The following is a 121896-nucleotide window of genomic DNA, read 5'->3' as shown; positions in this document are numbered from 1 at the left end:
TCAAAAATGTCATAAAAAGAGGATGCTAGGATCACGAAACACTCCTTTAAATCAGAGAAGATACGCTCCTGCTGCGCTCTCTGCTCCATGTGTTCTGCTCTTTCATTTATTGAAAATGCGCCCCCTTTAATTGCCTATGAGCTGTCCCAAAGAGAGCATACGGCCAGGACCGCGACACTCCGGAGGACAGCAGAGGACAGAAAAATGTGACTCTCCTGCTAGTCTCCTACACAACCAGTTAATTATGTTTTTGTTCATACCGCATACAGTCTGGCCCGCGCCCGAGACTAGCAGGAGAGTCACATTTTCTGTCCTCACATCGGTATAGGCCGTCTGCACGTTAATTGTACGGAGTGTCGCTTCTCTACCTTTATTTTCTCTGATACGGCTGTCTTTAGTGTAATCAAAATGGCGATGTAGTTATGATTAAAAATTCCAAAAAGTTCACCTAAAAAGTGCTATAAGAAGGCAATTTCGAGTCAAAACGTTGTCGTTACATGTTCTTTAAAGAGTCATAAGGCGATTTGTCAGGATCTTTATCGAGTGAATCGTAAGTACATGGAGTTAAACTGTTAAAACATTAGGCCTAATAAACACATGTTGTTGGACTGACTGTACACTCAGCTCAGCTAGTCCGCATATAAAGGCCAAGTAAAAAATAAAACATGTTTCACGTCCGGGTTTTCGAAAAAAAAGGAGGAGGAGGGGGCTTTTTATTTTCTATTTTTTATCGCAAAATTGGTGTAAATACCCATACTTAGAGCTGTTTTAGCGTATACAATAATGCCTGGAAAAAGAAGGCTCGCCCTTTTTTTATTTGATGTTATGAGAGTTACAGCCCCTCCAATGATCTAGGTATCCTAGGTGAATTCAAATTTGCCATCAAATTGCATCGTTTTATATATCAAATTAAAGCCCTTGAGTAAACTAAGCCAAAACTGAAAACCTTTTTTCATAGCACTTTCCGTAGCAAAGTTACATCTTGTCAAAGATTGACTTTCATCAAAAAGATTCAGCTAGCAAAATTCCCCAAAAGCGGCATTTGAGGTGTTTCTAGATCTTAGTCTCATAAGCGATGGCAGCTTTTTTAATGGAACTGCTATCAAAATCCTCTAAAATTCCATGTCGACTTGATTATCACCATAAAAATCATATATTTGGGTCAAGTGAAGTATAGAAAACATATTTATGTAGGTTTCCTTCACCCACCTATTCTCGAAAAAATTCAAATTTCTATGTAAATATGCATTGTGTTGGGGCCCCGGTCTCGGCGAATTCGCTGACTAGTAAATGTGTTAACTAAGGTTTGCCTAGGTTACCTAAATGATCACAAAACCTTCCTAAAGTGTTTCTTGTATATTAACAAGGCTATAGAAAGCATTCCAACTTCCTAGACATATTTTTTGAGAAGTTATATAAACTGAATTTCAAAAAATAAAAATATATTTGAGGAAACCTCAAAAAAGGAAGCGGGAGGGGACGTGAAACATGTTTATTTTTTTATTTTGCCTAATCAGACCCCCAGAACAAAATATTAATTTCTGACATGATCCTGTTCTGGGTCTGAACTGTTTCCATATGAAATCTTGATGGCAAATTGGACAATAGAAGCACATGACATGGTTCTACGTGACAGCTTTTTAATCCCTATTGACATGTTTTAGGTATCCCAGGCAAACCTTAGTTAACACATTTGCTAGTCAGCGAAATTCGCTGAGACCGAGACCCAAACACAATGCATATTTACATAGAAATTTGAATTTTTTTCGAGAATAGGTCGGTGAAGGAAACCTACATAAATATGTTTTCTATACTTCACTTGACCGAAATATATGATTTTTTATGGTGATAATCAAGTCGCAGATGGAATTTTAGAGGGATTTTGATAGCAGTTCCATTAAAAAAAAGCTGCTATCGCCATGAGACTAAGATCTAGAAACACCCCTAAATGCCGTTTTGGGGAATTTTACTATCTGAATCTTTTTTTTTTTTTTCAATTTTTGACAAGATGTAACTTTGTTACGGAAAGTGCTATGACAAAATGTTTTCAGTTTTGGCTTTCTTTACTCAAGGGCTTTAATTTGATATGTAAAATGGTGCAGTTTGATGGCAAATTTGAATTCACCTAGCATACCTACATGTTTGTTGAATCGCGCTATATATATTGTGGACCATCCTTCTGATACTTGTCTTGAGTGTTTGGACAAGAGGAACGGTCTTTTGTCTACCTCTCTGTTTGTAAACAAACCAGGAGGTCGAAATCGTCCTCCTCGCCGAATATGAAAATCAGCGTAATAGTACGGCACTGCTCAGCTCAGCATGTTCAGCCGTTCAGTTTGCGTTGTCCAATGTATGATGCCCAAATCAGATATGAATACTTCTGATGAGCAAATCATTGAATAGGCCTTAAACACTTTCACCCCCCCCCCCCCATGAAATTTATCAAATTTATCACACTAGATTATTTCTAAATTAATTGTGTTATTCAACTTGTCTGACTATAAAGTCCAGTTCCAATAATTGAAACTCCCGGCTCCGACCGGGAGTTCCAACAGGTGCTGTGTATGTGTTTGTATGAGTTAAATGTGCATTCACATACACACTTAGTCGTCGGTTCGAACGATATTGGAGCATATGAAAATGAAATATCAGAGTGCTAATATTCCTTACAAAGCATGGGATTGAATAACATGCCAAAGATTCACAGAGGATGATAATAGTTTGTTTGTCCTCCACCACACTAATGCAGGTCTTTTTTATCAACCTTATAACCTTTTGTGCAAGCACCCTATTGAATTTGAAATATTCAAATAATATTAAATATAAATATTTAAAGGAGGATTTCATGATCCCAGCATCCTAGTCTTTTTATGACATTTTTCAGTAGATGGGCCTATCCACAAAAAAAGCTTATTCTCAAAAATTTCAGTTGATTTTAATGGAAGGGATGAACGTTTGGACAGTATTTATTGTGGGACATTAGAGCACATCAGACATATTGAATTGCATTCTGAATTGAAGAATGGCCTTCTGATATCAAATAATTTTGAATTTTGAAATTAGCAATGTAATACACATTTTATGGCAAATCATTAAAAATTGATATTTTTGATATTTAACAGTAAACTTTATAAATGTGATGATTTATATTTGAAGTGTATGTAGGTGGGATGAAAAGCCGACAATCAATTGAAAATTTTGACCTTTTCATTATTGAAGATATGGATTTTTCCCAAAAACACCTAAAAAATTAGGTCTTTTTGGGAAAAAATCCATATCTTCAATATGAAAGGTCAAAATTTTCAATCGGCTTTTCCTCCCAGCTACATACACTTTAAGACTGTATCATTAAATTTATAAAATTTACTTTGAGGACTGTCATATCTCAAAATGTGAAAAATATCAAATTTTAATAATTTGTCATAAAATTTGTATTATATCGTGAATTTCATAAAATGAAAATTATTTGATATCAGAAAGACATTCTTCAGTATTCAGAATGCAATTCGATAGGTCTGATGTGCTCTCATGTCTCACATATAACGCTCATTCCAGTTCCCTTAACAACTCGGTTGTAATTTTCAAAATTCAAAGCCTGGTTATGCTGATGTTTGTGATGATGTAGCCCAAGCATGTACATTATATTTATTTTTCTTTAAAAATCTAATCAAACCTGTACCTGCTTATTTTGATACTGTTTTCAGATGTCGGTGTTACAGTGCTTGAATAGATTAGCAGGCCACTCATCAAGAGCCACTTCTTGTTTACATCATGCACATGCTTTGGCTGCCAGAAATATAAGGTAAGTTAAGATAGTGTACTGACCTACAAGATTTTATTAAAGTGGGTCCCCATTTAAAGGTATTATTATCAGTGATCCAGCCAAAATGCAGGTATACCGTATTCTCATTAAACATAAAATTTAAATCCCTGTCTAAAACGCCCCTACCATTTTTTTTTCAAACAAACTGTTCCGTAAATGTTGTCATAATACCATCAGGCTGGGAAATAAGTGGGGGCCAGGGGCCATTTAGCCCCTGGTTCCCTGTAAAACCCGGTGAACCAGAGGCTATTTTTTTACAAAGTAGCCCCTGGTCCGGTACTTCTTATTTCCCAGCCTGAATACCATACAGTATCAAGCACTGTCAGACGGTACTAGCGATGTTTTTGATGGGAATTATCATTCTAAAAAGGACTTCTAATTGGGAAAATGCAACACCTTGAGGGCATTAATTAAAGAGAATACTGTATTTGTCATTTATAGGAATAGCTTATTAAGTGAAGGATAAACCTGTCAAATTTGCACAAGAAATTTTGGTAAAAAGGACAAAAACATGTCGTGCTGAAACAATATGAAGCTCCATTCAATTGTGTATTGTTGCAAGTGTCCATATGGACTGAATCTGTTCCAACTCCGACTTAAACAATCACAAGTCAATCACTTCAATATAACGATAATGATAGACAGAGATAAAAAAAGACTAAATCGCGTCTGACGTCAGTGTCAGTCAACTTCCCTACAAATCCTTGATTGGTTAATAGCACGTAAAAGTAAGGCCGATTTACTGGTGCCGATCAGAGAAAAGGAATAGCAGAAAATGGCGAAAAATTACATACTTTTACAAGGCAAAAAGTAACTTTTCTAGGTTTTGTTGATATGGTGCCTTCGGGAAAGAAAGTTTCCTACTATAAAGACCTAACTTTTGAGATGGTTGGTATGTTTTCGCTAATTACCAAAAGATAAATACGGATTCGGCTGTCTGCCAAACTCATAGCAATATAATACCAAAATCTGTGGAGGCTATTATCAGGTCACTCACCTTTAAGTGTGGTACTTATTTTAAAAGATAATAAATATGAAGGGTACAGTTTAATCAAGCACTTAATGAGTGATGCAATGTTTTCTTTGCTCTGCAGTACCACGTCACCGTTAGCACATCTTATCCTCCTCTCAAGAGTGCGTGTGGTGGACAATTCATCTCTTGGGGCAGCAGCAGCCGCTAATAAACCACCTCGTGTTATCATGGTCTACAACAAGCAGAGAATAGGCACGGTAGGAGATAAAGTCTTATTGGCCATCATGGGACAAAAGAAGAAAGCCTTGGTTGTTGGAGTTAAACAGTACGGCAAAAATATGACTCCTAAATTTGACAGTAATAATGTTATCTTACTAGAAGACAATGAGAACCCAACAGGAACAAGGATTACCGTACCGATACCATCACATCTAAGGAAGAGAAAGGATCTAGCAAAAGTCTTTGCTATAGCAACTAGATTTGTGTGAAATTACAGCAGATGACAATAATGGACAAATATGTGCAAAATGAAGTGCCATACTGGATCTAATTAGCACCCGGCCCTCCCCAATAAGCACTCCATATGGGTGTTTTCAAGTGACAATTGATTCCGTCTAAGCGTGCACAATTTTGCAATTTTACCATATTTTGGTCCAAAACATGGTGTTTTCAGGGCCAAAAAGGAACAAGCGCAGGGCAATTTTGGGGGTCCCCAATTTTGGTGGCCCTGGCCCAATGATAAGTCCGGCCCTAACCGTGCGCACCTATGTTTCGCTGATTGGCCGCACTGAGTACGATCAAATCAATCACACATTTAATTCATTTCTACTAAGATAGTCTGATATAAATAATATTGAATGGCTTAATTTTGTGTGATACAAGAATATAATTATTGCACTCGATAGAAAAATATAACACTCATCTTTGACTTGTGAACTATTTCTCTCTTGTGCGATATATTCTTGCATCACCTTCAAAGTCATTCAATATTATATGAGATTAGAATTTTGATGTGAATCTGTGATTCTCATAAACAAATGTTGGATCAAAAAAAGGTTACTTCTCATCAAAGTTTTTAACAATACAAAGTGATGATATTCCTTATAGGATTATTGTATTACCTCTGTGGGAATCAACATTGTACATTGCAATGAAATTCTACCCTTTTATTATAACTTGAGTTCCTCGGAACCTCTACTGGAAGCAGCATGCCCTATAATTGAATAAAAACTAAGCTAATTTACAGGGACTTGTAAGTAGTGATTTTATTGTTTTGTTTCATTTTTAGAAATTTAACAAACCGTAAAAACGCAATAGTTACCATATAAATTATGTGCTTACTATCGAGCGCTTTTGAAAACATGAAATTGTACCAAAGTCCGGCTCTTTACCAACTGAGATAATGGGGTTGAGACACAAATTTGGAGATTTACTTGTCCGTATATAACTGTGTATCAATGATTTGCTCAAAACCCTTTACAGTTTTGTGGATGGGGCACTTCATGTTTGCATGTTTTTAAAGCGCTCGATAGTAAGCATATATTCTAACTATCAAGTTTTTGCAGTTGTTGGTGATCAATTTGCAATCTTTCTACCTTAATGTAAAACATAAATGAATACAATACAGACAGCTTAATATTGCATGTTATTGCATTGGCACATTATTACAAAAGTATAAAAAAAACAATGGCATTGATGTTATGAATTCTCAACAAATTTATAATTATATGTATATACAAATATATTACAGACAACAAATCATCAAGCATTATGATCTTACTACTCTTATTTTTGAGGCCCTTTAAAAAACATGTACATAGTAACTCTTTTTCATAATGCACTGAAATTGTTATATTATGTGTGTGCATCATATGCGTGATATACAGACAGCAAAAAAATACAGGTACACCATCATTTTCACCCTAAACGATATGTTAAAATTAAAACCAGCAGTCTGTACCTTTAGCTCTGATTTTAAGACCTTATTTGTTAAAATCGGTTGAGAAAAAAGACCCAATGATCCAAAATGCCAAGGAAGATGCCAGAGGAAGATGCAAATTCAAAAGTTGCATTTGAATGTTCTATAGATGGGCATTTTGAAGCTCATTGATATTTTGATGACCATAGAACATTGCACTAATAATGTAAGCATTTGTTTCATCCGTGTAAGTTCTTTTTGTATTGTTCAATCATCTTAGCCATTTTATTTATAGTTTCTGTCACTCCGTCACCGTTAATAGCACTTGCTGCTTGGATGTGCCAGGGATTTCCTGAAAGTTGTTCAAGGTCTAGTAGATCTACTAACTCAGATGGCTGTATGACATCTGAAACAAACCAAAATGACAACAAATTATGAAATGTATTGGATTATTTGAGCAGTTATAAAACTTTAGTAATAAGGTCATGGTTCTAGGCTCTTTTAATTGGAATGTAAGTTTGGTGCAGTTGCTTTATTTTTCTAATTTTAGGGCAACTTTAGGATGAATCACTTTTCAATCCTCTGGTCACCATGGCATACTGTTACAGTTTTTAAAATATTTGATACTTCCATTTTGAGATGTGGTCTCCCAAAAATGAGAAAAGAATTTTGATATGATGTATTTATATATTAACTGATTTACTATTTCGCGCAAGGTTAATATTATAAATGTGACATGCCATGTCAAAAGGAGACACTTTTGGCCAGGATCGTAAATGAAAAAATAGCCAAAAATCTGCCCGGGGGTAATTTTTCCACAATTTGGGTTTGTTGCAAATTTGTGATCTTATTAATGTTTAGAATATTGTCTGATAGTTTCAGATCGGAATATAACTGGAATCTTGTATTTTTTGAGAAATTTTTCAAGGTAATTCCTACTCTCAACATTGTCAATAATATTTTTCAAGGCCGATATCTCAATTTCCAATTTTATGATACCATAAGTTATGAACTCAATATCTTCGCTTAGGAATGTCCGATTTCATTGGGGAAAACATCGTTGTGGAGCAAAATATCTCCATATTTAAGATATGTAAAAACCTGTCTCCTTTTGACATGGCACATCACAAATATCAATTACCTGGCAGGTCTTGTTTATTGGCTACAACGACAAGTGGTATTCCTGGTGGCATGTCATCATGCTTCATCATTTCATGTAAATCATCACGGGCTTCCTGCATGCGCTCTTTATCAGTGCTGTCAATCATAAACAAAATGCCTGAAAAGACAAATATAATAATATTAAATTATAAAAGAGGGTCATAAGCCAAAGAAAAGTTCTCAGATTAAATAATTTTGTAATATAAACAACCAGTTGTTCTTCAATTACAGGTTGCATTTGATACCCTAATTGCAGTCCCGAAGTCCAAATTTTCAGAAAAAAATCATGTTTTTTACACTTTTTTGGCCAAAAAGGTCCAAATTTTGGTAAGTAAGTCCACTTTTCACAAAATTGCCCCCCCCCTGGAAAAAAGTCCACCTTTTCAAAATCAGCATCCCCCAATGAAATCCTGTGTACGGGCCTGACCCTGTTTGAACCAGGCCAAGGGTTTGACCATTAGGCGACGAAAAAAACCTGTTTACGGGCCCTACCAACCCAGATTTTGCGTTTTGGAGTCCTCCTTTAAACATTTGCTGGGTACTACCCCGGGGGGTACTCAAGTTTGGTTTTGGTAGGGACGTGCCGCTGAGAATTTGAAAGTGGACCCATAAATATACCAATTTTTCAAGAAATGTTGACCCATTGATATACCAAAAGTCAAAATGTTCGGCCGAATTTAACCCAAATTGTCTTAGTTTTTACAAATTTTCCCAAAATTTTGGGAAAATTTTGGCTACATTAGGGGAAAATTGGGCTATTTTCCGAAAAAAAATGGGAAAATTTTGAAAAGAGGACCCATTCATATACCAAAATAGGCTTTGAAAAAGGGGTCATTGATATACCAAGAGGCTGAAAATGCTACCCATATTTGCGGCACGTCACCGAATGGTCATTTGTACTGAGTACCCCCTTCGGGGGTACTACCTACGGTCTTCACTGATTTGACACTGAACATTTGAGATGTTATGCATATGTTACCATACATTCTGACTCTAACAATAAAATAAAAATACAAAATCGCATTTAGGTTTTCAGGCCGCCTACAGCTAACATACTTGTTGTTATAAAATTGTTAGTTTCTTTTGCTGCTCTTTTTTTTTTTTTCTTCTTCTTTCCTTCCTTTGTTTTTTTTTCCGTATATGTAATTCTTGAATTCTTCATTGATGTCCTGAACACATCTTACCATGGCAGCCCGGATAAAAATGTTTGTGCATTGGTTTCATCTTATCCCCACCACCAACATCCCAAAGTAGAAATTCTGCACCCTCTACTTTCACTCTCTCAACGTTCCACGATGTCACAGTTGTCATCCGTGTGTCATTCTGTACAAGACGGTACAAAAATGTTGTTTTCCCTGAATGAAAGATAGTAATCATAATACTCGTATAATCATAATAATAGCAACATGTGTTTATTTTTAAGTTTTCCCAAGTCGATGTCTTTTATGTTTCCTGATGATACCTCCGCAGAGACGACAAGTTCGTTTTCTCTTCTCCAACTTTAGAGGTGTAGTATGTATGGCTGTTAAGACCTTCTTTTTTCAGCATTGCTGATGTCACCTAAAGACCCCATATTATTTTTGAACACATGCTTTGTTACCTAAAGACCCCTTATTTTTCAGTTCCATCTGTCACCCAAAGATCCTTATTTTTAAGCAGAGCAACTTTCATTTTATCACTGATGTTGAATACTTATATATTTTGAAATAACAAAGCCATTTGAAATCATTTAGAACTAGAAATTCAATGTTTGAGGCTTCTTTTGGCATGTTTGGCTCTCACCCAAAGCCTTAAGGGCTGGGGTATGAACGTTTGGACAGTATTTATTGTGGGACATTAGAGCACATCAGACATATCAATTGCATTCTGAATACGAAGAATGTCATTCTGATATCAAATAATTTAGATTTTTGAAATTCGCAATTTAATACACATTTTATGGCAAATCATTAAAATTGATATTTTTGATATTTAACAGTACTTGAAGTAAACTTTATAAATCTGATGATTTATACTTAAAGTGTATGTAGGTGGGATGAAAAGCCGACGATCAATTGAAAATTTTGACCTTTCGTATTGAAGATATGGATTTTTTTTCCCAAAACACCAAAAAAAAATTAGGTCTCTTTGGGGAAAAAATCCATATCTTCAATATGAAAGGTCAAAATTTTCAATTGACCGTCGGCTTTTCCTCCCTGCTACATACACTTTAAGAATATGTCATTAGATTTATATAATTTACTTCGAGGACTGTTATAAATCAAAAATTTGAAAAATATCAAATTTTTATAATTTGTCATAAAATTTGTATTATATTGTGATTTTCAAAAATGAAAATTATTTGATATCAGAAAGACATGCTTCGTATTCAGAATGCAATTCGATAGGTCTGAGGTGCTCTCATGTCCCACAAAAAATACTGTCGAAACGCAATAAACGCTCATTTTAGATCCCTTAATAGGACCGAATCCCATTTAAAAAAGGTCATATTTTCACCCTATGCCCCTACTTTAGGTTCTAATGGGCCATCTCTCACTCAATGACCCCATATTTTGTACATTTTGCTCTCACCGTGAATACCAAAAATCATACGCTCACCCAATGACCCCATATTTTTTATATTGCTCTCACCGAATGCCCTTACTATGAAAGTGTCAGCCCTACACCTACATGTGACCTATATCCATTTTATATAAAGTGAGCCCCCCCGGTTTCTTCTCCGCCAGAAAAAATCAGGTACAAAGCACTTTAGCAACAAAACATAATTGTCATGTGCTCTGTATTTAAAGTCATAATGTACGATCTTATAATATGAATTTGGTTAATTTTTTTCAAACCTGATTTTTTGGCATATTTGTAATGTTTACACATGTCACAACTTGCACCTAAATGGAATCAGCCAAATTTGTGTTTGCAGGTAAACAGAGCAAAGTTCGACATTAAGTCATAATTCAAGAAATTATGACTTTGTCTTTATGTCCGCCCATAGAACTGCGTGTTAAACGGCCAAAATAACAAGCAGTGTTTCTTTCACGTTACCTCGTTATTTCAGCTCAAAATGGACAGAAACCATTCCCTATCATTATTACTAGTATTATTTCAGCATTTTGAGTATATAATGACAAATTTAAAATTGGAAGGAAATCGTACATTAAAGGGCATTTCGTGATCCACAGCCTCATCCCCCACTTTTCTCAAAAAAGTTGAGATTTTTATATCACTGGAAACCTCTGGCTACATAATGTTTATGTACAAAATATTTCTTGCAGATTAATTCGTTTAGCAAAGATATCGTGAAATTTGAATTTCGTTCTGGTGCACCAGAACGAAATTACAACGCATTGTCTATGGAGCAGTGTAATACACATAATCATGCATATCTCGCAAACGCAATATCGGAATCAACTGAAATTTTGGGAATATGCTTTTTTCGTGGATATGTACTGAAAATGTCATAAAAAGAGGACGCTAGGATCACGAAATACTCCTTTAAGCCTTTAAAGGGAAATGATTGTCACGAAGAGGGGGATGGGGTCATCGATCGATTAATTTGGGAGGGAAGCTATTGGGAGATAACAACTTTATTGCAATTTGAAAATTTACTCGATAGTATATAATTGTTTCAACCCCAATATTATTTTTGGTGACAAATTACTTTGTGACTCCTTATATAGTTTACTTACCAGAATAATCAAGTCCCCCTATGACTACCGGTATGTTTGATTCTGGTCGGTTGAAGATCGAACAGGTTCCAATGTTTGGACTAAGAAGAGCTCTGGCAGCATCGGCCAAGCTACTCGGAAGATACGTTATGGCTTTCTTGAGTTGGAATCGTCCGTCATTACTGCAGATGGAAGACAGAGGAAGATTTGACTACATTTCGACCATAGGCGTAGATCCCGGGGGATTTATCCCCCAATATTTTGCCAGGGGATGGTCCATACAATCATCCCCCCCAATGTTGACGCCTGATAATGGGTTTCTGACCAAATTAACCTCATATTTGCCCATTTTAGCCCCAAAAGTGCAAATTTTCGCGCGCTTCGCGCGCATTTAATCTACTTTTACACCATATTTCATCAGTTTAGCTTCAAGATAGCAAAAATTTTCGCGCGCATTTATATCATAAACTAATTCTGTCGCCAAAGGCTGCTGGATTGACTATACTTCAAGATTTTTTTCAAAATTCATCCCCCCCCCCCCCAATGTCAAAAAGAAATCTACGCCACTGATTTCGACTCGTGTTCCCCCAGACGACGTTCAATCATTGACATATTGTCAGCCTATATACTGGCTTAAGTCATTTTTTGTAATTTTGAGAACAAAGTGCAAAATATGGTTCAAGCATGCACATAGGCATAGATCCGGGGGGATAAATCCCCCAATATTTTGTCAGGGGAGATGATCCATACAATCATCCCCCCAATGTTGACGCCTGTATGTGGGTTTCTGACCAAATTAAACCTCATATTTGGCCATTTTAGCCACCAAAGTGCACATTTTTATTTTATTCCATTTTGCACCACATTTCAACAATTTAGCTTTAAAATAGCAAAATTTGTACCATAAACTTATTATGTCGGCAAAAGGTGCTGAATTCACTTGACTTCAAGAAATTTCTTTCAACCCCATCCCCCTCAATGTCCGCGAAAAGAAATCTACGCCACTGAGCATGCATCAGTTATGTACTCACCCTAATTATTCCGGATTATTCCCTTTAATCATCAACTTTAGAAGTGAAGGGTATGTACAAAACGGTATTTAAAAAAAATTGAAAAAAAGAAAATGAAGCAAAATTCTTGTTCCTGTTCCAAAGTTTCCAATACAAATTTGTTGAAATAAGAGAATTTGAAAGTTTCGGCATTATTTTGTGTCATTTTGATGATGCTATGCTAGAAAAAAAGGGGGTCATTGGGTGGCCGCAACTAAAAAAGGGGGGTCATCGGGTATGACTTTTTTAAAAAGCGGGATAGTCGACCTAAAAAGAGAAGGACTATTGACAGGCACATACTGTCACTTCCAAAGTTGGGTGCCCGCCCCCCACCCCCGGGGTAAGACGATATCGATATTCCATCTATTTTTAGTTTTGTAACATGAGATCATTGAAACCTCATGGGAAAAAAAGTATTAGTAACATATATCACTCTGTCATTCAATTATTGTTTTATCTCATTTTTTCAATTTATTGTTTTATTCAAAGTAAACATTGTTGGTGATAAATTGCATTAACAGAAACATAACTAGAGTTATGCCACGAATATCAGGTGGTGGCTTCTGATTTACCTCATTTGACCTTTAACATCGGGTAAACTCGGGTTTGACTACTCATGCTCCCTCAAATCAAGGATAATTTGCATCACATTTACTGGGTCCATTTTAACATTTTAACATTTGACCTTTCCTAACCTTTTGACCTCAGATGACCTTCATACTCCCCAAGTGCCGGGGATTGTTTTCGCCGAGTTACAGTCTTGGAGCCATTTTAAATTTGACCTGACCTTTGACCTCGGATAACCTTGTGCTGTTTCATGTCTCAGGGATCATTTTTTACCGAGTTAAAGCCCAATCAGAGCAACTTGACCTGAATAATAATAATAATATTAATAATATCGCGCATCTGCAAAAAGCACTCATGGCGTAACAAAGAACTCAAGCAAAGAGCAATGAAACCAAACAACAACAAAATAGGCCTATTATGAAAACAAGATGAAGATATAAACAAGAACTTAATTATAAGCAATATTCATAAGATGAGATGATTTAAATGATTCAAGTGAAGAGCAAGTACGAGGAGCTGCCAACAACAAGATTTTTGTTAGCTGAGAGCAAGCCTGTGCGTGGTGGATTGTATGGATGAAGAAGTTGAGTGATCATGGTGCAGATCAAACAGCGCGATATGTGAGAGGAAGTGAGTCTCAAATGAACTGGCAGCCAATGTAAATCAGATAAAATTGGGGTTATATGTGACTGGGTGGTTCGATGCGTGTCAAGACGAGCAGCTGTGTTTTAAATCAACTAACGATGAATTTGTTCTTTTGGAAGTCCAAGAAGTAAAGAATTACCAATGTCCTTTGACCTTTACTGTTTCCAATTTTCCCCAAGTGTCAGGAATCATTTTCCCCAAGTTACAGCCCAATCGGAGCAACGTTACATTGGTCCTGATCTTTGACCTCGGATGACCTTTACAGTTTCATACTCCACAAGTGTCGGGGATTATTTTCTGTAAGTTACAGCCTAATCAGAGTAACTTGAAATTTGATCTGACCTTTGACCTCGGATGACCTTTACCGGTTCATAGCTCACAAGTGTCAGGGATTATTGTCTGTTAGTTACAGCCTGATAGGAACAACTTCTAATTTAATCTGACCTTTGACCTCGGATGACCTTTGCGGTTTCATACTCCCCAAGTGTCAGGGATCATTTCCCCCGAGTTACAGCCCAATCAGAGCAACTTTAAATTTGACCTGACCTTTGACCTCAGATGACCTACAGTTTCATACTCCCCAAGTGCCGGGGATTGTTTTCCCCGAGTTACAGCACCATCGGTGCAACTTTAACATTTGATCTTTGATGACCTCAGATGAATGTTTCATAACTTTCATTATTTCATGATCCCCTCATATCAAGGATTATTTTTAAATAAATAAATAAATAAATAAATAAATAAATAAATAAATAAATATCAAGGATTATTTTTACTAAATTTTAGCCCAATCGGACATATTTCAACATTTTGCCACCCCAAGTATTTGCCATTATTGCACCATCAGTAGAAACTATATTGTATAGCATTTACCACATAGCCATAGGGACTGTGCAATAATTATGAGCCCTGGTTGGAGGGTAAAATTGGGGGGTTAGCAAAGCCGAAAGGGGGGGGAAGCAATTTGAGGCACACATTCATGAGGTGCCTTTTAAATAAAACGCTCTAAAAAGGCTTAGGAAAACAGTACTGAAGTGATTTAATGTGCAAATTTTCCTGCTCGCTGCGCTCGCAACATATATCTGTCCGTTCACTAAAGGTGGCGCATGACCTTTGGAAAAATACACAGGGTTCCACAGGTGATACCAGAGAAGATCCCCATCTTCTCTGGTGATACAAAGATCAAGTGGTATAAAACCTTTGGAAAATGTGCAGTAGCATTAATGAATATTGCTACAACTTGATCCAAAATGCCAAGATGCAATTTCAAAAATTGCATGTTCTACAGAACAGATGGGCATTTTAAAGCTCATTATGATTCTGATGAGTTCAGATGCACCATGGAACACTTCAAGTTATAATGTAAGCTTTTGTTTCATCCGTGTAAGTCCTTTTTGTATTGTTCAATCATCTTAGCCATTTCATTGATAGTTTCTGTCACTCCATCACCGTTGATTGCACTTGCTGCTTGGATGTGCCAGGGATTTCCTGAAAGTTGTTCAAGGTCTAGTAGATCTACCAACTCAGAGGGATGTATGACATCTGAAACAAACCAAGATGACAACAAATTATGAAATGTATTGGATTATTTGAGCAGTTATAGAACTTTAGTGATGTAGGTCGCGGTTCTTTTATTTGAATGCAAGTTTGGCACAGTTACTTTATTTTATTTTTAATTTAAGTGCAACTTTGGGATGAATCAATTTTAATAATCTGGTCACCATGGCAACAATAAGGGGCAGCTAATAATAAACTAATCAGCTACTAAAATGTGAATAACACAATAAAGGTTCTAATAATTTGCTGTTGCAGTTTTCAAATTTGGTGGTCTTCCAAAAAAGAGTTTTGATATCAATTATAAATATCAATTACCTGACATGTCTTGTTTATTGGCTACAACGACAAGTGGTATTCCTGGTGGCATGTCATCGTTCTTCATCATTTCATGTAGATCATCGCGGGCTTCTCGTATGCGCTCTTTATCAGTACTGTCAATCATAAACAAAATACCTGAAAAGACAGATAATAATAATTATTATGAAAGAGAGTCATAAGGCAAAAGAAAAGTTCTGAGTTTCAATAATTTTGCATTGATTTCCTACTTGAAATACCCTGTTTGAACCAAACTAAAGTTTTGATCACATAAGGGGCTGTGCAATAATTATGAAGCGGGCGATTTTCAAATGGCGTGCCAAAATTTGCTTCCCCCTTCTTGGCCTGCTAAAGATTGCTGCCAAAATATATTATTCTTAAATTCTTCATGCAATGTTCTGAAGATGTCTTACCTTCACAGCCCGGGTAATAATGTCTATACAGTGGTTTTATCTTATCCCCACCACCAACATCCCAAAATGTAAATCGCCCACTCGCTATGTTCACTGTCTCCACGTTAAATCCTATTGTCGGTATAGTTGTCACCGTCTCATTCAGTACAAGACGGTACAAAAATGTTGTTTTCCCTGAAAGATAATAATCATAATATATATAAATGCGTTTATTAAGTTTTCCTAGAAGTTCATTTTTTTGTTATGTTTCCTGGTCTCTCAGCTCCGCCGGCCACATATCAAATTCTAAGCGCTCTGTAAGCAAAGACATTGTTCATTGATTTTACAATGAATCTAGTATAATTATGAACAATATTAGCTAATATTAATTATTATGTGCTCTTTCATTTAATCTTACTATAAATAGGGAAATGTTGTATGTATGTATCTATGTATCTATGTATCTATGTATCTATGTATGTATCGCTATAAAGGCTCCGTCAGTTTCGATCCAAATGTCGCCAAATTCATACGGGAGATCGAGGAATATACGGGAACGTGTTTAAACTTTATTTGGTTGAAAACGGTCAAGAATTGGCTCCAAAAACAGTGAAAATATGGGTAAAAACGGGTTTTTGTTATGAAAATCGGTTACCAGCCTACGCGTCACTGCAGCTGGCCGGCAGCGCGTCGGCGCCGCGTGCGTAATGCGGGCGTAATGCGCATTGCGCAAATGCGCGCGTAAACGGCGCAGAGCCACACGACTTGCGAGCCAGAGATCAGTGGGCATGATAATACGGAAAGAAGGAAAAATAAAGGACAAAAAGGTACATGGACGGGTCACGGGATACCGGGTGAACACGTCCGCAGACACGCTATGAGAGGACGTAATAAATACGGGAAAAGATGTGTGTTGTAGGCCTATAAACAACATGAAGCGGTAGGCCCCTACTATAAAGAAAAATTAACATGGGGACAAAAAGGTACGAGTAATTACTAATTAGGCCAACGGGTTAAAGTAACTAAATGAAACGGGAACGAAACAAAGACGGAAAGAAACTAATCAGGAATTGTAAGAAAAAAAAGAAGCTAAAATAATGAGAACAGAATTAAGTAAAAAACATGGAAACGGGAAATCACAAGCAGCAAATAAAAAAAAAATGCTAAAAGGGAAATGTAAGAAAGAACAGATTTAGAAAATAATGATTCAATGATTCTACCTGTTCAGTATTTCTTCCTGTTTATAGTGAACGCTCCCATTTACTCATCTAGCGGGGACCCGCGCGAAGCGCGGGTATCCCGCTAGTCTTACTATAAATAGGGGAATGTTGTATCTATGTATCTATGTATCTATGTATCTATGTATCTATGTATGTATCACTATAAAGGCTCCGTCAGTTTCGATCCAAATGTCGCCAAATTCATACGGGAGATCGATGAATATACGGGAACGTGTTTAAACTTTATTTGGTTGAAAACGGTCAAGAATTGGCTGCAAAAACAGTGAAAATATGGGTAAAACGGGGTTTTTGTTATGAAAATCGGTTACCAGCCTACGCGTCACTGCAGCTGGCCGGCAGCGCGTCGGCGTTGCGTGCGTAATGCGCATTACGCCAATGCGCGCGTAAACGGCGCAGAGCCACACGATTTGCGAGCCAGAGACCAGTGGACATGATAATAGGGAAAGAAGTAATTAGACCAACGGGTGAAAGTAACTAAATGAAACGGGAACGAAACAAAGAAGGAAATAAACTATTCAGGAAATGTAAGAAAAAAGAAGCTAAAATAATGAGAACATAATTAAATAAAAAAACATGGAAACGGGAAATCACAAGCAGCAAATAAAAAAAAAAAAGATGCTAAAGGAAATGTAAGAAAGAACAGATTTAGAAAATAATGGGAACTGGGTTAAATAAATAAATAACATGGAAACGGAAAATCACAAGCTAAGCAGAGGAAACTAAAAAAAAATGTTAGAAGAGACAGATTTAGATAAATACAAATGTACCTTTTCAATGATTCTACCTGTTTAGTAATTTTTCCTGTTATAGTGAACGCTCCCATTTACTCATCTAGCGGGGACCCGCGCGAAGCGCGGGTATCCCGCTAGTCTTACTATAAATAGGGAAATGTTGTATGTATCTATCTATGTATCTATCTATCTATCTATGTATGCCTATAAAGGCTCCGTCAGTTTCGATCCAAATGTCGCCAAATTCATACGGGAGATCGATGAATATACGGGAACGTGTTTAAACTTTATTTGGTTGAAAACGGTCAAGAATTGGCCTCAAAATCAGTGAAAATGTGGTACGTTGCTAGGCTGGGTAAACAAAAAAGGGAGTCAGTTGTCAAGCTAGCCCGTGCGCGTCGTACGGGCGTATCTAATGCCAAGCCGCTCGCGTAGCGCAGCGATAGCGCGCGGGTAACGCAGCACTACGCCATGTCGCGGGTAAAAGACGCAGAGTCGCGCAATGAATGATAATACGGGTGAACGACCGGTAGGCGTAATAAATACGGGGAAAAGATGTGAAAAGTACAAACAACATGAAGAGGTAGGCCTACTGTAATTTAAAAAGAAAACAAAATGAGGACAAACAGGTAGGCCTACGAGTGTGTGGGTTAGCCTATAGTTAGTCACAGTAAGAAAATGAAAACGGGAATAAAATAGGCTAAAGAAGGAAAGAATAATAAAATCTAATAAAATTAGATGATTTAAATAAAAAAGGCTATTACTGAGGACAGAACTAAATAAATAACATGAAAACGGGAAATCACAAGCTAAGCAGCAAATAAAAAATGAAGTCAACAGGGAAATGTAAGAAAGGACAGATTTAGAAAATAATGGGAACGGGATTGTGTAAATAAAAAACATGGTAACGGAAATTTGCAAGCTTAGCAGCAAAATGTTTTAAAAAATGGAACAAAATTGGCCCATGTAGAAGGAACTAATAAAAATTCCCTTTAAAAGGAAAGCCAGCCTCAATGTAGAAGAGGTCTTGTAATTAGTTTTGGTCAATGTGAAAGGCATTTTAGGATCACGCTTACATCTACATGACAGTCCACCAAACCATCAACGATGAGAACATGCACACTGAAACAGCAGAAAACATTAATTCCTAATCTCATGTCAACTCTTTTAATTCATTACATGTACTCCAAATTGTTATGGTCTGTTTGTTTTGTTGTTGTTGTTGGTGTTGTTGTCGTTGGGTTTTTTGTCTTTTCAGCTTTTTACCCACGATATCTCAATTTCCAATTTTGTAATACCAGAACTTACGAACTCAATATCTTCGCTTAGGAATGTCCGATTTCACTGCTTTCGATATATACACTGCCGGTTTGAGTTAACTTACATGTACATTTTATTTTAAAATAACTTAATTAATTCGCAATGTATAGTTTAAGCCTACTATATTATAATAGATAGTGGCCAGCACATTTATAAAGGACTGGTTACTCACTACAATCTTCACTCTTAAACTGTGTTTTTCTGAATGTGCTGATCATGTTGATTGCTAGTCGGAAACTCCTGCGAAGCTATGGACATGGCATCTTACATACTCCATTCTATAACAGTCTGCCTAGTGCCTTGTGTGTTTTCTCTTCAATCATTTTGTTGAATGTAATTTTATGAATCAAATAGTTATGTGTCATTTTATTTATAATAAAGAAGTTATTAAATTAATAAAGTAAGACAATTTATTTATCTATAAGTGCATGTCAAATGGGGTACATTGTTCAATACTATATGCATAAATTATGCCCATATTATAGCTAGGCCCTAAAAACTTTATTTTGCATCGGATTTTTCCTGTTGAAAAGACAAAACTGATGTTTATGATAGCAACCATTTCATCAATAACATTTTGAGTCATTTTCGCCAGCCCATTCGGGGCTGGTACCTGTTTCAGGTTTGGGGTCAGTTTACTCAAGAGATTATATTTTAGTGGTATTGGAATGATTTTTTTTTTACTTTTTGTGGTTAAATTTTTTTTTAAATATTTTAATTCGATTTGTTAGGAAAAGTAAGTATGTTTTGCCGTTTCAACGAACGAAAACGAGTGAGTATTACCAAAGTTATGTTTGAACTAATTAATTATGACTTTAAAAGTTTAAAGGCCTAAATGTAACAATAATAGTTAATATATATAGCATCATATGGTCAGCAGAAGAAAATCTGACATCACCTATGATGTCATATCAGTGTCCTTGACCGGGGGTCCTTACTCCTTGACCACTGAACAGCGTGATATCATGTTGATAACAGATCTATAGAATCAAAATCTTCATCATATCCCCGGATCATATCACAGATTCTCAACAATCTGTGATCATATGGACCATATTGATGTGAAAGTAGTTATCTATCATATCCTGTGTCGTTTTATGGATAAAAATGACTCAAAATGTTATTGATGAAATGGTTGCTATCATAAACATCAGTTTTGTCTTTTCAACGGAAAAATCCGATGCAAAATAAAGTTTTTAGGGCCTAGCTATAATATGGGCATAATTTATGCATATAGTATTGAACAATGTACCCCATTTGACATGCACTTATAGATAAATAAATTGTCTTACTTTATTAATTTAATAACTTCTTTATTATAAATAAAATGACACATAACTATTTGATTCATAAAATTACATTCAACAAAATGATTGAAGAGAAAACACACAAGGCACTAGGCAGACTGTTATAGAATGGAGTAGGCCTATGTAAGATGCCATGTCCATAGCTTCGCAGGAGTTTCCGACTAGCAATCAACATGATCAGCACATTCAGAAAAACACAGTTTAAGAGTGAAGATTGTAGTGAGTAACCAGTCCTTTATAAATGTGCTGGCCACTATCTATTATAATATAGTAGGCTTAAACTATACATTGCGAATTAATTAAGTTATTTTAAAATAAAATGTACATGTAAGTTAACTCAAACCGGCAGTGTATATATCGAAAGCAGTGAAATCGGATATTCCTAAGCGAAGATATTGAGTTCGTAAGTTCTGGTATTACAAAATTGGAAATTGAGATATCGTGGGTAAAAAGCTGAAAAGACAAAAAAACCCAACGACAACAACAACAACAACAACAAAACAAACAGACCAGAACAATTTGGAGTACATGTAATGAATTAAAAGAGTTGACATGAGATTAGGAATTAATGTTTTCTGCTGTTTCAGTGTGCATGTTCTCATCGTTGATGGTTTGGTGGACTGTCATGTAGATGTAAGCGTGATCCTAAAAATGCCTTTCACATTGACCAAAACTAATTACAAGACCTCTTCTACATTGAGGCTGGCTTTCCTTTTAAAGGGAATTTTTATTATCCATAAAACGACACAGGATATGATAGATAACTACTTTCACATCAATATGGTCCATATGATCACAGATTGTTGAGAATCTGTGATATGATCCGGGGATATGATGAAGATTTTGATTCTATAGATCTGTTATCAACATGATATCACGCTGTTCAGTGGTCAAGGAGTAAGGACCCCCGGTCAAGGACACTGATATGACATCATAGGTGATGTCAGATTTTCTTCTGCTGACCATATGATGCTATATATATTAACTATTATTGTTACATTTAGGCCTTTAAACTTTTAAAGTCATAATTAATCAGTTCAAACATAACTTTGGTAATACTCACTCGTTTTCGTTCGTTGAAACGGCAAAACATACTTACTTTTCCCAACAAATCGAATTAAAATATTTAAAAAAAAATTTAACCACAAAAAGTAAAAAAAAAATCATTCCAATACCACTAAAATATAATCTCTTGAGTAAACTGACCCCAAACCTGAAACAGGTACCAGCCCCGAATGGGCTGGCGAAAAGAAAGAAAGAAACTAAAATGGAAACTTAGGCTTAACGAGGGTCAGACTCAGATAAATGAAATTTACCTTTTCAATGATTCTACCTGTTCAGTAATTCCTCCCGTTTTAGTGAACGCTCCCATTTACTCACCTAGCGGGGACCCGCGCGTAGCGCGGGTGTCCCGCTAGTGACATAAAATTTGCAAAATATTGTAAGGATTAACCAACCGGTGTTTTGAATTTTAAAACCCGACATCTTGGTCAAAAATTATGCGTGAATTCGCTACTTGCACAGTTCCGCCATTATGCACTATGTGCGGGAGAGCCTCGAACTGGCAGCATACATGAAAGGAAGAATTATGTAACCTTACACAGAACGTTATGACTAGTTCAATTCCCATTCATGTATGCTGCCAGTTCGAGGCTCTCCCGCACATAGTGCATAATGGCGGAACCGTGCAAGTAGCGAATAGGCCTTTTTCATCAGATTTACCACATTCGCCTTGCTATAAACATTGAATTGCGTCATCTGTTGACGTAATGAAAAAAACAGTATTTTAGCTAGAAGCACAGCTCTTATGATGCTATGCTGTGCACTCAACCGTGTAGTGTAAACTGTGTAGAGACAAGATATTGCTATAGGCTAACTTTGCATGCATGGACAAATTTGTGTACTCAGGTGTATCAAGGTGGAAACTGTGCATAGATGCATTTATAAGAGAATCGTTTTGTAGACAAACCTTTCGATATATGAGAGAAGATTGGCAACCAGAGAAGAGCTCATCTTCTCCCCACCAAAACAAATCAGGAACAATGCACTTTTGACTGTCACTATGAGGAGGGGGTACCGGGTAACGGCGAATTAGTTCTTTGAGCAAGATATAATACTGCTCTGAAATTGCGTAAAATTACGAGAGGCAAATCCAAGCTTACATTAAAAATTCTTAATCTAATAGATTAAAATTGATATAAATCTAAAGTAACAATTTTTTAAACTTATATAGATTGAAATTCAAATCCATAAGATTTTTTTTAAATCTAAACATGGCTTATAGGTTGGACTAACCCAAGACTAATCGTAGGAATTTAGAGTGTGTTACTGTTAAAACCAAGAGATAAAAAACATTATTACAATTTATTATTTGAAAGATTTACTCAATTTGAAAGGTTTACTTAATGGTAGACCTATATAGAGGTGTTTAAAGCATCACTAGATTTACTCACCTGAGGCATCCAGTCCCCCTATGAATATCTTTGATTCAGGTCGTTTGAAGATTGAACAGTTTCGGACAGTCATAGCGATGTTGTTCGGAAGAGCTCTCGCACCTTCGGCCAAGTTACTCGAGAGATCCTTTAGGGCTTTCTTGAGTTGTACTCGCATGTCATAACTGCAGATGGAGACGGAGGAAGATTCAACTAGATTTCGACTCATATTCCAGTCCCCACAGACGATGCACACGAATTAAAGAATATCACTAAAATATATTCTGAACAAGTTCAGGACACGTTTACTCTTTATAATCACGATACTCTGAACAACATTTATTTACATTTCATTTGGTAGTTCAATATATACATGGATTAACATGATATAAAATGTGCAACGTTTTGCCTGAAGTTTGACATTTTTTAATTTAAGGGACAAACACTTGTTAGGGGGACTGATTCAAAAAGGGGGCCCTGAAAGGTTTTGACCTGCCTAGGGGGGCTAAAAAATGACCACAAATTTTTATGGGAAAATTGAGTTTATATGTTTTTCTATGGGTTGACCCATAATTTTCATGTCAAAAAGGGGGGCCCCGAAATTTTTGAGATCTCGAAAGGGGGGGCGAAAAATTTTCACGATGAAATTTTTTCCATCAGGTCCTGGTCCCCCTAACAAGTGTTTGTGAACGGTCCCTAAGCATGTTCTCTCTTATTACAATGACAATTTTCGCTGTGATTCCGAATAGCGTATAAAATAAATAAATAAATGTTGGTATTAACAGCGCCTCTTTTTCACATGTGTACACACCTGTACCTAAGCGCTTTACATTATTTTATTCCGCTGTCATTAGAATATGGCAGCTGCCATTGCCATACAATGCCCATGTTCACACCTTTGGGCGGCGCGGCGCCATGGACAATATTCATAACAGCTCCCCATTTCACACCTGGGTAAGAGAGGCAAGTATATAAGGTAAATCGCCTTGCCCAAGAGCACAACACGACGGCGCCGCCGGGGCTCGAACTCGCGATCCACCGATTACAAGGCAGAGCCCGTACCGCCGCTGCACCAACATAAAGACGCCATCGCGTAACGAAAACGTTTTGTTAATGAGTGGTATAGTTTTATTTATATACCTCATATATAGATTCCTGTCATCTGATTGGTTGAAAGTGCAGTCATTGAATTAACTATGCCCGCAAAATGAACTATGGACCGGTCCATGGAAATGAACTATGGACCGGTCACGTGCGTCACGATCAAACTGCGCGTTTTCCCAGCGTAAAATGATATTACGCACGCGTTAATGTTTTCACGCGTTATAATTACGCAGAAATCGCAGATTGTAATCTGTGGGATCTGTGTGCCGTTCGCATTGAAACTATTAATTTCTCTTCCCAAAATCGATGCTTTTAACCAAACAGATGACAAGAATCTTAAGATTTGGTATATAAAACAAATATTGACTGCTTGAGGGGCATGGTTAAAATTATAGGCCCGCGGTGATCTCAAAACCATGACTATGCCCCGAGTCATGGTTTTGAGATCACCTTGTGCCTATAATTTTAACCATGCCCCTCATAGCAGTCAATATTTGTATAATATTTGTTACTACATTTCTATTTACAGTTTCTATGTACAATTTTAATATAATTTTAAAACAAAATTATTGAACAAATACAGATTCATTCATTTATTATAATCAGTTGTACAATTCTACTTCTAATTGTGTTTGATGACATGAGCGCATAGCGCGCTACTAACTATAGGGTGCGTAATATTCAATCACGTTAACTCTGATTCTATCTCGGCATTCCATGTTCTCCAGATGAAACTTGAACATTAAATTCAGAAAGCAATCGTTGACCAATGTATTTATAACGACAGACAGTTGCACGTGCATGTAAAGGCTAATTTCCGATTATACCGGAAGCCGGGACCGGAAGGTTGGTTTTGAGTTTGAGCCTGGACCGGGTTAAAGTTTTTTCATCTCTGGCATGACATCAGAATGTGTGCATGTATATACTTCACAACGTGTTTGAACCCCGGGTTTGAACACTCATTATGCTCGTATATCATGTTTACCGAAATATGACTATTTATAGGCCTATAATATGGAATGCCAAATTCAATTCATTTCTTCACAAATATTTTTTCCATGCCATTTGAAAAAACATCATGTAAATTGACCAGACATATTGTTTTACAAGGGTTTACAAGTCATGTAAACTATATTCATTTCTGACACAGTTGCCAATCGAACGACCGACCAAGATGTGGTTGGCTAAATTAAAACGCACTTCGCCAGCTGAGATCAAGTGTTTCTTTGGCAGCATAACTTACAGTGATATCAGTTTCTTGTGTGTAGTCAAAAAAGTGTCTATACTTATATTATTTACACAGTTTACTTTGAAAGGTCTTAGATATTAAGACAAAGTCCTCATCCCTTTTGTCAAGAGATCACTTCATCATGTTCATGTTGATTTCATTTACCTTCCGTGATCTTTTCTGTATTGTTTCACCATTTTAGCCAATGCACACACTGCTTCATCTAGTCCGTCTCCATTCAATGCGCATGTTCCTTGAATATGCCATGGATTTCCTGGCAGCTTTTGAAGGTCCATGAGTTCAACCAGTTTGGAAGGAGTCATTGATGCTGAAATGAACAATACAATAAACGTTCAAAAGTATGGTCATCATGGTCATTGACCAAAAGTTCTTCCTAGTGGAAAGTGCAGGCTAAGTGCTCAACCGAGCATAATTTATTCTGGGTGCGAATAATGATAAGAAGAAGCTTTAAAAAGCGAAACTTAGCCATAAAATAGCTAATTTGACGGCTTCTTGGCATAATTGTTTGAGATGTTAAGATTTTTTTGTATAAACGTAGTTAAATGTGTATTTTATAGGGAATGTACCAAGGAATTTTAATGGTATACGTTCGTAGTTCTGTACCGTATAACGTTGTTCCTATAGGTTGAGGGGCTGAAAATGTCAAAATTTGAATTTTCCCACAATTGTATCATACATCTTTTAAGATGTCAATTTTAGCTCAACAGAACAAGTCTTGTGGTTCTAATACTCTCTTTTCCTCTTTCCTTCCCTCTGACACCCCATAGTGGACACTCGCTGTCCTTAGTTTCGACAGAGTTAGAGTACATACCGGGTTGATCCTGTTTATTAGCGACTACAACCACAGGTACCCTTGGCATCATCTCGTCATCTGTAATAACTCGAAACAGCTCCTCTCTTGCCTCCATTGCTCGCTCTCTATCATTACTGTCAACCACGAACAAGATGCCTGAGAAAAAAGAGAAGACAAAATAGCGAAAAATGATAAACAGGAAAAATATTTTAAAATGTTATAACCGTGGAATATAACGCAAGTTGGTTTGGGTCAAAACGTAGTTATATCAATTTTAAAATGTTGGGTTATATAAAGTCCATTAAACGCTTTATATGGAAAAATGAAAAATCACTGGGACATTCTTAAAATGTCAAAATGTTATTGTAAAGTATTTTTCGGCAAGCATTTTGCAAAATATCTTATCAACACTTTAATAACATTAGGTGAATGTTTCATTGCAGCAGGTTTTCACCCTTTTTACATACTCTTTTATATAACCCGATGTTTAAACGTTTTCTATAAAACGTTTTGTGTTTGCTGGGTACAACAATCGTGTCAACATTAAAACGTTTTCATCCTTTGTTGCTCTTTTAACATATGTAACCTTTTTTTCTTCATGTTCCTTACCTTCGGTCCCTATGAAGTAATGTCTCCATAACGCTCGAATCTTTTCTTGGCCGCCAACATCCCATACGGTAAACGTAACACCAGGCATGGGTGTGACCGTCTCTACGTTGAACCCTATGGTCGGGATGGTGTTCACCAACTCATTCAACTTTAATTTGTACAAGATTGTTGTTTTGCCTGAAAGAAGGACGAAAGGAATAAACATTTCATCATGTTGCATTTGTTACATTATCATATGTGATAACATATAGTTATGTGTCGGGTGTCTCCCCGTCAGTCCGAAACACCGTCAATCCGAACCACCGTCAGTCCGAAAATCTAACTAAAGTTAGGGTTAGGATTAGGGTTAGCGCTAGGTCTAGGGTTAGGGTTGACGTCTTTTTCGGGGGTTCGGCCCGATTGACTGTGTTTCGGACTGACGGGGTTTTAATTCTGTGGGCGTACCCGAAAACAGCATAGTATACCAGCGTAGACACATGCCTAGTATACTGCGTCATCAATTAACAACCAATACTATGCTCTTTTCACGTGTCTCAGGCCCGGCTCATTCATTGTGGTTTCATTTTTTAGGAATTTTATCCCATGTTCATTTTTTTTTTTATTATATTCTTTGTCCGAAAAGATAAATGATATTACGACAAATCTTGTTTAACTGTGTCCCACTTCCAATATAAAAACATGCAGGGAGGCACATCATTACTCGCTAGTGTTAACAGTTGGACCCCCTTAAAGCCGAAAAATGGCACTTACGTTACACGCGTATTACCTGCCGTTATGTAAATTTAGTCCGCTGCTATGTATGTAACATGAAATCAAATTACAATTTCTACATTATTTTCAAGAGTTTCTGAATTTTTTTTGTCTAACATACATGTAACTGAACGAAGAACATGCGCTCGATTGATGAAGCTATTTTTTACATAAATAACGCTAAATGCATCAAGCACCAAAAGTCGCGACGTGCCCGATTTCGGCATTATGTGTTGTCGACGCAATTTCATCATGAACTTAGTCATGTTAGTGAAGGGACTAATATAATATCAGATATACCATTCGAATTATGTTCCCCATAAACAATTCATATGAAAATTAAAGACAAAATTCTTTATCAAATGAGAACAAAATCACAAACTTACCTGCGGCATCGAGTCCCAACATGACAATCCGACACGGATTTTGTTGAAATATTGAAAACTCACTAAGCGCGTTGCTGAGTCTGCTCAGTAAATTGCCCATGATGATACTAAAATGTTCACTTTTAAGTAATGATTTAGTCTTTTATCAGTTCAGGTATTGGTATTTAACAGTGGTATAAGAAATAAATAATATGAACGATCACTTTTCTACCGCTGCAATATCCTAGTTTGACGGCTACGTTGAGAACACGGTTTATTTAAAGCAATTTTCGGAAATAGTTGCACCACATCATTGAAATGTGTATGAGCCTGGTATATGAGTTCCGATTTTGTCGTCAAACTACACATTAACAATTCTTCCACGTCTTCACAAAAGAATCATAACAAATATCATGTCATCGATGGTTTACATCCTAGTAGCTATATCTACGTATGTAAATATCTAACAACAAAACTGACCAATATCAAATCCGGGTACACGCATCGAACTTTGACAAGAGCTTTATGCAAATGAATCAATCTTCGATCACAGTACTTCCACGTCGTTCACTTCCACGTTGACAAATTTTACGCACAGTAAATGACGTTTTATGTGATGTTTTCTTATGTCGATATACCTTTTACGATATTTGTATGGTTATATATATTTTGTTCAGTTTTAGTGTACTATATTTTTCTTATTAGGCATATTATCATTAAAAGAATATATCTTGCGAGTTATTATTAGAATGCCAATGCTTCAAAATTGATTTGATAAAGTTTTCATATATTCGGATGTTGCTAATTTTGAAAATATTCCATGAATTACGAATTGAATTTATTTTCTTCTTTACTTCTAATTAAAAGAATAACTGACCCTTGGGGTAAATAGGCTAAATTAATGTTGCATAGTGGCCTTTGTTTCTCTAGGCCGCGAGCCTTCGAAGGCCCAGCCCCCGGACCAAGTCTTTATTTCGGATTTTAGTGCAGTCTTTTATTTTCAGTGGTGGGGTATATTTCTTTTTGACATTGAGAGGGTTTTTGTCTTGAAGATTAGTGAATCCAACCCCTTTTGGTAACAAAACAAGTTTCTGGTACAAATGTGTGCGAAGCGCGCGAAAAATGTTGTCATATTGAAGCTAAATTGGTAAAATATGAAACACAAGTGGAATAAATTCGCGCGTAGCGCGCAAAAATTGACACTTGTTAGGTTAAACTGGCCAAATATGAGGTTAATTTGGTCAGAAACCCACATACAGGCGTTAACATGGGGGGGGGGGGGGCATTCAAAATATTGGGTGGGATGTATTCCCCCCTTCCCGGAACTACGCCTATGTTTATTCTGTTGTTGTTTGTTTCAGTGCTTTTTTGCCTTGTTTATGACCTTGTTTGTTTGCATTGAGTATAATTACCATACTCGTAAGAAAAGTGGAGGTATTAGGGAAACTGTTAAATTTTGTGGTTTTCCACAAATGCCTAAAAAACCACCTTAATTAATTGTTATTTACCATATACGTTGTCATAGTAATAAGACAGTAGCATTCATACGAGTATTATAACAAGACGTATTAGCAGTGATAAGCATGATAAGGGGTTTTGTTATATTTTGACATATAATGGAATTGGAAAATTTAGAGAAATCGGTTCAAAATGATGTTTATTTACTTTGTTCTGATGAACTTGACCAGCTAATAAATAGTTTTCTCAACTTTACTGGTCTAATTATGACAAAACTGGTGCTCGTGGGTTCTCGATTTTGAATTGGACGCTGCAGGACTAAAACTGGTGCCCGTGGGTTCTCGATTTTGATTTTGGACGCTGCAGGACTAATCAAATTTAAAAAAAAAGATTTCTGTGGACTTCAAAATAAAGGTCATTTACCAAATTGGGGAACATTTCCACAAATTGTGCTAAATATTATCTATAGCCTGAAAATACAGCCCCAAATCTGCCACATATCCCTATAGTGGGGTCAGATTGGGTGGGGAGGGGTATCCCCGGTGAGCATCATTTGGGCTCGGTTTTACCGGAAAGTAATATAAAATTTGAATTTTACTCTAACTGTTTAGTCAAAATCAATTGGTGACATTTTGTTTATGAGCAATTTGCAATTGTACACTATTTTGGCCCAAATCAAGATATTTCACGACAGGTCTTAAAAGAAAATACACAGGCCAGTCTATTAATTCTGCCCGGTATCTATAGGCCTACCCCTAACGAAAAATAATTTAGTTATATTATTAGAGTCCGCGGGATAGGGCTTATAAATGAAGGTTAATATGGGTTTCATTAACTTTTATGATTGTTAGGCCTACCGTCTGATACATTATTATATTCGCGACCTACGTATGGAGTGTTGGGGATTGGGTGGTGGTGGCCAGGGTGTGTGGGGTGTGTATGGGTGGAGGCATTTGTGTAGGCCCTATCTTTTCAATTAAAAGTATTGCATGATCATTGATCCCAGTGAAAGGGTAAGTCAATATGAGTTGTCATCAAGTATATATGTTTTTAAATCATGCATCTAAAAATGGAAAAAAGAAGAAAACGGCAATGTTTAGCTGTTCACGTGAAGCTTCATTCAAATACTCGACAAATTCCCCAACAAATGTGGCATTTTACCCTGAACTTGTTTTTGGTCGTATCACTTTCGGGGTGTGTTATGACACAATCTGATTTCTGATGATTCAAATACACGACAAACTCCCCAACAAATATGACAAATGTGGCATTTTACCCTGAACTCGTTTTTGGTCGTATCACATTCGGGGTATGTTATGACCCTGGGGGGTACTCAAGTTTGGTTTTGGTAGGGACGTGCCGCTGAGATTTTGGAAGTAGACCCATAAATATACCAATTTTTCAAGAAATTTGGACCCATTGATATACCAAAAGTCAAAATTTTTGGCCAAACTTACCCAAAATTGTTTTAGTTTTTAAAAATTTTCCCAAAATTTTGGCTAGATTAAGGAAAAATTGGGCTGTTTTCCGAAAAAATTGAGAAAATTTTGAAAAAAGGACCCATTCATATACCAAAATAGGCTTTGAAAAAGGGGTCATTGATATACCAGAAGGCTGAAAATGCTACCCATGTTTGCGGCACGTCCCCGTATGGTCATTTGTACTGAGTACCCCCAGGGTTATGACACAATCTGATTTCTGATGATTTTTAGATTTTCTGATTTACCCAATCACTAATCATGCTGATAGTACTTTCAACATAAAAATGCTCTTACTTATAAGACGCCTACTATAATACGGTTCGTATTAATAACACCGTAGCCAAATAACAATTCATTTTCAATATATTTTATTTGAACAAATTCACACACATTTAACAATTCCACAAGTATTACCTTCCCAGCAAAAACAATATATATACATTTTACAGAAAACGTTTAAATGTTATATTAAGTGTATAAAAAGATTTAATAACTTTCATTTTCGAAAACTTATGCAAAACATTCTAACGCAATGTTATTAGGCCCGTGTTGACAAAATATTTTGCAAAAATGATTGCTAAAAATATTTTGCAATAATATTTTGACAACATGTTTCATATAAAACGTTTTGAAAATGTTTTCATGACCTTTATTAAAACGTTTTGATCAAAACCAAAACGCGTTTATACCGTTTTTTAAAAACATTTTTGTGTTTGCTGGGTTATCATTAAAAAGAAGTATTTGTAATTTTTAAATGATCCCCGATTATTGGCATACGTTCATGACTTATATAACTTTTTAATACAACAGTAACAACATATATAAATATCAGTATCTACAATTCAAAGTTATAATGACATCTTCCTTGTAAATAAATGAAACTGAGATGTCGTTGAAACAATATAAAAATTGTACATTTAAATATCTGGCTATTATTTACAGTATGTACATTATATGGGTTGCTTATTATAATTATGATATAGAATTAGACTTCTCGAGAGCAAATCACGCACTTGTATTATTACCCACCACCACACACCCCTATATTACACATACACCCCGAGCATACCCCCTCTCGCACATATTTCCACACCATGCACTTTAAACACATTCAAAGTTCAGTCGTCCAAAATGGAAATGAGTGTTGACTGCCACCCTCACACCCTGCCCCCCCCACACACACACACACACACACCCACTCGCTTTATTTACTCTCTTATTTAAAGTTAACATCAAATTGGTGACTGGCAAATCTAAATTTGGATTGAAAAATATAAATCGATTAGGTTGCAATTCCAATGTGCATTATTGGATTGAATATTTCAATTTCATTTGTCACTGACATAATCTTTTTATACATTTTAATGTCCAGTCATCCAAATGAAAACTCGCACTCCTCACACCTCTTACCAAGCTTACAAACATTCGCTTTATTATACTCTCTATTCCTTAGATTGAAAAGTCAATCTACCGGGTTAGCATCAACGACTGACAAATCTAAATTGGATTGAAAATATAAATCTATTGAATTGAAGTTCCAATGTACAGTCCAGGAGTACATTGAATATTTCAATCTTTTGTCACTAAATATACACATTTTATAGATTGCAATGGTCCAAAGAATGAAGTCCGAATTATGTAGTCCGACAAAGGCATTCAAATAAACCATCAATTATTTTCATTTGTTTGTCTCTATGTCTCAAATGTAATTCTCACATAGGCTCAGAGTATTGGTCGTTTGCATGGCACAATTCAGCATCGAAGTGGTTACGTAATTCTCTTGGTTACCGGATCACGCTATTTTGATATGCCTTCAAGTGCCATATACTTTGTGTGGTGATTGTTTCGATCGTGGTTCATAACTCAAGCGCGTGATCCCGTTGACATAGTAACATTACGTAACTTCGATACTGAATAGTGAAGTTATAAATGAATACTACTTTTTTTTCTTCTTTAAAAATCATTTGCAGTACAATTATGATCTGTCTATATCGGAGCATGATTCACGTCCATCAAAAAGTTCTGTTTGCTTTCTTGAATTCTCGCACCATTTTTGCTAATGCGTTAAGTCCTTCGTAGACTCCTTCTCCAGTCGTTGCACATGTTGCTTGTACATGCCATGGATTGCCAGGTAAAGAACGAATGTCTAATTGTTCTATAAGTTGACCAGCAGTCTGAGCACCTGTTGAGATATACAAATAAAAAAGAATTTGGTAAGTTTACATTATTCTGCAACAATAAAGCTAATAAATAACCCAGCAAACACAAAACCTTTTACAGAAAACGTTTAAATGTAGGGTTAAAACGTACGGTAATAACATTTAGAGAACATTTTTGAAAATTTGATGCAAAACATAATAACGTTATCTTTATAATGTTATTGACAAAAAGTGTTGACAAAATATTTTGCAAAAATGTTTTTCAAAAAATATTTTGCAATAACATTTCGATAACATTTGTAGTGTTTTTCCATAACGTTTTGAAAATGTTTTCATGCCATTTACATTTTTGTGTTTGCTAGGAAGTTAAATTTTAAATGTATAATCACCCTTCATAATGTTTTTGATAGATAAAACTTGTTAAAGAGTAATTTAGGCCAGGTCTTATTCTTCTGCTTTGAGTGCTTAATTCATTAGTTTAATGTAATCGAAGACGGACTGATTTTCAAATGAAACTGAAAACAATATTCAACTCAGTTAAAAAATAGGATGCACAAATATAATGAAAGTGCCTCAATATTATTGAAGTCAGCTTAAAGAAATAGTAATAATTGTACTCTAAAATTCTTAGCTTATTTGTTTGTTTGTTTGTTTTTTGTTGGTAATTTTGTTTTTTGTTCGTTTTTTTATAGATCCCAATTAATTATTAACGCATGCATGTCATGATGATCATATAATTATAATATTGTTCATTTACTTACCAGGCAAATCTTGCTTGTTGGCAAAAATTAACACTGGTACATTTGGTGAGATTTCGTGACTTTTGATGATGTTATATAACTCTGATTTGGCTTCCTGTAATCTTTCCTTGTCTACGCTGTCCACCACAAATATTACCCCTGCAAAGAAAAATAACAAAATTAATATGGAAATAATTAATGTTTTATTTTTACACTTTATCGTCCGCATTAGTGCTATCTACCGTAGACGTAAATGTGTATAGCTCAGTAATGTTGGAAGGACAACTTATTGGTTGCTCAAGCTTGATCGGATAAAAGTCTTTTATTTTTATTATAATTTTTTTTTAAATTTTGGTTCTCGTATAATTCCAACGCCTATTACAGACCAGTATTATTCGTAGCATCTATTAGGCAAATGATAAAATGAGGTTTATGTGTTGCAAAGATCGCGTCCCGCGGTATAGACCGAGTTTTAGATATAGATTTCCATATTGGTTGAAACTTGGGACTAAAATATGTCTCAGGTTGAAACCTGCGTGTTATGTTATTAAACAAAAAATGGAAATATGTTCAAAAATAGCATACGTCGAACTTATGTACTTTAACTTTTATTCCAAGGAAGGTTAGAACTGAATTAGATGTATCATCCGGCAAAACATTAAAAAATTTAGTGCATAAGTATTTTTCTGACATGACGCAACCAAGTTTGCAGACTTGAGACAACTTTTGAGTTGGTGGAACTGGAAAGACATAATTTTGGATCCATACCTTGCGTTCCTTGATAGTAATGATGCCATAGTTGTCTAAGTCTTTCCTGGCCACCTACATCCCAGACGGTGAACGTCAGACCAGGCATAGGGGTAACTGTCTCTACATTGAAACCAATCGTAGGAATAGTTGTCACTGTTTCATTCAGTTTGATCTTGTACAGAATCGTCGTCTTTCCTATAACACAAAAAAGAACCATTTTTTGAATTTGTTAGTGAAATAAACAACAAACAACAACAACGTGAAAATAGTGTAAAATATGTCAAATATTCCCGGGAAATTATAGTATTCGATTGAAATAGTATATCTATAAATCTAATAATCATGATACCCGATTCATCGATGTTCACTGCCGTCGTTATTGTTGAAATTAGAGGTTTATCAAAAAGAACCCTATTAGAATGAAATTGATTCGCAGAAACTTTCTGCGACACATCATTTTTGAGCAGGGTTGCCGATTTTCTTTTATTGATTTTTTAAAGCGGATTAAAAAAAAAAATCATCAGATTTCTCTAAATTTAAATCTTTTTTTCTTCTCCCAAACCACATAAAACCCGGGCATAAAACCCGCGAAAGTCAACCAAAGTCAGTGGCTTGAAAACACCATGCCTGATGAGTTGGCCATTCCTATTATTATTATGAAATAAATTGTAGCCTACTCAAATGCAAAATATTGCCGTAAAATCTTGAATAAATCATGTGAAAATTACAGCTAATTAGGCCTACAGGTAGGCCTACGTAGGCCCTCGAATAAAATCAAGGCGATTTCATTTTAAAAAATCGTAGGCCTAAAAAGACCTATGCAAATATTTAAAATCATAAAGAACATCGAAAATAGGCTGTAGTGAAATTCAAAACAAATTGATCAGACAGTGATATCTCTGAATGCGGTGTTTTCGAGCAACAACAACAACAAAAAAAGATTCTCAGAATGATGAGCACTGAAACAAAATCAGCTGACGAATGAATTATCCATATACTCGGAAAATCACACAATAAGATATTAAAACGTGATTAAACATTACAATATTAACATACCTGCAGCATCAAGACCCAACATCAAAATTCGACTTGGTGCACCACCAGATGTAAACTCTTGAAAAGCGGTAACAAGTTTAGAAATAAACAAACCCATGATGAATTACTTTAATTTCCTTATATTTTCCAAAAAGATGATCCAAAGTATGATGGTATCTTCTCAAAGTGATTCAGTGGTGTACTACTTTCTGACGTTATTGGTAATTTTGTCCAGAGAAGATGAGAAGTGTTTGTCCAACAAGACTAGCAAGCTAATTGTCTAATCTGATTTTTGTTCTCGTTTTTATATCTTTTGGAAAGCAATGTCATATGAAGCGACGTGGAAATGTTGAGTAGACAACTTTGACAGGTATTTGACCAATCAAAATCCTGTTTTCAACACGTCTATGCAATTTTCAATTGATCAGGTTCCAACATTATCAATTCCACGTCATTTATTGATCATGTTGATTGACACAGGGGTCTTCCTCCAAAACAACCAATGACTGTAAACTGACGTCATTCTTAATTCTAAAAATAGATTTTCTCTAGTAAGGTCATTCAAGGGGTCACTAGAGGCTCATTCAGAAAAAAAAAAAAAAAAGAAAAAAAATATATTTTTCTTGCGATCCATGATCATTTTTTGTATTAATACTATAATTGTTATTTAATATAAAATATATAATGAATAATTGTGATGATTGTTTTTATTTATAAATGTATTTTTAGGAGTTGCTAATAAGAAAATTGCTGAATAAATTTACAATCCGCCATCTTTGGAAGTCTAGTGTTTTCGTGGATGCGGAAACCTGAGCAAAATGTCGGAAACATACGGTAAGTCCACTATTATGATGTATATCATCAGCAAAAATGAGATTCCAAGATACAAGTCCACTGCTATATTCAATGTTATGACACATCGTCATTGGGAGACTGGTGTTTTAGTTGCAAAATAATTGCCGTCACCAGTCGGGTTGGGAATTTGTAATGTAATTTTGTATTGACATTGGCATTGCATACATCTGTACATTGAGAGCACTGACATTTAAATGACTGGTGTTTGCAGCCTGGTTTGCTGTCTTGTATTTACCATGTTTACTCGGTCCCGGGGTATGTTGCAGGGCTGGGAAACCTATGTTGATTTTTGTGTTACTGAAAGGTACTATCAGTGGACAGTGACTATAGGTAAGCCGTTGCGGACTTTTGGTACACTAGTCTTAGTAGAGAAAGTTTCAATGTTTTTCACTTTTTCCTTATTTTCCACATACATAATTTTTTATTACTTCCGTGGTCCGGGTACGCGCTGGTGAATTGCGATCGCGTAGAAGTGACAAGGTCGCCTACTACGCATCGCGCCGAAGACCAATGGGTCATCCGGCTTGTTGTCAAGTGCGTTGATCAGCCAATCGGCGTGATTGTTTATTTCTTCTGTGACTGTGTGCACTCTCGTCTACGCTAGGCGCACAGCTCGGACCACGGAAGTTTTTAAAAAAATAACTTTAGGACGTTTGATGTACGCTAGTTTTGACAGTAATTTACAGTAGCGTATTGTGCTTTTTCAAGCGTGTTTGACAGTTTTTCACTACGTGACGCAATTCTACATTTATTCAAGATGGCGAAAACTTAGCTGTTTTCACTTGTTTTCAAAAATTTATTTTAAAATAATCATTGTTTTTTTACCCCATAATTTCCCTCATTAGGCTAATGAAAGTCAATGTTATGTTTAGTGTTTGTGATGCCAAAATGCCATTATTTTATATTTTGTACACAATTAGTGTCCAGTGTGGACACAAGCACACAATGATAAATGAACCTATTCCAAAATCAAAAAAACTAAAAACAAGATTCTGTCATCAAATTGAACTATAATTGCCCCAAGGAGGGCTGGTTTAGGGCCAATAACGTGGACAGTCATATTTCAGTTTATGGCCTTCAAAAAAAGGCCTATGGTTGTGTTTTCACAGAATATTGGAGGGTATATTATTGTAAGCCAGTAGTTAAGGGGTACTACACCTGCCCAATTTTAATGCCTATTTTTGCATTTTTCTCAAAAATTATAGTGCATTAGGGACAAGTAAGATATGTATATTATACTAGGGGCAAGGACTACAACTACTGCACTGGAAATTTTATTTCAGCACAGACAACAGTTGTGGAGTTACAGTCAAAAATGAGGGAAAAGCAATATTTGATCAATAAATCGATAACTACTTGCTTTGAGTTGCTGAATGTTCAGTACAGTAATTGTAGTCCTTGCCCCTATAATTTACATATCTTACTTGTCACGAATGTGCTATATTTTTTGAGAAAAATGCAAAAATAGGCACAAAATTGGCCAGGGGTGTAGTACCCCTTAATGAAATGGCAGCTATTTTGTAAATAATGAAACGCTGCAAAATAATGAATAATGAAGAAATTGCCTCATTGTGGTTTGAAAAAAATGTTACGCTAAACATGACTTTGACTTTCGTTAGCCTTATTTGAAGCCCTGCCCTCCTTCCAATACATTAAATCTTGACTTCAAAGTGTTTGACTTTGACAACTGTTTACCCTTGATGCAAATATGTGAACCTTGATGCAAAAGTAATAATTTAGTCCCTATAATACTAATAGCGAGGGTGGTCTAAAAGGAAAAGATCGCCCATGTCATTGTACTCAATGATGAATGCATATAAACATGTATGACAATGTTGTTAAATTCTCACCTCCGAATATACCAAAATTTCGATTTTTGAGTGTTCTAAAAGTGACATTAATCAAAATGAATGTTTTACTTTGTGTTTATTACTGTAGTATCTCGCATAATATGAAGAAAATTCCAGTGTAAAAAAGCTTAACTACATTGTAGGGCAGCATGTTCATAAAATTTTGAAATTCAATAACTTCATCTAAAATTGCTTTCATTGAAAAACTTATATCCTTGGTAATAATCATATTATATAACCAAATTTAGTACCGGAAATGTAAAGCTTATAACAATAAATTTTACTATTGAAAAAATTGATGAGTTCAAATATCTAGAAGTTAAATTTGATTGCAATATGTCATGGTCCTCTCCAGAGTTCCCGCCAGATTGCGTCTTCGCGTCCATGACGCTTTTTTTTAGCGCCAGACGCATTAATTTTGAAATTAACAAACCTTCTGCATCTGACCGGACGCAATAAATTTCAATGTCAATCTTCAGAATGTTTCCAATTCACAATGTTGTTTCTTCATTGACTGCATCATTTAGTACTGTAGTAAAAAGTCGTAATAAAACCAAAAAAGGTGTAATAAAACCTGTATAGGAAATAGCGAGGGAGTCATAATAGTTTACCCTGCTTGACGCTGTCTTGTTCATTTTTTCTTATATTCCAATGGCAATTTCTAGCGACGTCACTCACATGGCCGTGGTAACAGTGCATTGTATACCAGTTGCAGGGATGAACTCGTACATGACGACATCCTCATTATATGCAAAGTTATGTTGACCCGTGCAGGGAATATAAGACCCAATTGCACTTCCTGTTCTGCCTTGGCAGGCGTAGAATTTTGTCGTGATGGCAGACATGGCAGAAGTTGGAGATGGAGGACGAGGAAATGGGTGGAAAATGTCAAAAAAATTCAAAGATCTTGGCAGAAAACGTTCCCATGGCTCTCCGTCTCCGATGACTGTAGCAAGATGTATTGCAATTTTGCATGACTGCATGTGAAAAAGGCCACGTACCCTCCAGTAAGAACAACTTCACTCCTGGCAGAGGCAATGATAATTTTAGAAAGTCAACTCTGCAATGGCATGAAGATGGTGGCTGGTGCCAACTTTTATTATTGTTCTGAAATAAAATGTCCATGTGTGCTTTTTACTGTGCTAGCTGTGCTAGTGTATTTAATGTTTAATAATTCAAGTATCTTCCAATGGTACTTTTCTTGAGAGCTTGACTGCTTGATTATTCTTTGTTGTACACATTCAAGATGAGATAATTGAGATTGAAACTTTCAGAATAATGAGATTATTCCCTCTGCCCCTCAGCTTTGGGCCCATCCACACACTGACCTACTAGTGCCCCAATCCAGTTCCAAAATACAACACTAATTTTGGTTTGCGTACATTTCATGTCAGAGCTACTCATATTTGGAACAGTTTATCAGCAATGATTCAAACTTATACATACTTTCGGCAGTCCACGCTTTTTAATGCGTGCCGGTTCGAAATTCTGAAAATTGGTAAACGCGTGGAGGTTTAAACTTTTTGGGTAAAAAGCGTGGAATGGTATAAAGCGTGGGAATGAAATAAAAAGCATGGGCTTGTTTCAGCTTACAGTATATTTTTATTGAATGTTAAAACAATCATAATTCCAAGAAAAATCGGCAAACCTGTGCAAGATAAAATTCCATTTGATGCAGGCCCAGCGCCTGTTTACGCGAGTCCAGACCAGCACAATATCCTCCCCGGAAGCCCTTCCGTGATATGCAAATGTCTGATTTTTTCCATGACGTGTTACGATGTGTGGTAGTTAATTCTTTACATCGATCGTATGTATGAGTGACATCATTAATCATATGCATAATTGATTGAGCGAAGAAGGGTAGGATATAAGTCCCAGAGCGCACGCGAGAAACGAATCAGTTCATGACAAGAACAACATTTGGACGCCAAAAAAGTACAGTTATGCATTAAAATGTTTATTGTACAGTACAGTAGTAGCTTTTCACATAAAATTTTAATTGTTCACATAATGTATCAACTTCATGGAGAGAAAAACATCGGACTGGCACATGTGACATAGGTGCAGAATTTGGCATACTTGATTTACTTCGAATTGCGTGTGACTTCATCAATGGATACAAAAAGTGGTGGGGTCAGGAATTTTCAGTATAAAGGGTGCCTCAGTAAAAAGCGTGGGGGTCAGGAATTTTCTGTATAAAGGGTGCCTCAGTAAAAAGGGTGGGGTAAAATAAAAAGGGTGGGGGTCAAATCCCACTGCCGAGTATGCTATATGGAAAATTTACAATTCATAACAAACGTTCTCATTTCATGTTCAAGTCTAGTTTATGAATAATCCTATAATCAAATTAAGTATTTCTTGGCCAAAGTCAGACGATGGTGGCCGACATTATTCATGTGGCAACAGCCAATAGCATAAACAAAACAGACAATATGACGGCAACACTGTCTGGACGTTTGACGCCCGTGCCAGCTCTATTGGCCCTGTTACAGAAAAAAATGCACAAAATACATTTCTCAGTGCAATGTAAATATTTCCACATGAAAATAAATATTTTTGGATTCAAAATGAACGTGAAGAAAAAAAATTATTATAGCCGGGAGAGGGAATTGATCTCGGGACCCTCTGCGTGGGAGTCGAGATTCTTACCACTAGACCACGCATTCAATGATACACGGTGGGAGAAATTTTTAGTATATGGTCATTTTCACGGTAAAGGGTGTAACTTTTGATTTTTTGGGTCAAAATTTCAAACCACTTAAATATGTTTCTGTTTACTGAAATCATGCATAGAAGCAACTTAATTTCAAGTAAAATAATGTTTCAAGGCTTAAACCTTTTGATTTCTAAAAAAAAATTTGACATTTGCATAACATTTTGGTTAAAATCTAAGAAAAAATGTATTTTACATAACCTCAGAAAATTTTGACATGAAAGCTGGAATACATGTGAAATTCCATTTCAAAGTAAGTCAACAGATATAAGATAAATTTTATACCATGTTTTGCTATGTTTGTAATTGCAGTTTTGAAAATTTTTAACATCAAGTGTCATTTACAATGGAAATTTCCAAACCTTAAACATATTTTTTAAGTTTTAATTGGGTTCCTAAAATAATTTGAATGTCTAACTTCATGTACAAATACTACTTGATGAAAGGAACCTCCCAGCCAAGTTTCACAGAAATTGGAGTTATTTTTTAGAATTGGCAATTCAAGCGATTTGTGTTTCGGAGGCTTCAGTTAACAACACAGGTGATCATAAAAGTAAAATATTTAGCTAACTACTACAAGTTGACATAAAAAATAGGTAAAAATATCACAATTACCAATTTTCATGCTTTGCTTCTAAGTATTGAATTTCAGTTGTGACAAAAATTAAATTATCACAGCAAGTCATTTTTTTTGTTTCGGAGGCTTCATGTTAACAATTGTTAAATATTGCAGAAGTAGTTTTTTTGAAAACAACAGTGTTGGGATCATCTAAGCTGTTATTTTCTTGTGTGTATTGAATCAATGATTCTATGCGGCAGATATTGTAGATTTATCACACATTAATTTTTTCACCCATTTGTTAAGTATGGTGTTTTTTGCATGTGAAGCCTCCGAAACAGGCTTTTTAAGGTATCAGTATATTTTTCAAACATTAACCATAATGTCATTTTTTTTTTATTTATGACATTCTGCACATATCAAGTAATAATTACAATGCAGATATCAGTATGAAACACACCAATTTAGATATGCATAGATGATAATTAAGTTTACTGTTGTTTCGGAGGCTTCATTTGTTTCGGAGGCTTCAATTGTTAACAGAAAGTTTGTATTGGGTCCCATTTTCAAACGGTGATATATATCTCCACGATTTAAAAACATGTGACTTGAGGATCTAGTTTGCTACATTTTAATAAATAGATTGGATGAGCTCTTTTATTTATATTTGCACAAGCTTGCTGAACAGTTTGTTTCGGAGGCTTCAAAAAGGTTAACGGAAAAACGGCTATTTGAAGTCAAGATTTTATAAAAATTTTAAAAGCTTGCAAATCGGCTAATTTTTGTTACCCATTTCAAGTTAAGATAACAACTGTTATGAATCAAGAAGAAGTGAAGAAATAACCAAGAATTATGAACCAAAGCTACACCCACAAAGTTTGTTAACAATTGTTAACGGAAAATGAAGCCTCCGAAACGATAAATATCGAAGTCCGGTTCTCAAAAATACAGGGCCGTTCACAATTAAATCTAATGTGGCAGTGTTTACTGAACATATGACTGTACTTTCAGGATAAGAAAAATTATCCATGAACTAACTGAAGAAAACACAGGGTTTTACAAAATGTTACTGTTTTTATAGTTTTTCAAAATGGCAATATTAAGTACATTTAAGCCTGCTAAAACTGAACGCAGTAACTCCTAAAGCTGATTATGCTACCCAAGGTAGCTGCTAACTAGATGACTTATGTGGCCAAAAATCATGGAATTCTGTGGCTTTATTAGAACACTACGGATTAAAATGTTAAAAATCCAAAGTTACACCCTTTACCGTGAAAATGACCATATATCATAAACATATCGTGCGTTATTCATACAAAACATTCAAAAAACAGTACTTACAATGAGGTTCACTGTCGAACCTCAACGGATTTAGACTGATAAAATAGTGCTTAATAACATGCATACACTTTTGGAATTATTTGAGACATTTTTGTGTTTACGTGTAAAACCAATGACGACGTCAAAATTCAGTCAATCTTGGCCCCCCCCTTCTGTACCACGCTATGTGCGCGTGTGTTTATCGCGGAGCCGCTAGAGTTAACAGTGTTCCAGTTTGGCCATTTGATTATAGTTGTCATTGCATTTTTTGTATATATCTATCTTATATTGTATCACTTTTGTATTATTAATGTACTGTATTATACTACATGTATAAATATTATGTTTTGTATTGACTGAGGGGCTGCTTGGAACCAGTGCTGGTCACTGAAGTTGTTACCCTCAATAAAGAAAGAATAAACTAAACTAAAAATGCGTCGTAACCGGACCACAAAAGTAATAAAATATTTACTGTAATACCAAAATATGGAACATGATTATGCAACTTAGCAATGGATGCAAAATAAATATTATTTGACAACATAACAACATAACTTTTATTTTAAAACAATGAGGCAGTTATTGACTAAGAGCATGATAGGAATTGAGACCAATGTGGTCCATATGGACACTAATATGTGGCCCCATGTGGGCCCGCCATGTCATATTTTGCAAGTTTTGCCCAAGCTTTTTTCATTGAAAATTCACTGCAAATACCCCCTTTCAAAAGTGTTACGTCCACAGGGGCATTTTAATAATGGTACATGATCAAGTGTCTAATGTGATATTTATTAGACAATTCATTCCAATTGTATGCATGCACAGTTGCTCATAAATATTTGTTCTTTTTACTTTTTTTCAGATTTTCTGTTCAAATTTTTGGTGATTGGGAGTGCTGGCACAGGGAAATCGTGTATTTTACACCAGTTTATTGAAAGTAAATGTAAGTATGAAATACTTTATTTTAGATGTCAGTGATACAGGGCCAATATTCAATGGCTATGAAGAAACTGAAGGTGTATATTCCATTATATTTGAAGACAATGATATAATAAATTTGCACAGTACATACATATCTATTGACAGAATGTAAAATAATGATCATAAATATACACTTTGTACTTGTCATTTTTGGCCCCCACATATATGTGGGGCTTATGTTATCATCTAGATGGTTGCCTGGTTGTTTGTTTGTTTGTTACTTTGTTTGGCTGTCCGGGCGGAAGCAAATTCATTAATCCACTCTACAGCTCCAATGCACTCACCGATTCACTTCATTATTATGTTTTCAGGGTTATTAGGAGTTAAGAAAACCTAATAATGATAATATTGGATGGCTTATTTCGCATGATACCATAACATATCGGATTCGTCATACAAATATCGAACTCGCCGTTGGCTCGTCCGATATTTTTATGACTCATCCGATATGTTATGGTATCATGCTCAGCCATCCAATATTATATCAAACTTGGTACAATGATAGGATATGATGGCACGATGTGCTGACAGTGCTGTATAGTTTTGTGTCATGTAATTTGCATATTTATGAATATTAATGAGCTCATATGCATATTTTGCCTAAATGTTCATTAATCCAATCTTAAACGCAATAACCGATCAACTTCATTATTATGTTTTCAGGGTTATTAGGAGTTAAGAAAACCTAATAATGATAATATTGATGGCTTATTTAGCATGATACCATAACATATCGGATTCGTCATACAAATATCGAACTCGCCGTTGGCTCGTCCGATATTTTTATCACTCATCCGATATGTTATGGTATCATGCTCAGCCATCCAATATTATATCAAACTTGGTTTGGTGATTTGATATGGTTGCCTGATGTGCTGTATAGTTTTGTGTCATGTTATTTTAGGGCTGCTAAGAATACGCAATTGCGTTATTTGCGCCGCAATTTGCGTATTTTGGCTCCAATTGCGTTTTTTGACATTTTTGAAAAAATCTAAAAAAAAAAAATTTTTTGTTTTTTTTGATATTTTTTTGTCAGATTTGGAGTGTTCCTGGCTCTTACATCAAGTGCTACCATCATTAAAAAAAAAAAAAAAAACACAAGTTTGTATCCAAATGGGACCAATTTGTAACTTGTGTTCACTTCAAAATCTATCTAAGATATAGACTTGTGTACAAAACCAATGCATTTTTATATCTTCAATAGACTATGCAGTGAACACAAGTTACAAATTGGTCCCATTTGGATACAAGCTTGTAATTTTTTTGTATCTTTTTTCCATTTTTTTTTTAAATCAACCACAAATGATTGCAGTACCTCACTCTAGGTCAAGGGACTCTCTAAATCCGCAAAAATTTTTTTTTTTTATACAAATTTTTAATTTTTTATTTTTTATTTTTTTTATTTTTAATTTTTTTTTTTTTATTTATTTTTTTTTTTTTCCATTTTTTTTTATTGATGGTAGCACTTGATGTTAGGCCCAGGGACTCTCCAAATCATGAAAAAAAAAAATTAAAAATCGCAAAAAAAAGATTTTGCGTTTTTGGCAGGAAATCGCGGATTTTTGCGTTTTTTGGAAAATCGGGGTGCGTTTTTTGGCCTCCAAAATCGCGTTTTCTTAGCAGGCCTATGTTATTTGCATATTTATCATGAATATTAATGAGCTTATTTGCATATTTTGCCTAAATTTTCATTAATCCACTCTGCAACTCCAACACAATAACCAATCAACTTCAAACTTGGTATGGGGATAGGATATGGTAGCCTGATGTGCTGTATAGTTTTGTGTCATGTTATTTGCATATTTATGAATATTGATAAGCTGATTTGCATATTTTGCACACATTTTCATAAATCCACTCTACAGCTTAAACGCAATAATCGATCAACTTCTAACTTGGTATTGTGATAGTATATGGTGGCCTGATGTGCTGTATAGTATTGTGTCATGTTATTTGCATATTTATGAATATCAATGAGCTTATTTGCATATTTTGATTATTATTTTTATAAACCTTTAATATCTACATGTGGGGGCCACCTTAATTACGAACCGCATAATTCTAGTTTTAATATGTGACATGATCTGGTCCATGGAGGCCAAAGGCGGCAAATATGAAATTGAGATACAGTCAAAAATATGGAGTAAAAAACAATGAAATACATAAGAAAATAGACATCGCAGAACCAAGTATGCTAGACCTTTGGTGTTTTCAGTATATGATAGCCTAATATTTGTATAAGGTAAATAAACATAGTAACTCAATTTTCAAAAATGCCTCCCTTGGCCCCCAGGGACCAGATCGTGTCACATGTCATTACATTCAAATTACTGGTTCTTTGTTCAAAATATTACCAAAATCTTTTCTTTAACCCTAACACCTGATAATACCACGCTGAAAAATTCTGTGCATGCATGAATCCCAGGGTCTGCGATGATGCAATCACCCTAAGTGTTATATGCTCACGGAATTGCTGGCCGGGCAGCAATAACCCGTGTAGCTACCGCTCTGTGATCGTTCGGTTGGCATGCGGGGGGTCAAAGGTTCGAATCCCGGGGGTGCCAAGTCAAAAATTCTTCTTCTTCTTGACTTTTTCTGATCTTCTTTGACTTCCGATATCAAAAAGCAGGGTTCAGTGTTAGGGTTAAGGTGGTTTTAAACGGCTCCGATGTCATGCACAGCAGCACATATTTGCTTGAAATTTTTTTAATTTGTGACATACATGTACATACAGTAATTTTTTGTGATTGGAAAAAAAACCCATTGACTTTGTACACAGTGTTTTTGGTATGTTTCCAAGTTCATCAAATCAGCTTAATTTAAATGAAAACAGATCATTTGTTTTAGTGTGATTTTCTCTCCTTTATACTTAACTGCAAATACTTAGGCTTAGAGAAAAATCGGAATCTTGCATTTCTCGCTGTGAATCTTGCATTTTAGTGCTTTTCTCACTTATTAAAAGATTCATTTCTACCACAAAAAACTGTTTCTGTGTCGGATATATGCAGTCTGAATTTGACAACCTTTACAACTGGTTTTAAAGGTAAAAGTTTGACCTTATTTTCCAGCCTGACTTTGCAAAAACAATCCATTTTCTGGCACATCAAAGCAACATTACAAATCATTCAGTACATCAACTTCAAATCTGATTTATGAAGAAATATTGTGTATTTTTGGCCCCTCCGGCATCAGATCTGAGCAATTGTTAAATTGAGTCAATAGAGGGCAGTATTTTTTTTTTTTAATTAAATTTTTTTTTTTTGCCAATTTTTGGGCATAAATCTCGCTTTTTCTCGGCTTTTGCAGGTTACCATCTCGCATTTTTGGTCAAAAAATTGTGTTTTTCTATAAGCCAAATTATGCTGAACATTGTTGAATAGAATTTTCATTGTCGACAATCATCAAATCTGAAGATCCGACGTCGGCAAGTTTTTAACAAAGCAATACATCAATAAAGTCCAAATATTAAGTTCAGATACCAAGTTATGTGTCGTTTGTTTACATCAAAATATTATTGTCAGTTACACGTAATGCTGTGGTTGGCACCGTTTTTTAATGTCGACATGTCGATATAATTCGTATACCGACGTCGACAGTATGTATTAACATAAAAAAATTCTTTAAAAAAAAAAAAAAAATTTTAAATTTTCAAAAAATATTTTTGGCCAGAAAAGCAAATTATAGGCCCAAAATAACTTGTTATTCAAACCAGAGAAATGCTGTTAATCAAAAAAAAAAAAAAAAAATGCCAATTTTTTTTACAAAGTTGGATACAGTTGTATATTTTAATTACTTTTGCTTCTATTGAACAGCTAGCAATGCATACTAATTCAATGTGTCCCTGACTGTTCAATAGAAGCAAAGGTAATCAAAATATACAAATTTATCCAACTTTTTAGTAGCAGTATTTCTCTGGTTTCCAACCTTGAATAACAAGTAATTTTGGGCCTATAACTTGCTTTCTGGCCAAAAATATATATCTAGAATTTTTTTTTGATGTCGACATGTCGGGATACGTGCCGACGTCGACATAAGGCATGTCGACCACAGCACTAGTTACACGTAATCATATCAGTAACTTACTATTGCAAAATGAAGTCTATTAATCCATCCCATCTTGTGCTCATTTATTACTTTATTTATACCTGTTAGTTATTTCATGGTAAATAATTGTGATCTTAAGCTTATCTCTAATATTTTTAATGACTAGTCTTTGTCGACAATTAGTCCATGCTTGGCGACAATCAGGAAAAATTGCTTTGTCAACAATATTGTCGACAGCAGCCTTATCGACAACAGCCCTACAGTGCATAAATCTGGTTTTTGATCTATTTTATTGCAGAAATGCTACTTGATAACTTAGAAATGCTACTTGTACTTATTTTGGGTCCTTTGCATATGTCGTTATCCAAGATGGTATGACCCCCAATTGGTGTAAAATGAAAGAGGAAAAAGTGAAAAATATAATAAAAATAATTTCCCTACCGGGGTGACACTCTCCTTTTCATATCTTGAAGTGCCAAAAGGTATGACCCCCTAGTGACAAATGAAAGAGAAAAAAGCAGTGCTGTACGGTGCAAAAACTGATTGAGGAGCCAATGGCTCCTAACTGTATAAATTTAGGCTTCCAATAAAAAAAACTGAGGCACCAACTCATAGTATTCCAACTGCTCGAAGTCATTCTGCCACAATGGTTTAAGGGGGTACTACACCCCTGGCCAATTTTGTGCCTATTTTTGCATTTTTCTCAAAAATTATAGCGCATTGGTGACAGGTAAGATATGTAGGCCTATATTATAAGGGCAAAGACTACAACTACTGCATTGAAAATTCAGCAACTCAAGGCAAGTAGTTACTGATTTATTGATCAAATATTGGTTTTTCCCTCATTCTTGACTGTAACTCCACAACTGTTGTCTGTGCCGAAATTAAATTTCCAGTGCAGTAGTTGTAGTCCTTTCCCCTATAATATAACATATCTTACTTGTCACCAATGCGCTATAATTTTTGAGAAAAATGCAAAAATAGGCACAAAATTGGGCAGGGGTGTAGTACTAGAGTTGGGCGACTAAGTCGCCAATAGTCGTTAGTCGCGACTATTACTGATAGTCGCAACTACGACTATTGAAAACCAAAAGTCGACTAATGCAAGTATATTTTTGTGTTAAAAAATTACTTTAAAAGTGCCAGTTATTCGCACCAAAACCAACCAAATACTAACATATAAACTAAAAAAAAAAAAAAAAAATGTTAGTCATTGTCTTACCAATAGTAACACTAACCAACAAGTAATCATAATGTCCATAAATCATCATTAAATTGGTGTTATTGACTTGTTGTCGAACTACTTTCCCACAAGATAAAATCCGTCAAAAAACTCAAATTACTTAGAACTGTCGAACATCTCATTATGATTATAATTTATGCAGCGATAACAGGTGTAGCAGCGTCATAGCGTGCATGTACAGACCCAGGTTGGGTGTTTGTACCAACTACTGAAGGTATGAGATTATTTCAACTTTGGAAAGAAACAGCGAGAACTTCCGAGAAGTGTTTTCCAAAAGGGAAAATTTAGGAAAATTTTATTAGATTAGAAGTACTTTTCACGTAATTTCAAAAAGCTATGCTTATTGTGGTAACAGAATATTTAGAAAGCAACAGGAAAATAAACATATTAGCTGACAAACAGTCGTAATGTTGCAATGCCACCCCTGTAGCGACAAATGCAGTAGTCTAGATAAGGTCAGGTGACGTAGGTCGGAGGTGAAAGTTAATCGTACATGCACGATGCAACACGTTCATCATGAGCATACCATGGAAAATATGCACTGCCGCATCGGCATGTTTACATATTTTCATGCACAGCAAAACATGGAAACGAATTCGAAGATCGCTATTGGAATATTGAATGTTTTAGAAATTATAAGAAGTTTTTTGTGCTGTTGCTGGAAAGTGGCAAGTGAATTTAATTGAACAGAAAAGTTAGGCCTATATTACAGCATTTTACAGTCAAATATTTGCATCGCAAACGTGCGATACAGTGTAGCAATTTGTATCGCAACAGTGCTGGTTTGTGTAGCAAACTGTGATGCGATGCCGGCAATCACGGGTCCTGTAATCATGCATTATAAATACTAAATTGCCACCAATCTTTCACCCGATTTTTCAGTCCAATTTTAACCACAGATAGTCGCGACTATAGTCGAAGTCGCGACTATTTGCTGTCGACTAGGAAAAAAGTGATAGTCGCCCAACTCTATGTAGTACCCCCTTAAATCTACATGTATGTTCAATTCGTCGGTCGCAACACATAGTGGCGTAGAGTGATTTTCCAAATTTTCCGTTTCACATAGTGGCGTATAGGTTTAGAGCTACCTATTATCCTATAATAGTTCTTCCTTGTTAACTATTTAAGATACAGTTTTATAGTTTAAACCTTAAACTTCAATTTCAAATGAAATCGGGCCACTGAGAGATAACAGTGGAAGAGTATCGACTCCATTAGTAGTAGCATGTCGCTCAAAAACGCTTTTGCTCGAAACGAATTTTGTCCTTCACGTACGCCACTATGTGTTGCGACCGACGAATTATAAGTTTTTTAAGCTTACTTCCATTTCCAGTTCCAGTACTACTAGCCTCATTTAGTATCAATAGCTGTTGGTTGGATTCCCTGATTTTATTGTTTCACCTTTGTCAATATTCATACTTTTGGTCCTTTCGATATCTCGAAATGCCAAGAAGGTATGACCCCCGAGTGGTGTCAAATAAAAGAGAGAAAAATACTTCCCCACCCGGGGAGGGAGGGAACACTCATCATAAGCCCAGGTCAATCTTCATATTTTTGATCCTGTTCTTGAAATGCCAAGAAGGTATGACCTGCCGAGTGCTGTTGTTGAACAATGAACATTGTATGGGTGTGGGGTGTGGATGTATTTTTAAATTAATGGTAATCATAATCTGCAAGAATTATTATTGCTCCATTTGATTTCATTGACCTATTTGCAAACACTGAAATGTTCTGTAAGCTTCAGAATACATACATAATTTTACGAAGTATGATAATAAACATGATAATGCTCCCTTTCAATGTTTATGATAATGTGACCTGATTTAACTGATTATGCTTTAATATAATGCAAAAAAGCTCTTTGTTTTCAAATGGTGATGTGCTATTTACTTTTACCCTTTATATTCAGTAATTAATGACATTCATAATGTAGCCATATATTTGTACATTTTATTATGGACCAGAACAGGCAGCAGCTGCAAGTGAAATTAATTTTATATACCATACTATCTTATAATACATTACATGTATTACAAGTAGAATCAAATTTGTTGATTCCTGTAATTGAACATGTAAAATACTCTTCCCTTTTACCATGTTTACATGATGAAATAATTGCTTCCAATTTTTGAAGTGCTTAAAGAATCGGATAGCAATGTTTGTACAGTATTTTTATGGGACCTGAGAGCACATCAGACACACCAAATTGCATTTTAAAATTCTTACGTCTTTGGGGGGAAAATGTATAACACAAAAGGTCCAGATTTTCAAATATAGATTTATAAAGTTTACTTTGAGGACGGTAAATATCAAAAATATCAATTTTTAATAATTTGCCATAAAATTTGTATTATATCACAAATTTCAAAACATTTAATTATTTCATGTCAAAAGGACATTCCTTGTATTCATAATGCACTGATGTGCTTTCATGTCCCACAAAAAATACTGTGCAAACGTTGCTATCCGATCCCTTAAATTTTTTTGTAACATAATGGACAATACATTTTCTGTCTGGTTTCAAATGCATCAGGGGATGTTAGCTTTATAATTCAGTCTCAATTTTTCACTAGCTGCAAACATGATTGATCAAATGTATTGAACTAGATCTTGGACTTTGTTCAAGTGTAAGTGCTGGTTAGGTATCTGGCCCATCCAACACTTCAACTGAATTATGTATTAAAGCATCATTCATGAATTATGATTATTTTCACGACCATCTACAACATCATGTACATCACATGGCAGTTAGTCTGAAAATTATACATAATATTTTCTACTACATATAGGTATAGAGTTAATGGCATAAATTGTAATAAATTATCTCTGCATGTCTTCCAGCGATGAGAGCTGCGTTCGTTGCTGGGGTTTAGTCACGATTTCTTAGTTGCCCATCTATTTCATTTTGCAAGTGGCAGTTCATTGGAAGGAGGAAATCAGTAGCAATGGCCCACTAAGGATTGGGAATAACCACATGTTGGTAATTAATGTGGGCATTTAAAATTTTGAAATAGCAAATAGCAATATATATGACAATTTAATATTAAATACTGAGATCACCTGTGTACATATTGTAAATTGTTGTCATTTTCATTTTGTATCTATTCTGTGGGAAATTGATGTTTTTTGCTTTTTCATTGGACATCTAGCCAATAAACATGCAGAGGAGTTATTGGGCTATATTCCATTTAAAATCCATACTACCCCTGTGGAAGATTTAGCGTCTGCCACAAAGGGAGTGTCAATTTTGAATTAGAATAGATTAGACAATTGGGTAACTTGTGGAAGATATAGATAAAGGCATAATACAGGGGGAGTATGAGTTTCAAAATGATTACCTCTGACCAATTACATTTGAAAAACATACTCCCCCTGTGGAAGATATTTCCAAAATCTTTCACAGAGGAGTGTGGATTTCAACTGGAATAGCCCATTGGCAAATTTATGTCAGACTGTTTGACATTGATCCTGTAGAGATAGTCGCTTGCAAGGTTCCTCCCAGAGAAGACAAATTGTAAAATGTTTTAACTTTTTTTTATCATCACTCTAGTTACCATAGCTTTCACATGTTTAAACATTTTTTTTTACATTCCCTGCTCTAGAAACATTAAATTGATTTGCAGGAATAAACCCAGCGATGTGCCTCTATGCTACAGCTGTGTATCAGACATTGACTGTATGCATCCTGCCTGCCTGCTGCCCATGAGCATGATATTAAATATAACCACCTTGTCGCTGCAATGAATTGAAAATGCTCCATTATGGTTCCGTCACGTTCCTGACTGGATGGCCAAGGTGCTCAATTTAACAAAATTCAGTCGTAGAATGTAACATGTTCTGTAACACTGACAAGAATTGAGATGCATAATTAATACTGTCATGAATGGTTTGAACACCTTTCTACCTAGAACAACTAGGCTACTAATATCAACCATTTTGAGCATGAGTAAAAAAATTGTTGGAAGATTTTAAATTAGTGCTTATGATCATGTAATATTTGGCAATATTTTTGTTTCACTTGTTTCGGTTATGATTTTTCAATCAAAATCAATCCACTGTTGCCCCCAAAGCAGCTTTGTGCATCCATCAAAACAAAACAAAAATGGCAAAATTTGGTCCAGACAAGCCCCAAGAACAGGGATTTTTTCCTGCTAGGGCCACTTGAGCAGAGCTACATAACAAATCCAATTCAACAAAACTGTTTGCACTTTTACTAGAGACCAACATTTTTCTTCGCCGAAGGAATTTAATATTTTGCTTCATATCTTCAAAGGCAGGTGCTTTTTATATTGAATTCAAATTCCAATTACTATCATCTAATGCATGAATAAATAAGCTTAATGCCACGGTTTTCTTGAAATGAAATAGGAAGTGAAAAATATTACATGGCAAGTACCATAAGTCAGAAATGTTCAAAATATGTAATCATTAATATAACCGTAACAATTTCAAGAAAGGCACATTAAGTGCCACTGCTTTGCTCTCACAAGTCACAATATAATATTACCTCAATGAACACCTACAAATTAGGAAGTGAACATAAAACTAGAAAAGTGTGAAATTGTGTCTTCTGTGTAATATCTGTCCATTTATTGGGTCCATTTCACAGCCACATCATATTGAGAGCGTCTTCAAAATCATTAAAAGCACTTGTGCACATTTGGTCATCTTTAATCTGCAGCTTAATAAACCAGTCTTGCTGTGGAGTGTACATTAATTAATTAAAAACGTCTTACGGCAAAAGGCTAATAATTGTTCTAATTTATTTGCAATTGTGTGTTTGATGATGGTAAGTAATAAGTATGGTATGTCATATTATTGCATCTAGCCATTGGCATGGATTCTGCTGACAATTTATATTACATGTACTCATAATAACTGAGATAGTAACTGTAATATTGTTTTATTTTCATTACCCTGCAGTTAAACAAGATTCCAATCACACAATTGGCGTTGAGTTTGGGTCGAAGATAATCAACGCAGGTGGAAAGTCGGTTAAGCTACAGATATGGGACACAGCAGGACAGGAAAGGTTTAGGTAAACACACAGTTAATTTATGGGCACGGGAGGGGACTAGGGGTCTCCCTACATGTACTTAGCCCTTTATAGAATAAGAGTGTATGTCACTAAGAATCAGGCTTCCCGTTAGTGTGCGTCATTGCGTCCAGACGCGTATTTTACAAATTTGGACGCAAATTCACATGGCTAATCAAGTATTTTAAGCGTCCATATCACATGCATTTGGACGCAGACAAAACTTCGAAATTTTATCATTAATTGATGATAAAAATAAGAAATTTTTATTCTTTTATATTTTTAAGATAATAAAAGCCCCAAAATTTTGACCCACCTGCTGAGAATTGAAGTAAATTCTGCAATATTTGTAAATGCAACGTCAGGAAATCGTGCACTTTTTGCATGCTTTCCGAACGATCGCTGTAGGGAAGTCCCGAGTGATTTGTTTACAAGCACAAGCACAAGCACGTGCCGCTAACGTGCGGTGTTTATTTAATTATTTATCACAACCTGACAATATTCAATTTTTAATATTTTAAGTTTATTTTCTCATAAATAATCTAGGTTTCCTTTATTAGTATTATTGTTACGATGAATAAAAGCAATTTTAAAGACAAAATCCAAATGATAACCCTTTTTCAGATTATTTGTGGCAGCGCGTGTTTTAGTTTTTGTAGCATCAACAGCACGTTAATTTAAAAATAGAAACGCGAAGTGAAAGTACTGAACGAAAATTGCTCAAGATTGACAGACTTTGCTCATGTTATTGCACCTGTTTTTGACCACAATTCGGACCAAAACTGACACAGAAATGAGAAAAATTATCATAGCGAATGGAGATGGAATATCACGGCGAAAATGCACTTTTATTTTTTTTAACAATCAACATTTGATGAGGTGTAGATCCGGGGTGTGTATCGTCATAATCGTGAATTTCAGATGGACGCACAAAAATCTGTCTGGACGCAAGTTTTTGCAACCTCGTCAGCAAACTTGCGTCATTACGGACGCACATTTTTAAAACCTTAACGGGAACCCTGCTAAGAATCTATCAAAAGGTCAGGATATTTTCAACCTGTAAGTCTGCCTCTACAGTCAATATGTTACCTGAATTTCACAGAATGTTGGGGCAAAAATTAACATACAAACAAGTAAGGAAATATTATCTTCTGGATGAAATTGAATTTAAAATGAATTTGAAATTAAGTAGAAGCATGAAAAGGATTTTTGGGCAAATATTTGTATAATAAGTAATTTACAAACATTGAAACAAATACTAAATTTTCCCATTTTTATGAGCACTCAAAAAATGACTCAAACACACATTTTGGAGCTCTCGTGTTCAGTTTCACTTGCAGCAAAGCTCATGTATGCACGCACTTGTAGGAAATAACTGTCCAATATCTAATATCTACTGCAAGTAAGCTGCATGTAATGAAATTGTATGAGGAATATAAATTGATCTAAATTGATTACTAGCTCTGTCGTCTTTGTTCTGACCTGGAGTTAAGTATATAATTAAATGTTTTCATGCATGAGCTAACTCAATTGCAGATCCTGACTACTAGACAACCTATTTATGGCTTGTAGTTAGTGTGAGTCGTCGTAACAAATCCTCAGAGAGATCCAGGAATATGCTCATAATGTGATGAAATTGTCAATGCAACATAAATGTAGATGGTTCAATAACATATAAGATGGAAAATAAAAAGATATCAATAGGGAAAAAATGGCTTCTTCCAGAAAAAAACCCTGTTAACAATAACATTGAAAAGCAATTTGATTATGTAACATAATAAATATATGCATTTAATTAAATAAAGATGAATAAATGAGTACCTAGATGGATTGTAATGTACTGCTGAATTGGTCATAAATTGTACCCACTTTGATTAGATGTATGATGGTGGTCTGAAATATTTCAAATTATTTCATATCTAACTGCAAAAGCTGTTGCTCATTTTGTGGTATTGTTTTTGGATAGGCGGATTATAACTTCCAAAACTCCATAGATGGATAAACAATGCAAAGAGAGCAATTAAATTTGCAGTTCAAAGCAATATATGATAATCACTCTCATAATTTGCCAACTGAGTCTTTCTATTCTATCTTTTTTACCAGGTCTGTTACAAGAAGTTACTACAGAGGAGCTGCAGGGGCACTCTTGGTATATGATATCACAAGGTAAATGAGAGTTTGATATGTAGGGATATGCTACCAACCAGTCATACTAGGCTATAGTCCTACATCTTTACGGGTGATTTTTTCAGTTCGCTGTAGTGACTTATGGTTCTTGGCCTTGATTTCCGCTTACTACATTTGTACTACTACTATAGTTTATCTACTGCTGATAGCTCACAAATTCATCAGCTATTTACTGCTGATAGTCCACTACTTTATCAGCTATCTACTGCTGATAATCCATTACTTCATCAGCTTTCTACTGCTGATCGCTCACTACTTCATCTGCTATCTACTACTGATAGCACACTAATTCATGTGCTATCTACTACTGATAGCACTTTTATTCATATGCTATCTACTACTGATAGCACATAATGTCATTTGCTATCTACTGCTGATAGCACACTACTTCATCTGCTATAATGCCAGACCTTAAGAGGGATAGTGGCTCATGAACTCTTTACTACTCTTTGTTGCCACCCTTATCCAGAGCATCAACCAGACTCTCAACTAATATATCCCTTTATAAAAAAATCAAGTATAGCTGTCTAGCAGACTGGCATATTGTTTTAATCGGATCGAGTAGATTATTTTGCAGCGAAAGAGACTTTGAAAAATAAAATCCATGATGACAAATGCAGTATCTAATTATTCAAACTGGAATAAGAATTAACCCATTTGAATATGTGATCAAGATCTTCATCTTATTTATTTATTTTATTTTTTATTATTATTGCTTTTTCCTATGCACACAGTCGAGAAACTTACAACGCCTTGACCAAATGGTTGACAGACGCTAGGACGCTAGCTAGTCCCAACATTGTAATCATTCTGTGTGGTAATAAGAAAGATTTAGATGCAGACAGAGAAGTTACCTTCTTGGAAGCCAGTAGATTCGCACAAGAAAATGGTAAGTTACAATGTTGATTTCACAGGGATTGAAGTGCTCCCATAACATGCTGAGGTACTGTCACATAACCTTTGACATTCTCCACCTATCAATCTTGCTTAGATTGTTAGGGTAGAGGTCATCACAAAGGTATCATGGTAGCTTTTGTTGTTATATCTTTGGGTGCCATGCAGCATTGGCTACAGTTTTTGTCAGAGAAGAACGGCACTTGTTTACATTTTGAGAGCGTGCAGAGCATAAACATGGAAATGGGGTTCTCATTGGCTGAATCAATCATCTGACAATCATAGTAATATACGGATAATCTGATTGGCCGATTGTGTGTCAAATTGTCGGTGCCCTTGAAGTGAACACAAAGCTCCGCGTATGCTGCTTATTAACAGGCCGCTCACATCAATCTGAGCAAGGGACTGCCGTTCTTCTCTGAAACCCAGTGTAGTTGTAATTGCATGATTCTCATAGCATTGGCAACCTGTTAATGATATAAACTTCTTGTGTCAAGTACATGAGTAAATCTATCAGTCAAAACAAGGAAACATAAGATGACAACTGGTATTTCAAACATAAGATCTTCAGTTTGCATTAAATTTGCCAGCTCATCAGAAAATTGTTTTCGAAACACATTTAGGTGGTTTGTAGTTGTACTTGTATTTTATGTACCATATTTTGTTTTCATTTTATTTCTTGCAGAAATGATGTTCTTAGAGACCAGTGCATTGACAGGTGAAAATGTGGAAGAAGCATTCCTTAAATGTGCAAGATCAATATTAACAAAGATAGAATCAGGTAAGACACTGAAACTAATGTCATCCTCAGACTACACTAGGGCACATACTGGTGAATGTTTATACTTTGTTCAGCTTATAAATGACAAAACTCAATAACATTGTGGATTGATACAGAATTAGAATGGTGTACATGCAATTGGGAGCAACACCTATGCTAGTTATATTTTACGTAACTTATGAATGGCACACCCATATATGAATTTACACAAGTGTAAGTTGGGACTTGATTGCATGCAGTGACAAAAACCAAATAATTTTGCCATTTATAAGTTGAACTAAGTATAAACCTTGATTGATGAGGCAATAAACTATATTGTTACAACATTTATTGTTTAAAAAATTGCCTTATTGTCATGCAAGTAAAAATTGCTTTATTGTCATGCAAGTATCTTATGTGGTGCAATAAGATTGGATTTTTGCAAATTCCATTGTCCTCTCACATTGTGGTGACGTTATTTTGTCTTTTATTCTAAGTTGCACAAGTATATTTTGGACAATGCCAGTGTGTTGTGTACACTTGATGAACAAGGGGCAAACAAAGGTGAAACAGCCAGAAATAACCCCGATTCATTTTGTGATATTGGAAGTAGAGCTGCATCTTTAAAGTTGCATGTGACTTAAAGGAACACTCCGGCAATCACAACATTATGCCTTATATGTTAGCAAAACAATTATCAAGGTCAAATCACATGGTTTTATTTTTAAAACAAATGACATGGTTATTTGTGCTCAGTTGACGTCAGCCTTCATTGTGTTACTGGGACGTCATTGCCACAGACACGGGAAATGTGAATACCGCGTGGTGAGAGACAGCTGTTTTTATTCGTTTTTATGGTCAATTGAGTTTGTTTTAAATAAAACCACATGATTTGTGCTTGATAATTATTTTTCTAACATAATGTTGTGATTGCAGGTATGTTCCTTTAACAAAGTCACATCCAGTGCAATGTCAACTTGAATTGAATAATAATATGCTACTCTCATAATCTTGAACTGAAGATGTCATCATTGACATTTATGAATGAGTTAAGAAGGAATCATTAGTTATGATAGAACAATGAAGATATTAACTCACAATAACTGACATTCTGATTGTTCTTTGTACTTGCAGGTGAATTGGATCCAGAGAGGATGGGATCAGGGATTCAATACGGGGATTCAACACTGCGCAAAGTCACCAGGACGCCTACCAGAACTACGCAAAATTGTTCATGCTGAGACCGACCGATGGCAACTCAATGGGATCAATACTGGGATGATAAACTGCGGCAGTTCACTGTGGCTAGATTCACCGTGTACAATCCGCAGTAGATTTCGTACAAAGCATACTAACTCTTGTTGATTCTGTCAACATTGCATGGCCAGTTGGACTGGTTGTTGTAAACAAACAAAAAGCAGCTGGTTATGTCCACTCCATGTACATATGTAAAGAAGTTTTAAAGACGACTTATGAAAAAGAGTGCAATGTTGATAGAATTCTGCATAATGTTTTTGTTTGAAGCAATTCCAACGTGTGTTTCCATTGTAGCTGACTCATTAATGGATGAAATGTTTCCATTAACTTATTAATGGATGAAATGTTTCCATTAATATGCGGACATTATTTATAGACATTTGAAGTATGCCCTAGGCATATAAAAACTTATAATCATAACATCAACTTTGGATGAAGTGGGGATTCTCCTGACAATAGAAACCCATTCAACCACACACCGAGGGTCACTCACAATCTTTGCATGTATATGTGAATTATTGAATCTATGATGTTACAACTCATGCATAGTCAATTATAAGGTCTATTTTAATGACATACCCCCTTTAATGCTTGTAATTTTATAGGTGTGCCAATGTGAAGGTTATTGAAAATGCAATCATTTTGCTACTATGATTAGAAGAAAGTCATCCGAATTAGCTTAGAATGGGTTATACCGCAGAATGTTGGGGATGCGGAAAGCAGCCAAGTTTTTACATTCAATATTTTGACGAGTTTGCTGATGTACAAATTCACTTGTCAATTGTATAGGCCGAAAGCATAGGATAGGGAAGTGTATGTATAAATGTCAACAATCACTCATTTTCAAGCATTGTTTGATATATTACAGTCAGATTCCGTTTGGACCCATCCCATTATCAACAAGGGGGAGATGCAAGCTGTGTGCTTGCAATGGCATGAGGGATTCAATCTATATCAGTTCTGCTCAGATTTGTCCAGACTTGGTCCTGGCACCTGTTTGATTAGAGGTGACAACCTGACTGATATGGATGATTGCAGGGATTTTACCAGCTGTGATATACCCTGAGGTACTCATGCTTGTATTCACAGATTTCCATACTTAAGATGATCTGCATTCAAAAAAGTCTGGGAATATGAAAAAGTTAATTCAAATTATTTCACTTTGTACCTTTCCTCACTTGAATAAAACACTGAAGTAATCATATTTGGTGCATCATTGTAAATTCTGAGCAAATTTGAAGCTGTAAAATTATCAAGATTTTGGAGTAAATTTAGTTGTTTATAATGCAGAAGTGAATGTTAATGTACTGTCAATGTACTGTCTTTCATGGCCGTGTCCTGGGTCGGATGTTCACACAGCCATGATGTTTAGGGCTAGCTGTGATAGAGCATGTTCAAAAATACAAACCTATCAAAAGTGATATAATGGGAAGTTTTGATTTGCTATAAAATGCAGTTTACTTCAGATTTTTTTAATGACTTGATAAATGTAGCCATCTGACTAAAGATTTTACAATGATGCTATCTTCTTTACATTCCAGACATGCATGATTTACTTGAGTCACACTGTTCCTAACCATTTCTGAAACAAGTTATTTTTGAAATGGTTCATTTTGTTACTACAAGAGTTTGAAAATGTTTGAAAATGTGTTGTTTGAGTATACACAGGCACATACAAAATCCCCACCCCATTTTTACTTTTAAACCAATGTTTTTGAAAACAATGAGATGAGAAAAAGAAAAAAGAAAATGCTTAATATCATGTAGGTATGATTCATTGATTTGTATAAACTTTTTTTTTAAATCTTTGGTACATGTATTTGAAGAGAAGTGAGGATTACAAAATGCAGAGTTTTGAGACCCCTTTCCATCCATCAAACCCATATTCCTTCTTACAGGGTGTCCTAGAATGATTATTATGTACCCGTCCACGTAATGTTTCCAAAGTATTTTGAAGATTCACTTGTTCAAACATCATTGCACAATACAAGATATCTCTTTGCTTAAAACATTGCAAAATTGGAAATTAAAATGTTAATATTCTGACAGTTGCACTGGAATGTCATTGTAAAAGTTTGGTATAATAACAGTATTACTTATTTTTGGACACCCTGTAGGTTACTGATTGGACTGTTAATAGCCCATACCAAAATTAAGGTCACCAGTATTTGCAGCCTAATGTCATCCATGTTATAAAATGTATGTAAAATATAATATTGTACAGTATGTTAAAAGAACAGCACTAGAATATTGATATATTATTATTTTGATTATAAAGAGAAAAGTGGTAGTTGTTCTCAATGAGGTGAACATGAGGAATAAATATAAAAATGTTAAAAATATTATTGAAGTTTTTATTTAAAATCTGAAAATTCAATGTGGTTGCACAAATTTGTTCAGAAGTGTTTCTAGTTGTAAAACAGACCGCTGTTTAGGCTATTTGCCATTTATACCTGCATGTAAAATTTAATATAATTCCAATTCTTACATGCTAATTTGCAATCAATCCTAGGTTCCAGGATCATGCATAGCTAAATATATTGTAAACTATGCATGTAAAGCCTAGGTGCGATATTCAAAAATTGAGGTACAGCATTTATGTAGGATTAGGAAGAACTAGAATGGGAATTCCAATTGAATGAACGCAGCTTTCAATAGCATGACGACGATTTTTGCGTAAACTATGCGATGTAGTGTGTACGACTATGCGTGAGTAACGCTTAAGTGAATCTAACCATGCCAACGCACTCGTGTATCCAAGGTTGTGCGTTCGCGTTGTAGTTTGAAATACGCGAAATATACGATCGCGGTTGGATCGAGTGTAGCTGTTGATCGCTGCGTTCATTCAATTGGAATTCCTACTATAGTGGCTTTTACAGGTCCACTATCAGAGAGGTATGAAACTGGTGTGTTTAAGTGTCAACATAGGTCATTTGCAGGCTTCTCTGTTTGCAAAAGCTGATAGCAAGCCAATTGAAACCATTTACTTGCTTGCTTGCATAGCAGCAACTTGTTTGATCAGATTCTTATTTTGCCACTTCCTGAACAACTGTTCTTGACAATGAAATATTTGTCAGCAGCAGGAAATTACAAGCACATTGTGAATTTTCAGTTAAAATGTCTAGGTCTATATCTTATTCAGCAAAGTTAGGCGAGTAATGCAACACGTCCACCATCAATGACTGCAACTACCACATTTTCTCTGACAAATTATGAAAATGATGACGACTTAATCTGTACATAATATATCTTGTAAGATTGTAGCAGATGTAAGAGATATATAGAACATCTGTAAATGTTAGCCAAGTCTTTTGTATGCCATGGTATATATTAGTAGCGGTCAGTTGGAGGAAAGAGAGAACAAATTATACGCATGGAGCTTTTTTAGATGTCAAATTGTCAATTTTTGACCGCATGGTCTATTACAGATGAAATTGTATACTTATTTTGTGTTTAACACTGCTTCGATTATTATTATTATTATTATTATAATTATTATCTATAGTCAAGATGATATGAATAATTGACTAATTATTTAATCAGTTTTGAATATTTTTGCAAATTGTCATATGTCACATCACATTTTGGGGTTACATGTATAATATTCTGTCCTGAATTAGACTGAGGAAAACGGTTATGATTAGTAATTGAATTGGACACAACTGCAGAATCACCCCCTTCCCGGGCGGATGAGGACATGGGTCCATCCCAGAAGTTGCACAAAAGTTTGACAGTTGGTATACAGCTATGTGACTGTGTGAGGGTGCCAACCTACTCTTAATCATGGTTTCTTTGTTTCTTCACAAAATGGTTTCTACAGGGGAATGGCTTTACCCTACATGTGTAAGCTACAACTGCAAGTGATTAGTATTTGGAATCGACTGACTAGTCAAAATTGGAAAGCATGGCATGCAATAAATGTCTGGAATAGTGCTCAAATTGACATAATTGGACTTAAGGGTCGAACAAATTCTAATGGGATCAGTACAATTGTCAAAACCCTATGGAAGGTACAATACTACCCCCTGTCTAAAGAAGAGATTGCAAACAAGTTTAACATAATAGGAGAGAGGGAAAGAGAATCACGATAAGAATCATACGCATAAATGACAGGGATGGCGTAATGTTACTTGCACATTGTGACCATAAATAAGATAATTTCTAATCAGACAACGTCAATCGAACTGAAATAATATAACAATAAACAAAATGTGGTGTTATATATGTCATCTCAATGGAAAATTGTTTGAATCTAATTGTAGCTGCATTCAGTAAATACAGACAGGTCTGCGAGGGTACATTAATATTTTTATACTCGACAACCTGTTTTTGGACTAGCGTAGAAAATTGAAATCACTTGCCCCGTCAAAATACTAGATTCCATGTAAAAGACCCATATATACAAGTGATTACATAATAGGAAATAATTATGCAAATAATTGGGTTTTGTGGAACAAAACTAAGAACGTTATATTGTGTCCAATAATTGTGTTTGTTATGTTACATGTATACCAAGCTTGCCATGGAGTGAAGTCGGAAATACATGGCCTAATTGTCGCTTTGGCTCTGTTTGTCCCTGTATGTAATTAAACTTAGTAAAGGTATTAGGTATGTATGTCAAACAATTCACAAATAGTAGGAGGCCGGTCAAGTGCAGATCCGTCGGAAACCCTAACCCTAACCATTGAAATAAATGCTAACCTCATCGTGACATCATCCAAGTAGCAAAGTTCATTTCCCATTGAAAAAGCGTTATCAGACGGATCTGCAGTCGACCATTCTGGTAGTGTTTAGTAAGCCTTTTGCGAGTCTGACCCCATGCCATTATGTAAGAAAATATCTAGCAATATTGGTCCTCTATTTTAAAAATGTGATTAAAGGGAAAAGTGGATAATTTTGTAGCCAGTTGCAATTAAGTGATTTTGATGTCCATCTTCTTATTGCCAATGTAAATTAAGCAGGATTTACAATGACATTTGCACAAAGGTATAGGCTGGTTACAGCTCATGTATGGAGTTACTATGTTGCTTGTTTGTAATGTGTGTCTTGGTAATGTGCCATCAAAATGGTATTGTCAATTAAAGAGTTATCTAGTTAAAGGTTAGTTCCCCCTTTAGGAAGGTTTTTTGAAATAAATTGAAAAAATTATTTTACGAAATGTAAAATTATATGTGCAGCCTTATTATCTGGATCAATTTATAGCGTCACTCATCATTGCGTTCAGTCACAATGGTTCATAAGTCCGTAGGAGACAACTTTCAAACAGTACAGAAGGCCATGTGTTTATTAGGGCTACATATATCTCTTTACTATTTTACATTTCATAAAATATTTGTATCCATTTATTTCGAAAAGCATTTGGGGGAAGTTGTGGATCAAATATTTTAGGGACAATTAACATTATTACAAAGTGATCATGATGGGAAACCATCAAACTAACCATTTCAATCTAGGTGTGTGTTAACTGTGTTTGTGAAAGAAACTATGAGAACCTAATTTATTTTTGTATAGTATCCTTGCCTTTGGTTTTCCCATTTTAAATACATACCATATATTACCTGATGAGTCCTATAGTATATATAAGAGGTTGTGTAAGATGTGCATTGTTTTATTAATTACTATTTTTTGTCTTCAACATGTTGATAAATTATATTTTAAGCCACAAGCAAATGGAAATTACAAAAAATACAAGAATAGTAACATTTGGACATACTTTCTTGATTAAAAAAGGCAGAACTTTTCAAATCAAATCAAAGCATTTGCAGGGTAAATGGCATTTTGTTTGAATCACTGCCTTTGTTTTGTAATGTTTAATTTGTGTGGAGACTGAGTATACAGGGATGCCAGTTTTCAGGCAATCGCCTGATCTCCTACTTTTTGTTATTCCAAGTTTCCACACTTTTATTTATTTATCTTCAGCCCATTTTGAGGCCCAAATTCACATACTTTTTCAGGCTTTTCCTGCAAAGTCACTTCAGGCCACTGGCATCCCTGGGTATAAGACATGGCATTCCAATAACGGATAAATAATCTTGAAAATTGTTTTTTTGGGAAGTTTTACGAGTGTAAAGATAATGTTGTGTGTGGTCAAGAGCATCTGTAAAATAACAGTTTAATCAAGCTACAGTGCGTTTTAAAGTACAGTATTAGGGAAGTGAAGGTCAAGTTGTTATTTTGGTTCAGGTTTTTTAAACATCTTTCTGGTACATGCTGGGGCAGAGCTAAAATGGCAATTAAAAAAAGGCCCCCAAGGAAGAAACAAATATTTTCTTTTTAAAAGCAACAAAACAAAATCACAGCGCAAAATAGACCACTTCTTTAGAATTGTTGCAAAAGTGTACTTTTTGATGGTGTTGCACAGAGAAGGCCACTGTTTTAGAGCCTGTGTTGCACAATTGTATTTACAAGTTATGGCAAATTGTAAGAGATGTCGGCCTATAGCGTGGTTCGTCTCAAGTTTGGTAGTGACATATGACAGTGGCGTATTTTGCTGGGTGAAGTATTGAATCACACACACAAAGTTAATTGCGCAGAGCATATGCACACGTGCATAATCGTTCATGTCACTACTGAACTTGAGGTGAATCACAGTAGAGGTTTTAGTGGGAAATCTGCTGCACACACACAATCTGGCAACAGTGATGTGGGAATGTTGATGGTGGAAAGTTTTCTCATCTTGAGTAAGAGTTCAACAGGGCTACACACTGATCTGATTGACTAATAGTTATGTTCTATGCAAGAATTTTTTATTGCATTTGTGCCCCCATTTTGCTTGATTTTAGCTGCCATTTTCCTCTCATAAAAAATGGGCCAATCGCTTATTACCTACGCGACAAATGTGATGTCATGTAGCTACGTGCAAAGGTTAATATTCTTGGCCTTAAGGATGCACACAGGATCACTGAAGTGTTACATGGCCAAAATTGAGTTTTCATCATTAATGTCATCTTCAAACCGTATTTTATCTTGTCATTAATAGATTTTAAAGAAATCTTAAAATTTGAACCATAAGAAAAGCTATTTTAAAGACCCTTTTTCATTAAAAATTCGTCAAAATGCAAAAGCAAATAAATCATTGTTTTCCCGCAATTTATCGCGTTCTCGAAACGCGTACTGCGGCGTAAAGCTAGCAAAGACACGCACACATGATAAACTGGATGGGCGAGGTGATTGCTGATTGAGGCGCTGGAGTCGCCAATCGCGATAACTACCGTATTTTATCGTATTGATCTCTTCCAAGGTAGGTAAAGCTTGCACCATTGCATTATAAACTGCGGGCCGACAGACCACCACCGTCCCCATCCTAGAATCAGTAGGCCTACTCGATAAATTTCGCCAAAAAAAGTGCTGATATAGTGGTATAAATTATAGGTTTATTATATGAACATAATTTAGTGAATTTTTTGTTTGTTTTATTTTGTTTTTCAAGTTTCATTCTGAACTTGAAAAGATGAAATTTATATCTGTAAGAAGTAGTTACCCGTAAGAAGCCCTGTAATGATGACGCAATCTGGTAGATACGATAGAAAACGTAGGCCCTAAATATTTTGCTAGTAGGCTAGACTTAGCCATTACATCATTAGGCTTATTGTTTTATGTTTAAAAATTTGTTTTATTTCATTCATTCATTCATTCATTCATTCATTCATTCATTCATTCATTCATCATTCATTTCATTGTTATTATTTGATTTACCAAGTTGGTGTAGTTGGTCAAGAATATAGGCCTATTATATTAGCTTATAATTATGCAGTCCCAGCCTTGGTTCGGGGGCCTCTGCGGTCGTTCAGTCTCGTCTTAATTTTGAAGACCATAAAAATAGGCAAGCATTTACTTCGGTAGGCCTATATTAGATACCTAAGGCCCTGAATAATGTTTCAAAGTGTTATTAAAACACGGATTTAAGATTCGTTTTCAAACGTTCTCTCTCCTGATTGATTATGATTGCAATAAAAGCTTTTGGTTTTACAACACTTTTTGCGAATGTTTTGGCCGAATGCCTTTTTATTTGCAATGTTTGCCTGGTTTTCAACTTTCACGCTTATAATGTTTTCTGCATACTTTAAAAGGTAAACTGCTTTAAAGCATTTTTCGTGAATGTTTTCATGCAGTGTTTTAAAACGCTCTTTACAGCATGATGCCTATATACGGTAGGCCTACTGCATAAACCACAATCTAATTTAAAGCCACAAGTGTTCCGCTTTTCTACTTTTGAAATTCGGTTTTGTTAGGCTATGTCAATTTCCGTGTTTTTCTGTTTTCTTGTGACCTCTCCGTGTCTTGCCCGTTAACATAATATATAGGCCTACTTTTTTGTCCGTTTTACAAGAAGTTTATTCAAGACATATTACAACTTTTACCCCAATTTTTACATCGCTTATTTGATTGAAAACAACAACAGACACACTTTGTTTAAAATTTTTGTTGTTGTATTTTATTCACTTTTTATGCGGTACAAAATATTTTACAACTTTATTGTAGCTTTAGGCCTATGACCTATGTACGTGTTTGATATCCATAAAAAGTTAAAAATAAAATATGATAACTACAAACAATTACAATAACAAAAACGGAATATTGAGTAATGCGACACATCAGAATCTTTTCAAATTTTACTTGGGATTCCTGTGGTGTAGGCCTAGCTATAAACGGGCGTTAAAATCTCATTGGCGCTGACGGGCCGTTGTGGTGCCTCTCAAGCACTAACTAAAAAGAAAAAGCAACGAGTAGTAACAACATCATGTTTGCGGTTCAGAAAAGGACAATAAACATAAAATGCAATATTTGTCAACACCAAAAAAAAAAAAAAAAAAAAAAAAAAAAGGAAAGAAAATAACCAAAAACGATAAATTAAAAACATTGCATTTTTAAAGCAAAATTAAGAAAATTAGGACAAAACAGAAATCACAATTATAATATGTCTCAATTTATTCTTCATTTCATAAAACTTCCTGATTATCTGCTAAAATAATTGCTTGTCAGTTATTCTATGCTACTTTTAATGTTCTGATGTCCGCAAATTTTAATACAGAGCATGATCTTTTTTTGTACGGAACAGGACAAAATTGCCGGGCAAAATTGTGCTTAAGGTTTTACCGTCGTTACTAAACCTATCGACCAAATTTTTTTAAATTGACATATTTTGTACATTAATATGTGTAGATAATAAATCAGGAAAAAAAAACAGGGGTGCGGACCTCACTTTTGAGCTACAGCCGTTTTAAAAGAGGTGTACATTTCCAAAAATCTCTGTACACTTCAATGGCAAAATCAGCAATTTGCCCATAATATACCACCTTTTGCGTTGTATAAAAAAATTGTCGAGACAAAATTTTTTTAAGTTTATATATGTTATGAAAAACAAAAAGCTCTGTAAAATCGCGCAAAAAAAATTGGGGGTACCGGACCTTGTTTTCGCGTAAATTGACCAAAATAGGTCAAAAAAACATTTTTTCAGCGACACCATGCGTAGTTAATTGCGTACATGGATATTTTGGTGCGTACCAACGCGTTGGTATACAAGCGTGATCTGATGCCGATCAGCGTTAGATTACGATATGGCCACAAAAAGGAATTGTCTGTTTACGCAGGAAAGTTTTCACTGTAAAAAAAGTTACCTAAGATACTTCTTAGGCTAAGAAGTGTCCAGGAACAATATGATGATGTCGACTAAAAGACTTATAAATCAAGCCTTAAATTCTTAGCCTAATTCTAATTTGGTGTATTTTGGTCACAAACAGGTGTAAGAAAGACAGCCATTCTGCAAAGATGTTATTAAGTTACACAAAGTGAGGAATTTTCAGCTTTATGTTCTCCTGACTCGAATGACCAAAAAGAGGATTATTTTATTAAACATGTTAAAGCGAAGCGTTTGACACCGTGGGGGGAAGTGTTTGACTATAATAGGCCTACAATTATTATAGGCATAGGCCTACTTAGCATGCTTAGTGCCGTTTACCGAGAGGAAAACTTTTTGGTGTAGAAAACGTTTGGCTAATTATGATATCATAATTTAATGTATGACCCTTTTTTTTTTTTTTATAGTTTTGATGGTGTTGTCTATATCGCATGCATTATGAATTCAGTGCACGTGGTAGGTCTTGACCCAATAACACAAAATGCTTAAAACATTTTTAAAATAACAATCAAAAACATTGAACACATGCTGCAAAACATATTCTAATTTGGGACAATGTTGCCAAAATAATATATGTCTGCAATAACATTTTCACAACATGTTTTTAATTTTGTTGTGGTGTGTTTCGTTATGAAACGTTCTTCAAACATAACCTTTAATAGGCCTATAATATAGTGCTTACCCAACATTTAGGCCAAAATATTATTAAAACGAATTAACCAATTTAACCAACACTTGTTTAGGCCTAATGTTAAAAAAAATACCCTGATTCTGTGTGGGTAGTTTTTTTTGCGCTCAGCAAACACTGTTTTCTTTATTTTGTGGCCCTAGTTATCGCCGGTGCGTAAAAATAGCATTGACACGCATAACACGCATCGTTCTCTCTGCGATGTCTGCAACGCAACGCCGAAAGCACGACGCGAGTACGCACGCGTTGAAAACAGGCGCAATAGTCAAGTCGAATCGGGTGATGACGGTAAAACCTTAAATAATCATGGTTTCGTTCGCGGCAACACTACCATGCACTGTGCAACTTATTCGCGTAACCTGTCTGTCTGTCCGCGCGCCCTGTCGCTCCTCAAACGCTGACGCGACGCCGCCTTGGCCTTGCCGGAAGCTCTGCTGCACCATGGAAACAAGACTGCAGTAAATAAAATGATTACACCATGTGGATAAATATCTGCCGAATGTGCACGGATAATTTAGTAAAATTGTATATTTTACCTTCTAAATCACCAAAAAATGCCAATCTGCTGCAGTTGGACGCCCTTCTCATTTTCTAACTTGACCAAACGTCACAAGTCACCGGATTATATATTTATGGAATAATCTTCAAAATGGACCTAAAATCCGCTGTATTTTTCTAAATCGCGATTTTCGGCGAGTTAACTTTTGGCCACTTTTAACCATTTTTGGTCCGCCATAGCGTCTAAATGAAGCATCACTGAGGTAAGTTTTTAAGTCAAACGTTTAGATATGGCCAAAATCTAGATAGTGTTTTTCATTTTTTAAATTAGGGCCTAGAACTTTTTTATCACCCATGATTCAAAAATTTGAACACGGGTCATACGCTTTTACTGATTTTTTGCCTATATTTTAAAAACTAAGCAAAATTTCAAAAAATAAAAAAACACTTTCTGGATTTATTTGTCTAAATTAATAAAATTCATGTTTTACAGTTTTTGATTTTCAAATAATTTTTTTATGGCGGACCAAAATTTTTGGTCAAAAAGCCGTTTTTGGGATTTTCTCGAAAATTGTACTTTTTGACCCAAAACTGACATTTTAAATGGATTGATGAGCTCATTTCCGTTCAAAAAATGTATACTTTTATATACTTTACATAAATAGTTTTCGAGTTATGAGGTGAATAATAATGGATAATTAGTGATCCTGTGTGCCTCCTTAACACATCCCACTTCATTTAGCACTCGTTTTCAGCTTTTTTATGACAGATTTTTGTTCCTTTTTTTGAAGCCATACTCTCAGTGCAATCTCAGTCTTATGTCAGATTTTGTCTAAATTATTGTTTGTTGGTTGGGCGACATGTTGATAGAAGAAAATGTATGTATTCTCTTGTGCTGAGTGTATGTATGACAGTAATGAAATAAATGCTGTAATATACTCAATAATAATGTTCAATTGTGGTTTTGTGTGATTACTTTTTATCAAGGATATGTGGATTCTCCAATGCTTCTTCCAAGCAATAGTAATGAATCAGAATAGAAAGTTTTCTGGTAAATTTGCACCGAAAAGAAGCACCAACGACGATTCCCCTTCACCCATGATGGTTGCTTTTATGCTACCACTTAATTTCTATGTTAGCAAATCGCTGAATAGGCCTTTAATTGAAATCAAAGGTAAAATTTAGTTATGAGCTGTGCCCACACTGTATTCAGATTACATATTTAACACCACACCAATCTGAGAAGCGTCAGGCGGTGATGGAAGCGATATCGCCAATTTTGAGGTCGCCATTGGATTAACACATAATCATGAAATCTTCACAAACAATTCTAAATTTGTTATGTGGCGTCAAAGCAAAATTATCTTTCTCTAAAACCGTCGGGGATCAACAAAGTACCCCACTGCAAGTATGGGGCTGTCAGCCCTGTATCTTCGCCAGCCTCGTACGTCACATGTTGCGCTTCCTATGCCGCCTGAGAAGCGTTGACTGTATTTGGCCCTCTATTGACGGAACCACAGATGTACCAGTGCAGATTTAATTTGTTCAATCAATTCATGATCGTGTATAGAGGTTGTGCATTTGACGTATCATATCGTAAATATGGCGAACTTCTCAAATGCATTCAACTAAAGCATGATTGCAATCTACCGCAACAGTTCGTCTCACACACAAAACAAATGCACTACGATCAAATAGGTTGATGCCCTTCATGACAACATTTGATTGAATGGACTGCACTGCGCCATGATTTCGGTGAAGGACACCAGTTCAAATCCTTTGTTTGGAGCCAATCAATAAAAGCATGCAGGGCCTCTATTGAAAATCACTATTGTGTACAATCACACTAACAAGTAATTGATGGAACCCGACCTTGGGATACCACAGTTTTACGTCAGGGGACACGGCAGTTTTACATCATATCTAATTCTTGATCATGAGAACCCACTTGGTATGCACAAATATTTTCATCATACGTACAACGCAATGACCATATGCTATGGAGTAAGCATGACTTTGAGAACTGACTCACGGTCTTCGAATACGGTCATCACTAGGCTAGGCCAAGGTGTGTCACCACTCACTATCATGTTATTCCAATCAAAAGTGCACTTGATGCAGTGTACAAGTTATGTGCTATTACGATCGAGAATTAAATATTTTGATTATAATGCACCAGCTTTGAACAAATGTTAAGCATTACGTGACAATGTAAATAGTAATTTGCCAATTTTTTTAATTGCACCAAGAATTGCAATAAACACTTGACAAAATGATGGAATATACAAAGGTTTATTAAAATAAACACACACAAACAGCTGCAATTTATGTTAATTTATATCAAACTTGAGGATAAGAGTTGATTTTTTTTTTCCTTGTATTATTGAGACATCACATGACAAAACTACAGAGGGAAAATTGAATTTGGACGATACTGAGAAAGTGCCCAGCTCAAAGTGCACAACATAGCCTGCAGGACACAATGTTGCCCATCAAATGATTTAATTTGGCCAGCTGATAAATCATTGTTTGAGCATTGAAACTGCCCTTGCATAATTGTATGGAAATCGCTTTTCTTAATTCTTATCATTTAAATATTGTTGATTTCCAATCCACTATAAATAATTTACCCATTATATACATTTTTAAAAGGATTTGCACCATGATTTCATTTGAATGTATATATTTTACACACTGTTTTAAAAGTCATTCAGAATTCTCTATGAATTAATTACCTTTTGAGGTGTTTGTAAAAAGTATTTATCACCATTTATCTACAGCTGAGACTTGTCTGAGTGTAGGTGTGCACTGCCACCCTCTATCTGCTGTACTATAAATAGCTTGTTCTCATTCAAACAACATGCCATTTATAATCACAAAGATGGCAGATCATGAGATGACACAGCCTGCCTATACTTTGTTTAGCATGTAACAGGTGGAAATTACAAAAGCATGCGCCGCACCTGTCACAACATACCCAACATGCATTTTGCATAGCTTGGTACTGCCCATATGTTATTCTTTAGCAAGTAGCAACCCATGCTACATCTCACCTATTATGCTGAACAAAGTATAGTAAACCTCACAGACCTGTAACAACATTTGTTATCCACACCTTGTCAAACATTGGCTTCATGGTACAAGCATTTATAAAATTGCAAAACTATGATTACACAAGATCAAGTTGGATGAGTCAATTATTATGAGGATGTCAAATGAAGTGCGCATATTTTGATTCCACATGTTTGCCTGCATTCTCTGCAACATGAAAAGTTTAGTAAGCTAAAATTCAATCTTCAGCATATTGTACAAATATGAAATGACAAATTAGAAACTGATATCCAGCAACAAACAACTCATTTATATAGGTTGATCATGTCCCATTTATGTTTCAACTAGCTAAAGGCAAGCAATTCAAGTTGGCAAAAATTAGTAATTTAAGCTTTCATTGACACAAATGACACAGGTTGAAAAGGTGGTTCCATGTGACACAGATGGTTTCAACACAGTTTATGTGCACTTTATGATTGAAATTATTTTCCGCTTGTCATTTTTGGTTTTAATCCCTCGTCTATCTTGATCTATACTACCATATTATTATTAGGCTACAAGGCGCATGACACAAGGTATTCAAGCAATTAATTTCAAGATCAAATCAAACATTTCTTGCTGCCTTCTGTCAAATGTGAAACTTGTAGATGTATCTTAAACACACAATCCACATTATATCATGCCTGGGCTGAGAAATCAGCTGGGAAGATGATTATTTTCTGCACACACACAATGGTGGAAGCATTGGTTTGAAATTAAGATCAGTCTGGCTGTTACAAACAAAATGCCTTCTCTATGAACATAATTTTCTAAACTTGGTAGCACACACATGATTAGTAAAAATTCATTGCAATTTGAAACTCATGATTTTTAATACTTATTTTGTTATTGTGTTGAGTTGCTAACAAATTTAAGGACATTATTGTGGACATTCATTATTTTGGGAATCCAGCCTCTACAATACAAAGGATGTTTATGTGGAGACTGGAGATGAGGCATGGCATGTTTCATTAAACTCTTCAACACATCGTAGTGTAAGTGCCTGTCCGAAGGTTACTTTACTCATTGTAACTTATGATGTGTTCCTGTTGTAAATCCATATTACTTACGATGCGTACCAATCGTAAATCTCTTTAATAGTGCGGAAATGGAAGTAACAATACATCGTAACTTTTTATCTATTTTGAAATGTTTGGTGTATTGAAAGTGTTAGTGAAACACACCCCGGTGCCAACATAACCAGCAAAAATGTCTAAATGTTATGTCAGAACGATGAAAACATTTCAGAGCAAAAACAATACTAGCTAGAGTACCAATATCTGTAACAATATGCATGTGGGGCAATATCAGTACTTTTATTTTACTTGCATTTCCCATCATTCCTGTTCCCAAATAGAGGGGGAGGGGCTTTTAACATGTTTAATTTGAAGGCAATTTTTCACAATTAAAAAAGTTTCCTAATTAGATAAAAATACCACTATAATTGTACAACATGATTCAACATAAGAAACTTGAGGTGTTTTAAATGTGTGACTTTAAGGTAAGGCGACGAAAAAAAGAAACCAGGGCTGTTCTACGGACCTTTCAAGTAAGGTCGGTCGGTCGGTTGGCATTTTCTTTTCTTTTGTTGAAAATGACCCAAAAAATCATCAAAATCTAAATAATTTGCAATTTGAGAAAATACAAAAAAAACTTTGTTCCTGAAATTTCCAAAATTTGGGTCAGCATTCATTTGTACAGGAAAATTTTTTTCCCCAATTTGTTCAAAATCTGGGTCGGTCGGGCCCGCAGAACAGGGTTTTCTTTTTTCGTCGCCTAAACACACAAAAGGGATACATTATAAAACAATAGTAAAACTTAAGGGGGTACTACACCCCTGCCCAATTTTGTGCCCATTTTTTGCATATTTCTCAAAAATTATAGTGCATTGGTGACAAGTAAGATATGTATGTTATAGGGGCAAGGACTACAACTACTGCACTGGAAATTTTATTTCAACTCGGACAATAGTTGTGGAGTTACAGTCAAAAATGAGGGAAAACCAATATTTTATCAATAAATCAATAACTACTTGCCTTGAGTTGCTGAATTTTCAGTGCAGTAGTTATAGTCCTTGCCCCAATAAAATACATATCTTATTTGTCACCAATGCGCTATAATTTTTGAGAAAAATGCAAAAATAGGCACAAAATTGGCCAGGGGTGTAGTACCCCCTTAATGTAATTTTACTACTGTTTGAAATGTTTAATATTTCAGCTTGGATAATGGGGTCTGTTGTTGCCCTTAAAAATTGTTATGTGTTCAATTAACTTAGTTAAAGTTGTTTAATTGTTTATTGGTCAAGTTTGCATGAGTGGGTGTAGACCAGTTGGGGGATGTAAACCCCCCCCCCTCCGTCTCCGCAGATGTTGGATTTTTTGGCAACACATCCAAAGATCTGGGGAACATACTGAGGTGCTTCATACAGACAAAATACAATGTTTAATAAAACAAAATACAATGTTTAATAAAACAATTAAAACATGTCTAAGATAATTGAACACATAATAATCTTTATATTTGTGATACATGGATGGGGCGTAACCTAGTAAAAGTTCTCTGCTATGAAGGCTTCTCAGGTGAGCAATAACTACTCTGATATGTTGTGAGCCACACATTTTCCCTCGGTGGTATGACTGTAAATACCGCCCTCGCTGTCGGTTTGCCGTAACGTGCTAATCTGTCCTCTTCCTTCTGCCGTTCTGCAGCCAGCATCTCCTTGTGTTTCATGGCTCTTATAGCTGATGGGTGGACATATGCAGGCTATAGGGAGAGACAACATGGTTGCATAAATTAATTATAGTTATTATTATAGTTAATCAGCTCATTATACATGTATGTTTACTTTATATGTGTGGGTAAATATCACATCCTGAAAAAAGCAATTATAAATAGCGTCTTTCTACTTGCAACATGCAAAAACACTAAGAAGCCTTTTATCAGTTTCCATATAGCTTGGCAGTATGCAAAATGGCCAAAACATACTCGGGTGGTTAGAATTTGGTGTGCTGTATCAGTGGCGTTGCCAGAGATGGGGCAAGGGGACAGTTGCCATACCCATATTTTATTCTGTCAGTTCAGAATGGTACTGTCAGTTCTTTTTTAGTGGTCTGATACCTTGGGTAACATAAAGGTACACAAAATATCATTATGCTTCTTACCAAGTTACCATGTGTTTAGTCTGCCAGTTGACAAATAACATTTGTACAAAATGCCACAGAATTGGCCCTCCTGAGTCACTGAAAAAGGGTCAAAGCAGTTTCATATCTTACATGTGCTGATGACTTCACATTGTATGTTAACTTTGATGCAACATCTCGACTGGAATCTGCCCAGCCATATGCCGCAATAGGAGGCTTCCATGGTGGTTGGTCTGCCAACTTGCCTTTCCCAGGTGGTACCTTTCTTGTCTTTGGTGGAGATGTGCTTGGTTTGGGTCTCACTGAAACTACTGGCTGAGGCTTACTTTGAGATCTAGGAGGCTGTTGTACTGAAAAAATGAAAATGAAAAATATAATTCATACATAATAACAGAAAGAGTAAAAATTACATTATTATCAAAAATGCTGGATTTGATACATTTAAAATACCAAACGATGGACAACTCGTGGCTTATTCTTCAATCACACAATAAAATTATGGAGCATTAATTCTCTGTCTCTCAAAATTCGCTGTGTATACATTTCCATCTACTGTAATTGACTGGGAAGAAGCAAAGAAGAAACTGCTGTCAAAGAGATATTTAATGATGGATTAAGGAGGCCAATACCATCAGAAAGCAGGTCTCCACTCTACTATTAAAATGAACAGGGACATGAATCTTATTTGATGATCTGCTGATGAAGCAAACAAATCAATGATTTGAAATCATCAAGCAAGTTTGTCAAAACAAAAGTCACTATTATACATACTCTGTACATACACAGATCATCGCTTCAACAACAGCATATGTGTGCACATGAAAATTTCAACAAATAAACTTGTGACCCTCTACCATGTAAAGACAAGACTCTTACAATTGTTACTTTCACGTAATGCTCTTCTTCCTCTGTCCTGTTCCACTCTATTCCCAGGCTCAGGTGGAGCTAATCTCTGTTGAGCCTCTCTTCTCCTGTCCTCATCTCTCCCTTCAGGTGGTGGATGCTGCTGTATATCTTTTCGTCCTTTGCTCACGCCTCCTCCATTGTTGTTCCTATTTGGTGCGGTTTGAGGCCTGTCATCGCTACTACCAGTGCTGCCGTTACTACTGCTATCCCAGTCCCATGGTACAAATGTGTGCCTGTGTTCCAGATATCTGCGATGTTTACAATAGTCAACTTTCTCATTGTAGTGGTTAATGTGGCTTCCCCATGACGGCTTCCTGAATTGCTTGCGATATTCACTTTTCTTACACACCATTTTGTCCTTTTGGTACTGTTGATTTAGCAATGCCAGTTTGTTTCAAAACCTGAAGAGTAAAAAACACATATCAAAATAACCCATCAGATTTAACAATTTAGTTTTACACTAATTAAAGTAAGTTTGGTCATGGAACGAAGCCAAGCCAATAGCTATAGGGACAGGGGCAGCTGGAGGAGAAGACGTGCAACCTTATGAGTCGCAGGGCCCGAAGAGGATAGGTACTTGCAGTATGTCCATTTTGAAGTACAAAGTAAGGTATGCACATTTTGCGTAAGTGTATCGTGTGTCGCATATTAAGACGCTCATGCATTTGTGTGCGCCTAGCAGTGTGTTAATTCCTTTTGTTATTATGGCGTGCAGAATCTGCGTTATTTACTGCATAATTTACTTTGTACTTCAGAGTGGACAAATTTTAGGTAAGGTACAGTTAGTCTCTCTCTCTGCATGTATGCAAATTTCTAAAGGTGATAGTTTAGACATCTGCTCTTGCAAATGGAAGGAAGTCCATCCTCTCAATGAGTGTGGTTGAGACATTTGAACATATTAATTGGGACGCTGTCTGCAATGCAGAGCATAGACATACCACCTAGACCTATTACTGCCCATCCTTTACCACAGCGGGAGGTGAAGCCCCGTATCCAAGGTGATATTGACGGATTGACGGGGTTACTAGCCTCGCGGAAAAATATCGCATACAGGTTTGACGCGCGCGTTTGCGTGAGTACTGCGCCGTTATCGCCGCGTCAAATGCAACATGTTCCATAGACGCGAACATGTCTGCTTGTTTGCGTCCGGGTATGCGCCCTTGTCAAATTCGTTGCTAAGCAGTGTCGGCTTCACTACGCGAGTCAAAGTTATTGGTCTAGGTTCTCGTTTGTCTGGGATGCAGAGCACATATTCCATATTCGTTAAGTTGTGGGCAAATTGTATTTTCACAACTTTCGTGACCCATTTTGATTTGATGTCTTACAACTTACAAGTACATGTATAATGACTTATAATTACTGTACAAAAAAGCAAATAATGTATCATTTTTCACCATGATGAATGATCCATTTCATACTATAGCCAAAATAATAAATTCTTGATCATGAGAGGATGTACCTTCTGCGTCAGCGTATTTTTCATAGAATAACACAATCGCGCGACCTGCATGACCGAACCTTGACCTTGCCTAGCAACGACCGTGTGATTGGTCAATTCTCAAAAGCTGTGTTTGCGCCGTAAGCGCTATTCGCTCGGGCGCAAATAACTGTGCGTACCCAACTTCCCAAGTTGGCTCTCATGATCGAGAATTTATTATTTTGGCTATAAAGTGTTAACTTCAATCAAGCAAGAATTAAGTACCAGCACTTTTTTTACCTTCATGATTCATGTCTTTATGGTTTACAAAAAAGTAATTGACTGAGCTGTTGACTGAGCTGTTGACTGAGCTGTGGCCCAGCAGCAAATTGAATGGAGCCCTATAATAATGTGGTTAAAGATGGTCATGCCTAGCTGGAACATTGACCTGACAAACACAACAAATTTGGCCGATTCCATAAAATTAGGCTATAATATTTTGCTGTGAACCTTTGACAAGTGTGTACTATCGTGACGTTGCAAAGTCGGAGCTGACAACGCATATATGGCGCAAAGTTCATTCATACAGATTTCCACTTGGCAAGAGCAAATCGCCTCAACAGCCAATCAGAGATAAGTGTGTTTCAATGCAGTAAATGTATATGCTTAAAAAATGCTCTAGTTAGGAGTTCTTGAGTAACATGGAGAATGGGATTTTGGCTGCTCAAGCGGTTAATGTGTTGCACTTTACTCGAGAAATCTAGCTTTGAATTTGCACACAATAGTTACGCATTCGATGCTAGCCTAGTTTACGTGTTTGCCGATAAATGATGGAAATTATGGGGTAAACACCAGTCACCGAATGTAATTGTAGAATTTCTTCTCGCCCCATACAGCATGTGCTGGTACATTTGCAAAACTAAACCTTGATGCAAAGTAAAAATGTACTCTCACATCAATGAATAATCATACAAAATTCGGCAGCCTTGACAATCAATGCATGACTACGCCGGCTCGAGCTCGATTGGGCTTCGAGCTCAGTTTAAGCTTATTTAAAACCTTATTTATAATTTACGAAGTCTCACTGAACTACTAGCCGGGTATTTAGACAGTTTAAATCAGAGATACAAACCTGAGAGGCCAATAAATAACGGTCAAAAGGAAAGACCCGCTTGTGCTTACTTCACAGCTGTGTTGACATTTAAATTTTATTATTTTTGTTTTCGAAATTTTTAAAACTTCCGCGTCACATGAACACTCATTCGGTGGTTTGCCCCGTCTTTTCGATGTGCTTGCGATGTACGTGCAATTTCATGGGATCCGTGGGATACACAGAATAATCTCTGAATACTCATGAATATTCATTTTATTGTTTGTTGGACTCACGCTACTCCAGTAAGGAATGAGAGTTGCCACATTGACAAAAATAATAATGGTACCAGATTTTCAGGCTAGATTAAGGGATCTGGAATGAGCGTTTTGAGCGTTTCGACAGTATTTTTTGTGGGACAGAGCACATCAGACATATCGAATTGCATTCTGAATACGAAGAATGTCTTTCTGATATCAAATAATTTTCATTTTTTGAAATTCACGATATAATACAAATTTTATGACAAATTATTAAAATTTGATATTTTTCACATTTTTGATATATAACAGTCATCGAAGTAAATTTTATAAATCTAATGATATATTCTTAAAGTGTATGTAGCTGGAAGGAAAAGCCGACGATCAATTGAAAAATTTGACCTTTCATATTGAAGATATGGATTTTTCCCAAAAAGACCTAAATTTTTTTGGTGTTTTGGGGGAAAAAATCCATATCTTCAATACGAAAGGTCAAAATTGTCAATTGATCGTCGGCCTTTCATCCCACCTACATACACTTTAAGTATAAATCATCAGATTTATAAAGTTTACTTCGAGTACTGTTAAATATCAAAAATATCAATTTTTAATCATTTGCAATAAAATGTGTATTAGGCCTACATTGCGAATTTCAAAAAATCTAAATTATTTGATATCAGAAGGACATTCTTCGTATTCAGAATTCGATATGTCTGATGTGCTCTAATGTCCCACAATAAATACTGTCCAAACGTTCATACCCCACCCCTTAAGGAATCGGATACCTTTCTCGAGTCAGTAGGCCTAATATTTAGATATTGATTTTTATTCCCATTGTATCTCTATAAAATGTAATGATGAGAAGTAGGCCTATATAAAAATAAACATTTTCAGAAAAGAAACAATGCAAGGAATCCAACTAGCATAGCAGATTCCTGGAAAAAACCTGTTTTTGAGAAAATTTGATTTTAATTTACTGACTCGAGAAAGGTGTTTGCACAGTATTTTTGTGGGACATGAGAGCACTTCAGACATCGAATTGCATTCTGAATACGAGGAATATCCTTCTGATATCAAATAATTTTGATTTTTTTTTTTTAATGGCGACATACAAATGTTACGGCAAATTGTTAAAAATTGATGTTCTTTTTATTTTTCATATTTAACAGACCTCGAAGTAAAATCTAATAAAATGTACTTAAAGTGTATAGATGGGAGGAAAAGCCGACGATTATTTGACAAATTTGACCTTTCGTATTGAAGATAGACATTTTTTCCCTAAAAGACCTAATTTCTTTAGGTCTTTGGGTGGGGGCGTATATAGCTTTAATACATTCAAAATTTTCAAATGATCGTCAGCTTTTCCTTCCAGCTTTCCTGTCGATATATCTATCACATAAGGCCCTATATATTTCCATTTTTCAAAAAGCCATTTAGAACTGTAAATTCTAATTCAAGTCACAAGTCATTTCTTGACAAGATGATGACGATGATGATGATACGCTGTTCCTCTGTTGACATGGCGCCCTCAATAAATTAATTCCAGCTGGTGTGATTTGCTGCCATTTCTTCAGCTGACATTAAAGTTTCACTCATACAGTACTTTTTGGATCAAAGACTCAGTAGTTTTTGAATTTCCCATAAGCTTTTTTTTTATCTTGCGCATTATATTCTGTCATGGCTTTTCTAATACTTACCCTTCAGTACCGTAAAATGGGGGAACTTTGGGCACTTTTCAGAGTTTTTAAACCACTGCGTCCAAACAAAACCAATTATATTTCTAATTAACTCTTTTTTATGACATTAGGGTTCCTTCTACACCCTGAACTGTAGTTGAAAAAGATTTTTTAATAATTTTGTAAGGGTACCCTAGGGGTTGAAAATAGCCTGACCAAAGTTTACCCCGCCTTTGGGGCAACTTTGGTTAGAGTATAGGCCTATTACATTCCATGAAACAAAATCAACAAAAATTGATCTTCGCTGTGTATGGGCAAGTTGTTGTTTTTATGACATTTGACCCCTTGCAAAATTTCTGAAAAAAATGTTTAAAAAAATGCTCATTTTTGGTCAAAAATCCCGATTTTTCGTAAATTTCGAGGAAATTGGACATGAGCGACTATTATTTCTTTCAAATATATTTCTTAACAAATTGACACCAAATATGACTAAAAAAAACCAATATTGCTGTACCGAAATATGACCATTTAAAAAATACCGACCAAAGTTACCCCGCTGACCGAAGTTACCCCATTTTACGGTATAAACAAGAATTTGTCTTTAAAAAGACAAGTTCACGGATTAGGTGTAGGCCCCCTATAGTACATGTACTATGAGCTACTTTGGTCTAACATTCAATATTCATATCTAACCTACTCTGCACTTATTCAACAATAAATAAGTGATATGAGGCTTAATAATGATACCTGCGTCTTGACTCTGGAAAACAATATTTTTTAAAAACCTCATTTTGCATTTAGTTTTTTAAGCCACCTCGGGAGCCACTGCAGGATTTCGTTTTGCATTTAGGTTTTTATTGCGTTGCAAAGTAGCAAAACTTTCTTTATACATGTATATGGCCCAATTCGTGCCTGGAAAAGGCTATCCCCTCTTACAAGCTATCGACAGGTCTGATTTCTATAATGAGGTGTCACCGGGTTTGCAAGAGATAATAATACCAAATCTAAACACCATGAAATTTACCACATCACGACCAAGCTCACATTGGGCGCCCATTCCTTTTTAACAGAATTTTATTAAGTCACCTATACTAGGAAACAAATGTGGCTATAACTACAAAGAAAATTGTATCTTATCACAAGTAAACAAAATAATTACACAGCTTGCTCTTGCTAGCTTTTGTCAGGGTCAGGGATATGTATGAACACCAATATTATACAGGTTTATAGGCCTACGCATGGGTTATTACAAGAGTCAATAAACATTAGCTAACATTCAATTAACTATAGAGTATAGATAATGGACTTCGTTTTGTGCAATGTAGTAATTTTCTGAAGTAAATCGCTTGCTGCACAGTTTTCTATATGATGATATGTTTACTTTGTAATCAGGCCTGGCCAATGACCCTGCTAGTTTTGATTAACCAATCAGTTATGTGTATTGTCAGCATGTGATGGCTATAAGCCAATTGTAAACATGTTTCTAAAAAAGGCTAAAAAATTCCTACTCCTGGACAGACTCTTTAGGATATTAGGAATTATTTCCTAGCCTCTTAAAGCATATGGTTGGTGAGCTATATAGCTATTCAAGACACAGGATATGTAAGGGATAAACTGTGCATATGAGATGTGGGTGCAAGTGGCATCATTTCACTGCCGTGAAAAAACACGTATTTTTTTTAAATTTAATGGTACATGCATGGCACGTTCTTTCTTTATAAGTAGGCCTTGTGACCAACTAGCTTGGTGCTATAGGCCTATCTTACTATTCAAATTTTTTAATACTGAGCATGGTCTAATCATATCAACTACCGTATGACCCGTTTACACAAAAAGAACCGTTCGACTTTAATTGATATTCGACTGTGACTTTTACACCACTTGCTCAAAGTGAACTTCTATCATAGACCTAAAGTATGTGTTCGTTTACAATGCGCTGCCAACGTCAAGTTTTAATTTGATAAAAGTTGCGGCAGTTTGTCATTATAGAACGACTCAGTCGAGTTCAAATTTTGACCACATTCGACTTAAGGCTCTCACGGTGTAAACGGGGTCAAAGCCTCATTGTATTATCATCACAGTATCTTCGACCATGCTGGCAAATGCTTTGATTGCTCCCGTACTAGCTCGTACCAGGGATATGAGACAAATCCCTGCTCGTACTACCCACAGTGGTACTACCATGGTCAGATTTTTCTAACGAACTTACAAAATCTTGCCAGCTAGCTGAACACCAATAGGCCTAGATGAAATGATGTATATATGTGTTAATTGGATTATAAAGTTGACAAAAGTTGATACACTCAAATATTGTTTTAAAATGTCTTTTAAGACATTTTAAAACAATATTTGAGTAAGATCAAGCGCCTACATATAGGCCTAATTATCATTATGCCTCTTCTACTCAAGCTCTGAAGCGTAATTTTAATGTTAGACTTTAGAGCTGTTTAAATATGGACTGATCTTCCATCTATTCTAACATTCTAACTTAAAAATACATAAAAAATTAATAGAAAATAAATAAATAAATAAATAAATAAATAAATAATAACTTATAAATAAATAAACAAACAAACAAACAATTAAATAAACAAACAAACAAACAAATATATAAATAAATAAACAAACAAACAAATAAATAATAAATAAATAAATAAATAAATAAATAAATAAATAAATAAATAAATAAATAAATAAATAAATAAATAAATAAATAAATAAATACATAAATAAATAAATAAAATAAATAAATAAACTACATAGGCTGAATGAAAAAACCCAGTTGCTACTAATCCACAAGCAGTGATTTTGAGAAACAATGACGCAACCCCAAGCAAAGCAAATCATTAAAAATAATTTATACGAAATGCGAAATGAAATAATTTTATACAATCACTGCACTTCAATAGTCATTTTTTGAATGAAATTCGTCCTTGATCAGAGGACTGGCAACCCAAAGGTATAAACTTTCCGCATATTTTTACGGGAATTTATTTTCGTCGTAAATTGATAACAAAATAGATAATGAGTGGGATTAAATTTGGATCGATGCTGAGGGTTATTGTCTTTCGTGTATCTGAAATGTTGGGCTGGACTTTGACACTAGTGTGTGTTAACAATTTGTTTATATCCTAAAATACACCCGAGACTCTTGGGTGATAATTAATTATCACTGCTCCACGTGACCTGCTGAACTTCATTGTCTTTTGCGTGATTGCAAATCCGCCCTCTCCTGGGTTCATTGGGCAGCCGACTACTTGTTGTTGAGGAACATAGTAAAATCAGTCGCCGTGTTTCAGGGATACGTCTATCGCTAGTGTTGTGGGCTTTCGTGTTGATTGTCACGGCCGCCAAGTGTGAAATTTTGCGACTCGAGAGTCTGCTTTTGTGGATTGTTAGGGAAAGTAGAAGCGAGTATATATTATTTTCGAGTGAGTGGTTAGGTAGGTTAGTCGCGTTTTCCCTTGTGTTGAACCCGGAATCACGGAGTTCACAAACACGCTGCTACGCTGGAGTACTACGGAGCAATACCTGCCGAGTGGGTCATTAGGGATATCAACAACAGTCCAGTACAAGCACATACTCATCACCTCAATATGGCGACAGCCGAATTTGCAGCTGCCGCCGCTGCTGCTGGGCGGGGGCTCACCCCCCACACACCACCACCCCTTAGCACACACAGTTATGGGTCAGCCAATCATCGATATGGGACTCAATGGTGACTCAGGGGATTCTAGGAAAAGGCCTTTGGAGTTGGATAGTGATGGTGAAGCAGGCTTTGCTAAGCGGACCCATATTGTCATGAGCCCTTCACCAAGTACTGGTGGTAAGTGCTAGTTGTGTTTGCTATCGCCATTTCTTCTTGATCTAGCTGTATATTGCTCATATTTACTTTGTTGTCAATGATTAACATAGTGTGGAGGTAAAGTGATATAACTGCCTGGCTGAGCTGGTCTGGGTTGGCTCAACCAGTGTTCAACATGTTCAAGCATTACAATGTATAAAATTGTAGTTGAAAGCCAGCTCTACTTGTTGAAATCCTACATCTGGATGAAAATATCTGTGCCTATGTTTGAAAGAAAGTGTAGTACAGTTACTTATTTCAATATAGGCCTAATTAAAAAGTACCACCAACTTTATGTGTCATATAATACAATCCTATACTACAACGTATGGCAGTTCTTAACTTTGCCCCTCCCCATACATTCCCACATTTCAACAGTCAACACTAAGTATGTAATTGATGTGCCCAGCGTAATATGAAGTCTTTTTTTAATATACAGGTTGTTCTTGTTCATTGCACGATTAAATAAGATATTTAAATAACTATTGTGCTTTTTAAAATAAAATCAGACAGGCCCACATGAATTATGTATACCGGTACTGGTGTGGCAGTGTTACTATGAAATCTGAAAATTATGTGAAGAAAGAATTTAAACATCTTGAATTGAGTTTAGGGAGACACAAACTTGGATAGTAAAATAGTACTGGATTGGAATATGTATGTGTGTAGTGAACCACTCCAATCTTCTTCTACCCTGTTGCATGATTTGCAGACTCCATACAGAAAGGTCACACTGTCAGCCAGATTTGCACAGGAGATTTGTAGTCCCAACATCTGGAATATTGATCATTTTGTGTGATAGACGCTGCTGTGTTCCAGATACTGAAGCAGGAAACTTACCACATCTAAAAACCACAGGTTCATGACCCCAAGCTTGATGAAGCAAAATAATGTGCATCAAGTATTGGTAGGATACAGGATGACTATTTGGTTTTAAAATAACTATCTGGCGATAATTGAGTAACATGCAATTTGTAAGATCACAAAAGGCTTTACAAAAATTTTACAGTGAAGATAAAAATTTCTTTAAAAAAAAATTTAATCAATACCTTGTGAAAAACTGTGAGTTTTATAGCCAATGATAGCTAATTCAGTTGATTGAACCAATGCATGAATGATTGAACCTTAACCTATAGCCTAGGTACGCAACTAAGCATAATACATGTATGGTGTGTAATGATACAGAAAAATCGCTCTTTCAAGTGACTTCAAGCTTTAATTACCAAAGTAGTCTTGGTAAACCATCACAATGAAACCACAGTTTACTACAAAGGAAATCGCTTCAATTTGGACTTGGTGATCAATATTTTTGTGTAGTATTAAGGCTAATTAGGATGAATAGGGGCATACATTTTTAAAAAGGGTGCACTGTAAGTAAAGGAAGTGGGGGGGGGGGGGTCTTTATACTATACTCATAGGTAGTAATGCTTGTCCAAGGAGTATGCCATGCCAGCGATTTTTCCTATGGTCTGACAATTCTGTGGCCTTGCAATACTGGCCACAGCTTCAGGTGACTCATTCACACAACCTAAAGGGTATGTTTTGTTGTAGAAGTTCATTGAACTTCAGCTGATCAAAGAAGCTTTTTGTTTTGTATGGGCAGTATGGCTTGTTAAAATCAACAGGGCACCCTAATAAAATTCTGAAGAGTGAAGACCATTCCAATGGTAGATGTCCCCACCTTGGGACTTTTGCATAAAAATACAGCCAAGGTCCATTTTCACATGTCAAGGAATTGTTAATTGATAAGTTCTAAGTAAGCAAGGTTGAAGGGATCCACATGTAGGGACCTATATTGAGAAAATATTGATATATTTTTGTATGTATGTCATTGCATTGATGACAAGCAGTGGATCAACTCATCAGAGCATTGAATAGTATGAATACAAATCACTTGTTACTTCCTACTGGCCTCTGTAACTAACTGGTGTCCATTGTGATAGGGTCAATACTTTATTGACCCATAAACCATTGCAAGTTGATTTTCACTTACAAATGACTGGAACAGCCTACCATGTACCAGAAAGTGCAGTCTAAGCCAAATGCACCCTCAGAACTGAAAAGTTAATGATAACACAGTTCATAATCTGTTAAAAAGCCCCCCCCCCCTCCTAAAAAGAAAAACCATGTGGATCACAGAGAAGAAAAAGGTGTGGCACTTCAAGGAATTATTTACACTATGCTCAATGCCCTGCAATTCTAGAAAATGTGTTGTTTCATGTTGCAGAAAGATGTTCTTTGTATAAAATTTAAAGTGTCAGTTTATAGTGTGACTGAAACTCATCACTCTAGGAAGAAAAAGGTAAAAAAAAGCAATCTTCAATTTCATTTTCAATCTATGGGCGGACCGGGCATGTCTTAGGCACACATATTTTAGGTAAAAGGGCATTACGCAGCAATCAATATAACGTGCTACATGTATGCAGAGCTATGTGCAGAATTTATTGATGACTGGACACATCAAACAATTTGATAAGTTGTTTTTAACAATAGACCTAAATTGACTAAAATAGATGTGTATGAAAATGTGTATTCATCTTCATTATAGATTTACAACCTCATTCTGTCAACATGGTCAATATGTATGGACATTGAATTGAAACTAAAAGTGATTTAATAATCAGCCATTGTCTTGTTGTCAGTCACAGTATAGATAAAATATTCATGATTTCCTGTAATAAGGTAAACCAGGAAAACGGAGATAGGTCACCTGTCTTTGGGAATAATTTGTCTCCAAAAACAAACCACAAAAGAAAAAAAACCTGTGAGCATTTGTAAACATCATGGTCATGTACGTGTAGCTAGTGTTTTTTTGGTGTTTTTGTTTTAGAAAGCAAATTCCAGAGTTATTTTTTCTGCATTTCTCATGAATATTGCTTTGTTTACTTCTCATAATATTTTGAAATTGGCATGTACATTGTACATGTAACACACTCCTCTATAGAGCACCCCTAAAAAATATTGTGTAATAATATTAACAAGCACATATATAATTAGGCCCTAGACAGACAACTTGGACAAGACTTTGGAAAATAAAGTAAATGCTAATAGAGTTTTTGTGAAAAAGAATGGAAAATGTGGTGACTAAAACCAGGATGTGATATGATATAAAAATATTATACAACCAGTTTTCTCTTGTATACTGCTCTTTGGTGTGTTTTGTGCCTCATCCATTGGATACACCACCCAGACTTTGTCACAGGACACAGATTATTTTGTGAAAATATTATTCATTAATTTTGTTCACCAAGACATTCATTTAATAGTGGGCATGTGATAGTGTTTGCTGAACCAAAATGGAGGAAAGATCTCTTTTTTATTTACATAGCCCATTGATTATGTCATAGCTCTATTCCAAGCTTACTCAAGTGTTGACACTGTCTATTCTATTCATTGTACCAGTGATTTAGGTAACAAAGAGGTTGCCTTACTAACATTCAAAACATCCACATCACTAGAAAGGTCAATGAAAAGGGCTTGCCGTCCAAAAGATGAAGTCATTCAGCAACTTCATTTGACTAATTCTTATTTCATCACTTCACTAGCACTAGTATTAAACATAGAGCTAATTTTTCTGTTGGTGGTGTGTAGGCCTACGTTGTAATTAACATACCATACCTGCAAGCATTAATATTCATCATTATAATATCTAGCTGCATTAACTTGTCGTTGTTGAGGGCAGGTCTTCAGAATCAAATTCCAGGAAACTTCAGTTCTTGACAGGAGGAAAATTAAGTCACATGATGAGCCACTGCCATGTACACTGTATGGTTCCATAATTTGCAAATTAATTTGAGTAAAACACACAAAGATTTAAACCTAGCATGAGTGGTTTTTTTGCGATTATAAATAATGCTGACACAGGCATAATGTCAAATATTATTAACGTACAGCAACAAGACTGTAAAGAAAAGTGACAATATAATCTGCATAGATCTGACCCAAGTGTGAACATGCTTGGAGCAATTCAGACATCTTTACACAGTTTACACCACAGATATTACACTGGCAAGTGTAATGAATACCGGTACGGTCAGATTTTAGGACAAAAATTGCATTTACACACACAAAACAAGGTACGGTTTTTGCATACAAAATTAACGGTTTGTGGTGGAAATCAAGCAGGCCTGGAAAAAATAGGCAATTTGGCAATCTCCTTGCTGGGAAATTTGGGCATTTGGAGGGAAATTTTGCTTTTCTGGATAAAGAAATACTGTACAAGGCGTACATGTTGGGAAATACTGCTTTGTTGGAGGGAAATTGATCTATCTTGCCGGGAAATCATTTTTCCGTCATTTTTAAAATCATTTTTTCACGCCTGGAAATCAAGTGTGGCTGTTTTGTATAGTGTGCAAGTGTGTTAGAACTCAACATTTTGATGCAAGTGAATGAAGCACTTAATTTGTTTTTCAAATTGTATTGATCAAAGTTATTTGGCTGGGGAAATATATCAAAAATATGCATGATATTGATAATGATGAACCGGTAAGAGTCTAGTCTGTTCTGTGTAGATTTTTCAATCTAAATAAATTAACTTTTGATCAGTGCAGCTCCACACCATGTTTATTCCATCAGTGAAACACTGTGGAATTAAAAAAGTGTGAAAGTATCAGGTAAAAGTGTTGGCCACGAGTATGATAGGAAAGCTAACTATAGGTGGGACTCCTGACAACTCCCTGGACCTGTAAAAACAGGGTTTGCAGCAGGTTTGAAGTTGTCATTATTAACACCCAAGGGTTGTTTGCATGAAATGGATGTATAATATTAAAATCAAAAGACACACTTTGGAGATGAATCAGAATTCAGAACAATACTTAATGATGAAATAATACTAGTAATGAAAAGAACACTATTGTGTAATTTCCCTTGGTAGACTGCATAACAAAATGAGATTTTTTAAACTGAAAAGTGTCCAGAGTTTACAATTTACATGATACAGTGCAAATGTTTATAATTAGGCCTACCGTATATCTGAAACTCCAGACCCGAAAATCTATATTCTAATTTCTTATTGCATAATTTCATGCAAGTACAAACACATTTTTGAACTATTTTCTTACACAATTTTGGCACACCTTGCTGAGTGGGGTTTTATTTGTTAACATTTTATTGTTGAACTAAGTTGTAACATGTACATTCTGTGGATGCATGGTCCCATTTGAGCAACAGTTTCATAAGTACTGTCTCAAAAATGATGAATTGCTTGCAACTCTTAGTACAAGACTAGTCTGACTAGATATAGCAGATAAAGCAAAATATCACCGAAACAACACACCTGTATCTCTGAAAGAATTGATAGATCTCTGAGATTTGACAAGTGACATCATTATGTTCAGGTCACAGGATTATTTGCCGTCTTATTATGCACCAACCAACCATCTCTTTCTCACGCACATGACATCCAGATTTTTGCTTCAAAAAGTCAATTTTTTTCAAGTATGTATTAGTACTCACTGTAAAATATTGTATACTGATGGCATAGGGTCTTGCTCTAAGGGATTTACAAGGGATTTCAAGTGGATGGCCAGATTATCTAGAAAATTTTGAAGTGAAATTTGAAGTGTTTACTGCTCACCCATTGATGGTTGTATACACTGGCATGCACATAAAAGTGTATGCTGTTCCAAATGGGCTTTTTACAGCGTTGTGTGACTAGCCAGCCCATTAACATTTCAGTTCCTGTAGCTTTGTTGTTATCTACAATCGCAGGCCTGAATTGAAGTTGAGGTTTTTGTGTGCTGACCACACAGGCGCACCTATATACCTGTAAAATATGCAATTGCAACTCTTTTGCAGCCTGAAAATGGGGAAATGATTTGAAATTCAGATGTTGATAACATGATGTTATTTTTAATATTTTGTTTTGCTCTTTGCTGTAGAAGTAGTGATGTAACAGGAATAATTACAATAGTGATAGGTGAAAACAATTTTTGAATGTATTGCCCTGCACTAGACATATGCTGTAACTCTGCATCGCACCATTGATTTATCAAAGAATGGGCATAAAGATGTGGCTCGTAAAATTTCACATTATGCAGAGTCCATGCATGTTTCATTAGTGTCTTTGAAAAGAGCGGTATTGAATTCAATCTATGATTGCATACATACACATACATGACAGATGATGAGTGCAGCCTACTTATAGTGCAGGGCAATACATTCAAAAATGGTAATTAATCCTGTTACATCACTACTTCTACGGCAAATACTTACTGGCAGAGAAGAATGGCACTTGTTTACATTTTGAGAGCGCACACAGCGTAAACACAAGTAGGCTCTGTTTGGCTGATTACGCGTCAAAGTGTTGGGCTGTGCTCATGAAGGGAACACAAAGCTCTGTGTATGTCGTGCATTAACAGAGTTGTCGCGTTGATCAAAGTGAGAGAGTGCTGTTCTTTTCTGATATATATTGTGATATAATATGGTAGCTCAATCATAATCCTTTAGTTTGACCTAATTGGGTCAATCAATTAAAAAAGATAAAACCTGTTTAACCAAAAAAGTGTTGTTGTTGTACTCCAGAACTATCAAGCACAAATACTACAACAAGTATTCTCATGGTAAACATGGTAAGGTAAACATGTTTGGATTGACAATGTTTCCTTATTTGTTTGTTTGTTTGTTTGTTTATTTGTTTGTTTGTTTGTTTATTTGTTTGTTTGTTTGTTTGTTTGTTTATTTATTTATTTATTTATTTATTTATTTATTTATTTATTTATTTATTTATTTATTTATTTATTTATTTATTTATTTATTTATTTATTTATTTATTTATTTATTTATTAATTTATTAATTAATTAATTTATTTATTTATTTACCTGGGGTGACCAATCAATGTGCTGGCACTGTTTTCCCTTGTTTCACTGGCACTGTTCTCCCTTTGTTTCAATAATGAAAATGTCAATGTAATGAAAGAGTGAAAAGTTTTAGCCTAGATACTCAGATTTTGTATGCTTAGATTTGTGCTAAGTCTTTGAATTTTGTGACAACTGTTAAAAAAACCTCACAAAATATGATGTGGGGTTGTCCCTTTTTATCAATGCAAAATTATGAGACACGATCTCCATCTGTGGCATTGTCTTTTTTAAAGACAGTTCTTGTTATTCTTGAAAATAGTGACCAAATATTAAAATGAAAGCTGCTTTCCCAATGTAAAGTGTTACTTTCCAGTACTATTGCAAAATCATATCTTTCGGAATATGGAGCAATGCACCAATATTAATTCAATCATGTAATACCAGCAGAGGTCTGTTACCAGCAGAGGTAGGGTAACAGGGTAACATCATTACGCTGGTTTATCACATACATGTAAATAGAGTTAACAGGTTAATTTATTCCAATTAGTGGAGGAGGGAGGAGTTCAGATATCGTGTATGCACAATTATACCATACCTGCATACCAGCATTTTGTCCCACAGAATAATTTCTATGCAGATAGCTGTATTGGGAGTAAAACTCACCAAACCGCTTGTTAGCGATCAGAATTACTGAATTATGCAACAAAAAAAATTGCATGCAGTACTAACTATGTCAATATTTGATTTTTATGTCAACAAGCATTATAATTATAAATTGACATTCAGTTGTACATATATTATTAATCCTTCCATCTTCAATATTTTTTAAAAATTTCAGTACATGTACCAATTAGAACAATTTGTTTTCTATTTATGGGAAATAAGATTTAAATGGATTTAGTTAGTTACATTATTATGTCATGTATATAGAAAGAAGAAAAGTAAGATTATGCATGCAATTTCACAATTAAAAATCAATATTGCCCAATTGCGAGTAGTTCAAATTTGAATATTAATCAGTTTGATAAATGAATAATTTATGAGTTTATAAAATTAATATAATCGGCAGCTTTCCATAAGGATTGGCTAAAAAGGTATTTTACAGTAAAAAATTATGTGGAGGTTATTTATAGAATTTAATGGACGTTTCTTGAAGCAGTGCAGTAGTCAAGTCTGTCTTGTTATAACATTGAAGAGGAAGTCAATTGTGCTAATAAAATCAAAGCTATTTTCTCTATATATTGAAATAGCTCCTATTGTTCCTTGAAGTTGAATTTGTCTTTTATTTATGATAAATAAGATGATCAATAATTTACATATTTAGAACTCATTTTCAAACAAAGCACCACATCTTTTTGAATATTCATTCACATTATTAAACAATATAAAGTGTAGGGATTTTACATTTGACTTCAATGTCATGAAAAACAAGTTTTAAAAGGAATGAACCAAATGCAACAACAACAAGTTCCAGTTATTGTTGTCAATATGTAATAAAATTGCCAATTGTTTAAGTTACAATGTCGATTTGATTAAAAAGTGCATTAGACTTTGTACTAGATTTAATTCAAGTCACAAGGATATCATATGATTGAGTATTTTTCTGTAAATTATATTATTGTAACAATACTGGTAAAGGTTATGCACGAAGGTGAGTATTTCGCTATGTGATCACTTCCTGGTTTCTATACCATTGCAGTTAAACACCGCAGTTAACAATACAGCAACGAGAGAAAACAGATAGTAGATATTATCAACAATTTCCATAAATACACGGGTATATGCAATAGAGTGTGTCATCAAAGCTACTGTAAATGTGTGACCTGGAATCAAATTTACATCAGATTTCTAGTAATTCTATGGGCGAGTGACTATGTAATTATGTGTGCTGTTTAATTTGTGGTTTAATTAAGGCATCTTGTTTGCATTCATGCAGGCAATTGAATGGCTTGCCTGCTCTTGCTTAGTTTTTGACGAGATTCTCATTTACATTTTAGAGGTTTCCTATCCTTCGTGTATTTGAACAACAATTTTTCAGCGAGCTGGTTTGAATGCATACATGTACATTTTACAGCGCTAATTGATATCCAGACAACAAAAACCAGCATAGAATGACAAGAACAATATTCTGGGGTCCATTTTATTTCATGGTACAAAGTGTTCCAACATCTTTTTTCCACGATTGTAGTTTGTAGGAGTATGTGTATAAATTAAACAGAGATTAGACGCTCATTTGACATGTTCCATGTTTAGAGAGCATCAAAATTTCTCTGTGTGGTACTTGATGATCTAAATTTACCCGTGTCTGCATATTATCATACAGAGTTAGACCCAATGTAGTATAATGCCAAGTAGAGAGCCATTTATCATCTATTTTTTGATCAGCAGGCAATTTTACCATAAAAATTTCCAGTCATGAATACAAATTTCATAGAACAAACATAGGTAGATTGCACATGTGTTTGTTCAGTTTCATGTGTTTCCTGAATGTCCTTTGCAGCCAACAGACACAGTAGTGGGCTATGGTTTATGGCATAATAGAACGTTTCTATAAATGATCAGAAATGTACGATTTTAGATGCGAAGAGCATCGGGGGAGGTTTTAAAAGAGCTGGGTCACAGCAGCATGCCCGGAGGCTAGCAAAATAATAACATGTGTTCCTGTCGAAGGTACGATGAAAATAATATTAACGCTGAACACCGTATGAGATGGGAAAATCGCTAATTATTTAATAAATTATATTTAGCAGTTTATCATCAGTATGTAAATTACGGCATTATGAATAGAAAATAAAATGTATGTGCAGCTGTTACACACTCATTGCTATTTATTTTAATTTGATTTTTCATTATGAATATGAATTGCAGAAACAATGACAGTATAATTAGTTCTCTACCCAATAAATTGAACGAGATGTTGCTGATGACAGAAACAACATTGGTTACTGATGAGGGTGATGAAGGTGGGGCTGTTTCGATCCATGCTGATGCCAATTGGGATGCTCATACATGTATCATCATGATCATTATTAATTTGGTGATGATTATTTTAAAATATGACTAAGGCAAGGACCAACAATTTTTTTGGGTCTTGCTACGAAATTACATGACATGCTGTTAAATTTGCCTTTCTCCATGCACGTTGATTTTGAACGCTGGATTTTGCCATCAACTGTGCAAATCCTGCAAAAATGTACCTTTTCAGTGTGCTCCTTGTGAAAATTTTCCCAGTGCAATCTGTGCAATTGCTTTTGGTTTCCCTAAATTATGGGTCATGAGGAGGAGGGAAGTAAATAAGTCATTAAGTGTTGTCTTTGGTCCAACCTGTCTCAATTTCAAGTACAAAAAAAAAGAGAAACAATTTATGGGTATTATACTGTGCGCCATCATTGTTCTGTGAGGGCCACAGACTGTGGCTAAAATTGAGCCTGCTTGATGTGTAGAATCACTCCAAATGTTAAACATGCTGCATTTTAAATATTTCCAAATATTTAAATATCCAACAAGACAATTGATTGATTGATCAGAACTCTGGATATCAAGAGAATGATCTTCATGGTGATGATCATGATAATGATAATTGACAACTAATCAAATAACTTATCATTTTATGTGGTCTTTATATCAAATTAATTATTAATACTATTTTACTTGATATACAACCAAGAATATGGCAAACTTGTCAAATAAATAGCAGCAATATATTTACAAGGGTAGTATATATGTATGTAGTGTAGAAAAGCTACTGATCACTGAAGCTAGTAATAATCAATCCTTCATCTCAATACACTTCCATATTTAAAAACCATAGCTCTTGCCATGGTGCAAACCGTGTGGAAATAATATGCTTGAATCCCATTTCCATTCCGGCATTATAGAATAGCAGATTTGTAACTAATGCTGTTAGCGTCACGATACATTGCCATATCAGATAAGCACCGTAAAAGCCAGTCGTTCTCCAATATATGTCAGTTTTTTGTTTGGCGACGTGTTCGCTAGCCATGTCCAGGCTTATATACATGTATGGTAGATCTCGGAATGCTAGTCTCTACCCCATTTAATAGTGTGCTGTACCATGCAATCCAATTGCAGGGTGTTGTAGACCCTGAGGCTTAGAGACAAATGTATGGTCCCTGTGCAGCAGTTTGTGCTGCATACCAATATTGCACGCTGAACAAAACTTCTTGGTGAGCTGGAAAGTGATGAAGAGATAGATGAAGATAGAATTGAGCAGTGAGGATGACATTTAAGTAATATGCCACGATTGCTGCAAGTTATTTTGCCCTTATATTATGATGCTGGAGGAAATAGTACAGAAGTGTTAATTTGGTTAATTTATTTTAATGTGAACTTTTACAAATGACAAGTCAGAAACTAGAAGCATGTTTCCCATGCAATGCTTTTAATCAAATATTTGTGCATGTTTACGTTTGTTTTTCTCACCTAGAGGAGATTTTTTTTCCACACCAGACAGGAGTCCCTGGTTGTTACTACTTTTGCAACATAACGAATATGCCAACAATGGACTTCCTCCATCTGGGGATCTCTATTGGGGTATTAAAGGTAGAAGTAGCACTGCTCCAGTGCTGGATGCGACAAGCCATCCTTGGCAATAACCAGTTGCATGCCTTAGTGGGCTGCTTCATGCGCAAGGAGCACGCTAATCGAGGGCCAGTTCCAGGAAAAAGTCCCTGATTCGGCCAAAATGGCAAAAATTCCAAGGTTAGGCAGTAAAAACTGTGTTTTTGTCCTCAGTTGACTAAAAACTGTGTGTGTGTTTAATGCTCAAAATTATGCTATATGGGTATCAGTGTACTATTATGTTGGCGTAATTTGTAATGCTGTATCAACAGTCATTGCATAGGGGTTTACATACCTGTACAAGTAGTAGGCATTACAATCCCCATGTATGCTGAATGTTATGCATTGTTACGATTCCGAGATCAGTATTGGTGCAATTGAATGTAAAAAAAAAAAAGTGGAAGTCCATGGGCAGTATTAAACCAAGTACATTGCACAGTATGTCAGTGAACTTACAGACTATCAAGTTGCCATGCCAGGTCAACATTGCATTGTCTAGTGTTTTATTCTGATGGGTTTTGTCTCCTTTATTTTGGAAGATCCATGCTAGAGTACTCATAGCCTTGACTTGTTTGAAACGAACCATTCTGTGAATATATTACTTCCACTTGCTTGCAAATTTCTTTCTGCAGGGAAAGATTGAAGCTAGCTGGCGGGATTCTTTTTCCAAACCAATATTGCAAATGCACTGATCAAGGGGATAGTGCAAGAAGCCCCCATCTGCAATAGCTGCCAGGTACAATACAGGATGCAGAAATTGTCCTAATGTTTATAGGGCAGCTATTACAGATTTGGCTTTCTTGTAATATCCTTGGCCATTCCTGCAGAATGAATGGCCAATGTAGTGTGTATAAATGCACATGAAATGCGTTTAATCATAGACTCTGAATGGTTTAATTAAGCAAAAAGTAAGCTTATCAAGGATTGATTTTGAGGGTGTATGCGATTTATTTTGTTTTTAGCACAAGTTTGGTCAATTTGAAATTCAAACGTGATCCACTTTGTCAATTCCGTATTATCCATGAATGATAATTACGGCGCTTTAAAACTGCTGTTGGTTTTCAGATAGCTTCATTGAAATTCTTATCGCCATGTTTGAAGTGCTTTTGCTAGTACCCTGGAAAATGATTAAAACCCTTGACTGTCCTGTATTATGCAGGTCTGACAAACTACTCGCATTTTTACAGTGGATAGGAGTAGGAGTCTATCAGTCTAGCTAATTTTGCTGAATGAAATCCCAGATAGAGGTAGCTGTTGTTTTAGCCAGTCAAAAGAGCAATATGCTTTAGCCTAGATGGCTAATTCTGCCATGTTTTCCAGTGCTTTTTGTGACAGTTAAGATCTAGTTTGATGATTTGCCTGTATTTTTTGTTGCGAAAAATACTGCAGCAATTTTGGAAAATATCAAGAAGAATGAAGCTGTAAACGTAGCTAATTTGACCACAAAATCGCAGTCCAGAATTGAAAATGCAAGCAGATCATAAGGTGACATTTTTGTAATTCATAGATTTTAAATTGCATAGGCTAGTGGTTAGTTTGATTCTTGATTGCTTTGATTTCAGAATCTACCACATGGCACATGTGATAAAGTACCATCTACTGATAACAGGTAGATTTGGTTCCACCCTCTCTTTGCCTTAAAATGTGCAGCCACACCCCATGTATGCAGACAAGTCAAATTGTAAAGTAGGGATTTCAAGAGATTTAAGGACATAATTGCGCTTGGTTTTCTTGGCACGATTGGCTTGAGGACACATCAATGTGTGTGTGTGCTAGTCACGACTCTATAGCCTACTTGACCTCCAGAATAACCATCATGCCATGCGTAAGACCCATGCGTATTACGCAGTCAAGATATGATGTGCAGTCTTTGCTCAATGTGGCAACTCAATGACCATTTAGCTTCCCTTGAGTGCATTATACTTGTTGTATGTTTGCCTCATTTCACCTGTCTTACAAAACAAATTTCACCTGCTAGCTTCTCCATTTTAGGTGCTTTTTTGCCCACAGCAATGTGAGTCCTAGACGTAAATAACGCACTTGGAAATCCAATGTGGCCACTTAAACTTTCCCTTAAATAACTGTAAAGGTCTACATCTTTAGTCTTGAAGTAAAAGGTGCACTGTGAACCAATGCCCTCCAGACTATTTTCATGATGCAAGTGAATTTGTCCCTACATGATTGCTTCCTCTTTACAATCCACTTTAACAAGAAATTAACAATTTCTTAATTTGAACCTCAGAATGGGAAACCTTGTGGTACTATTTGGTAGGTGTGTGGTAAATAAAATGTCAGGGGGAAATGGGTCGCTTATTCCCCCTCCTAACCCCTGCCCCCCCCTCTCCAATGGAAGGGCAACCATATGGAAAGAAAATTATTTTGAAAAAGTCCTCAGACTTCCTCTGTTGTGATTACCTTGATTAGTATGTGTGTGCATAGAGGGTGGGGGTGTGTGTGGGGGGGGGGGGTGTGCTAGTTAGCTTAGCCCTCTCCAAGTCACTGAATTTGTCCAGAAAGATGCTTCATTAAAGATATTTTCAAATAAATTTAGTTACTTTGTCAAGGTCAGTTTCAAGTTATTAAATTTGTGATGCAGAATAAAGGGAGGGGGTAAGAATTCATATTATGTAGCCGCAATGTCCTGTAAGCATTCTAAGTAGTTATACATGTAGGCCTACATGTGTAAAAAGCAACATGTTGAAAATTGGCCGTATTGGTTTGTCTTGCATGGAGGCCCAAATACATTTTACAAAATATATTATACTTGGATGGATACTATCCTCCTGAGACCAATATTATATAAAAAGTATTTGATGTTTTAGAAAATATTCGCTTTGAAAAAGGTTGCTGCGCTAGGCACGTAATCATGTAAATCACACAATATGTGGAATCATGCTATTTTGGATGTGGTATAATATAAACAATTAGGGATACAAGTTTACCTTCCATAAGTAATAATATGTACATGTAGGCCTATGCAATCAATCATGGCAAGGTAAATACTCTTTGTGTTCGGAATATGACAACAAAGTAAAATTATCACATCACATACGTGCAAGTTTTTTTTTGACATAAAAATTAACAATGTACCAGTAGTTGCATTTTAATTTTATCAACAAACATGGATGCGCTCTTTCCACACAATTTCATTCTAGTATTTGTGGTTTCCAACATTCATCATATGGCCTTTACATTAAAACTAAAGCCCATTTTGATCACAAGGCACAAAGCCCATATTGCAGCAGCTGATGGATTTTAATCAAGGTCTACTACTTCCATGTAAATTGTAATCAAGGGAACTCATGGTAATTTGTAATGGACTGATTATGTCTAGGTTTTAGTTTTAGGAAGGATTCCATATTTGGGCAACTAGGTTTATTTGGCAGCTGTATGTAGCTAGTGTTATTTCCTAAAGGAATCTTCACCATTGCTGAACTTACCTTTGCTACATGTAACAAACAGGAAGGTTGAAAGCTTTTAAGTGTGGTTTTGTTGTTGTTTTGTTGTTGATGGTGGTGGGTTTGCATGTTTTGTGTGTGTTTGGTTTGTTTGGTTTCATATGCCCAAGGCATTATCTCTCTGATGGGGGCCAGGTCTTAGGTCTTCTTAGTTTCCAGGTCTGGTGTCCTTTAGGTTGTAGTTTCACAGATGCCCTATTGCTCATGCCCATTCCAACCTGAAGTAACCTACATTCATGTAGCTTGCTGTCTCTACTACTTACCTTTAGTTTTAGGGTTCAAATATGATTAGTCTTCACTCTTCAGGTTAAAGGGTACAGTGGATTAAGGTTGGGACACCATGTAGGATTCAGCTTGAACTTGAGTATTTCAAAGTCTTGGCAACTATGGACCAAAAAATAATTTAGTGTTTTCAAGATTTATAATAATTATTGAAGTGCCAATACACAATGTACTGTACAAAGAAATGTCATTTGCTAAGAAAAGCTTAAAAATGAAGGGAATGTTAAATACTAGATGGAAGCAGAAGCACAGTTGAACCCCAGATTATAGTAAGATTCCCTCTATAATCTGTGGTAGAACATGTTGCATTTAATTTGTCCTAACATGCTTATTGTTGTGGCTGTATTGTTTATAACAGGCTGACACAGACAGATGATGTAACAGGCAGCTAATTACAATCTAGGCCACAGGTTTTACAGGCTCATTTCCTTTGTTCGCAAGGGTTCATTAGTAGCATGGCCAGCTTAGGTAAGCAGGAAATGAATGTGTTGTCAGCATCGCTATGGTTTCTTCCTGCCGCTGCATGAATTATTCATGAAGTAGTTTTAAGATGGCATTAGCTTTTTCTCTTGACTCAGCTTTACATTGCTTTATCCAGCTGATCTTGAATTCTTGAGTATGACTGCATCTTTGATGGTGTTCTAGTGTTGATAGATCTTGGTATTAAGGCCAGAGTAATGGAAGACACATTCGTCCACGACCGAATTTGAGATTTTTTGATATTTATCAACACTAAGATGTATTCTTTCACTTGAAACTGATCAAATACAACTTGCTAATATTTATTCGTATTTTTGCTTGATTTATTTCACTCTTTTCAACTCTAAAAAGTCACATGGCAGATTAGTAAATTGGCGGGAAATAATGAGTCAGAAATGCGCGAATGCGAAATATTGTGATTACGCACGCGATTCGCATCGCGTGACGCGGCGCAACCAGTGTCCGATTTACAATTTTTTTCCTACCTGCACTGGTGCATGTAGCCCAAAATTTCTACATGCACAGCAAAAAGTGTGCATGCACCAAAATTAAAGCAAACATAAAATCACATTGAATCACGATCATTGTCAGTTAAGCTTGTAATAATATTTCCGGCTCCCCTGTCAGTGTCATTTATATGCCGATCACTCGTCCCTTCACTCGCCGATTTCTCAGCCAAAACACTGGATGCTGTGGCTTCATCTGTTCTAGAACTAGTCGCCGACGAGGTGCACGATTTCCAGAATGATGCAAGTGTTTTTTGAGCTATTTCCTTGTTTGCTGGACATTATTATGATTATATTCCGTACGTAAACAAATATTTCCCACGGTTTAAATTCCGGTTCTTTTTTTTTCAATGAAATGAAAATGACACTCTTCTACATGTGCGAGGGTATCGGGAATTGGTGGCATATGATGTCACATTACGCCCCTCTAAGGGAAGTCATAGTCTCGGACCAGACTGTATGGGCTATCGCGAATGTTCGTTAGGATGGACGAGTATCAGACCGATGCAAACTGGCTGTGTAGAAGACTAGGGAAGTCAATGAAAAAAAGTGACAGTTCTCACGTGATAGGGGTATCGGGAATTGTCAATTGTGCGATATGAAGTCAGAAGATGTTGCGCTAAAAATAGATTGGGTTTTTCCCAATCGGACTGACTGCTTGTTTACTTTTGTATATTGGCCTTGTCATATCGCTAGCGCTAAAATCGTACATGCACGTGTGCAGGCAGGTAGTGAAAAGCTGCATGCACAGAGGGAATGTTACATGCACTGGTGCAGGTATGCAGGTGGTAAATCGAACACTGGGCGCAACTCTGCGCGTATGTCCAACGCAGTCAAGGCGCATTCGGTATGTTGTTAACGCCAGCAAATGTGGTGTAAACAAAACAAAAATTTGCAGTCAAAATGCCACTTAGATTTTTTAATTATTTTGAATTTTGGCGCACTGAAAGCAGACATTATAGATTCATTGGTGCAAAAAGATGCATATTTAGATCATGCACCAGATACAGCTTTTACAAGTGTGAAAGTCTTACTGTTTTAAAATTTAAGGACGTTTTGTGCATAATTTTGACATTTTTTAACTAAAACGTCGATTTCTCAGAGTTCACTTTTGACAATATTATTGCGCGATTTTTGTGACAAGATAACTCGAAAAATATGCAAGCAAAGGGTAAACTTTTTGCACTATCCTTTAGAGTACATCAAAGTCTTGGGAAGGTTTTTTCATTTTTCAAAATATTTGTTTTAAACAAAAATATACACCATTATGTGCTATTTTTAGCTTAATAGAGTGACAAAATGGCTTTTTTCACACGTTTTTTTTCAATATTTCGAAAAAAGAGACGAATTTCAAAAAAATAAAAAAACCTTCCCTAAGTTCATGTCTCTTCTTCATGAAAAGCTAACTGATTTTGTTTTACTCGAACGGATTTTTTTCTAAGTTGTCACAAAAATTGGGGTAAAAAGTGAATTTTTGTGATTTTTTCAAAAACTTGAGATTTTTGAACAAATCTAACGTCACCATGGGATTCCTTGGCTCGTTTCCTTTCCAAAAATGTATAGTTTTATATACTTTGGACATACAATTCAGAAATAATGAAGCTCGAAAAGGTCCATGTTCTCTCCCATTACTCTGCCCTTAAGGGGGGTACTATACCCCTGGCCAATTTTGTGCCTATTTTTGCATTTTTCTCAAAAATTATAGCGCATTGGTGACAAGTAAGAATTTGTAGACAGAAAGTTGACGAAACACACATACTTTAACTGGATCTCTAAAGATGCACTCCCGTGAAATATATAACATAAAATAATATGTTATAAAGCCTGAAGAAGGTACGCCCAGTACCGAAAATTTGCTGTACAACTGTTTCCCGTTTCGTTTGTTTTATTTTTTGGTGACAAGTAAGATATGTATATTATAGGGGCAAGGACTACAATTACTGCACTGAAAATTCAACAACTCAAGGCTAGTAGTTATTGATTTATTGATCAAATATTGGTTTTCCCTCATTTTTTACTGTAACTCCACAACTGTTGTCTGTGCTGAAATAAAATTTCCAGTGCAGTAGTTGTAGTCGTTGCCCCTATAATATATACATATCTTACTTGTCACCAATGCGCTAGTATAATTTTGGAGAAAAATGCAAAAATAGGCACAAAATTTGCCAGGGGTGTAGTACCCCCTTAACATGATTAAGAACATATATTTTAGGACAGATATCCACTATCCATTGAATAAAACATTATGTACCTGTATACACTACCATAAGGCGGTCTAAAAGCAATGAGTAATTAAAAAGGTGCAGCTACAGGCAAGAAAGTGCTTTAATGCAACCTCCCATCAGTCCCGTGCAACCTCCTCCTCCTATATTCTCAACGGCACTCTACACACAGACTACTTGACATTGTACATGTTAAATACCTTTTAAAATATATATGTTGCAGCAGAATAATTATTTCATAAAATCTGCACAAGCTGTTTATAAAAAGCATTCAGGTATATAATCCAATAGTTCAACAAGTGGATGCCAACCTTTTTTCCCGCTAACACAAAATGCTCAATGTTGTCATATTTACGAAGAACGAAATATAATTAAATGGAAAAATATGTGTGTTTTTGACTGGAAAATAAATTGATTTTTTTATAATAAATAAAACGTAAGTTGTCAATTTGTGATGGATTTGATGGATTGGAGTCTAAAGTAAAATAAATGGGCATCGTTGTCAACAGTGTGAAGTAATAGTTAATGGTGTCATTAAGGCTTGCAGCAATATGGATCCAGGGCTCATGAGCATGATGGTGCTTTTGATGCTTTTAACATTACATGTCCAGTCTCGTTAAGCAAGTTAATAATTGAATTGCAGTTTAAATTATTATCAGTCTCACACCGGAGTTAGCGCATCAAATTGTTATTAATATGTCATTTAGTAGTCTATGTCAAACGGTATTTGTATTTCAGAATATTCTGTGAATATTTGGGCTCTGTTCGTATTCAATATTGTGACAGGAAAGCGTCAAAGGACTTGCTAACTACACAAAATGTATGTAGAGGATGTTGTTTTGTTTTCTTGTGGTCAATTTACATATACAAGCTCAAGCAGTACCTTTAAAAGCATGTTGGTCTTTCATCACTTCCTTTCACTTAAATTCTTGAAAATGCACTGGACAAATAATATTGAGTGGAAAATAAATTTGTACCCTTAGGTTTGCAATATGTTAAAAGCCTGGACGCACGGCTATCAGTTTCTTTGCATTTTAGTGACCATACCAGGCATGTGATGTGTGAGGCAAATATTCCAGGTCGTACAAGTTCAAGCAGGGTGCATTTACTAGAGCAGTTGACCCCTCAAGGGTATGCGTAAAAGACAAGATATCGATCTAGAGAGTTGCATTGAAAATGTGAGAAACCGTGGTAAAAACCGTGGTACAGAGTACCGTACAAGAAAGATGTCAGAAACAACATTCACTCCTAAAGGTGTCTTAATGCACTACGGTCTACCCGAGTTCTGTAAAAATTTAAAGCTGTTTCAGGTTTGAGATGGCGCTCATAGGTATAGCCAGAGGTGCCAACAATAATATAACCTAGTTAAAAGAAAATGAATCCACTGTTGGTACATTGGAAGGCTTGTGATAGGACTTACTGAAAATCTAGGTTGTACAATGCAAACTTAAAAACACCAGATTTCCTGTGAAGTATTGATCATCTTGTATGAAGGCATATACGGCTGGAACATCGGCGTAAATCTTGAATGAGCCTATTGCTGTTGCATAATAAATATGCCTGGTGGTTATCCGTCTCGGACTCGGGCGAAGCTAGCTCTGTATTACAGATTTTGCGTGATTGATCTGTGAATTCTAATGGGAAATGAAGACACTGCCATGCATCGCTGTTCATGCATGCTAATAAAGACATCAAGTTCATCATCGCCAACTGATTGATCCCAGGCGATTTTATTATGATATTATTAGATATTAGTTTGGTTAGATTTAAAATGTGCTACAGTTCAGTTCAAGGAGTAGGAGTGGTGTCAACGAGGTGTGCTTATGTGTGTCATTATAATATGTGAATGGGAGTACTAATTGTGTATGTGTGTGGGGGGAGGGGGTGTATACATGTTGGTATTATGTGTGTGCATGTATTGTAGCACTTAGTACTAATCATTGCCATGATGAGTCTTCACTTATGTGCATCTAACCATCATGTCATAACCTCCTATCACTCTAATACGAGGCTTCACTTAATTAAAGCAATTCACTGGGGAGGGTGGATAATTAAAGGAACAGATTGACTATCTAGCCAAAAAGCTGTCACAGAGGAAAAGAAAGGAGATTGTCCATATAAATTTTGAAAGATAACCTGAGTTTACAAATATTTTTTGCTTCATTACCAGTGGACTACTCCTGATTCCCCCAAAATACAGCACTAATTTTTGGGGATTGGAAAAATATCCTGTTATGCCAAGTGAAACATTCCAATCCTAATCCTTCAGTTAGAACAAAACAGCATGAAAAGTCAAGTTTGAATATTTGGCCAAATTTTTTAAATAAGATCCAAAAATGTTTTTTTGGATATTTCCGTAGGCTGTGATAATCAAGCCAAAAGAACTAGACTATTTTGAGTTATGCATTCTGATTTTTAGAAAACACATTTTCATAATCAATTATTAAAAAAATAAAATTTTTGAGGTAACTCTTAACCTAAACTCAAGATTTTGAATGCTTCTTAAAATTGTGTGCTCTTGTATTTTTCTGGAATTTGGAGCAATTATGTTTAGTTTGGGATAGAGACACCTGAGCTCTTAATTGATTGTCTTGATTCAAATACATGTAGTATTTTCACATTTTTTGGCTTAGTATGATTATTCAAGTTGTTGCAAGTCCTTTTTCAAATAAATGTATGAATATACTGACAAGATTCTTCATGCAATATTTTAAGCAGGTTTCATACAAGTCCAATGAAGTTTTAAAAACTCAATAAACACACCGTGTAAATATTTAAGTGGACGCTAATTTGCGCGATGGCCAATGGACAAGCATATGAAATATGCCTGTAGGCTAAATACACCTGAAGGTGATTGGATTTCTATCATTAGGGTGATGATTTCCTGACGAAGCTTGCTCCATCTACAATGCACAGGGTAGCGGGATGGATGCAGTGGCTAGGAAATTACCGTTGAACAAGTCAAACTCAATCAAATTAGGGAAATGTCATTTCACTGTCCATGTGTGTGCTCGCGCGAGTGGCCGGCTATCTGCATAAAAAGTGAAGCAGCTGACCGACTACTTGTTGTTGCATTCTCCTCATACTGCAGCGGAAGATGGTGATTATCCTTTCCTCATTGGTCATGAATGTTTCAGAGGTACTGATAGTATACATTGATCATGATGATAGTGACAAATGTACGGGGTTTGAAGGTTACTAATCCTTTATTCCGATGCCTACAACCTGATAGCAGAGACCTTACATCTTTAAATGCCACTGCATATTTAGCATTAAAATGGATGCTAAAAAGTATTTGAAAATGCACAGAAATGTTGGCATTGAAACTTCCTTTTACAGGTCATTGAACTGATCAACAGCTTCATCCCCCGATTTACCTAATTGTTGGTGAGATTTATTGTGTTATATAGATCGTATTTTTCTCATTACCATCCTGAAATTTTGACATTCTAAATCGATGGATTTCTGAAGGAATCATGAAAAAAACATCAATTTATGGTATACCGATAATACTGTGCTCGCGGAATTTCCCACACCCATTTACATTGTTAGGAATTTCATTTCGCTGAAATCGGGACATTTGCGAAAATTCCGTAAGCGTACATCTTTAGGAACAGCTTACTGTTAATGATTAAATGTGGGTGTTATTGCTGTCTATGTGCATGCTTTCTATATATAATGTGTAAGTGAAAAATCACTGTTTCTTAACCCTAACCCTACCCGTGGTTTTTTGGCTATCGGAAGGGAAAGAAGGAACGAAAAGGAGAGAAGATGAAGAAGAAAGTCACTTGGCACCCCGGATTCGAACCTCGGACCCCTCGCATGCCACGCAGAAGATCCCCAGCATGTATCTACACAGGTGACAACGATTCCCTGGGTATATGACTTGGTCTGATTGCGTCATCACGTCCCGTGGAATGTATGCACGCAGAGTGGTTTTAATAGTGAGCTTTAGTGAGTCCTAGTTGGGTTAGGGTTAAGGAGGCATATAGGAAAAACATGCATGGTCACTAACCCTAACCCTACCCGTGGTTTTTTGGCTATCGGAAGGGAAAGAAGGAACGAAAAAGGAGAGAAGATGAAGAAGAAAGTCACTTGGCACCCCCAGGATTTGAACCTCGGACCCCTCGCATGCCACGCAGAAGATCCCCAGCATGTAGCTACATAGGTGACGTTGGCCCGGCCAACGATTCCTTGGGTATATATGACTTGGTCTGATTGCGTCATCACGTCCCGTGGATTGCATGCACGCAGAGTGGTTTTAATAGTGAGCTTTAGTGAGTCCTAGTTGGGTTAGGGTTAATTTTCCAAGATAAAACTATAAAATAAAATAAGGCTAATCGCCTGTTTCGCTGCTTACAATGATCGGGACCACAATACAATTTACAAATACCAACGTTATGGCTTGCTAATTATTTATACTCATTATTCACATTTATGCTTAAAACTTTCTCGGGTTTTTTAAAGGATGCATATAAAGGGGAAGATATGATATTGTACAAGTACATAAAGTTTGAAGGAAATTCATAAAGTTTGAAGGAAATTCATAAAGTTTGAAGGAAATTCATATCCTGAACGAATAGGGTTACCCCCCTTTAACAAGAAATATTTTAATCTCAAAATTAATAACATGCAACTTTATTACAATATGGAAATGAGTGAAACAAAAGTCACAATTTTAAGTTAGAGTAATTTGTAGGAAACTTGCAAAGCACTTATATTTTCCTTTAACCTTACAGTTGGTGCAAAATTTCATGCATAGAACATGTATTATGTATTTTAATAAAACTGTTTTGGTCATTCTAGAATTACCTCTGGTGAGAAATTTAAGCAATTTAAGTATGAAAAGTGATTCTTTTAGTGTCTGCACCGAGTTAACTTAAGCCGTATACTTAGCTCTGCATTGATGCATTTCTTTGGTCAATTTGATCATGGAAGTACTAGAGATCTAGTACTTCCATGATTTGATGATCCATTAAATTTGGTATGGACTGTTTTTGAAGCTTGTATCTTGAGAGTATACAATTTTCAGTGAGTAGATTTTTGTTCAGTTAGTGAAAGAAGTCTGAATTATAATTCAGAGGTGTAAGTCTTCCGGAAATTCCCGGAATTCCGGAAATGTGGCCAAAATAAAAAAAATTCCGGAAATGTAAAAAAAAAAAAAAAAAAAAATTGAGGGGGTGATACCCTGCAGCCTATTCCCGGACAAGCCCTGTGCACTTCCGGAAATTTGAGCGAGGTGCTCGCTTTGGCTCGCATGTTTTTCAGGGAGTGGATCGTTACCTCGCTTACACCTCTGATAATTGAGAATGGTTACAACTTTTGAAGCTTCTTAAGCCATGAGCCTTCTCAACTGGGGTACCTGGTACAAATGTACCTATTGTATATGTACACGTAGTGTATTTTGTAATTTCCATTTTATCGTAGATTCAAATCACACAAAAAAAGCTCAAGATAGGTTATTTTGATAATTTTTCAGCATATTGTTAGTTCTAATCCTTCCCCTTCAGATTGGTATCAAGTAATTAGTGAGTATACATGGATTATTGACAATTTTTTTCTTAGTACACATCAAAGGCAGTGAGTGTCAAGGTGAAGTTGAATACACATAAACCCAAACAATAAAGTTCCCATTGAAGTGAAATCATCCAGAATGAACAATCTGAGCGGTATTAGTAGTCCATGTCTGTTGTACATGGCTAATGATCCAACCGTCAAAATACTATAGAAACGTTATGTGTATATGGAAGCAGAAAATATATACACAGAATGTACAGTCTTATTTATAGATTGAAAAACAAAATATACTCCGAAACCTTGACACAACAAAGAATAGATGGTCCATGGCATTGAAAGATATACCCTTATTGGAAAGGCTAATCCACAAATTTAACTTTGAAGTCACATAGCCATGAACTATGAAAAAATTATGGAAAAATATGGAAAATTCACCTGGGAACCAAGGGAGAACAGTGCCAGTGCATTGATTGGTCACCCCAGGTTAAATAAGAAATAAATAAATAAATAAATAAATAAATAAATAAATAAATATTGATTGTTATAATGTCTTGCACATTTGTAAGTATGTAATTGGAAGTCAAATGATCCAAAATGTTTCTTCATGTGTTTTTGGGATAGTAACATTTAATTTTAGAACAAGAAATATCTCATTAATTTCATAATCCTAATTTTTTGGTTCACAGAATGCTGGGTAATCTGTTCTTTCATCTTGTTGTCTCTATAGCTCAATATATTATTATCATTTCACACGCAATTCTAACCTAATCTAAATTCCTTCCTTTCCCTTCTCATTATTACAGGAGATGACAGTAAATACATCCTTAAAATGCTAATCCCAAGCACTGCAGCTGGTTCCATCATCGGGAAAGGGGGCATGACAATAGCACAGTTACAACGAGACACAGGAACAAATATAAAACTATCCAAAGCTAATGACTTCTATCCAGGTAAGTTTACTTAACCCTCTCCACGCGGGTGTCGACTGCAGACGACAAGTTTAAAATTTTCTTTAAAAATTCAAAATTTCAGAATTGCTCATTTTTGTGACCATATTTGGAATCAGCATGAAAAATGTGTTAAAATGAATACCAACAAGTCTAGTATTGGTTCAGTGGTTCTTGAGATAACTCTTGATATTTTGAGAAAATATCTCAAAACCTGGACTTTTTGTTGAAGCCTAGTACGCAGAGCATTAAAGAATGTTTTTTTTTTCATTTTTTTTGCTGCTGTCTACTCGAGATAGCCACTAGCCTGAAGCGAATGAATAATGATTTGTTGAAATCGTCATTAAGTGACAATTAGAGGGATTTAATTTTGTCGTGCATAGAGTAAGTCGCATAGGTACATGGCGTATGTTGCTTGTAGGTCATCGATTCTTGCCAATCTAATTTAGGAGGATCTTTATAGGAATTAATTTGATGTTCTAGCTAATTGAATCCTTGCAAAAGATGGAAAAGCGTGTTACAAGTTAGTTTGGTATTGGAATAAATTATCGTGAAAACAACATTAGCGTCCCGACTAGTAATTTCATGATACTCCCCAACTGTTATTGGTTAAAGAGCATATATCGACTGCTCAGCATACTCAGTGCCTAAAGTGAGTAAGAGAAATAGCTGCCATGTGTATTACCAAATGTTCACAGGGCAGCTATTGCTCTTACCCACTTATGGCACCGAGTAGTAGATATATGGGCTATTTGTCGCTTTTGATATAATAATGGGATACATGGTATGGGCACACAATAATTTTTCAATTATATTTATTTGTTTTCTCAAAAATATCCTTCACTTAAAAATTATGAAAATTTTGATGCGATTTCTGATCTATTATGGAATGGAAAAATTGAAAAATTTTATTTATCAACAAATGATTCATTTAGCTGGATTGTATCACAAATGGTGTGAGGTGTTACATCTTGGCGATGCAAGCTGTGATATCAGGATGATGTGGTGTTTGATCTATGGGATGATGTGATGGTTCGGTTCTTTTCATACGTGTTTATTGCTCTGGTCAGTCCCTGAAGGAATCCGAAAATTAGCTAGGGCTTTGTTTGATGATCGGAAAACGACTATGTTTATATCATCACAGATGTTCTGTCCGTCCAGTTTCTACAAGACCTTGCTTACTATCACTGTTTCTATCAAATGTCCGTGTATTGTACCTTTTCTAGAATTGTTTGTGATCTACAACATCTTCTTTCTTCCTATTTCATATTTGATCAAAGAAATGAATTGGAAATTCAAACATTTTCATCAAGAGGATTTCACGCGAGCTTGTAAAATGGCTTGAGAAGTTAATTGCCATGTAGATTTGATGATCCAAAAATTAAATTTGACTTGTGTTCTCGCGTCAAAATATTTGCCGCTCTTTTCATGTCCCAGCAGAAACGCTGCACTTTGATATTTGCACAAAAGAGCCAAAGAAATTTGGCAAATATACATTGCTGTGCGTAGCAACATGGCGAAACGTGTAAAGAGCATGTGATGTTAAAATGTTAATGGTCTGGGGAGTGAAGTAAGAAATGGCTGATCTTATGAAATTAAATAGAGACTAGTATTGTAGTCTCCTGATGCACTACTTGATAATTTAAATATAAAATACTTGACAATTTAAATATCATAAAAGGGTTATCTTTATTCTGATATCTGATGAACTATGAATACTTTAGTAGATAGTAAATGATGTGGGACATACGATCATAGTACATACTACATACTGTACTTAGGTTACTTCAGACCGATACAGATGACATCCAGTCAAATGAGTCATGTTTGAAAGATGGCAAAACAAGGATCAAATTTGATCTATTTGATTGAGTTTCACATCCCTGATTTCAGCAATATGTTGGATGTTTATACCTCCCTCCCAAAGACAATCTCATGAAATTGTTCAACTTCATGAAGCTATTGAAAAATGGACAGGTACTTTTGTTGAAAAATTTCAAACCAATTTTATATGAGAAGAGTCTCGCTTTGCTCGATTGTGAACATCGCATATATGCGAGGAAACGCCCACATTGCGTACACAATATTGGGTTGTTTGAAAGTTGGTTCAATCATTTATCATTTTATCCTTATCAACTTGGTTAAAATTAACCCGGGTTGCTAAGAGACGGACAGATAAACTGATAGTAAATCAAAGAGGGCACAGATAACATGGATAGAGTTACCATAAAACAGACTTTGAGATACCACTTGTATAAGCCTGGGAATTTTCCCATGTTATCATTAAATATTTTCAACAGTAAATGTAAGTTGTGCAATGTGCATATCCATAAAATTTCTTCTAATAACAAAATGAGTTTCAATCAACCAAGTGAAAAGATGTTTCTATTCACATGTGGGTCATCTCAACAAAAAAAATAAGGGCAAACATACATGTACATGTATGCACAATAGGCTTATCATGTAACTCTGTCCTAAAAAATGTTTGGTGTCAATTTGCGGCAATAATTTAAAAAAATTTTAATTCTATTGGTTATGTACAATAACACACACCTCATGCGGCAGGTGAACCTTGTGAATAGTGGAAGTGGTACTAGGTCCGGCACACTTCCTCTAAAGATAACCCTGTGCCTTGCATCAGGACACTGTTGTGTTACATCCTCCTGGAATCCTCCTGGCCAGTCAGACAGACAGACAGACCAACCGCATGCTCCAAACCAAACTGATACACTCCTGAGTTCCAGGATATGTTACATTTAACTGTTGCGAGATAGTTAACGCTTTAGTTTCTGTCTCGGTATCTTCAGGTTATTATGTATTCGCGGACAGTCCATTAGAAGTGTAACCTAAACTCTAGCTGCCGCCTCTTCCTGACAGGAATAATTACGCCAAATCAGCTCCAAATTGCGGTGCTTCAATTGGGGAAACTAAACACTTCCACTAGTTCATGGGGTTAATGCTTATGTGGGAGAACAAAATTTCAATGGCGGCTTTTGTTTTTCGTTCACATGTACATCAATTTTAACCTTTTGGATTTTGTGTTTGGCTGTGACATTTAAGACAGGGACACTGGTAATGCACCCAGGTTGAGTGCTAAGCAGTATTCGCTCTGTTGTGATTCAGGCCCGAGAGGAAATTTATTCAACATGAGAAATTATATAAATGTCATCCATTTTTGAGCAAACAATACAATTATTTGGCTCACCGAAATTCAAGAAAGTGGAGGTACTAAGCTGAAAGTTATCTTTATTTACCATATTTGTGTCACATTTAGTGTAAAAGAACAAAATTAGTTGCATCTTGGAAGATTCTATGTATGAAAAATTTAATACATGAATGTACGCACTGTTTGTCAAGTTCTGTCCTTCAGAGGGGCTTGTTTTGACAAATGACAAATTCAGACTTTTCTGGCTGTTATTTTTCTCACCTTTTCATGGAACTATGTTCGACACTAAATGTTACCCAAAGTAGTAAGAAAACTAACTGGGAGGTGAATTTTGGAATGTAGCGTGGTGTTTACTGTTTACTATATTGTTGTACTGAACTGATTCTTGTGGAATAACAAGTTTTAAGTTCCCTTTGAAGCCAAAAGTATCAAAGCATCTCATCACAACAAGCGAGCTTGTGGATAGATGTCTGGCTTATTGGCTCCCGGTATTCTCTGTTTTGATCGGCAGACAGGGTTGGTGATGCGTACATGTGCTGGAATGTACATCCCTCAATCCTAGAGGCCGGGCTTACAGTCCAAGCATGCAGCTGCCATGAACATGCCAAAGATTCCACCCATTCACACAAATTTTGTCTCGTTTATGAGAGATGGCTGCGCTCTATGTACATCATTGTACGGTGGTGATAACTCGGCATGCGATGCCAAATAGCATGCTGTTCTCTTTGCTATAGAATTATACATTGAGTATCAGGTACTAGGCAAGGTACAGGTGATGCCGATTTCCCAGTGGAAATTTTGCTCTTGCAGATCAATGCAAGTGGCACGCTTCATCTCACCGGGGGATGCAGTTGGTGTAATTTGGGTTGGTGTGGGTCTTCGCATTTGTGCAATTACAGCACTAATAGGGATTCACTCTGATCGTCTACTCTGTCCACGCATTCTTTCACAATAACGTACAAACTTGAATTAATTCAGCAGCAACATAGAGGAGAGAAATGTGATCGCATTAAAGAAAATTGGCCAATTGAAATGGAATTGAGATCCTGGCAAGCTGTTGCTAAGGTCACTCAGATGGTTTTCATAGATGCTATGTGTGCAGAATTTGGAAGATACATTTCATGAATAATGCTATTAGAAGGCCATCGTTGCTACTGGTCCTATGGGATGGAAGGAAATTAATTAAGTTGATTAAAAGAGGAGAGAATCGCCATAAGTAACTTTGGTTTTATTCATAGATGGAGACTTTAATTCTGTGACTTTGAGTACAATATTGTAATTTATTGACATGCTAAGTGTCACACAAATATTAATTCCAAAATAGAAACATTGATTAAAATTCTAGGAAGTGTCAAGATTTGTTATTTTGCTAACTCACATAGTATGGACAACACAAACATGATATAAATAAAACATGTGTAATTACCTTTAAATATCTGTTGTTGTTTTGCAGCTATTTTTGTTGTTTGGACATGCATGTAATTGTTGCAGATTGTTTGTTTTTGAGTCGCAAAAACAATCCATCCATATGTTAGTGAATACACAGATTAAAATCATGCAACCATTTAAGTGATGTTGAGTGCCTGCCACAGTCGGTTCATCTACAAATGGTATATGTATTCCTCCAAGATGATTTCCTGCCTCCGCATTGCAGTCAGTGCATTATTGTGTGATTGAAATTATTGTCATTTCATCTCAATGTAAAATAATGCATTTCAGTGGTGACATGTTTTTAATTTGCAAGGCAATTAATGGAGCTGTCTCCAAGCACGGTCTTGCTATCCCAATGCAGACTTTAGGCATTTCTGTTTTGATCAGGATTTTTTGAGAGGCTTGCTTGTCGAAATCCCATGCTTTCAATTACAGACATGGCATTATCACGATCTGCATGTGAACTATAAATCTTGGCATCAGACTCATCTCTTGTTGGCATTAACCAGTGTTAACATCCATATTTTAACTATAATTTAACATTTGTATTGAGTTGTGAGATATCATTCCAACAACCCAGGAACTATGCAACGTTTCTTGTTTGCAGCACAAAAACTGCACAATGTTATTTTCTGACTTAAATTGTCAAATTATTTCATACTTTCCACTTTCAAGCGAATCAATTTTATTTTTTGTAAGTTAAGAAAAGGATTTTTTATCTGCTCTGTCCTGCCTTACATGTATGTAATAAGGTATAATTTAGGTAAGGGAAGTCATTGTAAGTGCCTGATGTAGGTCACTACTGCAACATCCAAGAAAAGATCAATCTCACTTTAGACCAGATACTAGATAGACATAAAGTAAACTTTAAAAAGTCATGTTTGGACAAGAGGGATGCAATAGCTAATTTGCCAAAAGAACAGTTGCTTTCTTATGTTTTTAACTAGATGGCCTATACTAGACACATCAGAAAAAAATCTTAAATCTATGAACAACATAGCTCGCTTTCTTTTACTTCCTCAAATAAAAGAAAAAATCGTAAACAGAAATTGAAAATTTAGGCTGTGTTGTTGTCTTTTACAGTAACAGAGAGCTTGAAGTTTGCATTAACGGATTTATTCATGGACTCATCATGACCTTGCTAGAACTAGTTCTAAATGGCAAGAGCTAAACACACATACATGTAGCTACATTTTCCTTTCCAAATCCAACTAAGCACTACAATTAGCCCATTTCCTTGTGTGATCCGTAGGCAAAACACCAGTTTACCTGTATATGTATATGCAAATTCAGCATGGAAAATATTGTGTAACTTTAACAATAGATACCATTTGGATAAATGGATATGGTTGGTTTGTTTTCTTCTATATGGATGCACACATTGTCATTTCTTGTCCACAAGGCCTTTCAAACTTACTATCCATTCTAGACAAGTGTTTTGTGTGTTTACCACAATTTTACAATTTTGTTTGGAAACTGGCACCACCTACTAAGTGCTTCAAAAATTTACATACCTCTTCAGATGTTTCTTGAATGCTTGATAATGTGTGTACAGTTTATCAGACCTGCAATTTGTAGCCCAATTGGGGGACTTTGAAAATGTTCACTGTGAATTTGGACTCTTTCCTGTCCCATAGAAACCAGTAGTTAAGGATAAAAGTTGGGCTACTTTTACACAACATCAAAGAGCGATTTCAGGTAGTCTCCGCTGTCAAATAAACCAATGGTTAAGTTAAGTGCAACTTCTGGAAACACATGTATACATAATATGCATAGTAATATCATGGGGGTCATGTATGCTTTCAAAATGTTCATATTTGGTATGTGCGCACAGGTGTGTGTGGCCTAGATTTACAAAAAAGAAAAAAAATATTTAAGCATTTAATTCTTTTCAAAAACAACCAAAACATGCAAAACCTTTTCCAGAACTAGATTTTGGACTTTATTATACGATTATATTGTATTAACCCCCTTTAGTCCAGTCATGTCCAGTCAGTCACACCTATGTATACATTACAGGTGTAAACAAAATAACTAGAAGTTTGCAAGGGGTTGGTGGGGGGGGGGGAGCCACCAGTACATCAGCCCAATAGACTTCAACATAAAGTGGAATTGAATTTTAGCATTACATCCAAAACCTTTCTCAAGAACCAGTTTATCCTTTTGTGCATGCAATTGGCATTTGAATGCATTTATGTGGCTACAATTTTGAAAATAGCAATGAAACCCTAAAAGTGATGGCATTTTCTGCAGAATTGAAAAAAAGAAGCTATAAATAGGCCTAAAATGTAGCAATTTTACCTAGATGATTTCTTGCAGTCATGTGTTTAGGTATTTGGATTAAACCGGAACATAGGAAGTTGGGTAAAAGTGGTTTTAGTGCGATTGGTGTAAGAAATGGCCATGTTGGATGAAACATCATCCAAGTTTGTCATGTTTACACAAACATAGTGTGTTTAACGTTACATTGAGTTAAGTGTGTTTGCAAATTGGTTAGCCTTGTGCTGGATGCAAAAACATGGGTTTGAATACATTTGTAATATTCTGAATACTATTGAAATAATTTAGATCAAGATATGCCGCGCAGGTGCAATCTGGGACCTGGAATTAATGTTGTACTGTTGTTAATTCCTGTGTGTCTACATGTACATCATTTGGCATAAACGATCCCTAGTACATTACTGGTATGTAGCCCCATCGTTTGCAAATTGTAATTTGAAGCAGTTAAATATTTGAAGTGCCCCTTCACCAATTATAAGGTGGTAAACGCGGTAAAGCATCTTGCTCTCGGAATAAATTCTAGCACATTTAAACACTATCATTACTTGAATACCAGGGACTAGGGTCAAATTCATGCACAGATTCTAGAATCTGTGATTCATGAGACTGTGCATAGCATGAACTCATGTTACCTTTAAGGTGGTATTGGATGCATTTTTTAGAAATTAGAAAATGCTTTGAGCTTGTTTTAAACAGATTAATTGAGTAGGGTAAAGTACACTGATCAATATGCCTTTTGTTTGGAGCAAATCGGACATACGGCTTCCAAAATACATCAATTTATATTTTCTTTGTATCCTATTGTTTTTGTCAATAATCAATATAGTTAATGAGCTAAAAGGACTGGAAAGACTCATTAATATGTAATTTTTGCCAATATTTTGCTAAAAATCAATGCATAAATGTTCAGGGTACTTTTATTTTGCATACTTTTGCCCTGAAACTTGGTCAAAGTGTTTCTAATATGTTCTAATGTATTATATAGTGAAGCCGCCCTCTAATTTGCATATTTGCATAATTAATTAACTAATTTGCATAAATGTTGTACTGTTGTTAATTCCTGTGTGTCTACATGTACATCATTTGGCATAAACGATCCCTAGTACATTACTGGTATGTAGCCCCATCGTTTGCAAATTGTAATTTGAAGCAGTTAAATATTTGAAGTGCCCCTTCACCAATTATAAGGTGGTAAACGCGGTAAAGCATCTTGCTCTCGGAATAAATTCTAGCACATTTAAACACTATCATTACTTGAATACCAGGGACTAGGGTCAAATTCATGCACAGATTCTAGAATCTGTGATTCATGAGTCTGTGCATAGCATGAACTCATGTTACCTTTAATACAAAGCCTTGTTTATTTTCAGTCACTGGTTATGGCATGTCTCAGGAACTAAAATAAAAATAGCATCATTGTACGCAGTTAATGAAGGGGAATTAATTAGTGCTATAGAAAAAAACGAGAAATCACAGCAGGTTAATTAAGAGTTGCCGGGTAACCAAGGCTTGTCGCACACACCTTTGTTAAATTAGACTTGTTTTAATTATTAACAGAATATAATATGCGCAAAAGCATTACGTGTAGTAAACTTCAAATTAGGCCTATAGGTTACTTACATTACCTGTTTTATTTTCAAGAATTATAATTAAGGCAGTGACGATCATGATGAATAATAAATATGCACTTCAATAATTATATATATTGTTTGAAATTCAAAAGGAGCTACAAATTGCAAGTACCCTACTATGCATGTCGCCATATTGCCACACACGCTCAAGAAGTTACAAAGATCAACAGAAAATTTTAAGTCACATCTTATGTTGGACACAGATAGTTTATATTCCTAAACTCACCTGTTTATTTTATCAAGATTAAAGTAATCATCTCGGCTCACTGTTTGTGAAATTATCTGATAGATCATAGATGACCGGCTAGAGAGAAACCCAATTTGATTCATGCTAGTATGCATTGAATCAATAATTAGAAAGAAAGACCGGAGATAATTTGGCCCTTCAATTTAACATTGTTGATTTTCTATAAATGTCACCGGCTGCTTTGGCCACTGTGACATTTTCTAGAATCAGGCTTTTCACTGCTCAGACATTGCTGTTTATACACACTTCGTTTCAAGATTTGTATATTTGGAGGTGTACTTATTCAAAAGAAAAGCATATTCACAAATTTAATAAATCAGTTGGGTTTGATTTGCTAACATATTTTATTAAAACTGTTAGAAATCAATTTGGTTTTCAGTCCACATTTACTGATCCGTCTAGATCTGAAGCAAAATGTTGAAAATAATAATCTTGAAATTTGAATTGTTTTAGTAGTCGGAAAAAAACCCTGTTTTGAGGAGAAAGCCGAGCTAGCAACAAGACCGTATACAATACATGCAAGCTAACAACAAGACCGTGTGTGAGCAGGTAGGACCTGGAGAACCTACCCGTGGGAACAGTTGAATCGCTATGTAATCAATATTGATACAAGTATCACTATAAGAGCTTTTAGTCAAAACCAAAATGAAATGGAAAATTAGGAAGGAAAAAAGAGAGAAATGGGCCAGCCACAAGTGTTATTTTTTTAATCTTCCAAATATCTAACAGATTTTAGGAAGTAATATTTCTGAAATTTTGCGAACATTTTTGAAATATAGGCTATTTCTGATGGATATTAAATCATTAGAGTGGGCTATAGATAAAGAAAGTGATCGTAATGTGTTTCAATTTATTTTTTGTAGAGTGTAAAATTAGAGAGCGTCTTTGTGAAATAAAAGAAAACTAAAAGCCCAAATAGTTTTATAAAACCTGATACACGTGGGCGTACACGGCAGTCGTCAGATAAATCATGTGCTCTTTTCCTATATATCAAATATAACCTGCTTGTAATGTCAGATGTACGGTACTGCGATATAACATTTTGTATGCCTGTTTAGTGAAGAAAACACAAATGAAATATATTTATTAGCTTGTGATGAGTCATTGTTCTGTGCTTGTCTTTGATCTAATTCTGCAAAAGGTGTTGACATTGAACCAATACGCATAGATACAAATTTGATACTGCTAATTACTATAGAAATTATACTTCCTGAGATCTGAACTTTCATTGCTCTGCAATATTGCAACATGAATGTAGTGAACAACATTGAGTGTACTTACTAAATGAAAATATTGCTAATATCCTGTACAAGAAATCTCTGCAGAAGGTGTAATTTAAAGAACTTATTCTTAATTAATTTAAGGGGGTACTACACCCCTGCCCAATTTTGTGCCTATTTGTGCATTTTTCTCAAAAATTATAGCGCATCGGGAACAAGTAAGATACAAGGACTACAACTACTGCACTGGAAATTTTTATTTCTGCACAGACAACAGTTGTGGAGTTACAGACAAAAATGAGGGAAAACCAATATTTGATCAATAAATCAATAACTATTTGCTTTGAGTTGCTGAAATTTCAGTACAGTAGTTGTAGTCCTTGCCCCTATAATATACATATCTTACTTGTCACCAATGTGCTATCATTTTTGAGAAAAATGCAAAAATAGGCACAAAATTGGAAAGGGGTGTAGTACCCCCTTAAGAAGTGGACGATCCTTCAGAATACTTTACATAAGCTGTTTACTGTGCATGTGTCCGGGGCATGTGTAATGCACCTGAGACGAATGCACAAAACAGTTCATTAAAAATCTACATTGGTTGATTCTTAAGGAATTCTGGAATATTCAATCAGCCTTGTTGTGTGAACAACTTTCAAAGTGGAGTACAAAATTGTGATGCAACGTTTTTAAACAACTAACCATACTACTGCCCTGCATGCTCCAGTTTTCAAACACAGGCATGAAAACTGGTCTTGGAAAAAACATTGAAACCCATGTTTTTTTCCCATTTTCTGTGAATTTGATTCAGAAATTAATAGGCTGAAAAACACTGAAAACAATAACAAAAAAACGCTGAAATCAGCTAAAACGCTGACAATTGTCATGCCTGCAAACAACAGTGCCTTTCAACTTTAAAACTAGGAAGCAATTTTGGGAGACAAGAGTTAGAAAAAGTTAATCTGAGCCCTGTATTCAACCATTTGAATGAAGAGCCTGGCATAAATAATATATAGAACTGTCAAGATAGGTATTCTTTATTTCCTAGTGAAACTGTTCCTTTCATGTTTTGAAAATGCTGTTGAAGTCTGAGTACATGTTGGTATGTTGCTTTTGAACTTGATTTGTTTGTTTACACACACAGAAAAGTTATCCCTCCAGGAGTTGTAATGACAGAAACAAAATCTCACTGACAGAAATGGAAAAGTTGAGTTGGGTTTTTTTTCATGAATTTTGTACTCTAAATGATCAATATCTTGCATAATATTGTGTCTGGGAATATGTTATGGAAAACAGAATTTCTTTTTTTATAAGTGTTTCAATGATTTTTCTCCTTGAAAGTTGTCACTTTTACATTATACAGTTTACAGTCGCAGTGTGAATTTAACCAAATAATCAACTTGACCCCATCAGAAAAAGGGTCATGTTTTTACATTTGGGTAGAATAGACCATATTCAACAAGTCTCCTATGATCATTGCATTAAATCTTGTGCACAAAATAGGGCTTTTGTGGAGATCTGGTTTAACACAGGAACTGATGAAAATAAATGGTTTAAAAGGCTCTGAGTAGCTGGATTCAACTTTTGTCAGCTACAGAAT

General features: G+C 35.6%; 6 protein-coding genes across 8 annotated transcripts in view; 3 read left to right on the top strand and 3 right to left on the bottom strand.

Moving 5' to 3' along the window:
* The first annotated feature begins 385 nt into the window (after positions 1-385).
* LOC140153221 (large ribosomal subunit protein uL14m-like) lies at positions 386-6039 on the top strand. Of its 2 annotated transcripts, none has more exons than XM_072175907.1 (3): positions 386-468; positions 3705-3802; positions 4918-6039. In XM_072175907.1, the coding sequence occupies exons 2-3, from the start codon at positions 3705-3707 to the stop codon at positions 5282-5284; spliced, it is 465 nt and encodes a 154-aa protein (XP_072032008.1). In that variant the 5' UTR covers positions 386-468; the 3' UTR covers positions 5285-6039. The 2 variants fall into 2 exon arrangements, with proteins under 2 accessions (XP_072032008.1, XP_072032007.1); XM_072175906.1 differs by having other exon boundaries at positions 386-550.
* Positions 6040-6953: 914 nt separating this feature from the next.
* On the bottom strand, positions 6954-14682 carry LOC140152232 (ADP-ribosylation factor-like). Its single transcript, XM_072174534.1, has 5 exons — positions 14672-14682; positions 11559-11719; positions 9060-9230; positions 7856-7993; positions 6954-7120 (listed from the first exon to the last, which is right to left on the bottom strand). The coding sequence occupies exons 1-5, from the start codon at positions 14680-14682 to the stop codon at positions 6954-6956; spliced, it is 648 nt and encodes a 215-aa protein (XP_072030635.1).
* An 81-nt stretch (positions 14683-14763) lies between these two features.
* LOC140152231 (uncharacterized) lies at positions 14764-35810 on the bottom strand. Its single transcript, XM_072174533.1, has 12 exons — positions 35608-35810; positions 34570-34746; positions 33823-33960; positions 32918-33084; positions 27985-28126; positions 26849-27025; positions 26258-26395; positions 25591-25753; positions 23115-23278; positions 16084-16257; positions 15671-15808; positions 14764-15340 (listed from the first exon to the last, which is right to left on the bottom strand). Exons 1-12 carry the CDS (start codon positions 35702-35704, stop codon positions 15174-15176), a joined length of 1842 nt encoding a protein of 613 aa, XP_072030634.1. The 5' UTR covers positions 35705-35810; the 3' UTR covers positions 14764-15173.
* A 512-nt stretch (positions 35811-36322) lies between these two features.
* On the top strand, positions 36323-62541 carry LOC140153220 (ras-related protein Rab-4B). The gene is made up of 7 exons (XM_072175904.1): positions 36323-36420; positions 43746-43826; positions 54075-54189; positions 56290-56352; positions 57108-57262; positions 57953-58048; positions 59162-62541. Exons 1-7 carry the CDS (start codon positions 36405-36407, stop codon positions 59266-59268), a joined length of 633 nt encoding a protein of 210 aa, XP_072032005.1. The 5' UTR covers positions 36323-36404; the 3' UTR covers positions 59269-62541.
* Positions 62542-75377: 12836 nt separating this feature from the next.
* Positions 75378-79931, bottom strand: LOC140151880 (centriole, cilia and spindle-associated protein-like). 2 transcript variants are annotated; one of them, XM_072174198.1, is made up of 4 exons: positions 79843-79931; positions 77214-77644; positions 76470-76687; positions 75378-75960 (listed from the first exon to the last, which is right to left on the bottom strand). In XM_072174198.1, the coding sequence occupies exons 2-4, from the start codon at positions 77593-77595 to the stop codon at positions 75760-75762; spliced, it is 801 nt and encodes a 266-aa protein (XP_072030299.1). In that variant the 5' UTR covers positions 77596-77644; positions 79843-79931; the 3' UTR covers positions 75378-75759. The 2 variants fall into 2 exon arrangements, with proteins under 2 accessions (XP_072030299.1, XP_072030298.1); XM_072174197.1 differs by having other exon boundaries at positions 79793-79916.
* A 4819-nt stretch (positions 79932-84750) lies between these two features.
* The window catches only part of LOC140153214 (RNA-binding protein Nova-1-like), a 138246-nt gene continuing 101100 nt past the window's right edge, over positions 84751-121896 (top strand). Inside the window, 2 exon segments of the mRNA XM_072175899.1 lie at positions 84751-85512; positions 110178-110324. Coding sequence (XP_072032000.1) covers positions 85371-85512; positions 110178-110324 — 289 coding nt within the window. The 5' untranslated portion in view covers positions 84751-85370.

The sequence above is a fragment of the Amphiura filiformis genome, chromosome 5 (genome assembly GCF_039555335.1).
Source record: "Amphiura filiformis chromosome 5, Afil_fr2py, whole genome shotgun sequence".
Lineage (NCBI taxonomy): Eukaryota > Metazoa > Echinodermata > Ophiuroidea > Amphilepidida > Amphiuridae > Amphiura > Amphiura filiformis.
Note: the sequence above shows the minus strand (reverse complement) of the source record. Positions and strands in the feature narration are given on the sequence as shown.

What these genes read in the sequence shown, in the direction of transcription:
- LOC140151880 (XM_072174198.1), bottom strand. Translation starts at nt 77,595, where the DNA reads ATGGTGTGTAAGAAAAGTGAATATCGCAAGCAATTCAGGAAGCCGTCA. An exon ending in ATTACGTGAAAGTAACAATT is followed by an intron (nt 76,688 to 77,213) that starts GTAAGAGTCTTG and finishes TCATTTTTTCAG; the next exon opens with TACAACAGCCTCCTAGATCT. An exon ending in ATGTGAAGTCATCAGCACAT is followed by an intron (nt 75,961 to 76,469) that starts GTAAGATATGAA and finishes CTCTCCCTATAG; the next exon opens with CCTGCATATGTCCACCCATC.
- LOC140153221 (XM_072175907.1), top strand. Translation starts at nt 3,705, where the DNA reads ATGTCGGTGTTACAGTGCTTGAATAGATTAGCAGGCCACTCATCAAGA. An exon ending in TTGGCTGCCAGAAATATAAG is followed by an intron (nt 3,803 to 4,917) that starts GTAAGTTAAGAT and finishes TTTGCTCTGCAG; the next exon opens with TACCACGTCACCGTTAGCAC.
- LOC140152232 (XM_072174534.1), bottom strand. An exon ending in AGGGGGACTTGATTATTCTG is followed by an intron (nt 9,231 to 11,558) that starts GTAAGTAAACTA and finishes TCTTTCATTCAG; the next exon opens with GGAAAACAACATTTTTGTAC. An exon ending in CAATAAACAAGACCTGCCAG is followed by an intron (nt 7,121 to 7,855) that starts GTAATTGATATT and finishes GGTTTGTTTCAG; the next exon opens with ATGTCATACAGCCATCTGAG.
- LOC140152231 (XM_072174533.1), bottom strand. Translation starts at nt 35,704, where the DNA reads ATGGGTTTGTTTATTTCTAAACTTGTTACCGCTTTTCAAGAGTTTACA. An exon ending in CAACAAGCAAGATTTGCCTG is followed by an intron (nt 33,085 to 33,822) that starts GTAAGTAAATGA and finishes ATATCTCAACAG; the next exon opens with GTGCTCAGACTGCTGGTCAA. An exon ending in AGAAAGCAAACAGAACTTTT is followed by an intron (nt 28,127 to 32,917) that starts TGATGGACGTGA and finishes CTGAACTGATAA; the next exon opens with AAGACTAAATCATTACTTAA.
- LOC140153220 (XM_072175904.1), top strand. An exon ending in TAGATTCGCACAAGAAAATG is followed by an intron (nt 57,263 to 57,952) that starts GTAAGTTACAAT and finishes TATTTCTTGCAG; the next exon opens with AAATGATGTTCTTAGAGACC. An exon ending in ATTAACAAAGATAGAATCAG is followed by an intron (nt 58,049 to 59,161) that starts GTAAGACACTGA and finishes TTGTACTTGCAG; the next exon opens with GTGAATTGGATCCAGAGAGG.